The sequence below is a fragment of the Rana temporaria genome, chromosome 1 (assembly GCF_905171775.1).
Source record: "Rana temporaria chromosome 1, aRanTem1.1, whole genome shotgun sequence".
NCBI classification, from domain to species: domain Eukaryota; kingdom Metazoa; phylum Chordata; class Amphibia; order Anura; family Ranidae; genus Rana; species Rana temporaria.
Window position 1 is genome coordinate 604,527,159 of NC_053489.1, and position 144,179 is coordinate 604,671,337.

A 144,179-nucleotide genomic window follows, 5' to 3' on the forward strand; every position below is an offset into this window, starting at 1 on the left:
TGAGCAAAGGTCCCATCATAGTAAGTTGCTGATTTTATATCTACTGTTTTATGCTAAAAAAGAAATCTTAGGCAAGTGGAACTCCTCTGTCCCCCCCTCTGTATCCTCCTGGGAGAGCAAAGTTAATGCAGCTCTGCCTATATATAAGTTAACATACATTAGTCGTGGGTGTCCCTGGAAGTATGATAAGGACTGGCTACCGTGGATGGAGCTTTGATCATTCGAATGGTGGCTCGGGGTGGTCCCTCCTCTCTCTCTCTCTCCCTCCCTCCCTTTCTCTTCTTGCCCCCTCCCTTCTTAGTCCACTCCCCTTGCTCTCCCTTCTTCCTTCTCCTGGGGTTGGGGGGGGTTGTTGGTTGAGTTCTTTCGGTTCCTCACTTTTCTCATGTGTCTGGGTTGGGGTTGATGTCCTGGTTATACTGCTGAATGGGCATAGTATGTGCAATATGTGTCTTGACATGCTCCTGTACTGCATTGTATTTACTTGACGAATCATCTGTATTGCTGTTATTTTATTGTGTATGCTTTCCTTCAATAAAGCACTCCTGATTGTTAAAAAAAAAATGATATGCTGTGTGCATCCAAATTCAACCTTTTGAGTCCTAAAGCTGGCTATACACTATACAACGTGATTGTGCAATCTATGCATGATCTCTTTTAGAATTACCAAAACTATGTAATGCATATAAACATTAAATTAAGTTTGTATAAAATTAGGCAGGCCCTTGCACTACACAGTTGATGGCAGAAGTAAAGGAGATTGTGCTATCATATTGCATATTGCATGGTCAGCCTAACAAGAAGACCAAGGGCTTTGGTCACTGGGCACTGGGCTTGTGTTGATTGCATCAGTTTGAAATGCTTCTAAGGTCAGCTCCAGGCTCATCCCCAAAAATTAAAAGTCAGCAGCTACAAATACTGTAGCTACTGACTTTTAAGATAAGGATACCTATTGTCCAGGGATCCAGCGATGTCCTCACCTGAGCCGATTCTTCAATTGGATTCGGGTGCAGGTGCTAGCATCTTACTTAAAGGGGTTGTAAAGGTTTGTTTTTTATTTTCTAAATAGTTTCCTTTAAGCTAGTGCATTGTTGGTTCACTTACCTTTTCCTTCGATTTCCCTTCTAAATGTTTTTTTTTCTTGGTTTTCTTTGTCTGAATTTCTCACTTCCTGTTCCTCCTCAGTAAGCTGTTCTGGCTGACTAACCCCCACCCAGAACGGTTCGAATGATGGTGAAACAGGAAGTGAGAAATTCAGACAAAGAAAGACATTTTTTAGAAGGGAAATCGAAGGAAAATGTAAGTGAACCAACAATGCACTAGCTTAAAAGAACCTATTTAAAAAATACCTGTAAAAAACAAACCTTTACAACCCCTTTAACCACTTAACGACCGCTGCATTTACATATACGTCCACAGAATGGCACGTACAGGCAGATGGGCGTACCCGTACGTCCCTGCCTAGACGTGGGTCGGGGGTCCGATCGGGACCCCCACGGTACATGCGGCGGTCGGAAATCGTCTGGGAGCGATCCAGAAAGAGGGCGCGGCTATTCGTTTCTAGCCACCCCGGAGCTGAAGAACGGGGAGAGACGTATGTTAACATGGCTTCCCCTTGCTTCACTGTGGCGGCTGCATCGAATGTGTCATCCCTTTTATAGGGAGACACAATCGATGACATCAGACCTACAGCCACACCCCCCTACAGTTGTAAACACACACTAGGTGAAACATAACTCCTTCAGCGCCCCCTGTGGTTAACTCCCAAACTGCAACTGTCATTTTCACAATAAACAATGCAATTTAAATGCCAATGGTCCCAAAAATGTGTCAAAATTGTCCGAAGTGTCCGCCATAATGTCGCAGTCACGAAAAAAATCGCTGATCACCGCTATTAGTAGTAAAAAAAAAATGTTATAAAAATGCAATAAAACTATCCCTATTTTGTAAATGCTATAAATTGTGCGCAAATCAACCGATAAACGCTTATTGCGATTTTCTTTACCAAAAATAGGTAGAAGAATACGTATCGGCCTAAACTGAGGAAAAAAGTGTTTTTATATATGTTTTTGGGGCATATTTATTATAGCAAAAAGTAAAAAATATTGCATTTTTTTTCAAAATTGTCGCTCTATTTTTGTTTATAGCGCAAAAAATAAAAACCGCAGAGGTGATCAAATACCACCAAAAAAAAGCTCTATTTGTGGGAAAAAAAGGACGTCAATTTTGTTTGGGAGCCACGTCGCACGACCGTGCAATTGTCTGTTAAAGCGACGCAGTGCCGAATCGCAAAACCTGGCCTGGGCATTTAACTGCATTTTGGTCCGGGGCTTAAGCGGTTAAGGGAAATCGGGAGTGAAGCCTTGCATCTGATCTGCATTTGATCTGCTCCATGCAGGTATTGCATCTCCTTGAATGGAAATGCAAAACCAGTTTGAAGCAAGCAAAAGCCTCTCAACACAGAGCCTAATGCTGCGTACACACCATCACTTTATGTGATGAAAAAAAACGACATTTTCTGTGAAGTAAAAAACTACGTTTTTGAAACTTCAATTTTCAAAGACGAAGTTGCCTACACACCATCGTTTTTTCACAATGCTCTAGCAAAGCGAGGTTACGTTCACCACTTTTTTCCATTGAAGCTCGCTTCATAACTAGCTTCTGGGCATGCGCGGGTTTAAAAGCGTCGTTTTAAACATCGTTTTTTGCTACACACGGTCAATTTCTGTGAAGTAAAAAGCGACACATAAAATTGAAGCATGCTTCAATTTTTTTTTTGTCGTTTTTCACAAGACATAAAACGACGTTTTCCCCCACACACGGTCATTTAAAGTGACGTTTTTAAAAACTTTGTTTTTTTTCATCACATAAAGTGATGGTGTGTACGCGGCATTAAGCTTTTGTCACGTTGAAACCCTAAATTCTTCAATGTCTACTATAAAATGTCTTCCTTCATCTTTTATGAGATTTTGAATGCTCCCAAAGTAACATGTCTGAGTCCTGCTCCTGACAAGTGTCCACTCTCTGCCTCCACACTTCTCCTGACATACACAATCAGTATGAGGGGAATGAAGGTCATATATAGTACAGCACTTCCTTAGAGGTTTGTAACATTGTAATTCAAACCTCGGCAAAGATTGAATGAAAAGTTGAATCCAGCCCTTGGGGGGATATGTTTCTATGTATTTTTGTAGCGTATTCAATTTCCATTATACAGCAAAGTATTTGTTAATATTTTTCTCCTCTTTGTGTATTGATTCCCAGAGAAAAAAGGAGCATTAAGTTTCCCTGAGGTAGAAAAATGAAAGCTTCATATACGGCCTCAACCTCCTTTTAAGGGCTGAACCATCCGCTCCAAACCAGATCTAAACAATTTGTGAATGAAGAAAAGCTTTTAACACATCCAGGGCATGGTATTAAGAGATGCTGTGTGCCAGCAAAGGTACAATATGGAGGATTGATGCGTACAGCACAAGCCTTGTCAGTTGTGTGATGCCTGACTGCAAAATTGAGGTGATAAATCTCTCGGCCCACGTAAAGAGGAATCCCTGAAAGGAAAAATATAATGGTTTGGGGTCAATTGTTTTTATTATTTTTATTAGGTTTGTTTTTGTTTTTATTCACCTGAATATCCAATAGTGGGGTAGATTCAGGTAGTAATTACGCCTGCATATCCATAGATACGCAGCGTAATTGCTAATTTGCGCCGGCGTATCGACTTTTCTGTATTTAGAAAGCTCGATACGCCGACTGTAGCCTAAGATATGACTGGCATAAGGCTCTTATGCCGTCGTATCGTAGGCTGCATTGTTACGCTGGCCGCTAGGTGGCGTTCCCGTAGTGGTCAGCGTAGAGTATGCAAATTGCATACTCACGTCGATTCACAACCGTACGCGCGCCCGGCGTTCGCATTTTACGTCGTTTGCGTTCGTCGGTTTCTGCGTAAGGCTGCTCATGCTATTAGCAGGAGCAGCCAATGCTAAGTATACCCGTCGTTCCCGCGTTGCGATTTTTGAAAATTACATCGTTTGCTCAAGTGAATCGTGAATGCCACTGGACGCCATTTACGTTCACGTTGAAGCAAATGACGTCCTTGCGACGTCATTTACCGCAATGCACGTCGGGAAAGTTTCCCGACGGAGCATGCGCACTACGTTCGGCGTGGGAACACGCCTAATTTAAATGATCCACGCCCCCTACGGGATCATTTAAATCACACACGCTTATGCCGGCCAGTTTTACGGAGCGCCCGCGCAAATTACGGAGCTACTGCTTCGTGAATGAAGCGTAGCGTAAGTAATTTATGGAGGCGTAGCGTTAAAACGGTACGCTGCGCCTCCGTGAGAGTGCGCAGCCCTACCTGAATCTAGGCCAGTGTTTTTAACCACCTCAATACAGGGCACTTTCACCCCCTTCCTGCCCAAGCCATTTTTTTTAGCTTTCAGCGCTGTCACACTTTGAATGAGAATTGCGCTGTCATGCAACGCTGTATCTAAATTACATTTTTATAATTTTTCCCCCACAAAAAGCTTTCTTTTGGTGGTATTTTACCACCTCTGTGGTTTTTATTTCTTGCGCTATAAACAAAAGAAGAGTGACAAGTTTGAAAAAGCACAATATTTTTTTACTTTTTTCTATAATAAATATCCATTTTTTTTAAACAATTTGGGCCAGATCCACATAGATCGGCACTGGCGCAGCGTATCTAAGATACGCTACGCCGCCGTAACTTACTTGGCTTTGTATTCGCGCCGTAAGTTACTGCGGCGTAGTGTATCTCTGGCGGCAGAATTCAAATCGGCGATTAGGGGGCGTGATTCATTTAAATGAAGCGTGTCCCCGTGCCGAATGAACTGCGCATGCTCTGTTTCGAAATTTCCCGCCGTGCATTGCGTGAAATGATGTCGCAAGGACGTCATTTTTAAAACTTAGACGTGACTTACGTCCATCCCGATTCATGGACGACTTATGCAAAAAAAAGAAAAAATTCAAATTTCGACGCGGGAACGACGGCCATACTTAACATGGCAAATCTAACTATACGCCGCAAAAAAACAGCTTTAACTATATGCCGGAAAAAGCCGACTAGAGACGACGTAAGAGAATGCGACGGCCGCGCGTACGTTCGTGGATTGTCTGAAATAACTAATTTGCATACCCGACGCGGAAAACGACGCGAACTCCACCCAGAGGACGCCGAAGTATTGCTTCTACGATCCGAAGGCGTACGAAGCCGTACGCCTGTCGGATCAAACCCAGATGCCGTCGTATCTTGGTTTGAGGATTCAAACTAAAGATACAACGCGGGAAATTTGAAAGTACGCCGGCGTATAAGTAGATATGCCGGCGTACTCTCACTGTGGATCTGTTTCCTCTGTTTAGGCTGATATGTATTCTTCTACATATTTTTGTTAAAAAAATCGCAAAAAGCGTATATTGATTGGTTTGCGCAACAGTTATAGCATCTACAATATAGGGGATAGATTTATATCATTTTTATTATTATAATTTTTTTTACTTTTAATGACACTAATGCATTGATTGCTGTATAAATGTGACTGGCAGGGAAGGTGTTAACACTAGGGGCGATCAAGGGGTTAAATATGTGTCCTAGGGAGTGATTCTAACTGCAGGGGGAGGGGACTCTGTACTGGGAACACAGCATCGGTCTCCTCTCACCTGACAGGACGTGGATCTGTGTGTTTACACACACAGCTACAAGGTCCTGCTCCATTACTGGCCAATCGTGGTGCATCGCGGCCACCGGCCATGCGCATCGAATTCCCAGTGACGATGCAGCCCCCTATTGCCCGGGAAGGCAAGGACGTCATATGACGCCCACCCAGAATGAGAGCAGCACTGTCCGGCCGGTAGGCAAGCAGTTAAACTGGTTTTATATATTTATATGGAATCTTTATTGTACAAATAAACATTTAACCACTTCAACACCGCCTTATGTAAATATATGGCTTTGTATTGAAGTGGTTATATCAGGATCAAGGTTGAGGCTGCAACCATGATCCCAGTATATTTTTTAACGTAAGTAATCCCCTTCCAATTGAAAAGCCCGAGAAGGGTGCAACTGGTGGCATTGGCTTGCCCAGACTCAATGGGCCAGATTCACGTAGATCAGCGGATCTTTAGATCCGCTCCATCTACCTGATTTAAGATCCGCTCCCGCAAGTTTGCGAGGCAAGTGGGTTATTCACAAACAACTTACCTCCAAACTTGCGACGGCGGATCGTAAAACCCCCGGCGGAATTCAAATTCCGCGGCTAGTGTACTATTTAAATCAGGCGCGTTCCCGCGCCGATTTAAATGCGCATGCGCCGTCCGCGAAATTTCCCGGCGTGCATTGCTCCCACTGACGTCGCTAGTACGTCAGTGGTTTCGACGCTTACGTAAAGGATGTCCATCCGTATTCGAGAACGACTTACGCAAACGACGTAAAAAAATTCAAATTCGACGCGGGAACGCTGGCTATACTTAACATTGGCTGCGCCTCATAGAAGCAGGGGTAAGTATACGCCGGGAAAGCCGCTACGGAAACGACGTAAGAACACTGCGTCGGGTCCGCGTACGTTCGTGAATTTGCGTATCTCGCTGATTTACATATTATTCAACGTGAATCAGCGGGAACGCCCCCGGCTCCATTTTCAAATTGAAAATAAGATCCGACAGTGTAACACAGTGTAACACTGTCGGATTTTAGCCATATCTATGCGTAACTGATTCTATGAATCAGACGCATAGATAGGACCAGTTTAAGTCAGAGATACAATGGTGTATCAGGAGATACACCGTCGTATCTCTTTGTGAATCTGGCCCATAGAGAAGAACAGTTTTTGTTCATCCAACTTTATTATGTTAGAAACCGGAAGCGATGAGGATTTTGCCGGCTTATAAAGCAACAGATCAAAAAATTCAAACTGCCCCTGTCCCCCCGTGCCTATACCCAAAAGCAAACACATGCATTTTTTATATTTTAGCAAAAAATGTTACATTATGTTGTGTCATATAGCGATTGGGGATCATGAGCGGAATCACAGTTATTTTGCCTGCAGTTCCAAGGGTAGCAGGTGTGTCATTCATTTTTAATGTCACCTAAAATGTGGTGCAGTTTTGCTGAGATTGTCGCATGATTTATAGCTTGGCAATTGCAACAAACACCATCACACATAGTTTGTCACCCAAAAGAAGCCCCTGGAAACAAGCTTTGTGCAATTCAGTTTGCTGCGATAAATCGTGTGATAATCGTGGCACAACAGCACTGTGTTTTAGATGCCATTACAAATGAATGGCACACAAATATGTGTGTGACGCTTTGCCAGCATTGCAGTGCAATTTGGAATCACAGACAGAATTGATTCGATTCACCTCAGATTCCAAATCGCTAGATGTGAATGGGGCCTAGAGTGTATTTTTTCCCACAAAATTCCATTTAAAAAAACACTGCACAACTACTGTCACAATAAAATTGCAGCACCCGCTATATTATTCTCTAGGGCCTCTGCTTAAAAAAAAATATAATGGTTGGGGGTTCTATGCAGATTTTTACATGTATGACAGAATTGTCAGAATTTGCCGGTAGGCTATAGCTTGTACCCATGATGCAAAAAACATTGGTTTTCTAAAGCGAGGGTACACAGCAGAAGCTGTTTGCTTCCAAACTGTCTCTCTCTATTTGAACAAGACAGGTGGAAAAGAGGACGGAAACGGTCTTCTTTCTGATTTATTCGAATATCCAATCGTTTCAGCCATTGATCCTATATTAATATACCGGAATATTTAAGCAGCTGGTGTTATGATTGGAATTTGTTTGTTAAATTTTTTCCCTTAGGGTCTCCGAACATGTTACAATCTGACTGCACAATCTTTAATCTACCTTGGATGTAATATGAGGACCTACCTAATCAATCTGATGAATTTCTATTTAATCAGGCAGGCTCGTGTATTACTTATTGGCAGATCTAAAGGAGATTGTAAAATCAGATTGTAACGTGTGTGGTGAGACTTGCTTGAGTAGAATCGATTACCATATTGAATGTAGTAAGGACTATTTGAAAACTGAGCCTATATAAGGTAGGGGTGGTGGCCATTTTGTGGGAAGACTGTGGCATATACGAGAATGAGAGGAGGCTCTCACAGTGCACACTATGAAGTTGTTTTACTAAAGGCAAGTAGGCTGTTCATTTTGCAATGGCAGTTTCACTCTGCAAGGTGCATTTTGCATTTTCAGAATAAATGCAGAGGGGTAGATCCACATACAACGGCACATTATTGCACCGGGCGTAGCGTATCTAAGATACACTACGCCGCTGTAACTTACTTTTTTTCGGTTTGAATCCTCAACGAATTTGCGCCGCAAGTTACGGCGGCGTAGTGTATCTGTTGCGGCGTAAGGGCGCGGAATTCAAATGGAAGTGATGGGGGCGTGTTTTATGTAAATACGTCTTGACCCAACGTAAACTACGTTTTTTTTAAACTGCGCATGCGCCGTCCGTGGGGGTATCCCAGTGCGCATGCTCGAAATTAACCCGGAACAAGCCAATGCTTACGACGGTGATGTTATTCTACGCAAATTCCTATTCGCGAACGACTTACGCAAACGACGTAACAAATTTAAAATTGTACGCGGGAACGACGGCCATACTTAACATTGAGTATGCCACCATATAGCAGCTTTAACTATACGCCGGAAAAACCGAACGCAAACGACGTAAAAAAATGCGCCGGGCCGTCGTACGTTCGTGGATCGCCGTAAAAAGCTAATTTGCATACTCAACGCGGATTTCGACGGAAACGCCACCTAGCGGCCGCCGAAAAATTGCATCTCAGATCCGACGGCGTACTAAGACATACGCCTGTCGGATCAAACCCAGATGCCGTCGTATCTTGTTTTGTGGATACAAAACAAAGATACGACGCGGGAAATTTAAAATTACGCCGGCGTATCTTTTGTGGATCTGCCCCAGAGTGTTCTTTGATTGGACAAGGTGGAGAGTGTGATGTTGCCACCCCGCCTCTCCACTTCATCTATATAGAGAATGGTGCCAAATGGCCTACCTCCTGTGTTTAGAATAGAGAAGTGCAGAACCTGAACTGTAAAACTGTTGGTTTTAAAAAGAGCTAGATAGAACTCTGCAAGTGCATAAAAACAGAAGAAGAGACCAGCTCCATCTAAGTGCAGCAGTATTAAAACAATCACCTGCCTGATGAAGGAGCACACATGCTCCGAACACGTGCTCTGCCCGCTCCACCCCAACTCAGATGTGACAGCAGTGACCAGATCTGTCCTGGGTGTCTAAAAAGCGCTGGGAGCCACCTGCGCCACCAAAACCAATTGCTGTCCTCGCCCACACTGCAACACGTTCCCCCATCGAGCAGATTAACTTTTTCTGTACCACATGTGTTAATGTACCTGCAACACTGTGAGTTGCTTCATTCATACTTGCCAATAAATGTTTTAATACTACTGCACTTAGATGGCGCTGCTCTCTCCTTCTGTTTTTATTGTAGCTACATTGGTTCCAGCTGTAGAAAATACCCATATCTGGTATTCTAAGGCCCCATACACACGATAGAATCCATCCGCAGATAAATCCCAGCAAATGGGTTTCAGCGGATAGATCCTATGGTGTGTACACGCCAGCGGATCTGTTTCCGCGGAGAAATCTCCTCTGGGATGGATTCCAGCAGATCGGATATTTGCTGACATGTACAACAAATCCATCTGCTGGAATCCATTCCAACGGATGGATCCGCTCGTCTGTACAGACTTACCGGATCCATCCGTCCAAAGGGATTCCCCGCACGCGTCGTAATTATTTGATGCATGCGTGGAATTCATTATAAGACAGCGTCGCGCCGTCGCCGCGTCATAATAGCGGCGACGGCGCGACACGTCATCGCCAGAGGATTTCAGCGCGGATTTCAATGCGATGGTGTGTACACGCCATCGCATAGAAATCTTCTGAAATCCTCGAGAGGTCCCGCTGGACCGTATCTGCGGATAAATCCTCTCGTGTGTATGGGGCCTAACTGTAGAACTGCATTCATTTTTTTTATTTCATATCTGCCTGGTGTTTATATTTAAAGTGAACCTTTTTTTTGCCTTTATAACTTTCCAGCAGCACATATTTACCCCAATCTGTTGAGCTGCTGAAAAGGAAGGAAGCTCCTGTGTAACCTACAAGTTGTAGCTTATATCAGCTTATGGAGTAGATCATGTGTACCTCTATTCCTAGTAGAACCAAATATTTAATTTAGCTCCTGAAACAGATTGGAGTGGCATAGATATGGAGGAAAGGTACGTTTTTGCTGGGAAGGGATGCAGGATTAAAGTGGATGTAAACCCTCACATATACCTAGTAAAGTTAATAGCCTCAGATGATACACAGAGATTAAACAAATCCTCCTACATATGTTTTACTTGTATATCTGCTGTCTTCAGATTTATATACTGTTTAGAAAGTACACTCTTGTTAGGATTTTCTCTTTCTGATTCACCTGTGGGTGTGGACTCTTGCCATGCACTGTGAGCTAGCTGATTGGAGGAAAGGCACACACCCCCTTTCCACATAGGCAGAGACTAGCAAAGCTGTGCTGTGAATAGACCAGGTCTCTGCTAATCTATTTATAGCACCCACCCTGACACACATTTCAGGCTGGTTTTATCACAGTTGTCAGGGAACTTGTCAGAAGTTATCATACTGATAGAAGATAGATTTCATGAATCAGGTTTCTATCCACGTGAGAGCACACAAGCCCTCAATGAACAAAATATAGGTTTGCTTTATGTTGTGCCCATAGGTTCTGCAGGCAGATGCACAAATGTGCATTGTGTGAAAGAACTTGTTTTGTCTGTGTCTGGATAGGGCCATCCAAGTGAGCATTGGAAATAAACACAAAGACATACTGTACTTCACATTAATTTGAAAGGAAACCTGTTCTTTGAGTAACACGGAAGCCACTATTATGAGCCTCTTCTGTGCCAATAATCAGTTCAATATTTTCTTATCATGCATCACGAGCTCCCTTTTTTCCCATAGTGACGTTTTGAGTTGCTGAATGACAGTTGAGCCTTCCTACCTAATTCTTTTTAGACTAATAGTACTAATAGTAAGCCTACACACAGATGCATAAGTGTGCCCTTTTGATGGACGGAAGGAACAAATCACTGTCTAGAGTCTAGACCCACAGGATTAGAGATGAGCCCAATTACCCTGAGTTCCATTCAAGAAGGGTTCGTGAACATCGAGAAGTTAAGATGCTAAACCCAAACCCTATTGAAATCAATGGGAGTCATATCTGTCAAATTAAAAATGCCCATTTTCTAGACTAATAGGCAAGGAGGTGTCAGAAAAATAGCATGGGGTGGGCACTTCCCTAAAGAACATGTACCAATGCAAAACATTTTTTTTATTCTATTCAACCAAAAGTGTTTTTTTTTTTAAATGCTTAATGTTCAAATCCTTTAAATGACATGCGTGGGGGTGCCCTAATACTTCTTGTAAAGAGGTGCATCTCTGTGATGTATAGCAAGTGCTGCAGCAGAGCAGAACTTACATGTACAAAGAAAAAAGTGTAAAAAATTGCCAGCAAATTAAAAAACAAATGAACACAAACCCCTCCAAGGACCAAGGACCTTTAGAAGGGTTTTCTTTTCTAAGTAGAGAGTGAGACTGGCAATGAATGTAATTGCTGGCAATTTAAACTGTATCATTTTTTTCTTTGTAAATGTCACTTTTTCTGTAGCACCAAGAATGAAAAAATAATTGCGTAGTGCCCCCCCCCCCCCCCCCCACTAAATATTTGAGTCTGGAATGGATTTTAGAGGGTATCTTTCACACACAAAAAAATATGTGAGGTCCCCTGGGAAATCCATACCAGACCCCCCTCCCCCCACAAAATGCACGAGGTTCCCCTAAAAACCCATACTAAACCCTGAATTAGAGCATGCAGCCTGGCTGGCCAGAAAAAATGGGGCAAAATACCACTTCTGTGTATGATTTTCGGCTCCTGCCAAACAGGGGTCCAAACAGGCAAAAGTTTGGCCATTCATTAGAAAGCTCAAACAGCTAAAGTTCAGACCGAATCGCCGGCTCTTCCCACACAGGATGTAAATAGCAATAGGTACAAATATAGAGGAAAAAGTACCGTATTTATCTGGGTATTGCGCGCTCCGGCGTATAGCGCGCACCCCTAATGTGGACCCGCAATTCCTGTAAAAAAAACATTTTAGTACTTACAGTTTTGGTATCTTGCGCGGCGTCCATCGGCGGCCTCGTTGGGTCCGGCATCCGTCTGCGGCTTCGGTGGTGTCCTCCCGGCTTCTCCCGCGCTGTCTCCCCGTCGAATCGCCGCTTCCCGTGCTCAGTTTGAATGCCTGTGCCGACATATACCAAGTGCAGTACACTCGACTACATTCGGCCAGGCTCGACTTCGCTCGTGCTCACGCTCTGTGACGTTTATGCATGAGCACGAGCGAAGCTGAGCCTGGCTGAATGTAGCCGAGTGTACTGCACTCGGTATATGTCGGCGCAGGCATTCAAACTGAGCGCGGGAAGCGGGTATCGGCGTATATAGCGAACCCACGATTTTCCCCTTATTTTAAGGGTAGAAAAGTGTGCGGTATACGCCGAAAAATACGGTAACTTTAGGTTGGGAGAAAGTATACTTTCTCTTAAAGGTTAAGTTCAAAATTCCAGCTCCCATATGCACGGTACTTTTTTGCAAATTATCAAAGCTTTCCATTAAATCTAGAGTCACTTACTTATCTATAGGGATGAGCTTCGAGAACGAGTCAAACTCATGTTCGACTCGAACATTGCCTGTTCGGCGAACAACGAACAATTAGGAGTGTTCGCGACAAATTCGAAAAGCCGCGGAACACCCTGTTAAAGTCTATAGGAGAAATCTAAAGTGTTAATTTTAAAGGCTAATATGCAAGTTATTGTCCTAAAAAGTGTTTGGGGACCTGGGTCCTGTATCAATGCAATTTTTTTTTTTTAAAACGGACGTTTTTTCAGGAGCAGTGAATTTAATAATGCTAAAAGTGAAACAATAAAAGTGTAATATTACTTTAAATTTTGTACCTAGGGGGGGTGTAAAGTCAGCATGTGAAAAAGCGCATGTTTCCCGTACATAGAACTGTCCCTGCACAAAGTGTCATTTCTGAAAGAAAAAAAGGCATTTAAAACCAGCTTTGCGGCTCTAATGAATTGTCGGCTCTGGCAATTCAGAGATGATTCATTCATAAAAAATAAAAATAAAAAAAAGCGATGAGAAGATCCATCCGTCCAGAGCGCAGCAGGCGAGCTCCACTCTCCGCTGGACACCCCAGCGGAATGACGTTGCGTAAGTCGTCCGTGAATAGGAATGGACGTAACGCACGTCGCCGTTCAAAAGATTACATCGTGCGACGTCATTTCGCGCAAAGCACGGCGGGAAATTTCAAAACGGAGCATGCGCAGTACGTTCGGCGCGGGAACGCGCCTAATTTAAATGATACACGCCCCATTTGAATTAGGCGGGCTTGCCCCGGACGCATTTACGCTACGCCGCCGCAAGTTTACAGGCAAGTGCTTTGTGAATCAAGCACTTGCGCTTAAAACTTTCGGCGGTGTAACGTAAATGGGATACTTTAGACCGCCGCAAATGTACCTGAATCTGGCCCATAGTAATCACACCTTCTAGATCATGGACCACAGTGAGAAGCTCGCATGAGTTTTTTCATAAGAAGCCAGACAAGCAGGAAGTGTGGAGATCAGAGAAGGATTACAGCTACTTCAAAGCAAAAACGAACAATGAGGACATGAAACCAGGACTGCAGTAAGGTAAAGGAAGCTATTTAGCTAAAAAAAAAAATCCTTTAGTGACCCTTTAAATATGTACAAATAAAACGTATTTTTGATATAATTTTTGTGTCGTTTATGCACCTGAAACGTCCCATTTCAATCTCTATGGGCCAGATTCTTAGAGGAGATACGACGGCGTATCTCCAGATACGCCGTCGTATCTCTGCGTCCGGACGGTCGTATCTATGCGCCTGATTCTTAGAATCAGTTACGCATAGATATCTATTAGATCTGACAGGCGTAAGTCTCTTACGCCGTCGGATCGTAATTGCAATTTTACGCTGGCTGCTAGGGGCGTGTACGCTGATTTACGCGTCGAAATATGTAAATCAGCTAGATACGCGAATTCACGAACGTACGCCCGGCCGATGCAGTAAAGTTACGCCATTTACATTAGGCTTTTCCCGGCGTATAGTTACCCCTGCTATATGGTGGCGTAAGTGCGGCATACCAATGTTAAGTATGGCCGTCGTTCCCGCGTCAAAATTTGAAAAAGTTACGTTGTTTGCGTAAGCCGTCCGTGAATGGGGCTGGACGTCATTTACGTTCACGTCGAAACCAATGACGTTCTTGCGGCGTACTTTGGAGCAATGTACACTGGGAAATTCCACGGACGGCGCATGCGCCGTTCGGGAAAAACGTCAATCACGTCGGGTCACAGTACATTTACATAAAACACGCATCCTGATCCAAATTTGAATTAGGCGGGCTTACGCCGGCCGATTTACGCTACGCCACCGCAACTTATGGAGCAAGTGCTTTGAGAATACAGCACTTGCCCGTCTAAGTTGCGGAGGCGTAACGTAAATCGGATACGCTACGCCCGGGCAAAGTTACGCGGATCTACCTGAATCTGGCCCTATATTTTTCTACTAATTAAGGGATGTGGTGCCTATGATATACAGGTGACAGGTAATATAGAAAATTCAACTGTATTAAATGTGTTTATGAAAGATAAAAAAAAAAGATATATAAGCAATAAAAAATTTAAGAAATAGTTTAAAATGTGTAAATATATAAATACATTAAAACTGACTCAAAACCATTGTAGTTTTACTTAAGCAGAGGCTAACATCCCTCATCAGACTTAAAAGTCCAAAGACATACATTATAATATTAATTCCCTCTTAAACGGTATCAGTTTAATATCACCTTTGCCTTTTTTTTTTACCAAGGCATTGGCCTTGGTAGAGTGATACAATGCTATTTTTGCATTTTTTTTAATGAATCTAACAAATATGGCCTTGGATGGGATGCTTGACAATACTCCTGTTAATAGCCACCATTAGGCTGTCTGCTGTCATCAGAAGGCACTTTTTATCGAGAATATTACACTTCAGAAGGCATATTCTAATTACACACTGAACAATGGATGAAACACAGATGTAGATCACTGGCCTGCTTCTCTTTGAAGGTCCGGTACTAATCAATAGATTATTTTGATGTAAATACATAGACTGGAAATGTAAATTATTAATGTGCTTCCCAACAATGTGGGAGGTCAGGTGACTCTTTTATGCAGAGCGTTTGACGTGTGAAAATCCATGAGTGCTGGGCACGCAAAAATAACGGGACACTCCATTTTTTTTTTGCGTAAGTCGTCCGTGAATAGGAATGGACGTAACGCACGTCGCCGTCATTTTGCGCAAAGCACGGCGGTAAATTTCCAAACGGAGCATGCGCAATACTTTCGGTGCGGGAACGCGCCTAATTTAAATGATACACGCCCCATTTGAATTAGGCGGGCTTGCCCCGGACGCATTTAAAAAGGGGAAAGCATTAAGTGATCTAGCAGGACTTAATTACATTTTTTTGTTTTTTGCATTTTTTTTATATATAATGTTTTGTCTTTACAAAGCAAAGAAAACAATCCATTGCACGGCCACTGTGGTCTAACAGAGAGTGAAATTAAGCATTCCATGTAGTGAAGGTTTGACAAAAACACATACAGGAATATTTGTCATATAAGACAAATAATAGTCCAGGGTTTCCGATGTATAATATTAGGAGGTAGATAACAGCCGAGAAGATCCCAGGGCCCTTAGTGGGGGGAAATAATGCATTATGACCATCGTAAGAGTAAAGATTATGTATGTAAAGGGACCCAGCGATGTTATGCAATGGTCAGAGCCCATACTATCTGAAAGTGGGTAAACAGAACTCAAGGAAGGAGTCTACATTAGGGCCTATGTGGTAATCCATGGTGAAGTGTATAAAGAGAAGGAGAAGGAGGAATCAGACAGGAAATATAGAGCATAGGTGGATGGGGTAGATGGGGTAGGGGAAAGGAAAATAGGGGGAATGTGTAAGGCCGGGTACTCACGAGCAAACATGTACGGTGAAACCGGTCCGTCGGACCGTTTTCACCGTACATGCCTGCCAGAGGGCTTCTGTACGATGGTTGTACTAACCATCGTACAGAAGTCCGCGCGTAAACACTATGCGGGGCGTGTCCGCGTCATCGCCGCGGCGACGTGGGCGGGCCTGCCATTTAAAGGCTTCCACGCATGCGTCGAAGTCATTCGACGCATGCGAGGGACGGCGGGCGCTCGGACATGTACGGTAGGTCTGTACTGACGACCGTACATGTCCGAGCGGGCAGGATTCCAGCGGACGGTTTTAAAACACGTCCAGGAATATTTGCCCGCTGGGAAAAGGCCCGGCGGGCAAATGTTTGCTGGAATTCGGCCCGCTCGCGCCTACACACGACCGAACATGTATGCTGAAACTGGCCCGCGGACCAGTTTCAGCATACATGTTTGGTCGTGTGTACGGTGCCTAAGGTGCATCTAGTGGGGGGCACATGCACAGATTAAAAGGTAACGTAAGAGAGATCTCCAGCAGGTCTTCCTGAAGATTATAAGGAGGGGCTTGCAGTTTCTCACAGGCCATCCACCATATTGCTCTGACATTTTAGACATTTAACAGTCATTTGAAGTCTTCAGTGCATGTAAATTCTATCCAGTAAAACATATCCGTATTTCTGAATTTGGTATGTATGTCTTTTAATGAGCTAATAAGACTCTCCATTTCCCTACTATCTTCTACCCTTTTGATCCATTGTTGGACTGTCGGTGTTTGAGGGAACTTCCATCATGTCGATATGCATGAATATGCATTGACCAGATGACGCAAAAACAATTTTTTATTAACTTGGGGCATTTTAGGGAGTCACCAATCCGAGAATTTTTGGGTGATCTGCACTCGCGTACAAAAGTTATCAAGAGAGGAGAAAGACCGGATCACATATACCATGTTTCCCCATCCCTGTCTGAAGGACATGTTGAGGATCTTCATACATGCTGCTGGAGACAAAGTAATCCCCAGGTCTGACTTAAGTTTCCAATAAATTTCCACTTTAATACTGAGATTTTGATGTTTATCATTTTAACCCATTCAAGTATTAAATCATCCAGATTCTTACCAGCAATTTTTAAGGCCAGAGGAAGTGTGCTCGCAAGAACCTCTGAAATATACTGGCTTGACTTCACAATAACTTTTGATCTTTACAGTTTCTTAATATTTAATCTGGGTGCAAAAGAAGTAAAGAATCTCCAGGAAGAACTGTAATGAAAAAATGTATTCAGTAAAAGCACAACTACAGAACAAAACACTTTATTTTACACCTTACACAGTGTTACACCTCAAAAGATATTCTGTACTGTCTGCTGTATCAGTGCTTTTACTGAATAAATCTTCCTAAGCACTAAATTTCTCCCTGGAGACTTTTTACTTCTTGTCTGCATTGCATGGCCTGTGGCAAGGCTTCAGGAGCCCTGAAATTCTGGTTTGAATGGATTTTGGCCTGTCAGAGGCAGCGTTTTCTTTTACTTGAAAACATTTAGTCTGGGCATCTGTTTTTTTTTTTCATATACATCTTGGATTTCACCCAAAACAGCCCCTAGAGACCTCTTTCTGACAATGAGCTGCAACCCAGCGCCCTACAATTTAATAGTGTTTATATTTTAAACATGCATTTGAATTACATTTGGATTAATCAACTTCTACCTCCATCTCCAACAATAACAACCTGACAGAAGCCCTAACCCTTCCCAAACTGGTCTGGTATGCATTTTGGGGAGTGACGCTATTCTGTTTTAGTTTTTTTTGTTGACATCATTGACCATACATAACCATGAGCATATGTGGTCAATGACGTCACACGAGACCCCCCACCCCCCTACTGCAAGCAAGAATCAGTGTGATGATCCTTCTAATTTAACGTTTACATATAAAATACCAGACAAATCAGCCCCTATAACATGGGTTTGGTAATTTCAACTGTGATTAATTCTTTAGTAAATTAATAGCTTTATCTTCAATTGTAAAGAAAAAAAATACCTATGGTAATGAGTGTAATACATAAATTATGCTTGACTTAACTGACCATCATGTAATCCAGTTTCCCAGATCCAAAAGTGGAACTGTGCTTCGCCCATGTAAGACTCTCTCTCTCCCTCCTGGATTTCCAACCCTCAGGACATAGTGACAACAATGTGCACTGTCTCACTGAGCGGTAGGGGTAGGCATATATGCAGGTGCAGTTTGTCCACCATCCAGTAGGTGTAGGCTTTGAGGGTTTCTCTGCAGGCTCCATAGAAGTCTCACAGCAGCTGTCTTATTGGATGCTGTAATCCCTAGTGATCTTCAGTGGCCATCTTGTGTGAGGCAGCCCGTCTATATAAGGGGGGCCAGCTCATTTTGCCATATTTTGTGCAAGAAGTCAAGGACCATCTCTCTTTGCCATAACCATTCACTGGCTGTGGAGACACTTGGAGCAGGACTGTCTGGTCTGTGCTGATGTACCTCCCCCCCGAATGAGTACTATGATATCAGTTCATAGCAGGGGTGATTGTAGACCTATATGGAGGGCTCTACTGAACCTGGTGAGGTCCAGTACGAAAATAACTTTCAATGTCATCATGATGGAGGCCATGAAAAGAGACGAGGAGACAGGAAGTCAAAGAGTCAAGAACTTAGTATGAAAGGGGCAATAAATTGGAACCCAGAAGGGAGACTTGCCTGCACCATATGGAAAATAAACTTTTTCCACACTTTCCCATTTATGATGTTTGCTCTCTTTTCACAAGAGTTTGACTAATAGTAGCAGGAGCCTATGGCTCTCAGTGCTTTAAGTGTCTTCTGTGAGATCAGAAAGTGAGAGGAGTGGTGCTGCAGCTGAGACAGCACTGGAGTAGTGACATGAGACAGATACATGTTTGGCGTGTTTGTGTGGCGTGTTTTACCTTAATGCTAAGAATGAATTAAAGAAAAAAAAAAGACTTTAGAACCACTTTAGGAGCATCTACTGCAGAGATGTGCAGTAAGGGGAGGCAGAAGGGAGGCAAATGTAACCTGTGTGTATCTGGCTATGATACTAGCCAGTACCTTACCAGCCACTGACTTCACCACACGTCCCTGATCTACAGTATGCTACAATGCAAGCCAGCTGCCTGCTTTTTGAGTACTGCTGGCCTGGGATGTCTGATAGAGTTCTGGAGTAACAATAACAATTAAGTAGTTTATATTGTACCTGTTATTCTCATTAATAGTGGACCTTTATTTTCCACAAATAAATATGTGAAAAGTATTCAGTATTCAGCCCCCCTGAGTCAATACTTTGTAGAACCACATTTTGCTGCAATTACAGCTGCAACTCTTTTTGGGAATTTCTCTACCAGCTTTGCCAAGTCATAAAGCAAAAGTCAACACAACTAAAACACTCAATCTAATCCAAAGAATCCGACAGAGTGAAATCGAAGGCCTCCTGCTGTCAACCAATGCAGAGAAGGCCTTCGATCAGGTATCCTGGGACTATATGTTCTCCACCTGTAAACACATTGGGTTTGGCAACAACATGATGACATGGGTGAAATCTATATATATTAACCCAAGCGCAAAAATAAAAACAAATAATATCTACTCAGAATCAATAGAAATTCACAACAAGACAGGGCTGCCCTTTATCACCCTTCATTTTAGTTCTTGAACCCCTAATTAGGACTATAAATCTACTACCATTGATTCACAGATTTAGCATTGATAAGAGAGACTACAAATGGACAGCATATGCTGATGACCTACTTTTTTTTACATTACCCAACCTCATATATCTATTCCAAGTATAAATAAATATTTTCAAGAATTTAAATATCTATAACATTTTTAAAATAATCACAAAAAATCCAAGGCAATGGGGCTAACACTTTCAAAAAAGACAGAACAACTTACAATAAAGAACTATTCATATAAATGGGAAAGCTTGTCATTGAAATACCTTGGCATCCACCTTACCCCAAAAATAGACTCCCTTTTCAAAAATAACTTTCATCCATTACTGAAAAGGATTAAAAAGGATTTAAAAAACTGGAATCTCAAGTAGTTCTCATGGTTTGGTAGGGCTGCCATCTTGAAAATGATGGTACTGCCAAGACTACTATACTTATTTCACACACTACCCAAAGAATTACCCAAGACTTTCTTAAAAAAAACTAGCTTCAATTCAAAGGTATTTTTTATGGGCCAACAAACGACCTCGTATACAACTTTTTCTTTTTTAAGACAAAAGGGGAATGGGACTCCCCAATTTTAAGAAGTACTATTTTGCGACACATCTATCTAGAATAATCAACTGTCACGACCAAAACAAGGATTGGGTGAACCTTGAAAAATATTGGTCAAACCTAACCATACAATAGTTACTTTGGATTGACCCTAGACAATACCCTCTTAACATTAAAGAACATCCCTAAATCTACACAACTTTGAAGATATTTCATAGGATAGAAGCCAAGCATAAACTTTCTTCTACTCCTAGCCCCTTATCTTCATTAGAAAATAATCCTTCCCACCTGGACTAGACAATATAACACTTTCGCAAGCCAAAACTACTCAATACCTACTAGCCTATCATTGCTTACAAAACAATACATTTAAATCCTACACAGACCTACAACGTGAACTCGACAAAAAATCTCTAAACTTTTGGATATACCTACAAATCCATAACTTTATATTAAACAACAAAAAAAACTCTATAGTTAGACCTCTCACCAACTTCGAACATATCTGCTTTAACCAAGCTTCAATAAAAAAGACCACCTCGCTTTTGTATAGCTGGATATCACAGCTAATGTCTGATTCTCCAGATAAATATAAAAAAAAAACATGAAGATGAACTTAACACGCAATTCTCAGATTTACAATGGAAAAAAAGCCAGTGTATTTACACATAAATGCTCCCTAAGCACACACTTACAAGAAATGTATTTAAAAATCTACACCCATTGGTATATCACACTGGCAAAACTTTAAAAATGGTCTTCTGGGGAGTCGGAAATGCAATGATGGAAGGGACTCATTCCTGCATTTATGGTGGAATTGCGCACCAATTCAAATTTACTGGACACAATTTAAAAAGTGGATAGTTCACATTACGAACACTCAAATATAACTAAATGCAGCCTGCTGCTTAATACATATTAATGACCTTTCCTACAAAAAAATAAAAAAATTCCCTAACACGACACCTTCTTAATGCTGCCAAAGCACTGATTCCGGTGAATTGGGAAACTAAAAACACTCCAACAATAAAAGATTGGCTACTGAAAGTTAAACTAATCTACAAAATGGAAGAAACCATTGCTATAAAAAGATAAACTAAAACTCAATTCCACAATAGGTGGAGACCTTGGTACATCTTCACTCAATCAGAGACCTATGAAGGAATCATCTCCAGTTAATAATCCCTGGGCCAGATTCACAGAAAAAGTACGCCGGAGTATCTTTATTTGTAATTCACAAACAAAGATACGACTGCTTTAGGCTAAGATCCGACAGGCGTATGGCTTCGTACGCCTTCGGATCTTAGGATGCAATACTTCGGCGACCACTGGGTGGAGTTTGCGTCGTTTTCCACGTCGGGTATGCAAATTAGCTGTTTACGGCGATCCACGAAGGTACGCGCGTTCGTCGCATTCTCTTACGTCGTCGCTAGTCGGTTTTTCCCGTCGCAAACTTACGCCTGCTATTTCATGGCTTAGATTTAGACCAGCCATGTTAAAGTATGGCCGTCGTTCCCGCGTCAAATTACAAATTTATTTATTTTTTGCGTAAGACTCCCGGGAATACGAAAGGACGTAACGCACGTCGCCGTTCAAAAAACACGTCGGGGCGCCGCAATTTCGCGCAAAGCACGGCGGGAAATTTCCTAATGGAGCATGCGCAGAAAGTTCGGCGCGGAAATGCGCCTAATTTAAATGGAGAAATACGTATGTGTAGCGCTAAAATTAATAAATGAATATCAAAATACCAAAAAATGTGTATAGTAAAAAATAAAACACATATAACATTAATAAATGTTAGACACAAATTGTGAAACATGTGAGATTCCTCTGTGGCGAGGAGTGACAACAGTGCCGATTGGCACGTGAACTGATGCACCTAAGGTGGTATCAAACATAAAAACAGAGTCCAACAAAAACTCCTAAGTGTGATGATCCGATGTATATAGCAAAGTTCATCAACATCCACAAGTCATTCAAGTGAAACAGTGAATAAATGGAAAAAGCGTGACTCCTTTAACGTGACAATCCCATCACCGGAAAAAGTGCAGGCTTACCGGAACTTGTTGACCACTGGTGGCATATGCCAAAAGAGGTCAGTCAAGGCTTTATATGACGATTGTCAAACAGCAATCCTTGGCAGGAAGCGTAGGTCCAGCTGGTGGGTAGGTCCTTATATGGAATAGGTCCCCAGGAGTAAGCCGGAAGCTATACTGATGTTGGTATCCCAAAACCAATTGGCTCAGTGTGTTAGTGGTGCATAGGGAAACATAAAGAGAAGTGGCCACATAGCGTAACTCCGTATAAAAGAAAAAATACGTGTTTATTCACAGCTATCAAACTTACATTTGGCTGGAAGTAAAAGAGCTCTTGCATGTAAATGGGGCGACAGTGGAGTCCTCCCGACGCGTTTCGTGGTCAAAAGCACATCGTCTGGGGTGTCTCTCCACTGCAGCCCACTCCAATATATGTATAGTCCATGTAATCACATCCAATCAAATGAAGATCTGACTCACCCTCAACAATCAGCCATCACAAGCAGCACATCACCTATCCAAGATGGCGCTGCAGTTTGCACTCCAAGCCTCTATATGAAACAGGAACCTCACAGAGAATATGGGTGTAGTGTCTTTGATGTGGCTGTTATATTTTGAATGTAGTCATTAGGAGTGTAACATGGACATACTGAGTACAATAAAACAAAATGAAATGCACTGGCCATTAAAATGCTTGAAATGTATAAATAAATAATAGGTGAGGCAAACTGTGAAAATTTGACACGCCACGGACGACATATGCGACCGTGCGTGCGCCAGAGCCAAGCCTCGTTTGCATGTGCTAACAAGCACAGCAGAGCATAGTAACCATGTATTGTTTGTGTGTCGTGGATTACGATATGCTACCGCGTGTGCGCGATAGCCAAGCCTCACTCTGAATGGATAGAGGCTGCCGTGTGGTGTCCAGTGAGAGCGCGCCTGCAGACCAGGCCTCGCTCTGAGGAACCCGGAAGTCTGGTAGCTAAAGTGCGCATGCGTGCGCGCCAAGCCTCGTTATGAGAGAGGTCATCCGTGATTGGTCAGAACGGCGCCCGTAGAGAGGAGTCGTATGTCCAATCAAACAAATGAAAAAAATGAAAAAAATGGATCACAAAAATAATGTCTATTGTAAAGCGCAGTATAAATAGGTAGTGTTAATACTCCCATCGGCAGCACATCGACTATAAGGGCCAGTCATAAAGATTAAATAAAAGTAAATACTTATAAAAATATCGATTCAGCGCTGGAGATGGAGAATGACATCCACTCCAGATCAGAAACAATTAGTATTAATAAAAAAGAGTTTATTTAGAACATGTATTTAATATGTTAAAATTGCTATCTTGTATAAATAAATGTATATATAGATTATCGCTAAAAACAAATGTGTTAGAATCGCATATGTAAAAAGACACAAAATATGTCGCTACTACCTCATATGATCAAAAAATGCCTCATGTTTAGTGTGAGTCAGATCACCATGTACATTGACTCTCATAGCATAAATGATTGTAAATATAACAAAATCCAGAATAAAACATTAAGCGCATATATGATTATTGCGCGTATATATTGAATTTCCAAAGACCCAGAAAATGGAACAAATAATATGAATAACTCATGACATATTAATAAAAGAATTTATATCCCATTCGACGTTCATTCCGAACGGGGTATATGTCTGAAGTTCATATATCCAGAATGTCTCTAGGCGGGAGACCCCCCTAGTCATGGCTCCACCTCTCCATGGAGGAGTATATTTATCGATGACAACAAATTGTGTCCCCTTGGGGTTTCTATGATGGAATTCCCTGTAATGTCGGGGGACTGGATGTTTGGTGTCCCCGCCTATTATGAGTGCAATATGTTCGCTCACTCTGATCGAGAAAGTGCGGATGGTGCGACCGACATATTGCATGCCGCAAGGACACGTTAGTAAGTATACAATGTACTTAGTCGCACATGTACAAAATGTTTTTATAGTATACTGCTTGTTGGTAACCGTGGAGGAGAACTCCAAGATTTTTCTTGTGGTTAGAGCATTATGTTGACATACCTTGCATTTCCTGCAGGGGAAGAAGCCTACTAGATTATGAAAAAAAGAGCTTTTGACAGGAGGGTTGATTATATTTGGAGCGATTTTGCTCTGTAAGGAAGGTACGCCTTTAAAGACCACTTTAGCCTGTTCAGGAAGCAATGGACCTAAAATTCTATCCCCTCTAAGGATGTTCCAATGCTTGTTGAAAATGCTCTTAATTTGTTTATATTGAGTGGAATATGTAGTCAACATAGCAAATTTGAAACCCTCATCCGTAGGACGCTTGGACTTAACAGATAGACTGCGTCGGAATTGTACGGACGATAACTCCTATCTTGCCCTATCTTGCCCAAGCAGAGATTTTAAAATCTAGGTTTCTAGAAAAGGGGTACCCCACTAGTGATGTAGATTCAGAATTACAGCGAGTCCTTTCATTAAACAGGAAGTCACTAATATCTGTTAAGTCCAAGCATTTTCAACAAGCATTGGAACATCCTTAGAGGGGATAGAATTTTAGGTCCATTGCTTCCTGAACAGGCTAAAGTGGTCTTTAAAGGCGTACCTTCCTTACAGAGCAAAATCGCTCCAAATATAATCAACCCTCCTGTCAAAAGCTCTTTTTTTCATAATCTAGTAGGCTTCTTCCCCTGCAGGAAATGCAAGGTATGTCAACATAATGCTCTAACCACAAGAAAAATCTTGGAGTTCTCCTCCACGGTTACCAACAAGCAGTATACTATAAAAACATTTTGTACATGTGCGACTAAGTACATTGTATACTTACTAACGTGTCCTTGCGGCATGCAATATGTCGGTCGCACCATCCGCACTTTCTCGATCAGAGTGAGCGAACATATTGCACTCATAATAGGCGGGGACACCAAACATCCAGTCCCCCGACATTACAGGGAATTCCATCATAGAAACCCCAAGGGGACACAATTTGTTGTCATCGATAAATATACTCCTCCATGGAGAGGTGGAGCCATGACTAGGGGGGTCTCCCGCCTAGAGACATTCTGGATATATGAACTTCAGACATATACCCCGTTCGGAATGAACGTCGAATGGGATATAAATTCTTTTATTAATATGTCATGAGTTATTCATATTATTTGTTCCATTTTCTGGGTCTTTGGAAATTCAATATATACGCGCAATAATCATATATGCGCTTAATGTTTTATTCTGGATTTTGTTATATTTACAATCATTTATGCTATGAGAGTCAATGTACATGGTGATCTGACTCACACTAAACATGAGGCATTTTTTGATCATATGAGGTAGTAGCGACATATTTTGTGTCTTTTTACATATGCGATTCTAACACATTTGTTTTTAGCGATAATCTATATATACATTTATTTATACAAGATCGCAATTTTAACATATTAAATACATGTTCTAAATAAACTCTTTTTTATTAATACTAATTGTTTCTGATCTGGAGTGGATGTCATTCTCCATCTCCAGCGCTGAATCGATATTTTTATAAGTATTTACTTTTATTTAATCTTTATGACTGGCCCTTATAGTCGATGTGCTGCCGATGGGAGTATTAACACTACCTATTTATACTGCGCTTTACAATAGACATTATTTTTGTGATCGTCCGTTTATTTTTGTGCCCCATTTTTTTAATTTTTTTCATTTGTTTGATTGGACATACGACTCCTCTCTACGGGCGCCGTTCTGACCAATCACGGATGACCTCTCTCATAACGAGGCTTGGCGCGCACGCATGCGCACTTTAGCTACCAGACTTCCGGGTTCCTCAGAGCGAGGCCTGGTCTGCAGGCGCGCTCTCACTGGACACCACACGGCAGCCTCTATCCATTCAGAGTGAGGCTTGGCTATCGCGCACGCGCGGTAGCATATCGTAATCCACGACACACAAACAATACATGGTTACTATGCTCTGCTGTGCTTGTTAGCACATGCAAACGAGGCTTGGCTCTGGCGCACGCGCGGTCGCATATGTCGTCCGTGGCGTGTCAAATTTTCACAGTTTGCCTCACCTATTATTTATTTATACATTTCAAGCATTTTAATGGCCAGTGCATTTCATTTTGTTTTATTGTACTCAGTATGTCCATGTCACACTCCTAATGACTACATTCCAAATATAACAGCCACATCAAAGACACTACACCCATATTCTCTGTGAGGTTCCTGTTTCATATAGAGGCTTGGAGTGCAAACTGCAGCGCCATCTTGGATAGGTGATGTGCTGCTTGTGATGGCTGATTGTTGAGGGTGAGTCAGATCTTCATTTGATTGGATGTGATTACATGGACTATACATATATTGGAGTGGGCTGCAGTGGAGAGACACCCCAGACGATGTGCTTTTGACCACGAAACGCGTCGGGAGGACTCCACTGTCGCCCCATTTACATGCAAGAGCTCTTTTACTTCCAGCCAAATGTAAGTTTGATAGCTGTGAATAAACACGTATTTTTTCTTTTATACGGAGTTACGCTATGTGGCCACTTCTCTTTATGTTTCCCTATGCACCACTAACACACTGAGCCAATTGGTTTTGGGATACCAACATCAGTATAGCTTCCGGCTTACTCCTGGGGACCTATTCCATATAAGGACCTACCCACCAGCTGGACCTACGCTTCCTGCCAAGGATTGCTGTTTGACAATCGTCATATAAAGCCTTGACTGACCTCTTTTGGCATATGCCACCAGTGGTCAACAAGTTCCGGTAAGCCTGCACTTTTTCCGGTGATGGGATTGTCACGTTAAAGGAGTCACACTTTTTCCATTTATTCACTGTTTCACTTGAATGACTTGTGGATGTTGATGAACTTTGCTATATACATCGGATCATCACACTTAGGAGTTTTTGTTGGACTCTGTTTTTATGTTTGATACCACCTTAGGTGCATCAGTTCACGTGCCAATCGGCACTGTTGTCACTCCTCGCCACAGAGGAATCTCACATGTTTCACAATTTGTGTCTAACATTTATTAATGTTATATGTGTTTTATTTTTTACTATACACATTTTTTGGTATTTTGATATTCATTTATTAATTTTAGCGCTACACATACGTATTTCTTGGTTGTTTTGTTTTTTTGAATGAGCCGTGTCAGCAGCTACCATTTACGCACACCTGGCAGCGCAGGGTATCCACTCTCTTTCTGCCTAATTTAAATGGTACATGCCCCATTTGAATTAGGCGGGCTTGCGCCGGATGGCTTTACGCTACGCCGCTGCAAGTTTACACGCAAGTGCTTTGTGAATCAAGCACTTACGATGAAAACTTGCGGCGGAGTAATGTAAAGGGGATACGTTACGCCGCTGTAATTGTTCGTGAATCTGGCCCCCTGTTTTTGCTTTTCAATGCTTCACTCATAACACTATATAAAGTAGTACTCCTTTTTTTTTTTAATTCCTCGTTAAATTCTTTAATTATTTGTTATTAAGTACCTGTTATTCACTACCTATTCCCTAAGGTTAAATATTTTATTGGTCCTCATAAACATCAAGAAGACTATTACTTCATATATTACATTAATAACATCTGTTTATTTACAGTTATATTGCTTTTGTATGAAAATAACTTTATAATATGTATTTCTATATCTCATATGCTTGTTAATAGCTATACATATAGGATGTTACATTTTATTTCTTGTTAAATGTTTGCATATTGGCTATTTTTAATACCCACCATACTACGTACTTAATTTCCTTTTCTTTACTTATACAATAAACTTTATTGTGAAAAAAACATATATTATCCAGCACCCTCCAACAAATGCTAGGTACCGCAAAGAAGGTTCTTTCTTGGGACAGAAAATTTAGTTAGTTCTATAATTTTTTGACTTGTAGTTATGCCCCTGCTTTTGCATGTCTAGATTACACATCATTCCATTATGGAGATTTCCACTGGTGAGTTCAAAACCATAACTGAGCTTTTATAGTTGCCTCCATTATTGAATGGGAAATTCTGGTGGGGATACAGTAGCTCACCAATGGAAGCCAAAAATGATAAGAATAATCCTATATACTATTAAGCTCGCCTGCAACCATGCAAAACTGAAACATATGTTTAAGGGTTGCCTTGGCCTTTAACATTGCAAAACAGTTTTATTTATATTCCAAACCAGCAGCCTAATGTTTACTAACCGGCTGAGCAGAGGATGTTTTTATTTAGAGCATGCACTATACCTCTGCGGATATGCCTGTATGCACTAACATTAGAGAGTTTTTCAAGGACAGAGAAAATGATTATAAACTCATTCTTCCATTAGGCAAGCAGTCATCCTGCAAAGTTGCCAATTTGGAAAAAGCTGTTCCATTGCGAGGAAGTACTGCTGTATATTCGTCCTAAGGGAGGTGCAGAAGTAGACAATTTTCTGTTATGATTACACTATGACCACTGGGGATATCATGCTCAGCTTTAAGGTGTCATTGAGAGAATAAAGAATCAATGCATCTAGCAAAGTTCTCCATCACAGAGATTCTGGATATGATCTCGCGTTTTGCTCCACAGGTTGGCATTTTATAAAGCATCGCTATTGTTCATTCAATCAACAGTGTTGAGAGTAATTTATAAACACATAAATCCAAGTTCACAAATATAAATTTAAGCCTTAGGACAACTTCAAAAAAGAGTACTACTTAAAAAAAAAAAAAAAAAAGCTTTAGTCAAGGTAAAAACAAAATGCTGCTCCAGTGCTAGTGGGATAAGTAGGGCCTAAACAAAACTGCTACCCACGTATTTGCTTTATAGGGTGACAGATACTCTTTAATGAGGGATATACAGGATTTATGATTGGTCATGAGGGACCCCAGGGGAGGAGCTAAGGAACAGCATTGTTGATGTAGGGGGGAATGTACCATCAGAAGCACAGTGTTACCAGGAACAAGGAGAAATCAGTGATTAAATTAGCATGTGAATCCAATCTCTAGAGAAGTACAGTATATAATTATTGAATTCAAATTGTCTGTATTCCTAAATCACTTGGCTCTGCACAGTTTCAACAGATCTGCATGCAAATGTTTAGGCAAATAAAGCATTTGTGCATCACATGCAAACACTGGTGCCTTGCATGTTCACGGAGTGCTCTGTAGAACTTTAAAGATTTTCTCCCCTTTATCTGTTTAAAAAAAAAAAAAAAAAATGCTGCCCTGATGGTTATCATGTGGCTTCACATCTAAATGTCATCTGAGATTCATGGAAAGAATCACTGGATTTCAAGTGGCAATACAAAGTCCTAGATACCTGGCTCAGGCCCCGTACACACGACCGAGTTTCTCGGCAGAATTCAGCCAGAAACTCGGTCGGAGCTGGATTCTGCCGAGAAACTCGGTCGTGTGTACACTTTTCAGCGAGGAACCCGTCGAGGAACTCGTCGGGCCGAAAAGAGAACATGTTCTCTATTTTCTTGTTAGTCAATGGGAAAAGTCGGCCCGCCGAGTTCCTCGGCGGCTTCCACACTGAACTCGACGAGGAACTCGATGTGTTTGGCACGTCGAGTTCCTCGGTCGTGTGTACGGGGCCTGAGTCTAAATGACCTTCACTCCATTTTTACTGGAAATGGTCATTTTTAACACCCAGTAAAAATCAGAAATGTGCAACTAGAAATCCACTTAGTGTAAATGGGGCTAAGAATACTGAGCTTTGTTGTTTGAAAGTATGATACACAAAAAGCAAATATAAAACCTGGCCTTTAGCAATATTGCGGAAAAGCTTTGACATAGAGAACCTTACAGAAGTGAGCAGTAAGTAGTCCTTTATAAAAAGCTAATGTTTACCAACTATGCCTCAGGCCCTGTTCACATTTTGGGCACAGAGTGATAGAAGAAGTCCTGCTAGCTGAATCTTAAATTCAGTATCCAGTTACATAGATTTTAATATGGCTAAAATGAGCAATATGCATTTAATGTAAAAAATGTAGTTGCTAAGGAGAACTTTTCCATATGTACATTATTTACAAGCTACCATAGTTATAAGTGTTGTGCAAACAAGTTTTCGATAAATTAATGAATGGTACCACAATGCACCATGGTACACATGTTGTTGTTCAGGATGGCATTGTACAGTAAAACATGTGAATGGCCCCTAAAATCTGAAACATGGACTTAACCTGCCTCCCCCCACCCTTCCTAATTAATCACTAGGTTGGTTAACCACTTGCTTACTGGGCACATATACCTCCCTCCTGCCCAGGTGAAATTTCAGCTTCCGGCACTGCGTCGCTTTAACTGACAATTGCGTGGTCGTGCAACGTGGCTCCCAAGCTACAATTTTGAAATAAAAATCTATATTTTTTACTTGTTGCTATAATAAATAGGCCAATTTAAAAAAAAAAAAATTCTTATTTTTATTTTTTTATTTTTTTACTATTAATGGAGGCGATCTGCAATTTTTATTGGGACTGCGACATTATGGCGGACACATCAGACACTTTTGACACATTTTTGGCACCATTCACATTTATACTGCGATCAGTGCTATAAATATGCACTAATTACTGTATAAATGTGACTGTCAGGGAAGGGGGGGAGGAAGGGGATAAATGTGTACCCTGCATAGTGTTTCTAACTGTGGGGGAAGGGGACTGACTGGGGAAGGTGACCGATCTGTGTCCCTATGTACAAGGGACACAGCATCGGTCTCCTCTCTCCCTGACAGGACGTGGATACGGGGGACATCATGGCCGGCAGGCACGCGCATCGGCATCTGAGTGATGCGGCGGGCATGTGCGTGCCACTGCCGGCAGCGCTCGCACGCCCCCCAGTGGCTGGAGGCCGGAGGCTGTATATAGACGGCATCCCGGCAATTGGGATCCACACTGCAGCCGTAGAAAGTCGTACGGCTGGCAGCAAGTGGTTAAAATAAAAACCTTAATGTTGTTGGTAACCCAAACGAAAAAAAAAGATATCCTGGTCCCTCAAAGCAGATTAAACAGCACAGTACTTGTGCTGTATAATCTGCCCCCCTCTAAACTGTAAAAAAACTCCCTGTTCCTACCATGTCCTGTATGTCCTCTCCGTACTGACCACAAAAATCAGGGCTGCTGAGCCCTGACCACCGTGGTCAGTTTGTGTCCTTCCATTATCCGTAGCCCTGTTCTGCTCTCATCTCTCCCCCTCCTTCCTGCCTGTCAGTTCCATGCCTGTGTCTGTCTCTGTCCCAACCCCTATTATTATACATTAAAAATTCTTAATGCCCAGTGCCAGCCCCTTGATTCTAGCCTGCCATAGCAGACTGTACATGCCTTTTTATAAAGGCCGGTCACGTGACTCTCAGATGGTTTCCAGGGCTACTGCAGGATAGTAATACAAGTAAAAGACGCAAAAAATCTAAAACAGTGTATATCCCATAATGATTAGTTGATGACATCATCCCCCTCCACCTGGACACTTCCTTGTGCCTCAAGCCTCGTGTTGAGGACAGACTCCACCGCAGCCGGCTGAATACCATCCAACGGTGTAGGAGGAACACCATAGGACGCACACAGACAGGAGGAGAACAAGGGATTGACTTCACTGAGGACACCCCCATTCTTTGGGATATTACTCCAGACTGGACTATGCAAATGCCCTCTATCTTCCCAAAATATCAAATCACTCGTCTGCAAGTCGTGCAAAATACGGCCGCTCGACTTGTGACTGGGAAAAAAACATGGGAATCAATCTTACCTTCGTTGAGATCCCTTCATTGGTTGCCCGTAAAAGACAGAATAACTTTCAAAGCACTCTATCTAACGCATAAGTGTATTCTGGGAATTGCCCCCCAATATCTATGCGAGAAACTAAAAGCACACAATACCAATCAAATTCTGCGATCCACCAACCAAAATCTACTCCAGATACCCAAAGCCAGATACAAGTCCAAAGGAGAACGAAGATTTGCGGTCCAAGGACCTCGACTATGGAACGCCCTACCAACCGCCATCCGATTGGAGGTAATCCACCTGGCCTTCAGGAGAAAGATCAAGACCCATCTCTTCTGAGGGCCCAGGGAACGGATACCAAAGCGCCCAGAGACGATTCAGTTTGCATGTGTTGCGCTATATAAGTTTCTCACTCACTCACTTAATGCCTTCTTTTGACTCCCTAAATGTGAGTTGCTCGTGATACTTTATTGCATATTAAAACTTGTAAAAAATCTGCACCCAGAGGCGCCTTTTCTCCCTTTTTTGTCTACTGCAGGAGAGGCTGAGTGGCCATGTGATCTCCCCGGCTGAAGTCCGTGGGAGATCACAACCCCTCCTGCAGTATCCATCCATTAGAGGTATACAGCGGCCACGACTTATGTGACCAGCCTAAAGATCACCCTAACACAGTATTTACAATGCTTGTTATCTTAAAATACATGTGCATTGTGCTATGCCATGCTCTAATAGAGGGTCTGGCATAGATGTGGTTATATAGGTTCACAAACACTTTAACTAAAAGCCCTTCTACTCACCCAAATATTTGATTATATGGCACACCAGATTAAAGTGATTGTAAAGATTTGAATATTTTTTTTAATTATAAACATGTTATACTTATACAAACCCATTGCACAGAGCTTCCATGATCCTCCTTTTCGGGGGTCCATCACCAATGCTGTTGGCTCCCCCCAAATCAATTGTTATGGGGGCACTCATGCGGGCTAGCTCTCACACTGGCTGGCTGTGATTACCAGCAGCAGCAGGAACCACTGGCTTCCACTGCTGTCTCTGGGCCATTGAGGAGAGAGAGAGAACGGAGACAGCCTCTGCTCTTGTGCATAGCACTGGATCGAGATTGGGCTCAGGTAATTATAAGGGGGCTAGAAGGGGGAGTTGCATGCATGCAATAATAAGATTTTTTAATACAGCTTACCTATAAAATCCTTTTCTTGGGAATACATCACGGGACACAGAGCCTTAATTACTTAATGGGTTATGTAGTCACCACAGATCTGAGCCATGGAGGCCTGTTAATGCACAGCCCATGAAGCACCAACTGCTTTAGCCAAGTGCGCCTTCACCTGAAAAGGAGGAATCCTCTTTTCTAACCATAGGCCTGAATAATGACTTGTCGAATCCAATCTGCAATAGTAGATTTCGACGCTGCCTGGCCCTTCCCTGGGCCCTGGCAGAATAACAGACAATCAGTCTTACGTATCTGAGCCGTAGCTTGCAGGTAAACTTTCACCGCTCTTACAGCATCCATAGAGCGTATACCTTCTTCCTCCGCATACTGCGGATCTGGAAAAAAAGACGTTAGGACTATATCTTGATTCAGATGAAATCCTGAAACCACTTTAGGTAAAAAGTCGGGTAAGGACGCAGCGCCACCCTGTGTTCATGAATAATCATATACAGTTCTTTACAGAAAGAGCCACCAATTCCGATACCCTCCTTGCCGAGGATATGGCTACAAGAAAAAAACTGTTTCTTTGTTAAAAAGATCTAAGAAGCATGGTGTAATGGTTCAAAATGTAGCTTCTGTAAAACAGATAATACCAAATTCAAATCCCATGGGCACACGGGAGACTTAGCCAGCGGATTCAAGCGCAGTGCTCCCTGAACAAAGGCCTAGACTAGGGAATTAGAGGCAAGTGGTTTTTGAACAATACCGACAAGGCAGAGACATGGCCCTTGATAGTGCTCAAGGCCAACCTCATATTTAAGCCCAACTAAGGAAGGGCAAGAATCCTATTAATGGCATACTTCCTAGGATGCCCCCTTCTGGGTTCACACCAGGAAACATATACCTTCCAGATTCTGTAGTGGATGAACCTGGAGGCCGGCTTCCTAGCATTAACCAGAGTGGATAGGACTGGACCTGAGAGCCCACGTTTCCTCAGAATGTGGGTCTCAACAGCCAAACCATCAAAAGTAGACTTTGTAAGGCAGGATGGAATATTGGACCCTGTGATAGTAGGTCAGAGAGTGGGAGAACCCAAGGTCTACCTACTGCCATCCTTACGATTTCTACATACCAGGGTCTCCTGGGCCAAGCCGGGGTGATCAAAATCACCAGCTTCCTTTGCCTCTTGACTTTCTGAAGGAATTGTGGGAGAAGCGGAACTGGAGGAAATGTGTAATCAGAGAATAACGATCCCATGAGATTGTCAGGGCATCTGACCCTCGTCCAGCTTTGCGTTGAACCGGGAAGCCAACAGGTCCGCATTTGGGGTACCCCATTTCTGACATATGATTTGAAATATGTCGGGGTGTAGAGACCATTCTCCTGGACTCAGCTGCTGGCGGGTTAAAAAATATGCCTGCCAATCTTATACCCCTGGAATGAAGACTGCAGACAAGTGAGGCTATGCCTTTCTGCCCAGGCTAGGATGTGATTCGCCTCTCTTTGGGCATCCAAACTTCTGGTGCCTCCTTTCTCTGCATAATATTGCATCTGCATCTTTAGCGACTGAGAGGTAGCAGGAATCCTCTACTGCACATGATCCTCATCTCCAGAGAGGGATTTTTAACCCTCAGAAGGCTCATCTGATGAGAGAGTCAGAGCAGATGAAGGGGATCTACCCCATTTTCTGCTATTATTTAAGGAAGTTGCAATGATAGTATCAATCCTTCCTTCTAGGCCATCCAAAGCAACTTTTAAAACGTCCTCAGTGACGTATACAGGAGCTGCCATAGGAGAAGCTGCAAAAAAACAGACAGGGGCTCACCCTTTGAGGCTGCTATGAGGCTAACAGAGGGGGATGGTAAACTGCAGGCAAGCTCAGAATCCTTAGCCATAAGCGGGGATCTTCTGATGCCTCTTTACCAGCCCTTGCCCCTTTTCTCTGGGACATAGTCCTTACTGTAATGCAAAGGTACTATCCACAAAAAAATGCAATCACTGTTGTGTTATAGTCTTACAATACACATATATTAGCTCACTGCACAACCTGATGGCGAGTAGGAGTCTTAGGTTTGCCTGGTTCAATCCACAGGGATGCTTACAGCCCACAGCTCTGTGTCCATGCCGCTTCCAGAAAGCTCTGGCATGCTGGGCTTTTGAACCAGTCTCTTAGCACCTGCACACAGGTGTCCTGCATTGCGCACGGGCACTATTAACCACTATTAACCTCCCCCATCCATGTCTCTATTCTGACAGAAACAAGCGTTCCCGGCACGCAAACGTTAGCACGTGTGCTCGCACATGCGCCGCTGTCATGGCGGCACCCAGGAGACAAGGAAGAGGGGAGATTACTGGGGGGGCATCTTGTGAACCCTTGTATGTGTATCGTGGCAGAGCCTGCAGCGGAAGGAGGTGAGTGGTGTTATATATGACCGACTTCACTGAGCATGTTATCCTGGAAGGCTATGTAAGAAAACACCAGGTTGCACCTACTTCCTTCGAGTATTGAAAACCAGAAAATACATCCTACTCCAAGAAGATAATACATAAATAAAAATGATCTTCTTCTTTTCTGATCCACGCCGCAGGAAAACTACTAAGCTTTCACCCATCACGGCGGGCAAGTTGTGCCAACCTTCAGGTTTATTAGAGAAAACCTCATACCTGGACCTGTAGATGACTCTGCCAGAAACTTTTCATGCCACATGGATGAATTAGTACACCAAAGTCTGGATCCCAGAGCCCAGACCTCCGCAGAGAGACATTACAGGTAAACCTTGTTTCTTCTTACACGAGGCCCTGGTACCAACCATCTTAGGCCTTTGATATCAGCCCAAGGAATGGATCCGGTTATAGCTCCTAGGTCTCTGCAGCCAGACCATCAAAAGAACATTTTTCTTTTTAGCACATGTTGAACGTGGCCAACCACCTTAACACTGGCGAAAAAACTGGGGCACTGTCCATTTGGGAGGGGTTATATAGGGGAGAAACTCAATTCTAATTGGGTTAACCAGTGTCCAATCACCTGTGGTGACTACACAACCCATTAAGTAATTAAGATTCTGTGTCCCGTGATGTATGATCAAGAAATATAGATTGCAATAACTTAAAAAAAACTTTTCAAGATGAACTCCAGGGTTTACCTTAGTGACCATGCCTATTTTAACCAGACCAGCATAAATTACACCACCATTTGTAGCCACACCCACAGGATCACTCCTTTGTTTATAATGTGCCCTTAATCGATTTGTCATAGATTTTTGGGAAAAGATTCAGAAATTTAGTGTTCACACTGCCCTGCGAAGCAGCTCACAGCAGGTGTCCAGTGCTCCCCTGTTCACTGTTTCAGGTCGGATTTCTGTCCGAGTTTTTGGCTGAATTCGGACCTGAAATTACCAGAAAACACACAGGACTCCTGTGCAATTCGCTCCACAGCAATCACGGAGATGTGTGAACTGACTCCATTGAGAGCCAGTCACAGTCTCCAGGCACGCAAATTTGATGCAGGGAAATCTGCATCCAATTTGCAATAATGTGAACCCTGACTTAACAACTTCCTGACCGGCTCATGTTGGCAGGTTGGCTCTCCTGCATAAAACGCCTTACAGGTACGTCAGCTCCTTTAAGAGCTGCTGCATGGCGGGGGACCCGATGTGCATGGCCGGCAGTCGTGATGACCAACCCCCCCCCCCCCCCCGCACGATCGTGGGCACGAGAGGCAGAACAGGGATCTGTAAACACTCAAATCCGGTTATGTCAGGAGAGGAGAGATAGATTGTGTATTCCTATTAGTTAGGAACAGCGAACAGTGTCCTTCTTTAGGTACTCCTATCCCCCCACAGTTAGAACACACACTGAGGGAACACATTTAACCCCTTGATTACCCCCTAGTGTTAACCACTTCCCTGCAAATGACATTTATGCAATAATCAGTGGCCATTTTTAGCTCTGATCGCTGTATAAATGTCAATGGTCCGAAAAAAGTGTCAAAAGTGTCCGATTTGCTTGCTGCAATGTCGCAGTCTCGATAAAAGCCTAAACTGGTGAAGAAATTTTTTTTAAATTGGGGGATATGTATCATAGCAAAAACGAAAATATATATATTTTTTTAAATTGTCTCTCTTTTTTTGTTTATAGTGCAAAAAATTTAAACTGCAGGGGTGATCAAATACTACCAACAGAAAGCTCTATTTTTGTGAAAAAAAGGACGTCAATTTTGTTTGGGTACCACATCGCAAGTCCGCACAATTGTCAGTTAAAGCGACGCAGTGCCGTATTGCAAAAAATTCTCTGATCATTAAGGGGGCAAAACCTTGCGGGGCTGAAGTGCTTAAGGTATAAAGACAAAATACCATGGGCACTGTGAATAGTGAAATGATGTGGCTCTGGTCAAATTGTGGGAGTTGTTAAATAAAACGTAATCCTACATTTATCTGAGTCAGGAATATGTAACTCACTCATTTCCCGGGTCAGCAGTAGGTAATGCACAGAGTGCAAGGGTCAATAAATTCTATGAAAAAAAGTAGCCACACTCCAGGATACAAGCCACCAGTAAAGCCTTGTACACACGATCGGATATCTCATGGGATCTAATCTGATGGATTTTTTCGTCGGATATCCGATGAAGCTGACTTTCATCAGAAGTTCAATGCTTGTCGACTTGAACCTGAGCATGCGTGGATTTTTGACGGATGGACTTCCACACAGGCGATCGTTTTTTTCTATTGGTTTTTTAAAACATGTTCTATTTTTTTTTCACCAATGGAAAACAAACCGATGAGGCCCACACACGATCGGTTTGTCCGATGAAAACAGTCTGTTTTCATCGGACAAACCGATTGTTTGTACAGGGCTTAATACTTATTATGCAATTTGATGCAAGGCAGACCACCTGATCATAATCGTAATCTTGTGACAAGCTTATTCATAGAGCCAGTAAGCACTATATCTGAGGTTTCACATACAACATTCACTCAGAAAATATCACAGGGATACACAATGCCTTGGAGCAAGATGCTGCTGTCGGTGCTCTAATAATATAGATAGTTTGGTTATAGGGGCTAGGCATGGAACAATGCAGAACTTCTGTTAATGAAATGTATCTCCAGTACAGGCCATGTAGCTTTATGTTCGCCTCAGGAATAAACACCATATACACATGTTCGGGTAAGTACCGAAGTGTAAGCCATGGATGTTTACCAGAGGATGGCCACATACAGCCCTCTAATGTAAACACACAGTGAATGATTCTATGCGGTTAGGTTACACAGACTTGTTTGTACTTGCAGCTTTACATGGCATGTGTGACTCCCCAGGTGCCAGAAAGCATCAAGAGTTTTACACCTCGGCACACAAGAGCTGCTAAGTGTCCGTGTAAATGAAACCTAACTGCATAGAATAATTCACTGTGTGTTTACATTAGAGGGCTAGCAGGCTGCCAGGATTCTGTTGCAATAGAAAGTAATAGGAAAAGAGCTAAGATTTCAATGCCTCTGTTGCAAATTTTTAAGATGAATTTCTCCTCTATGCCTATATCCACAGAGGTAACTAGGTTTGTATAAGTACTTTTTGGGGTTTTTGTTTGTTTAGTTTTGCATTCCTATAAAAGTCTATTGAAATTCAAAACCCCATTGACGCAGATCATATCAGAACTCTGCAGGAGCTGCTAGGTATCATGGGTTCTCTGTTCTGCCAAGACTGTTTAAACAGAGACACCTGTGTAATTTAAAAGTTAGTATGCTATTACTCTGTAATAGTGCACAGAAAATAGGCTGCAAGCAACTAGATGGTAGACTGAAAGGACGTATCATGGCAATGCAGTTAAACAATGCAGACAAAACAGAACGTGTTTGAAGGTGCAGTACTGGATAATGTGAACACTGACCAATAAGATCAATCAACTGAACTGTAGCAATGCAAAAAACAAATTTAACTAATGCAAACAGGGTTAAAAATATAGACATAAACTAACCCAAAACGTCCTCATGTGCACGCTGCATACAGCCCCATTAGTGGGTAGGTGTATGCTTTTCTGACAAAGGGGTACCCTTGGACGTGGCTATAAGGTACCCCTTGCCTAGTCAGTATTAGCTGTTTTTCATTGGGGCCCTTCTGTAAGGTAGTGCCTTCCCTGTCTTTTCACATGCACATGCACAGAAACATGCACAGAAACATGCAGAAACCCCACTGCATGTTCTCAGATGCACCGGTGGGCTTATCCAGGACCTGAAAGCCAGGCAGAGCCTCATGGGTGTATCTGCGCATGCACAAGAATTGTATTGCTGGAAAGAGGAGTATGTCCAGAGAGGACTGACATTCCGCTTTAAAGTGCTTTTACAGCTTGCAAAAAATGGGAAGGAAGGTTTGGACAGCCGCACTCCAAAAAATGGGTTCCTTTATTGTAGAATCAAATCAAATCACAAAAATACAAGCCACAGTAAAAAAAACAGATACAAGCTGACGCGTTTCACACTGTAACTCAGTGCTTAATCATAGCTTTTTTGGAGTGCGGCTGTCCAAACCTTCCTTCCCATTTTTTGCATTACTATTGCATTGCCAGCACCTGTGGCTTTGGATTCAGTGAAGGGGTTCAGCAATTGCACTTGAGCGGTTACTCATTTCTTCTGCTTTTACAGCTTGTTGAGAATATGTACTGTACATTCGTTAGTGTTCAATAGCCTGGATACAGGTTCACTTTTAGCAACTGCTTAAGGTAAGTGCAATAATTTGTGCCTGGGAGATGGGCCTATACGGAAATCCCTTTCTTATTCCTTCCTATACCATCTTACTTGCTCATATGTCCCAAAGTGACCCCCTATACCTGAGGAAGTGGGAGAGAAATCTTAACACTACGTTCACCGAGGACCAAAAGACTTGTATACTCTTTTTTGTGCATAAGTCCTCCTTGTGTAGCAAATACCAGGAAATCACCTATAAGATCCTGACGCTCTGGTACAGGACTCCCTCTGTATAAGCATCCATATTCCCAGGACATAGTCCTCTGTGTTGGAGATGTGGTACACAGACTGGCACATTACTTCACATTTTATGGGACTGTCCAGTTCTGACCCTTTTCTGGAGACAAGTACTGCAGATCATTCACAAGCTTACTGATGTCTCTCTCCAAGCTAATCCGGCAGCAGTACTTTTAAATCTGACTCCCATGTCCTGCAAGTATTATCGCAAATCCCAATTGAAACACCTCCTGAATGCAGTCATGGCGTGTGTCCCCAGCGTGTGGAAGCAGCAATCCCCACCGACAGTGTCGCAGTGGTTTGTAAGGGTTTGCGACATTCAGCGGATGGAACATCTCACAGCTGCCTTAGGGGAAAGGGAGGAGAAACACAATACCCGCTGGATCTGTTCCGATTCTCAGATGACAAATCCTACATTTGAGTTTCTTATCTTAGGAAAACTTGGAGTCTTGGGTCGTCGACCTTGCCAAAATCTTTATACCCCCTTTTTTCCCCCTCTACTGCTTTTCCTTAATTTATTTCCCTTCTTTTCCCCTATCGACACCTTTAGTGTCACTCATTTTTTTTTTCTTTTTCCTCCTATAAATGAGAAAATTCTCCCGGTTTGCGGTAACCTTTTGGTACCACTCCTGCTAATCCAGGACTGAGAGCCACAACGTGGATGAAGTATAATTTTTATATTTAGCCCTTTAAAGTGTAACGGCTCAGTACCTGATCAATAGGGATAAGTTAGTTCTCTCTCTCCCTATCGGTCTTACTCAATGGTCTACACAACTATGTATCTAGCTGGCTAGGAGGTTTCCTCTACTGTTCTGGTTGACTTGCAGGATATAACTGTTATTAAGTCTTTACACCACAGTCTCCTGTCTTATTATATCTTTGTTATGGAACCTTGATTGCCACTCCACTACTGTACAAAAGTTATTTTTATTGACTATTACTGGATATGGTTCATCAAAATGTTTGCTTTTTGTACAACCCGCATCCCTTAAATAAAGATAAAAAATAAATGCAAGAAAAAAAATGTATCTTGTAAATATACAGGTTGTAGCTAATTCTTATATTGGATGTTTATGAATTTAATAAGACTTCTATAGGCAATTTTGGATCATCGCTGATTTGTGAATTGCTCAAAATAAAGCACAGTTTTCTTGGGATGTATGTTGAATTTTATGTTTTTTAATATTTAACTTTATTATTAGCACCACCCGTGTTTAAATGCAAATGGGTGACAGGGTATGAATTGAAAGAGTTATAAAAATAGCATTTTGCTTGGATTCAGTGTGTGGTTTGTCGTTTTAGTCTTGTTTTTATTATATATGTGCTTTTTCTTCTCCCAGTAGAGCATGTAGAATAACACAGATTGAAGGTGAAATGCTTCTCCTTATTTAACTCATAGCTATGCAGGGACATGCATATCCTGCTGCAAGCTCCACTTTGCCTGCAGCACTTTGACTTTTTCCTAAATCACCCTCTTGTTAAAATAGCACATTCAAGTGTTAGCAAAGAAAAGCTAAATTGGCTCCATTTAAATGTATCAAACTGGAAACTTTAATCAATCTAATACATTAATGTTTAAAGGTCCTTTGTTCATGCAAATAGATTAAAATAATCAAAGGACATTTCTATCTTAAAGGAGAACTCACGGATATGCAAAAACATTTTGTATAGTAAAGGCAGAGCTGTTTTAGCCTCCAAATATATTTCAATAATATTTTGTTCTCAGTATATAATTCTGTTGAATTAGTTAAAATGTAAAACCAGAAACCCAAACAATTTTGAAGTCTGTGCCTAACTACTATACAGAAATGTATAAACAGCATTGAGGCACAAAAAGAAGTAACATAAGAAGCAAGAAACCATTTGTTTTTCAAACTAGCTCTAAAGGTCCCGTTAACTCTCAATGATATCTGGAAGCCAAAGCACAGTCATGTGTGTCCCCCATCCTTGAATATAATGGTAAGTGCCCAAGAAACTCGTGGAATTGGTGCTGGTGGTGATATGGAGGGGGGAGGGGTAGGTTCTCAGGGCCAGATCCTCAAAAGGGATACGCCAGCGTAACTGCTGTTACGCCGTCGTATCCCTGTTTCTAACTATGGAACTGATCCACAGAATCAGTTTTCCATAGTTAGGCAGAAGATCCGACATGTGTAAGGGACTTACACTGTCGGATCTTAGGATGCAGTACCGCATCCGCCGCTGGGGGCATTTTGTGTCGAAATGCCGCCTCGGGTATGCAAATTAGCACTTACGGAGATCCACGAAGCTTTTACGCTTCGTTTTTTCTCCGTACGTTTTAGTTTACAAACGCAAAATTAGGGCTGCTTTTACAAAGTGTAAACTGTTTACACCTTGTAAAAACAGATCCTTCTGTTCAGCGACGCAATTTTTTTTTTTGTTTTGAATTTTTTTTTTTCGCCGTATCTTTTTTTTTTTTCGACGCAACTTTATTGACCCATCGCGATCCACAAAGCTCGGCGTAACGTAATTTTGCGCTATGCACGTCGGGAAAATGACGTCACAAGCATGCGCAGTACGGCCGGCGCGGGAGCGCGCCTAATTTAAATTGGAATCGTCCCCATGAAAAGAGGAACGCCTTGCGCCGGCGGAATTTAAGTTACACAGCCCAAAATTTCTAGGTAAGTGCTTTGTGGATCGGGCACTTAGGTAGAAATTTTAAGGCAGTGTAACTTAAATGGGAAAATTTACGTTACGCCGGATCTTTGTGGATTACCCCCTCAGTTTCTGCTTTATGAAGTCTTGTCTTGTGCAGAAAGTTTTTGGGATTCTTGGGAAATACTAAAGAGATTAATGATCTGGTACTGTATGATGCCTACTGCCATATGGCAGTGTTACCTAAAATGATATGACAATGACAACTTTTCTTTAGTGACATACACCATTTATTCTAGGCATGACAGGAAAAATAATCATCAGAGTTTATGTTCTGTATAACTAGCATACAGTGTGCATAAACTTTATTTACACCATAGAAATCATCACTGGTGCAGCCAATTCTTTTCCAAAGTTACATATATTAAGTGAAATGAAGATCGACTGTGTGAAGTCAAAGGGTTTAAATTAACTGTAGTATAAATAAATTAGTATCTAGAAGTTCCAAAATAGGGACGGCTGGTATTGTAGCTTAACCTACACCATACTTACAAAAAAACACTCCAAGCACTTCAATGAAAAAACGATTGAAAAAAGCACAAGTCAGGGAATGAATATCCCTTGGAGTACATTTAAACATTTAGAATTGGAAAGAGTATGGCCGAGCTGTAAATCTGCAAAGAACAGGTTTTTATAAAAAGTGAGGGTCTGTGCATGCTGGGGACTTGTGGGAAAGGCCAATAAATGTATGACACTATCTCTACTATTCAGACTGTAAAGCAACTTCAGTACAGCAAAGTACTCCTTTGATAGGCCACCAGGACTTCCTACAATGTCTACCTGCAGTAACTTCTATCCAGCTCTCCAGGACACTCTTCAGCAGTAAAGTCTTAAAAGTCTTCACCTCTAGTGTTCCAATTCCAGGAAATCACCTTCCTGTTCCACTTCCCCTGGATATACCCTCCAACAGGCAGCAGAAATCTTCAAGCTCTACTCCTGGGCTTCTTTGTAGCATAGCACACTGTTCCTAGGCAGAGCCTGGGAGGCAAGATGGTTCTTTCCAAATATTGGCCATGGAACCATAATTAGTCATAACTCAAGTTATTGAATTTTTTTACACTATTGCCAGGGAGTCTCCAAAACAGAAGGCAGAAGCAAAGCTTAGGGAAAACCTAGCAGAACTAATAATTAGAGCGCAGGTATACTACAGCCCAGCAGAACTACATTTAACCACTTGCCGACCAGCCGTCGTTATAAGGCGGCAGGTCTGCATGATCCCGCCAACCGTCATGGCTGTACATCGGTCCCTTTAAGCGGGATAGTGCCGATGCTCATGACCGGTGGTCACGATGACCACCGGCCATGAGCGATCACGGTCACGAGAGGCAGAACAGGGACGCGTGTGTGTAAACACACACATCCCCATTCTGTTCTGAGAGGAGAGGGAGATTGTGAGTTCCTACAAGCTGGGAACCAGATCTCTCATCTCCTATAGTCAGTCCCATCCCCACAGTTAGAACACACACATAGGGAACACAGGTAAACCCTTGATCACCCCCTACTGTTAACCCCTTCCCCATTTTTACAGTAATCAGTGCATTTCTATAGCACTGATCGTTGTATAAATGCCAATGGTCCCAAAAATGTGTCAAACGTGTCCAATATGTCCGCCATAATGTTGCCATCCCAATAAAAATCGCAGAATGCCACCATTACTAGTAAAATATAAATAAAAAAATAATTAAAATGTCATAAATCTATCCCCTATTTTGTAGACACTATGGGCCAGATCCACGTAGGGCAGCGTATTTTTAGGCAGGCGTAGCGTATTGTAGTTACGCTACGCCGCCGCTACTTTGAGAATCAAGTTCTGTATTCACAAAGCACTTGCCTCTAAAGTTACGGCGGCGTAGCGTAAATCTCCCGGCGTAAGGGCGCAGAATTCAAATGATGAACAGGGGGGCGTTTTTTATGTAAAACAAGCTTGACCCCACGTAAATTGCGCTTTTTTCGTACGGCGCATGCGTGCGCATGCTCAGTATCATGTCGGATTTCCAAATTAAATTACGCCCGCTCAATGCCTAGACGACGTGAACGTAATTTACGCAAAGCCCTATTCGCGAACGTTTTACGCAAACAACGTACACGACGGAAAATTCTACGCTGGCCCGACGTCCATACTTAACATTGCATACGCCTCATAGCGCAGGGGTAACGTTACGCCGAAAAAAGCCTTACGTAAACAACATAAAAAAAGTGCCGGGCGGACGTACGTTTGTGGATTGGCGTATCTAGCTAATTTGCATACCCAACGCGGAAATCGACAGAAGCGCCACCTAGCGGCCAGCGTAAATGTGCACCTAAGATCCGACGTATCTTGTTTTGTGGATACAAATCAACGATACGACGGGGCATCTTAGAAATTACGCGCCGTATCAATAGATACACCGGCGTAATTTCTTTGTGGATCTGGGCCCATAACTTTTGCGCAAAACCAATCAATATACGATTTTTGCTATTTTTATTATCAAAAATATGTAGAAAAATACATATCGGCCTGAACTGAGGAAAAAAATTGCTTTTTTAAAAAAAAGTTGGGGCTATTTATTACAGCAAAAACCCCAAACAATTGTTTTTTTTTTTTTAAATTGTTGCTCTTTTTTTGTTTATAGAGCAAAAAATAAAAACCACAGAAATGTTCACACCTGAGCAGAACGATTTTCAGGTGTTTTTAATTAGGAGTTTTGCAAGCGCATTACAATCATTTTAAAAGCGTATTACAAGCATTTTACAAGGGGTTCAACCGTCAGGCGTTTTTTTTAGCCAATAGAAAATACTAGGGGGCAGAGCATAGGGGTGGAGAGCTGCTGTTTTGCTAAAAAAAAAACATGCTACAAAATGTTTGTAAAATGCTCATGTTGAGCCATTTTCAGATGTTTCCATTAAAGTCTATGGGACCAATCTGCCTAAAATAAGCTCATGTACTTTTTTGGGCAGCAAGCATTTTGCTACAGGTGACAAAATATTCAAATGTAAACAGGGGCCATTAAAATGAATGGGATTTAGCTTGTTGAGTGTATTAGAGCTACAAAGCTTTAACCACTTGAGCCCCGCGCTATTGACAAAAGACGTCAACAGCGCGGCTCTCAGGTGCCAACTGGACGTCTTTGGACGTCATTTAAAGTGCATTACCCGCGTGCGCCTCTGGGGGGCGCGCAGCGGGTAAACACTGTCCCGGCGCATCGCTGGGAAGCCGAAGCGTGTACCTGGCGGCCGCGATGTCCCCCACAAAGGCGTACCAATAGTTTGTAAAAAAGTAGAAAGAATATTTTAATAAGTAGAAAAAATTTGATTGTAAAACAATGAGCTCTGGTACAGTTTAACATTGAGAACACATACATATGACGATATAGCATCAAAATTACATGACATTGATCAACTTGAAGATCAGCCAATCATGTTGATCAATGTCATGTAATTTTGATGCTATATCGTCATATGTATGTGTTCTCAATGTTAAACTGTACCAGAGCTCATTGTTTTACAATCAAATTTTTTCTACTTATTAAAATATTCTTTCTACTTTTTTACAAACTATTGGTACGCCTTTGTAATTTTCTACACCAAATAACAATTTTTGCTGCCTAAAAACCCCACTGGGGAACATGTGTGTAAACACAGAGCTCCACTTGCAGTCAGAGGAGAGGAGACCGATCTGTGTCCCTTGTACATAGGGACACAGCATCGGTCACCTCCCCCAGTCACCCCCCTCCCCCCACACAGTTAGAACACACCTAGGATACAAATGTAACCCCTTCCTCACCCCATAGTGTTAACCCCTTCACTGCCAGTCACATTTATACAGTAATTAGTGCATTTTTATAGCACTGATCGCTGTATAAATGTGAATGGTCCCAAATTTGTGTCAAAAGTGTCCGATACGTCCGTTGCAATATCGCAGTCCCAATAAAATCGCAGATCACCGCCATTACTAGTAAAAAAAAAAAAAAAAAAAAAAAATCATAATTCTGTCCCCTATTTTGTAGGCGCTATAACTTTTGCGCAAACCAGTTGCTTATTGCGATTTTTTTTTTTTTACAAAAATATGTCGAAAAATACGTATCGTTTTTTGTTCTGCCATGATAAAGCTTTCTGTTAGAGGATGGCTACATTTCTTTTCCATGGTCCCAGTGCCACCATATGTAGAAACATAGTCATCCTCTCTTGTTTGTTCCCGAGATAGACACTGTACTATGGGATTTGAAGTGTGCAAAGAGCAGTACACAAGACCGCAACTAATCTGCACTGCTTGCTCTCCCAAAGATGATGTTTGGAAGCTCGTAGAGGACATTACAAGGAGGCAGAAAAAGAAGATAAGAAAGGATTTCATGAAAAATAGTTTACAAGGGCACTAAATAATAGGGGCTAGATTCTCCGGATACGCCGCCGTAATTTCAAATCTGCGCCGTCGTATCTTTACGCCGATTCTCAAAGGCAGATACGTTGAAAAAATAGGCTTCCTTCACCGACATAACTTGAATACGGCGGCGTATGATTGTGTGCAATTTTACGCTGGCCGCTAGGGGTGCTTCCGTTGTTTTCGGCGTAGAATTTTCAAATCACCTAGATACGCCGATTCACAAACGTACGTACGCCCGGCGCAATTTAGTTACGTTGTTTACATTAGGCTTTTTCGGCGTAAGGTTACTCCTGCTATTAGGAGGCGCAGCCAATGTTAAGTATGGATGTCGTTCCCGCTTCGAATTTTGAATTTTTTATGTCGTTTGCGGAAGTCGTTCGCGAATAGGGCTGGACGTCATTTACATTTACGTCGAAAGCAATGATGATTTGCGGCGGAATTCTGAGCATGCGCACTGGGATTCTTTCACGAACGGCGCATGCGAGGTCAAATATGCGGTGGATGCAGGTTCAAATATGCGGGGTCAACATTAATTTAAATAAAAAACGCCCCCTCATCCTCATTTGAATTAGGCGCGCTTACGACGGCCCCATTTACGCTACGCCGCCGTAAGTTAGGAGGAAAGTGCTTTGTGAATACAGCACTTGCCTCTATAACTTACGGTGGCGCAGCGTAAATACGATACGCTGCGCCGCCGTAATAATGTGCGCAGCTACCTGAATCTAGCCCATGGTGTGTATAAATAATTTTTGGAAAATAAGGATGTTGTTTAGTGTCTCTTTAACTAGAGATTCCAACAAGGAGACCCATACAAGTCAGCAGCAGAAAGCATTCTGAAAGTTCTTTAACATTTTCGTGAAAATAGAAAGTCCCAGTTGTCGGTAGCCAGTTGTAAATATACGTGAAAGCTATTAGGTAATCTACTTTAATTCAAGGCTTTATTCAGCCTGCGTTGCTTCTGTTAATGGTTACATTTTTACAATGTCAAGTGTGGAGAGATATGCAACATAATGCAAATGTGATATGATAACCTTTTAAAACCTTTACCAAACAAGTATCCTTCATTCTGTGGAACATTAGGTCTTGTACTTGTTAATGAGCCTTGGTTTGAATGGCAGAAGAGGATTTCCTGATCAAGGACAAAGCCTCAATGTTTAGTTAGTAAACAGAATAGGAAATGTTGCCCTCCAGGTTTTTGAATGTGAAACTATAGTATTTTATCAGTGAACAGAACACAGATAAATTCTAGATTTCTTATTGTAATGTTTAACTGGAACTTTGTTTTGGTGTCACATTTACATTTGTCTATGTTTTCTGTTAGATATTTTCATGAAGGCATTTATTAGCTTATAAATATGCATCAGTCCTTTCTGCCACTTTAAAGGGGTTGTAAAGCTTTGCGTTTTTCACCTTAAGACCAATAAAATGTAATACAGAAATGTTGGCTTACTGAAAAGTATGTCCATGTACTTTGTAGTATGCACTCAGTACTTGGTTGGTGCTCCTTTTGCATGAAATACTACATAAATGAGGCGTGGCATGGAAGCAATCTGCATGTAGCACTGCTGAGGTGTTATGGAAGACTAGGTTGCTTTGATAGCGGCCTTCAGCTCATCTGCATTGTTGGGTCTGGTGTCTCTCATCTTCCTCTTGACAATACCCCACAGATTCTCCATGGAGTTTAGGTCAGGCGAGTTTGCTGGCCAATCAAGCACAGTGATACCATGATCATTAAACCCGGTATAGGTACTTTTCTTTGCAGTGTGGGCAGGTGTCAAGTCCTGCTGGAAAATGAAACTAGCATTTGGTCAGCAGAGGAAAGCATGAAGTGCTCTAGAATTTCCTGGTAGGGGGTTGCACTGACTTTGGACTTAATAAAACACAGTGGACCAACGCCAGCAGATGACTGCTGGTCATCACTAGAAAAACTTCACACTGGACCTTATGCAACTTGGATCCTGTGCCTCTCCACTATTCCCCCAGACTCTGGGACCTTTATTTACAAATGAAATGCAAAATTTACTTTCATTCAAAAAAAAAAGGACGTTGGACCACTGAGCAACAGTGGTGTTGTCTCTGGTTCAGAAATGGCCTAACACAAGGAATGCGACAGTTGTAGCCTGGATACTTCTGTGTTTGGTGGTTCCTGAAGCACTGACACCAGCCGTAGTCTACTCCTTGGGAATCTCCCCCAAATTCTTGAATGGCCTTTGCTTTACAATCCTCTCAAGGCTGTGGTTATTCCTGTTGCTTGTGCACCTTTTTGTACCACACTTTTTTTCCCCTTCCACTCAATTGTCCATTAATATGTTTGAATACAGCACTCTATAAACAGACAGCTTCTTTAGCAATGACCTTTTGTGATACACCCTCCTTGTGGAGGGTGTCAATGATTGTTTTCTGGACAATTGCCAAGTCAGCAGTCTTCCCCATGATTGTGTAATCTATTGAACCAGACTGGAAGACCATGTAAAGGCTCTGGAAACCTCTACAGGTGTTTTGAGTTACCATATTTATTGGCATATTACACGCACAGGCCCCGAAGACAGGACTTCCTAATACAGAGGCCGCTGATTAAGCAGGAGATTCTCACTGTATGTAATCTGACGGCGCTCATCCCGCCCCTCCCCCAAATTGCAGTATCGGTGTATAACACGCACACACTATTTGCAACCGATTTGCAGGGTGAAAAAGTGAGTGTTATACGCCAATAAATACAGTAATTAGCCGTTTAGAGTGTGAGACATAGGGCTAGATTCACAAACCCTTTACGTCGGCACATCTATTGATACGCCGCATAAGTTGAAAGATGCGCCGTCGTATCTATGCGCGCTATTCAGGGAACTAGATACGCCTGAAATCGTGCTTCATCCGACCGCTGTAAGTCTGCATATTTAAGCTGGCCGCTAGGGGCGCTTCCAAAGATTTACGCGTAGAATATGTAAATGAGCTAGATACGCCGATTCACAAACGTACTTGCGCCCGCTACACCGTTTACGTAAGGCTTACGTCCAGCGTAAAGTTATCCCTGCTATATGAGGCGCTGCCAATGTTAAGGTATGGACGTCGGAACAGCCGTCTAATTTATGTCGTTTACGTAAGTGGTACGTGAATGGGGCTGTGTGTAGGTTACGTTCACGTCGAAAGCATTGAGCCGACGTTTCTGAGGGAGTATTTGCGACGTGATTCTGAGCATGCGCGCGCATGCGCCGTTCGTTCGGGAAGTCATTTACATGGGGTCACGGTTAATTTGCATACAACACGCCCACTACCTTCCACATTTGAATTAGGCGGGCTTACCCTGGCACATTTACACTACGCCGGTGCAACGTATGGCGCGAGATCTTTCAGAATATTGTCCTGGGCTCCCTGATTTACGTTGGCATAGCGCAAATGAGATGCGCTACGCCGGCCAAAAGATGCGCTGAGCTACCTGAATCTAGCCCTATGAGTCTACAATATTGAACTTTTTCAAAATATTCTAATTTACTGAGATACTGAATTTTTAGTTTTCACAAGCTGTAAGCCATAATCATCAAAAGTAAAAGAAAGCGATGCTTAAAATATATCACTCTGTGTATAATGAATGTATATAATATATGAGTTTCATTTTTTTAATTGAATTACTGAAGTATTTTTGATGAAATTCTAATTTTTGAAGATGCACCTGTATATAGTTTCCTCTTCCAGCAGCTGCCCACAAATTCTCACAAGGGAATGTATACTAAAATACAAATCAAAAAGCAGTGCTCATCTAATGCCCTGTACACACGATCGGTTCATCCGATGAAAACGGACTGATGGATTTTTTCATCAGATATCCGATAAAGCTGACTTTCATCAGTCATGTCTACACACCATCAGTTAAAAAAACGATTGTGTCCAACGCGGTGATGTAAAACACAACTACGTGCTGAGAAAAATGAAGTTCAATGCTTCCAAGCTTGCGTCGACTTGATTCTGAGCATGCATGGATTTTTAACCAATGGACGTGCCCACAGACGATGGTTTTTGTCTATCGGTTTTTTAACCATCAGATAATTTTAAAACAAGTTCCTATTTTTTTCACCGATGGATAACAAACCGATGGGTCCCACACACGATCGGTTCGTCTGATGAAAATGGTCCATCAGACCGTTTTCATCAGACGAACCGATCGTGTGTACGCGGCTTTAGGCCTAGTACACACGAGAGGAACCGGACCGTATCCGCGGATAAATCCTCTCGAGGATTTCCACGGATTTTGATCCGATGGAGTGTACTAACCATCGGATCGAAATCCGCGCCGAAATCCCATCGCGATGACGTGTCGCGCCGTCGCCGCGATGATGAAGCGGCGACATGCGCGACGCTGTCATATAAGGAATTCCACGCATGCGTCGAATCATTACGACACATGCGGGGGATCCCTTCGAACGGATTGATCCGGTGAGTCTGTACAGACCAGCGGATCAATCCGTTGGGATGGATTCAAGCGGATAGATTTGAAAGCATGTCTTCAAATTTTTATCCGCTTGAAATCCATCCCAGGGGATAAAAATCCGCGGAAACAGATCCGCTGGATTGTACACACCAGGGGATCTATCTGCTGGAGCCGGTCCGTGGATCAATTCCAGCGGATGGATCCTCTCGTGTGTACGGGGCCTTTGAGTATCAGTAGATGAACAGGAAAGTTGAAATTGATGTATTCAGCCCACCTTGATAATTGGCTGAGGAAATACCAATTTGTGTCCTGGCTGACAAGCTTACATAGCTGGACTCCAAATTTAACTTCCAAGAAGTCTTCAACAACACATCCTGGGATTGGGTGTGCCAGGCTCAACAATAATGGCAATTGTCAGCCTGCTATTGGCTATAGAATCCACTCCCTGCCTTCTGTCAATTACAAAGCTTGAGTGGACCCGATAATGGGGGGGGGGGTTGGCGTCTTAGCTTCCCCATAGGGTTGCATCAGTAGTGTTACTGGTTGTTAGGAGGCAGTTGGCTGCCTCCTAACAAACATAACTTTGTCAAAAAAATAATCTGCTGCATGTGTTGGCCAAATTACTGAAATGGGTGGTGGGGATTTTTGAATATGATGCAGTCCAATTTTAAGGGGCATAGCATCTGCAATTTCAGTCCCCAGATGGCCAGTGAAATCATTCCTGAGAATTTTCCTCTTTCTTTTCGTTTTCTTTCTCATTCGGTCACTTTAGGCCCTTACACAAATATGTTTACTTTCTAGTGCACACACCTATGCCTGCCCACCACAATATCTACACATTCCTCTACTGTGAAGCAAAAAGCTGGGCAACACCTATTTCCCTGACTGATTAAAATGTCGGTCACAGGACTAGTGACATGAAATATCTAGGGAACTGCTTTTGAGGTAACAAGAGTGACGGTCTTGATTGATTTTACTTGCAGCTTTGAGTGGCTGTTCAATCATTGTTTTCTCCCACACTATGGTAAACTCCGTAGCCATGAATCATGGACAACTTTCAGTCACACCAAAGCTCAACTAAACATAGGGACAAACCCTCAGAAAATCACCCACCTAATATGTAAATGATCAGTCAATTAAAACTATTTTTAATTTAATTTTTGACAAATCTAATTTTAGTAATGACAAAATGTTCATTTTTGTTTTTACAGCTTCTCAAGCCATTTCTAAAATACTATTATTTGTGAAGGTTTCCGACAGATATTTTACGTGCAAACCACATTCCTTTCCCAAAAGCAATTAATCAACATTGCTATTACACCTTTTTAAACCCCTCTTGGCTTGATCACTTCCATGTGTGAATTGCCATTAAAAACTACTACATAGGCTTGAAAAAAAAATCTAATTTCTGTCATCAAGTGTAATACTTTCAGAAAATAAGATGAGATGCAATTAAAACAGTAGGTAATAATAGAACATAACATGTTTTCTTAATTGCTAACTGATGAACACCATATTTAAAAAAAAAAAGTTTTACAATTGCTGAGTTAGTAATTTCATTAAAAATGTATTTCAGGAAGTTAAACAAAAACACAATACATTTATTGATACAAAAGATAAAGTTACAATAAATAAATAAATTTGCTATTTATCAGAATTAAACAAAATCTATAAATCCAAAATTATAGGAGATGAAGAACAACTCTTTTTCATATAGAATGATCGTTTCAGGTGTCCTTGCCCTCAGGTGTCATTGCTCAAGGGTAGGTACACCCAGAACAGTCATTCTATGTGACATGAGAGATTAATTTTGACTATATATAGATATGTATATACAGTATCACAAAAGTGAGTACACCCCTCACATTTTTGAAAATATTTTATTATATCTTTTCATGTGACAACACTGAAGAAATTACACTTTTCTACGATGTAAAGTAGTGAGTGTACAGCTTGTATAACAGTGTAAATTTGCTGACCCCTCAAAATAACTCAACACAGCCATTAATGCCTAAACCGCTGGCAACAAAAGTGAGTACACCCCTAAGTGAAAATGTCCAAATTGGGCCCAAAGTGTCAATATTTTGTTTGGCCACCATTATTTCCCAGCACTGCCTTAACACTCTTGGGCATGAAGACCACCAGAGCTTCACAGGTTGCCACTGGAGTTCTCTTACACTCCTCCATGACACCATCACAGAGCTGGTGGATGTTAGAGACCTTGCACTCCTCCACCTTCCGTTTCAGGATGCCCCACAGATGCTCAATGGGGTTTAGGTCTGGAGACATGCTTGGCCAGTCCATAAACTTTACCCTAAGCATCTTTAGCAAGGCAGTGATCCTCTTGAAGGTATGTTTGAATACTGCCCTGCAGCCCAGTCTCCGATGGTCTGAGCACTGACAGGCTGACCCCCCACCCCTTCAACCTCTGCAGCAATGCTGGCAGCACTCATACATCTATTTCCAAAGACAACATTTGGATATGTGTACGTGTTATCAACTTCTTTGGTCGACCTTGTAGCAAAGGGTCATTTCTTCAGTGTGGTCACATGAAAAGATATAATAAAATATTTACAAAAAATGTGAGCTGTATACTCACTTTTGTGGGATACTGTATATATACAGTGTGTATGTATACATACGTATACATACATATACATACATACACACATATATATATGTATATATATATATATATATATACACATACATACATACACCATATTACCAAAAATATTGGGACACCTGCCTTTACACACACATGAACTTTAATGGCATCCCAGTCTTAGACTGCAGGGTTCAGTATTGAGTTGGCCCACCTGTATCCAGCTACAGCAGCTTAAACTCTTCTGGGAAGGCTGTGCAGAAGGTTTAGGAGTGTGTCTATGGGAATGTTTGACCATTCTTCCAGAAGCGCATTTGTGAGGTCATTTGGATGAGAAGGCCTGGCTCACAGTCTTCGCTCAAATTCATCCAAAGGTGTTTTATCAGGTTGAGGTCAGATCTCTGTGCAAGCGAATCAATTTCCTCCTCCCCAAACTCGCTCATCCATGTCTTTATGGACCTTGCTTTGTGCACTGGTGCACAGTCATGTTGGAACAGGAAGGGACCATCCCCAAACTATTCCCACAGAGTTGGGAGCATGAAATTGTCCCAAATGTCTTGGTATGCTGATGTCTTAAGAGTTTCCTTCATTGGAGCTAAGGGGCCAAGCCCAACCCATGAAAAACAACCCTAATCCCCCCTCCACCAAATGTTTTGGACCAGTGCACAAAGTAAGGTCCATAAAGACATTGATGAGCAAGTTTGGGCTGGAGGCACTTCATTGAGAGGAGACTGCCAGCCAGGCCTTCTAGTCCAACATCGGTGCTTGACCTCACAAATAAGGATGAGCTTTATGTTCGGGTCGAACATGAGTGAAACTCGAACATTCGCTGTTCGCCCATTCGCCAAATAGCGAACAATTTGGGGTGTTCTCTGCAAATTCGAAAGCTGCGGAACACCCTTTAAAAAACTATGGGAGAAATCAAAAGTGCTAATTTTAAAGGTTAATGTGCAAGTTTTTGTCATAAAAAGTGTTTGAGGACCTGGGTCCTGCCCCAGGGGACATGTATCAATGCAAAAAAAGTTTTAAAAATTGCCGTTTTTCTCGGGAGCGGTGATTTTAATAATGCTTAAAGTGAAACAATAAAAGTGAAATATTCCTTTAAATTTGGGGGTGTCTATAGTATGCCTGTAAAGTGGTGCAGGTTTCCCGTGCTTAGAAAAGTCCCTGCACAAAATTAAACTTTTAAAGGAAAAAAGTCATTTAAAACTACTGCCAGCTATAATGAATTGTCAGGTCCTGGGATTACAGATAAAAGTCATTAAAAAAAACGACATGAGTCGTCCCCCCCCCCCCAGTCCATTACCAGGCCCTTTGGGTTTGGTATGAATATTAAAGGGAACCCTGAACCAAAAAAGGCCGACATCACAATACTTTTGGTAAGATAGTCTGCATATATATATATATATATAAATGTAAGACTGTCAAATATGTTTAGTTTCCCATGTGGGTGGCACAGTAGAATGTAGTGACGTGATCTTGGTGTTGATATCTTTCATAGCAAAGGGGATGGTCTTCTGAAGAGGATTCCAGTATAGAAAAGGTGTGTATACACACAGTAGAGTTGGGCTAGCAGTTCAAGCTGAGCAAAAGTTTGGCCGGTTCCCTGTTCGGCGAACACCTGAATTTGCAGGGCACTCAACGGGGTGTTCACCCGCTTAACGTCCCACAATGCACTGCGTGCTGCACAGTGCATTTTAGGGCCCTAATTGGATAAAGCAATGCACCTGACCACTGGTTAGGCGCAAGGCTTTGCCCAATCAAGGCAAAGAGCCCCGTCAGAGCCATGATTGGACAAAGCCATGAGGACTTTGCCCAATTATGGCTCAGTGCTCAAAGTACCACCCCACACTATAAAAGGTTCCTTCCCACAGGAACCTTTTTGCAGTGTGTTGTTGGAGTGTAGATAAATAGAGCAGGGATCAGTTTGCTACTAGCGAGTTAGTGTGTTATTGTGACTCTGAGTGTAGAGTGTTAGTGTAGTGTTAGTTTAGCGTGAGTATAGTGAGTATAGTGTGCCAGTATAGTGTAGAGTCAGTGTAGTGTTAGTGTAGTGTGTCAGTATAGTGTTAGTATAGTGTAAAGTCAGTGCAGTGTGTTAGTGTAGTGCAGTGTTTAAAGTGTCTGTAAACCCTATAAAAAAACTTTATGCTACGGGTAAGCCCATATTAAGGCTTACCTGTAGCTATCAAGGATATCTCCTGAACCTGCATGGTTTAGGACAGTGGTCATCAACTCCTGTCCTCAGGGCCCACTAACAGGCCAGGTTTGCAAGATAACTGAAATACATCACAGGTGATATCATTTGCTGCTCAGTGATTGCAGTATTTTAGTCTGCATCTCCCAAGGTAATACATAAAATCTGGCCTGTTAGTGGGCCCTGAGGACAGGGTTGATGACCACTGGTTTAGGAAATATCCCCTGTCCCCTGCATCTGCCGATTACGCGCAAACTGAAGCAATGGCACCTATGTGCAGCGTTGGAGCCGTGATACCCAGAAGCAATCCCCGGGCAACATGTCGGCGGCCGGAGGGGGAGACGAGGACCACTGCAGGGGCTTTGATCTGAGGTACTGTAAGTAATACATAATGAGCTAGTACGCTAAACATACTAGTTCATTATGCATTTGTCTTGCAGGGTTGTTTTTTCAGTTGGCTTTAATTCCTTTTTAGCAAAGCATTACATAACATTTAGTGCTGTATACAGTGCTGTATACCATTTTTTTTGGTTGCTGCCTTTTTTAGCACATGTGCAGCTGATCACACTGTTGCAATTTGCAATCTCTGCAAGTTCAGGCATGGCAAAAACACCAGCTATTTGGGAACCACATGCTTGCAAAGGCATATAACCTGTGTAGGGTTATGGTGTGAAGGCACCACCAACACCCATAGATTTATTTTTTAACTGTTTGACTGGGGGATATAATTTTTATTTATTTTTTACATCAAGGTCAATTCCTGCTTTCGTCAAGAGTACCTCTTTAGGGTTATGTTGTGAAGGCACCACCAACACCCAAAGCCCAATTTTTCCACACGTGTTACTTTTATCCAAAACCTGCAAAAGAAACACCAGACTTTATCTAAAAAAAAAATTAACCCTTGGCCTGAGTCTACTATTATTTGGCTTCTTCACATAAGGCTTGCTCACTGTGGAGCAAAACTGTGTTACTTCCATCCAAAGTCTGCAAAAGAGACATCAGAATTTGTTCACAAAATCTCTAATCTTGTTCCCAGCTCACTACATCGTGGCCTCATCATACAGACTGGCTCCCCAAGCCGTTGTTTACAAAATAAAGAAAGCTTGCAGGGAATGTTTTTCTTTATAAATGTCAGTTTTGCTGCAGAAGGTTCTATACATAATACAGATGTGCCACTTTACAGGCAGACTAAGGGGACCCCCAGGCACTATATTTAAAGGAATTTTTCATTTTTATCAATTTACTTTAAGCATCATTAAAATCACTGCTCCTTTAACCACTTGCTGGCCGGCTCATGCCGATATACGTCGGCAAAGTGTCACTTTCCTGCGAATCGCCGTACAGGTACATCCCGGAGAGTCTTCCCCCCAAAAGCCACCAGAGGCACACGCGCACCTTTGGCACGACAGGGCACTCGACGTACGTGGCTGGCAGGTGCGACCGCCGCCAGCTACCAGCAATTGCGGGAACGAGAGCTAAAACAGGGATTTGTGTGTGCAAAGGGAAGTGGAGACATATAGCTTGTTCCTAGAAAGTAGGAACAACAATATTTCTCCTCCCCCAGTCATTCCTATCCCCATACAGTTAGAAACACTAACTAGGGAACATTTTTAATCCCTTGATCGCCCCCTAGTGTTAACTCCTTCCCTGCCAGTGACATTTACACAGTAATCTTTTGTTTAATCCGATTTTATTAGGTATATTTATATTTACACAAGTTCCTCTAACAACACATAGATAGCGTGATCATAAATATCTTTTCTAAGATTAGATTATTCCCAAAACGTATCTCAAAGTCTTCTTCTCTAATTCATGACAGCTAGATGGGAAAAAGAAAAGCAAGAAACAGAGAGAGAAAAGTAAATAGGAATAACAAAATCCAGAGTAATAGGTATTTTTGCATAATCTTCCATAGTAGTTTCTAAGTGCTGTCAAGTGTTCCTAGTAGACATCTGTTCAAGAACAAAAAACAAAAAAGAGAGAGACAACGAGAGAAAAGAGAGAATAAAAACAAAAAACAAAAGCACACACGGACATACAGTACAGACCAAAAGTTTGGACAATGGACACACCTTCTCATTCAAAGAGTTTTCTTTATTTTCATGACTATGAAAATTGTAGATTCACACTGAAGGCATCAAAACTAAATATAAAAATAAATAAAATATATTTAATATTCTAGGTTCTTCAAAGTAGCCACCTTTTGCTTTGATTACTGCTTGGCACACTCTTGGCATTCTCTTGATGAGCTTCAAGAGGTAGTCACCTGGCGCAGCACCCCATCACTCTCCTTCTTGGTCAAATAGCCCTTACACAGCCTGGAGGTGTGTTTGGGGTCATTGTCCTATTGAAAAATAAATGATGGTCCAACTAAACGCAAACCGGATGGAATAGCATGCCACTGCAAGATGCTGTGGTAGCCATGCTGGTTCAGTATGCCTTCAATTTTGATTAAATCCCCAACAGTGTCACCAGCAAAGCACCCACACCATCACACCTCCTCCTCAATGCTTCACGGTGGGAACCAGGCATGTAGAGTCCATCCATTCACCTTTTCTGCGTCGCACAAAGACACAGGGGTTGGAACCAAGGATCTCAAGTTTGGACTCATCAGACCAAAGCACAGATTTCCACTGGTCTAATGCCCATTCCTTGTGTTCTTTAGCCCAAACAAGTCTCTTCTGCTTGTTGCCTTTCTTTAGCAGTGGTTTCCTAGCAGATATTCTACCATGAAGGCCTGATTCACACAGTCTCCTCTTAACAGTTCTAGAGATGTGTCTGCTGCAAAAGGTGGCTACTTTGAAGAACCTAGAATATGAAATATATTGGGGGCAGCACAGTGGTGCAGTGAGTAGCACTTTCGCCTAGCAGCAAAAGGTTCACTGGTTCGAATCCCAACCACGACACCATCTGCCTGGAGTTTGCATGTTCTCCCTGTGTCTGCGTGGGTTTCCTCCGGGTACTCCGGTTTCCTCCCACACTCCAAAGACATGCTGGTGGGTAAATTGGATCTCGTCCAAATTGGCCCAGTATATATGTATATATGTGTGTATGACTGTGTGTCCCTAGCGTGTCATGATCCTCCGGGGTAAAAATGACTGCACCAGCCAAGCAGATACTGTCTGGAAAAAGCGCCCAGAGGCGATTCAGTTCGCATGCGTTGCGCTATACAAGTCATTCATTCATTCATTCATTCAGTTGTTTCACACTTTTTTGTTATGTATAATTCCACATGTGTTAATTCATAGTTTTGATGCCTTCAGTGTGAATCTACAATTTTCATAGTCATGAAAATAAAGAAAACTCTTTGAATGAGAAGGTGTGTCCAAACTTTTGGTCTGTACTGTATACAGACCTATACAGACCCACACATTCCTCTGGAAAGCCCCCTCCCAACCATCAACCACACCATGCCACGCCTACCAAGCCCAGTCAAATCCGAATCATGCTCAATTTCACAGATAGAATCTCAGGATATCCGAGTTCAGGAACTCGATCCAAAGTAACCACACTTCCATAAACTTATGATGGTGCCCCTGAGTACTTGCCTTTATTCTATTCTTTTTAATTGATTAATTTCTGCTACCCACTCTTTATTAGTGGGAGCGACTATTGTATTCCAATGTCTAGGTATAATTAGAGAAAAGGAAGGGTTAAAACTGCGCCATAGCACCCAGACTCGTGAATTATAAAGTCAATTGGAAAAATCAGGGTTTGGAAAAAAAAGGAGAACAAAGTCTATAAAAAATTTTCTTTCCAGGGATTCCACGATACTGATGTATGGGATAGTGGATCCCACCCAAATGATCCACAGTTATTCGTATATAACTTGGTTACCAGAGTCATGAGCTGCTTACCAGATCATAGACTTAAATCAGCGGTCGACTGTGACCCAGCCGTGGCCTTTGAGGAAAGCAGGGGAGGGGGGGGGGGAAGCCCACTTCCTAGATGTATCAATCTCTCCCCTGAGACACAGAGCTGTAAGTGATGGTCCACCGTGATAAACAGCACTCAAAATGTGAAATCCCACCACCGGTAATAGGAGCAGCTTACCAGAACTTCAATCATAAACCACAGTCGGCTGTGACCCAGCCGCGGCCTTTGGGGAGATCCCACTCCCTAGATGGAAGCACCACTTGCACCCTCGATATTATAGAATGATGTCACCGCACAAAAAGGGAAACAGCAGACATAGCATAATTCCGTGGGATAGGGAATTTAATAAAACCATCTAGGTATAATTATTTGTGCGGCATAAATTAAAAGAGGGAGCAGACTTTTCGTGACCTCTCGCAAAGCCCCCGGATATATAGATAGTAAGGCTTTTTCTGGAGATTTATGATAAGATACGGCAGTGACACAAGAGCAGGTTTGGAATACAGACTCACAGGCCCGGATTCAGAAAGGAGATACTACGGCGTGCCTCTGGATACGCCGTCGTAACTCTGAGTTGTCGTATCTATGCGACTGATTCATAGAATCAGTTACGCATAGATTTCCCTAAGATCCGACCGGCGTAAGTGTCTTACACCGTCGTATCTTAGGCTGCATATTTACACTGGCCGCTAGGTGGCGCTTCCGTATATTTACGCGAGGAATATGCTAAATAGGTAGATACGCCGATTCAGAAACGTACGTCCCCCGGTGCATTTTTTACGTAGTTTACGTTAGGCTTTTTTCCGGCGTAAAGTTACCCCTGCTATATGAGGGGTATCCTATGTTAAGTATGGACGTCGTTCCCGCGTCGAATTTTAAAATATTTATGTAGTTTGCGTAACTCGTTCGCGAAAAGGGCTGTACGTAAGGTACGTTCACGTCTAAAGCATTGACGACTTGCGGCGTAATTTCGAGCATGCGCACTGGGATTTTTTCACGAACGGTGCATGCGCCGTTCGTAAAAATACGTCAAATACGTGGGGTCACAGTGAATTTATATAAAACACGCCCACATCATCCACATTTGAATTAGGCGGGCTTACGCCGGACCACATACGTTATGCCGCCGTAACTTAGGGTGCAAGTTCCGTATTCAGAAAGAACTGAGATATGTTACGCCCCGCCGAAAGATACTCCAATGTATCTGAATCCGGCCCACAGAATTCTTTAATCTGGGGGCATGTCAACCAAATATGGATCATTGTACCAACGTCTCCTCCACATCGCCATCATTCCTTAGGATAAATCTGAGAAATTCTATGTAACCTCGCCGGACATCGATACTATCTTGTTAATATTTTATAATTCTTTTCTTGTATGAAAGTCGCGGAGCTAGATTTAAAGGTTAACCAAAAAGCTTTCTTCCATTCTTCTTCGGAAATCTCTCTCCCAGTCTCTAATGTAATACGGGCTAGATGGGGAGGCGTATGATAGAAGTATATCATATAGTGTAGAAATAGTGCTGGAACAGCCTGTGGGCCCATTACATAGGAACTCAAATCGTGTTAAATCCCTATGTTATAGAGTAATTTTAGATAGATATCTATAGTAATGTTGAAGCTGAAGATGGTGAAACCACTGTCCAGCATATTTGTGTTCATTATTCATTATCATGTTAAGTGGCTGGAGTCCTTTTAATGACAAAGCTTGCATGATCGGAGAGGGAATTTGTCTTATCCATCTTAAAAACCTATCTGGTAGCAGACCAGGTGGAAAATCTGGGTTACCCATTATTGAGGTTAATGGACCTGGTATTGAAGAAACACCCCACCTGCTTATCGTCCTATCCCAGACTTTTAATAGAGACTGGGTCAAAGGTGGGAGTGTTTGTCCAGATGAGTTCAATTTAGGTAAAATCCATGAAAGAGAGATCAAAGGGAGCTCTATTATTTGCTGTTCTATGACTACCCATAGTTTTGTGCTCCCACAGTGGAACCAATCCAATATTCTAGCCAATACTGAGGCTATATAATATAGTTCCATCTGCAGTAATCCTGCTCCCCCTCTGTCTTCCGCTTTACCAAAATATCGTAGTGAAGTCTTGCCAAGGAATTCGGCCAGAGATAGCAAAGTAAGCTCGATCTTAAGGATCGAAAAAAAATCAGTGGGAGAGCCATAAGCAAAGTTTGATATAAATATAGGAAACGCAGCAAAATATCCATCTTATATATTGCCATTCTCCCTAACCATGAATGGTTCCCCTTAGCCAAAAACTGCAATCTTATAATTGTAGAATTAAGTAGAGGGAGATAATTCAACTCATACATTTTTTCCTCTAAAGAGGCAATATTCACTCCTAAATATTAAGGAGATTGTGATTCCCACTGAAAGGGGGTGTTATTTTCCATTACTGATAAAGTGATATTGAGACAGCGAGATTTTGCGACGTTCATTTTAAAATTGTTATAGAGGCCAAATTGTTCCAATTCATAGAGAATTTTTCGGGAAAGCTATTATTGGATTGGATACATATAAAATTAGATTGTCCGCAAAAATACTCAGTTTATATGAGTTATTGCCCACCTGGACCCCCTGAATTGAAGGATTTGATCGAAGGGCAACCGCCAAATGTTCCATGGCCAAGATATACAAATATGGTGACAACAGACAACCCTGTCGTGTCCCATTCGATATTTTAACAGGATAATGTCCCATTAACCTTTATTCTAGCTAATGGAGCTCTATAAAGGGCCATTATTTTCTGTATAAATTCTCCTAGGAGTCCTATTTCTTCCAATGATGCTGCCATAAACTTCCAATCTAAATGATCAAAAGCCTTCTCAGCGTCTAAGGCTAACAAACAAAGCGGGTTCTTGGATCTCTGGGCATAGTGTATCAAAAAGCTTGTCTTTAAAATATTGTCCCGAGATTCCCTCTTTGGTACAAATCCCACCTGATCTAACCCTATTTAACCCTACTTAAGGACCGTCTAATGCTGATATACATCAGCAGAGTGGCATGACTGGGCACAGGCACGTACCTGTACGTCGCCTTTAGGAGCCCAGCCGTGGGGCACGCTGAGTTGTCGTATCTATGCGACTGATTCATAGAATCAGTCGCATAGATCAGACCCGATTGCCGCCGGTGTCCCGTGATCGGGTCACAGGAGCTGAAGAATGGGGAGAGGTGTGTGTAAACACACCTTCCCCATTCTTCTGTGTGGCAGTGTCACTGATCGTCTGTTCCCTGATATAGGGAACAACGATCAGTGACATCACACCTACAGCCACGCCCCCTACAGTAAGAATCACTCCCTTAGGGCACACTTAACCCCTTAGCACCCCCCTAGTGGTTAACCCCTTCACTGTAATTTTCACAGTAATCAGTGCATTTTATTGCACTTTTCGCTGTGAAAATGACAATGGTCCCAAAAATTGTCAAAAGTGTCTAATGTGTCCGCCATAATGTCGCAGTCACAAAAAAAATTGCTGATCACCGCCATTACTAGTAAAAAAAAAATGTTTTTAATAAATATGCCATAAAACTATTCCCCATTTTGTAAACGCTATAATGTTTGCACAAGCCAATCAATAAACGCTTATTGCATTTTTTTTCCAAAATTAAGTAGAAGAATACGTATTGGCCTAAACTAAGGAAAATTTTTTTTTTTTTATATATATTTTTGGGGGATATTTATTGTAGCAAAAAGTAAAAAATATTGTTCTTTTTTCAAAATTGTAGCTCTATTTTTGTTTATAGCGCAAAAAATAAAAACTGCAGAGGTGATCAAATACCACCAAAAAAAAGCTCTATTTGTGGGGAAAAAAGGACACCAATGTCATATGACTGCGCAATTGTTAGTTAACCTCCCTGGCGGTATGATTCTTTCAGAAAAAAGGTGCTGAAAGCGGTACCATTATTTGCAAGGAAATTTGGCGTTTTATATTGTAGGTCTGTAATTTTTAGAAATAACTCACTTAAATCTGACCAAACAAGATTCTAATAGGCATCCCGGGTATGACATTTTTTTTAAAAACAAAATTATAAATTATAATATAATAAATAATTATAAATAATTATAACAAATAATAATATAATTATAATAAAAATTATTCAATAGGGGGCGTGGCTTGACGGCGCGTATTGATGGCTGCCTAACTCCTCAGCTCTGCAGTATAACCGGCCAAAGCGACTAACCAAGCGACGCCAGAGAAGGGAAAACGATCCCATATTGTAACCCAGACGCCCTACGATACCGGGAGTGCCATGGCGAAGCGCAGGAAGGACTCAAAACTGCAGAGGAAGCTCACTGACTATTATCCCGCGCCGGACCTGACGAGCAGCCAAGATGGCGCCGGCGCCGGCCGTGAAATGGAAGCGCGGCTCTCCTCCTCACACTCCTGCCTCAGCTCCACGCTGCCTCCGTGTCTCTCACAGCCCTTGGACACACAGGGTGAGTGCTCTCCTCCTAACTCACCCACTACCGCTAGCCCTGCCAAGACAAGGATTAGAACAGAAGAGCCCCAGCAGATCCAGCCTGTCACAGCTCAGTGCCTGCTCTCTCTCCCTCCGCCTCAGCACGCATCAGTGCTGGATGCCTTCCCTGCTTCAGATCAGCCAGTATCTGAAAATGCTATGAAAAGTATGCTGCTCTCACTGAGGCAAACTCTGTATACAGACCTATCCTCTGCTGTCTCCACACTGTCTGCAAATGTGCATAGTCATGAGCTAAAGATCACTCATATTGAATCTAAAATGGGAGACCTGTTCTCAGCACATAATGAATTAGTGGATGGTTTTGCTGATCACGAAGATGAACTTCAATTAATCAATCTAAAGCTCGCGGACCTGGAGGACCGCTCCAGGCGCAATAACATTAAATTCCGTAATATACCTGAGTCGATTCAACCAGCGGAACTAGTCCAATTCCTGCAATCATTGATGCACACACTTTTACCTGACCTAACAACCCGTGACATGGAAATCGACAGGGCACACAGGCTCCCTAAACCGCCTCACCTCCCTCCCTCTACGCCCAGGGATGTCCTGGCCCGTATCCACTTCTTCACAGTGAAGGACAAAGTCATGTATGCCGCAAAACGAGCAGCGAGACTGCCTGACCCTTTCACCAATATCGCTCTCTATGCTGATTTATCCAAAGCCACCATGGAAAATCGCAGACAGCTGGCGACTATAACTAAAGCGCTTCAAAACCATAAGCTACCATATAAATGGGGCTTTCCCACTAAACTGCTCATAACGCACCAGAACAAAACTCACGTAGTGCGCACTCTTTCATCAGGACTGAAACTCCTGAAGACCTGGCGCATAATTCCAGAGGACACGCCAAACCCTTCTGATCTTACTCCAACGCACATGGAGATCGGAGGTGCTCCTCCTGTTGTCTGGAACTCACAGTGAATTCCCTTCTCTTTGCCTACCAAACGGCCGGGGAAACTGCAGTGTTACTATCCGATACCGGCCTGCCTACTCAGTGATCTCTGTCCCTTGCAGTTGACAGAAGACCACTGCCCCCACCTTTGTTTGCAGTAGTTTCTGCACATTGAGCCCGAGTCCCTGTTGGTACACGGCTCTCCTTTTTTAATCACACCCCCCCACCCGTATCCAGCACCAGCCACCCCCGCTGACAAGTCGACCAATTATTCCTGACTCTCTGCTTCTCAAAGCGGGCAACAACTCACTCTGTTTACATAGCGAGGAGACAGAACAGCAACCCGCACTGTATCTGCCAATCACCTCCCTTCACTGAGGACAATATATTCTGCTCTCACCGCTTCAGAATGGCGTTCAAAATAGTATCCATTAATGCCAGAGGCCTGAATTCTCCACAAAAAAGATCTGCACTTCTCAGTGAAGCCACCAGTCAAAAAGCTGATATCCTCTTAGCACAAGAGACTCACTTTGCATCCGCCAAGACTCCCACATTTACCCTGAAAAACTACAACCAAGTTTTTTTTGCCTCAGGCCAGAAGAAGAAATGTGGAGTCCTCACCGCCATACGAGACTCCTTACAATTCAAACTGCACCAATCTATAGCAGATCCCCAAGGACGTTTCTTGATTCTTATATGTGACGTCAACCAAGTCACCTACACACTGGTCAACGTATATGGACCGAACAAACAACAACTGCGTTTTCACAAGCAACTCTATAAGAAGGTAACACGAATCCGAAAAGGGAGGCTTCTTATTGGAGGCGACTTCAATATAATTGGAAACCCAAATCTGGACACTACATCCTCCGCTAGCAACCATCGACCCGCACTAAATCCCTTTCTTCGAACAAATGATCTCTTCGATCCGTGGAGATGCCTACATAGCAATGAGCGAGACTACTCCTATTTCTCCTCCTCTCAACTTTCATACTCACGTATAGACTTCTCCCTTGTTGACAAGACCACCCTCCAAGATGTGACGACATCAGAGAATGGATCCATCACATGGTCGGACCATGCCCCTATCTCCATCACTGTGGGAAACTGTAGACCCAGAACTACTCGGATATGGAGACTTGACGCTTCTCTCATCTCAGACCCCAGCAACGTCAAAAACCTCACTACTGAACACAACTCCTTTTTTGACTCAAACGATCAGCCGGACACTGATAGGTTTGTACTTTGGTCGGCGTATAAGGCCTACATGCGTGGGCTACTAATCAAACTTCACAGTACTGTTAAGAACCAGAGGTCTAAGCAAGTTGATGAGGTCCTATCCCGAATCTCCTGCTTAGAGGACCAAAATAAACGTGCCCCCTCCCACACACTAACTAATGCACTTCTAGAGCAACAACAAAAACTCCGCTCCCTCTTACTTTACAAATTTGAACGTAACCTTAAATTGACCAAAGCCACATATTATGCCCTGGGTAACAAGGCTGGAGCCCTACTAGCCCGCCGGGTCAAAGCTCAACGTATTAAAAGCAAAATAGCTTCCCTCCACCACCCTACCACCAAAGCACTTCTTACGAATCCACAAGATATAGCTAATGCCTTTAGCGATTACTACTCCTCTCTCTACAATTTAGCAAATGACACAACTACCCCCCAACCGACAGACCAAACCATACAAAACTTCCTATCTTTAATTAATCTCCCGTCCGTAACCCCTGCCCAATTAGCGGAACTCTCCCAACCCTTCTCGGAGGAAGAAGTTCTGAAAGCCATTCATGCCCTCCCGCTCCATAAATCACCTGGAGAGGATGGGTACACGAATGAATACTATAAGACCTTCGCCAAACTTGTCACCCCCCACCTCACTGCCCTCTTCAACTCTGCTGCCACCTCTGGTTCTCTACCTGTTGACATGCTACGTTCGCTTATTTCCACCATCCCTAAACCAGATAAAGACCCTACCTCCACGACCAACTATAGACCTATCTCACTCCTCAACACGGACGTGAAAATATATGCCAAGGTCCTGGCAAGCAGATTGCTTAAGTGTCTCCCCTCACTAGTACACCCGGACCAAGTCGGCTTCATGCCAGAGAGACAAGCTCCGGACGCCACCAGAAGAGTCATCAATTTAATACATAGAGTATCCCAATCTCGAACGCCTTCTCTGCTTCTCTCTTTGGATGCAGAGAAGGCGTTCGATAGAGTTCATTGGGGCTTCTTGAAAGCAGTGCTAGAGAAATTTGGTATCGCGGGCTGGTTTCAGTCTGCGATACTCTCACTTTATTCAAATCCCTCGGCTAAGGTAATGACTGATGGAAACCTGTCCAAACCATTTGGGATTACTAATGGCACTCGCCAAGGGTGCCCGCTCTCCCCTCTCATCTTTGCTCTGATTATGGAGCCTCTGGCTGCAAGGATTAGAGGAGACAAGCGCATTTCAGGCATCATACATAACGACATGGAGCATAAAATAAGCCTCTTTGCCGATGATGTCATACTTATGGTCACAAACCCGATCCAATCCCTACCTGCGATCCAAAATATCCTTACCCAATTCAGTGCAGCCTCCTTCTATAAAATTAATTCCTCCAAGTCCCTAATACTTCCGATCAATCTCACGGATTGTCTGATGACCCGCCTGAAGGGATCTCTTCCCTACTCGTGGACGACGCAATCTATTCCGTATCTTGGAATACACTTAGCTTCATCATTGCCTCGCCTCTACGACCTTAACTATCGCGCCTTCCAGAAACGGCTTCCCCAATTATTAAACCACATGCGTACAACAGGCCTTTCTAAACTAGGTAGGAATGCCTCCTTTAAAATGCTTATCCTCCCCAAATTGCTATATTTATTTCGTACTGTAATTTTACCTATACCCCATTCTTTTTTTACCTCCATACAAAAACGAATCTCAAATTACATATGGGAAGCTAAACCTCCTAGGTGCGCACACTACATCCTCACTAGACACCATAAACAAGGAGGTATTGGCCTTCCCCACATACAGACCTACTACTATGCTTCTGTCCTGGACCAGCTATACTATTGGTGGCACCCAACTCCCAATAAAACCTGGTCGATCATAGAATCGTCCCTCTACAAACCTAATACTTTACGTGACATACTACTGATCACTTCGGCTGGGTCTCCGCCGGCCACAACAGACAGTCCCCCCTCTATCGTGGCTTCACTTACGGTCTGGAAGAAACTCACCCAGAAGTCCTCCAAAACACACCCATCTCACGTATTGCCAATCCCTCTCAGAGCGCTGATGGCGCACCTACAGGATCTCAACCTGCAGAACTGGCAGAAACACAAGATTAATAACATTTCAGATCTCTACGACACAGTCACCCTGAAAACCCTAGCAGAACTCCAAACTGAATATGGTCTTCCTCAGTCTGAAGCCTTCACATATACTAGGATCTCGCACCTCCTCCGGAGGTCTGGGATCCCCACAGTGGCTAGAATACCAGAACCAATTCATAACTTCTACAATCACACAACATACCCGAAACACGGAATATCAATAATGTACACTGCACTTAGCGACAACCGGCCCTACTCCCAACTTGCATCCCTCTCGAAATGGACGGATGAACTTAATATTACTGTCACCCCCGACATGTGGATGCGAGCCTTTAAACATACTTATGCAGCCTCCCACTGCTCTAATCACTGGGAATCGTACCAGAAGACAATACACAGGTGGTATCTCACACCATACCGCCTTTCCAAGTTCTTCCCAGGACATCCCTCTACCTGTTGGAGGACCTGCGGTAGTGCTGGAACCATAGCGCACATTTTATGGTTTTGTAGGACCATAAGCTCATTCTGGAAACAAATATTTGCACTAATCTCCTCTATATCGCAGATTCTGACCACCCCAGATCCCTCGCTAGCATTATTACACCTTGGAATAGAAAAATTCCCCCCCAGTTCACGAGTAGTAATAGTACACCTACTACTTGCAGCAAAACAGAACATCACCAAACTCTGGAAAACCTCTGACTCCCCGTCCATCTCTAATACAATCACAGATTTGAACCTCCAGTGTGAAATGGAGAGACTAGTTGCTAGAAAGAACATGAATATGGAAAAGTTTCTATATAAATGGTCATCCTGGCTCACACATTCCAAATGCTCTGTAATTGCTTAATGCTCTACTTAAAACACGACCTCCTCCCATTTCCATGCTATGACACAGCAAGTATGCTTACCTAGCTGGTGCCCCCCCCCCCTCTCCTTTCCCCTTCCCTGATTCCCCCCCGCCTGGAGTTCAAAATGTTTGATACATTCAATGTCTTATCTTTATACTGTTCATTTGCTAAGACTAACTATGTTTCATTTATACTGCTTTCTTCTTTGTGGGTTCCACTTGCTCCAGTCGGAACTTCTGACGAGTTGTACCAAATGTGTATCTTGTTTCCTCTATTGAAAACGTTAATAAAGACATATTGAACTAAAAAAAAATTATTCAATAATGTAATCAAATTAAAATCACTGAAATTTGCTCAGTTGCAGAATTGTTGCTGTCATTATTTTTTTTTTTTTATGACGAATTTCCCCACAAATCGCTATCGCACAATTCTGCAAGTGATTATAATTTATTAAACAAAAAGAATGTAAGATGATGAAACTCTCTAAGGAGTGTCAACAAATTAAAACAGCGCTATCAAATAACTGTGCATATTTGACTATATAAAATACATTACTACAACCCATATGTAATGATATACAGTGATAATAAACAAAATATATCCAGTTTAAGAAATAAACACTAAACTGTGACTGTAATAATAAACACCCGTGATTGACTTAAACGTGAAGTGAACGCACTGAAAGTGCAAGAGACAGTCTTTAAAAATAATTTCAAACGTGGCCAAACAAAGCAAAGTTCATGTGTATAAGGATCCTGCGATCTTCAAATTTTTTCAAAAACTTCCACCACACCCGACAGTGCTCAGTGACTCCTCCCCCATCAAATGGACACTCACCGGATAGGTATGCCTCACACTCTCGTGTTTTGGCACAAAAAACCTTATCAGATGTAGTTGTTCCCGTCAATAAAGATGTAATCCAAATATGACATCCAATCAGTTCCACATATATGTCAGAGAGAGACAAAAGAAGTGCAAATAGTGTGATACCATCAAAGGTTTAATAGCACACCAAAATAAAACTTCAAACAGTGCACTCACAAACAAAATCTTGTAAAACAGCAGAATATCACATCAAGAAACTCCTTCAAACGTCCACTTAAATAAAAAACTTCAAACGCACTCTGCATCCAAAAACGCAGCACTCACTAGTAAAATTAGACTGTATGGCAATACCCCGACATGTTTCGTTATAAAAACTTATTCATGGGACTCCCATGAATAAGTTTTTATAAGTTTTTATAACGAAACATGTCGGGGTATTGCCATACAGTCTAATTTTACTAGTGAGTGCTGCGTTTTTGGATGCAGAGTGCGTTTGAAGTTTTTTATTTAAGTGGATGTGCAGCTGCATCTGACAGAAGTCCATGGCACCGTGAGTAGGAGAATTGGTTTCACTTTTTTCTCGCTGATCGGGGGTCCGCCGTGACCGCTTCTCACCATTTTGACGTTTGAAGGAGTTTCTTGATGTGATATTCTGCTGTTTTACAAGATTTTGTTTGTGAGTGCACTGTTTGAAGTTTTATTTTGGTGTGCTATTAAACCTTTGATGGTATCACACTATTTGCACTTCTTTTGTCTCTCTCTGACATATATGTGGAACTGATTGGATGTCATATTTGGATTACATCTTTATTGACGGGAACAACTACATCTGATAAGGTTTTTTGTGCCAAAACACGAGAGTGTGAGGCATACCTATCCGGTGAGTGTCCATTTGATGGGGGAGGAGTCACTGAGCACTGTCGGGTGTGGTGGAAGTTTTTGAAAAAATTTGAAGATCGCAGGATCCTTATACACATGAACTTTGCTTTGTTTGGCCACGTTCGAAATTATTTTTAAAGACTGTCTCTTGCACTTTCAGTGCGTTCACTTCACGTTTAAGTCAATCACGGGTGTTTATTATTACAGTCACAGTTTAGTGTTTATTTCTTAAACTGGATATATTTTGTTTATTATCACTGTATATCATTACATATGGGTTGTAGTAATGTATTTTATATAGTCAAATATGCACAGTTATTTGATAGCGCTGTTTTAATTTGTTGACACTCCTTAGAGAGTTTCATCATCTTACATTCTTTTTGTTCACTTATTATCTTCTAAACAGCAGCTAGGCATCATCCACTCCTCCATAGGCGCAACGGTGGGCGACTTTTTAGGGCGCATTCTATAGATCACCCATTGTTACTATCGATTATAATTTATTATCGCTGTTTTTTAGCTGATCTAAAACAATTTTTGACATAAAGGGACACTTTTGGTTGCTATGGACAATCTACAGTTTGCAGGGAGAAAGAAACGTTTTTATTATATAAAATGACATGCATGACACAGGACAGACCACTAGGGACAAGGGGGGTGTGTTTTTTTTACATACAGTACTGTAATCTATAAGATTACAGTATACTGTATGTAAGGTGTTTGTTTACGTTTTTGAATTTGGCGCCGTTCTCCGTCCCCGTGCGTCGTAACGTCGCAGGGAACGGAGATCGGCGTCACACGGAGGCACTATGTGAATCGAGTGAGGTCCCGCTCGCTCACACAGCGCGGTGGCATCGCTGGATCCAGGGACAAGGTAAGTAAAAAGTGCCTGTGGATCTAGCGAGGCAAGCCGAGACTGACTCGGGGTTACCGATCGTAGCAGGAAAATCTAACCCCGAGTCAGTCTCGGGAACACCGCCAGGCAGGTTAAAGCGACGCAGTGCGGAATCGCAAAAAGGGGCAAGGTCCTTAACTTGCATAATGGACCGGGTCTCAAGTGGTTAAAGAGTTCAATCAGTGCATTTTTATAGCTCTGATCGCTGTAAAATGTCAATTGTCCCAAAAAATGTGTCAACGTGTCCGATCTGTCTGCCGCAATGTCGCAGTACCACTAAAAATCGCAGATCTTCTGGGCCTGCCCCTCCTTGGCGGGGTACTGGGCTGAGGTGTTTGAATGTATTAATGTACGACTGCAGTTATCTCTTCAGATTTCCCCTGAGCTAGCCCTGCTGGGCATTCAGGAGGATGACCAGAGACCCAGGTATACTAAGCTGCTTATTTCCCTAGTCCTTTTTTATGCTAAGAGGGAAATTTTACTTAAATGGACATCCGCCTCCCCCCTACGGTGGAGTCTTAGGACTCTTCCATAAATGCTGTATTACCCCTGTATAAGCTGACGTACACCAACATGGGCTGCCCCCAGAAGTTTGACCGTGTGTGGCTGCCCTGGACTGAGCAGTTGTGATTTCTTGTGGTGGTGTTCCTGGGTTTTGGTCCCTTGGGTCCCTTATGGGGGGGGGGGGGGGGTGGCCTATGTCTGTTCCCCATGTTTTATTGTGACCCTGTGTGTTGTATTAGCTATGTACAAGTATGCTGGACTTCCACCTATACATACAATGATTATTAAGTGTATGAATGTGTTTTTGCCCAATTGCTTAATTTTCCTGTTTTATTTTTCTTTATGGACTGTAATTGAGTATTTTAATGACTGCCTTGTGTGAAGCTATGTTTTCTCAATAAAGACCAACCTTGTTGTTAAAAAAAAAAATCGCAGATCACCGCCATTACTAGTAAAAAAAAAAAAAAATCCATAAATCTTTCCCATAGTTTGTAGACGCTATAATTTTTTGCGAAACCAATCCATATACGCTTTTTGCGATTAGGGAGGGGCCAGAAGCACCGAAGAGGGACCTGAAAAGAGGGGGATTTGGGCTGCTCTGTGTAAATCCACTGCAACAGAGAGGGTAAGTATAACATGTTTGTTATTGTTATAGAAAAAAAAAATAAGACTTTACAATCACTTTAAGGTAAAAATAAAAAATTAAAACTTTAGGATTTAAAAACACTTTAAGCTGCATTTACTCAAATGACGTAGTCATATGCAAGAAAATGTCTTCTCTCCTTAAAATTTTCATTTCACCATGTAACATCACCATATTTACTAAAATAAATAAACATTAACTTTGCATGTATCTATACTTTAAGATAACCTGACTCAACTACTACTACTGTGATTAATACATGGAAAATTCCCTTTAAAGCCTACAACCTAGCAGGTTAGGAGACTTTACTACAAGACATGACCTTTGACAAGAAAGACAGCACATTCATTTTTTACTTTATTGCTTCTCTTTATTATATTCTTGACAAAGTCTACTGAGAAGAGACTTATGTTTCCTAGTTATTACCTACATGCAATCTGTAATCTCTGCCAAAGCCGCAAACACTAACTCCAACGCCCTGAACTTCAGGTATGTCGCATAATTGGTCCAAGGACTAATCAACTGGTTTTAAGAAACTACTACTTAGTGTATGACCTTTGTCTTAGACTGCTATAGTATCAGCTGTATTTCATTTTGTTTTATTGCTTGCTTTGTATTCTGGACAGATGATCTTTATGTGCACATCACCTTTGGCTCAGTATGTCACCTATTTATTTAATTTTGCTCTATATCGCTGGGATAATAGAAGCTATGATTACAACAAGTGTACACTGAGAACATCAATATATTGCACCTTAGAAAAATGTTACAAGTTAGTTGCTGTTCAAAATAGTTTTAACATAATCTTCTCTTTTCCAGAGATGCAAGAATTTTTTTTCCCAGGTGGCACAAAGCCCTCTTCTTTGTCCCTTTGATGTCATTATAGTAGGGTGACCACGTGTCCCGGATTGCCCGGGACAGTCCCGCATTTTGCAGGTCTGTCCCGGGCACCTTCATTCTGTGACAATACAGTGTCCCGGAATGAAACTGACACTGCCACCCCCTGGGCCAATCTGATGCCCCCAAAAAAGGCCGCCACATCACTGCTTTACTCACTGACAGTACTTGTCCTGGGTGGGAATGCCTGGAGGAGCACAATACCCGCCCCCTGCTTGTTATTGGAGAAATCATAAATCCCGCCTCTTGTGTCCAATCACTGTACTGTGATTCGTTGCAGCACAAGCTGATTTTTGGGAAGGGAGGGTGTCCCTGAATGGTAGTTTGGAAATGTGGTCACCTTACATTATAGTCTGCCAAGGTCTTTGGTCCAGCAGGGTCAGGAAGCTGAAGTGAGCACCCTGCATCATCTCCTCCAGACACATGGGGGAATATTTACTAAAGGCAAATCCACTACAAGTGCAAACTACAAGTGTAAAGTGCACATGAAATTGCACTGAAAGTGCACTTGGAAGTGCAGTCGCTGTAGATCCGAGGGGGACATGCAAGGAAAATAAAAAACAGCATTTAAGCTTGCACATGATTGGATAATAAAATCAGCAGAGCTTCCCCCTCATTTCAGATCTACCCCTCAGATTTACCGTGACTGCACTTCCAAGTGCACTTTCAGTGCAATTTCAAGTGCACTTTGCACTTGTAGTTTGCACTTGTAGTGCAAAGTGGAGTTGCTTTTCGTAAATAACCCCCATGCTGTCCATTTTACTAATTTGCCAGTGCTGATTGACAGTGACAATGTTCAAAAGCCTTCTTCTCAGCATGCAGTCATTTGCTACTGCTGAGGATGGCAATGCATGCTGCAGCAGTGCAATACTACACGACCTACAGTCATGGGTGTAGGAACCCTTACAAATCTGGGGGGGACAGCATTTTTACCCCTGACACCTACCTGACACATACACTGACCCCCGACACACCAACCTTACACCTACACTGAAATATGTTAAATGAAGTACAGCGCTAAATGAATAAATACATGAATGTCAATAGGTGTAATTAGGTGTAATGGTGTAATTATTAATCCTCAGGAATCGGATTAATAATTTACTGCTACACACCACTACACTACACTACACACTGACCACACTGACACACTGACCACTAACCCGCACACCACTACACTACACACTGACCACACTGACACACTGACCACACTGACCACTAACCCGCACACCACTACACTACACACTGACCACTAACCCGCACACCACTACACTACACACCGACAACTAACCAGCACACCACTACACTGAACACTGACCCACCTGACCATTACACTGACCTACCTGACACCTACACTAACCTACACTAACCTACCTGACACCTACACTAACCTACCTGACACCTACACTAAACCACCTCACTCCTACTTCCTGCACTACTCACATTACACTGACCCACCTGACACCAACACTGACTATTACACTGACTGACACATACACTGACCCCCGACACACCGACCTTACACCTACACTGAAATGTGTAAAATGAAGTACAGCGCTAAATGAATAAATAAATGAATGTCAATAGGTGTAATTATTAATCCTCAGGAACCGGATTAATAATTTACTGATTTTTATGATGTTATCCCTCAGGGCTTTCAGCATGTAAGCCTGTGAGGGAGGCAGAGCAACCGCCGGTCAGCAGCAGTAAGGCCTCTTTCACACTGAGGAGTTTTTCAGGCGGTACAGCGCTAAAAATAGCGCTGCTATACTGCCTGAAAAACTCCTGCCCAGCCTTCTCAATGTGAAAGCCCGAGGGCTTTCACACTGAGGCGATGCGCTGGCAGGAGAGAAAAGCCAAGCAGCATCTTTGGAGCGGTATGTATACCGCTCCTTCACCGCTCCTTCCCATTTAAAACAATGGGAAACCGCGGTAATACCGCCCGCAATGCGCCTCTGCAGAGGCGCATTGTGGGTGGTATTAACCCTTTATCAGCCACTAGCGGGGGTTAGCAGCCGCTAGGAGAGTCACGCCACGTGTTAATGCACAGATAGTACTGACAGAGACCGTTACATGCCAAAAGCCCCCTCCAAGCCCCCCCCCCCTTAGGAATCGGATTAATGGATTTACTGAGCTTTATGATGTTATCCCTCAGGGCTTTTAGCATCATGTAAGGGGTTAAATTATGAATCCTGCTAGGTTCCCTGAGGGGTGCATTATATAGCAGGATTAACCCCAAGGGGTTAAATAATCCAGCTATATAATGTATCCCTCAGGGAATTCGACATGCCAAATACCTAGCAGGATTCATAATTTAACCCCTTACATGAAAGCCCTGAGGGATAACATCATGATGCTCAGTAAATCATTAATCTGATTCCTGAGGGGAGGGGACTTTTGGCATGTAACGGTCTCTCTGTCTATACTCTCCTCTCCCTAACTAACTGCTGCTGACCGGCGGTTGCTCTGCCTCCCTCACAGGCTCACTTGTGACTCACTTTTTGTTGTCCATCGATCTGGTATGCCACACTGACACTGCCGAGTTGTTCCACTTCCCGGTCCCAGATGAAGGCTCTGAGCATTTCCAGGTCCGGTCAGGGAGGAAGGGTGGAGGAGAAGACGGCGGCGGCTTACAGATGCGCGGGCGGGCCTTCGCGCATGCGCCGCCCGCGTTCAAGGACTGGCCAGCCCCGCCGGAGCACCTGATCACATTCGCCCAATCCCAGGGCACCATCTGCCGCAAAATGGCGGTCGGCCGGTGACACAATAACGGAGCTTAGAAATGTGACACAAGTCCTCCTTACCTGGGGGGGATTTTGCCATACCTGTCCCCCCCGCATTTTTTCCTGGGGGGGATGCGTCCCCCCCGTCCCCCCCGGTTCCTACGCCCATGCCTACAGTGTTGTCACCCTCCAGGAGGAAGACCTGAGGGCTGGCAGGATCACTAGATATTTTTTTAAAGAAGAAAGGGGATTTGGTAAATATAGCAGCAGCAAATAGAAACAGTATGTAGGAAAGGTCCATCAAGTTCCAGTACAAGAAGACGAGGCACATGTTTCTGTGCATAAAACACATCAGTTGTGCCTGCAGGCGTGTATTAGCGTGCAAGCCGAGCAGCATGCATGTAGGTGAACATGCACGTTCGCCACTGCTATTGGTACCAAATAGACACATTTCTGAGTGGTCTTCAACTAATTTCTGCTTAAAGTGGAACTATAGTCAGAAAAATAAGTCCTGCTAGATCACTTCGGGATTGCCTCTTTTGCAGGTATAGCTGTGTAAAACATTAAAAATAAGGTTATATACTGTTTAAAATCCAGTAATACACTGTCTCTTTTCAAATATTTTTATTGAGTTTTCCATAGAAATAACAGAATGTTTCATAACATAATAGACAATGAAGAATGTCAATGAGTAGAGACGTTTTACAAAAAGCAGTTGTATAACATAGGATAGTTATTTATTAATTGAGTCAAGTGAAAGTTTGGACCTTAGGCTCCTCCTGGTCGAAGGCGTTGTACCCGCCTCCCCAGCACCCCTGTTAGGAACTAACTGTGCCATGGGATACAGGGCAACGCACCCTCCTGGTAATACACTGTCTCACCCTGCTCTGCACATGCTCAGTATCTCTCTATTTTGAGGCACTGACAAATTTGTAGAAACCGATCTGCTGACAGCGTTAAAGCTGAATTAAACCCTCTTGTCCTTTACAGTTAAGGAAGCTGCTTTTGTTTGATCTGCAACTGCCATGGTGCTTCACATTTGTGATCAGTTGTGACACGTGAAATTTTATGGTTTGGCAATTTGGTTGAAGACACAGGCAAATGCAACAGTTAGCAATCTCAGCATTCCAGGAATCTAAAGCCCTGTACACACGATCGGTCCATCCGATGAAAACGGTCTGATGGACCGTTTTCCTCGGTTAACCGATGAAGCTGAATGATGGTCAGTCGTGCATACACACCATTGGTTAAAAAAATGATCGTGTCGGAACGCGGTGACGTAAAACACAACAACGTGCTGAAAGAAACAAAGTTCAATGCTTCCAAGCATGCGTAGACTTAATTATGGGTTGGTCCTATCTGCAGCCACCAGAACCTCCTGACCGAAGCAAGTAGCAAGCGGTGCCAGTGGGAGGTCTGTGCCAGTGGGAGGTCTACTTAGCTCACAGTTCGCTGAATGAACGATTACTATCTTGGACACGTGAGATTCTTTAGCCCTCTTATCTATCTGTAGATAGAACTCAGAACACGCTGCTGCCACCTGGTGGACATTAGTAGAACTGCAGTATAATTGTTATATCCTTTCCCTTTACGGTTCATATTAATGTTTTGTACTGTAAAACCTGGTTCACATGATCTCCTGCACAATTTGTGTTGAATTTCATCGGTTGTAAAGGTAATTTTTTTCCCTAAATAGCTTCCTCTACCCTAGTGCAGTCCTCCTTCACTTACCTCATCCTACGATTTTTCTTTTAAATGTCCTTATTTCTTCTGAGAAATCCTCACTTCCTGTTCTTCTGTCTGTAACTACACGCAGTAATGCAAGGCTTTCTCCCTGGTGTGGAGAAAGCCTCTTGAGGGGGCGAGCAGGCAAGTCAGGACACTCTCTACTTTGCAGATAGAGAAAGGAGCTGTGTGTTAGTGGGCATTCTGACACTCCTGCTCGCCCCCCTCAAGAGGCTTTCTCCACACCAGGGAGAAAGCCTCACATTACTGTGTGGAGTTACAGACAGAAGAACAGGAAGTGAGGATTTCTCAGAAGAAATAAGGACATTTAAAAGCAAAATGGAAGGATGAGGTAAGTGAAGGAGGACTGCACTAAGGGAAAGGAAGCTATTTAGGGGGAAAAAATGTACCTTTACAACCCCTTTAAGTAAAGTAGAAATTGCATATCACCACTGGTCTGGTCATTTGGCTGAAACCGTTACTCACTTGACAGCTGGTGCAGCCTACGACACTGGCTTTCCTGACACTCTGTTCCTCACATGCCCTGTCATTACTACCAGGGGTGTTGGAGAGGTGGTGCAAGAAAACACCCCTCTTCAGCTCAATCTCCTCCACGTACAAGACAAAATACCAGCAGAAATGATGTATATATTATATCAATGAGGAAGCATAAATCATTATATCTGTGTACCAATTACTAAAGCGCTGCTATGTAATGTTAATAGCCGCTAAAACATTTAGAACAGCTGCACCATTTAAACAGTGATTTTACACTAACATGAATAACAATTTAGGGGAATGGTGCACTCATTCCACCAGTGTCTAACAAATGAATAAAGTGACAATAGATATGTCATATATAGCATAAATAATGCATGCATGAACAAACAAAAAAGTGATCATTAATAAATAATTAATAATTAGATGTAATTGTCCCACATAATTATTTAATAATAAATTGGAATCCGCCTTTAAACTTTGTGCTTCGTTAAGTGGCTCCTCATGGTAAACTTCAGGGATAAATACTACCACCTCCACCACCAAGTGAATTGCCCGCTCACCTTATAAGGCGACTTCTCCTTTTAGCTGGAATATCTTTAATGTAATAAAATGAACAGACTATTTATCTGGAGTGGCTAGTAAAAAGAAAGCTGGTGGTACTGCCAGAAAGGTCCTTATTCAGGTTCCTCCTGTTACTGGGTAACAAGTGTTTTGTCTCTGTATTCAAATTTCTTTTTTTTTTAAAAACAAACATGTCATACTTACCTCCACTGTGCAGCTCGTTTTGCAGTGGCCCCGAACGGCATTTTCTGAGGTCCCTCTGCGGCTCTCTCGGCTCCTCCCTACCTCAGATAACCCTCTCTGGGAAACACTCTTCCAAGGGGTTTACAGGACTCGCCCCCCCCCCCCTGGTGCCTGCATCATTGGATTTGATTGACAGCAGCGAGAGCCAATGGCTGCGCTGCTATCAATCTATCCATTGAAAAGCCGAGAAGCCCAGGCAAAGGAAGAGCGTGCTCGTGACGCAGGACTTTCCAGGGCTCAGGTTAGTAAAATGGGGGGCTGGTAATCGTAAGATGTTTTTTCACCTTAACCCCCTTGGCGGTAAACCCGAGCGTGAATCGGGGTAGGTTTCCAATGTTAGGATCGGTATCCCCGAGTCACGCTCGGGGTGGACGTGCAGAGTGTGCAGCGGCGCGGCTTACCTTCTCGCTGGATCCACAGGCAAGTTACTTACCTTGTCCCTGGATCCAGCGATGCCACCCCGCTGTGTGAGCGAGCGGGACCTCCTCGCTCGATTCACAGTGTCCCCGTGTGCCGCCGATCTCCGTTCCCTGCGACGTTACGACGCAGGGGGACGGAGAACGGCGCCAAATTCAAAAAAGTAAACAAACACTTTACATACAGTATACTGTAATCTTATAGATTACAGTACTGTATGTAAAAAATACACACCCCCCTTGTCCCTAGTGGTCTGCCCAGTGCCCTGCATGTACTTTTATATAATAAAAACTGTTCTTTCTGCCTAAAAACTGTAGATTGTCAAAAAGTGTCCCTTTATGTCAAAAATGGTTTTAGATCAGCTAGAAAACAGCGATAATAAATTATAATCACTTGCAGAAATGTGCGATAGCGATTTGTGGGGAAATTCGTCATAAAAAAAAAAAAAATGACAGCGACAATTCTGCAACTGAGCAAATTTCAGTGATTTTGAGTTGATTACATTATTGAATAATTTTTATTATAATTATATTATTATTTGTTATAATTATTTATAATTATTTATTATATTATAATTTATAATTTTGTTTTAAAAAAAAATCATACCCGGGATGCCTACAAGACTCTTGCTTGGTCAGATCTAAGTGAGTTATTCCTAAGAATTACAGGCCTACAGTATAAAACGCCAAATTTCCTTGCAAAATAATTGTACCGCTTTTGGTACGTAATTCCAGACAGAATCATACCGCCAGGGAGGTTAATGCATCCTATGCATTAAGGTGAAAAAACATCTTACGAAACATCTTACAAAACATGAACCTTTACAACCCCTTTAAGCACTCTTTTTACTCTGAGCCACTCCAGAGAAATAGTCTGCCCATTTCATCGGAGGAGATTTAAAGAGACCAAGACACATTGGCATTTTCCCCATCAGAAACATTAACGATATACCAGCTAAAAGGCGTGATTAGACCCAGTGGGGTCGCTTTCTAAGGTGAGCGGGCAATTCAACTGGTGGTGGAGGTGGTGGTATTTATCACTGAAATTTACAGTGAGAAGGCACTTAACAATGCACAAAGTTTAAAGGAGGATTCCAATTTGTTATTATATAATTATGTGGGACAAATACATGTAATTATTCATTACTTATCACTGATCACTTTTTTGTTTGTTCATGCATGCATTATTTATGTTATATATGACATATCTATTGTCACTTTATTCATTTGTTTTTACACTGGTGGAATGATTCCCCTAAATTGCTATGAATCATTATTTGATGTTTTCAAACTTGACTATTTCATGGCTTTGGGCTACTCCAAAGCATCAGAGGCTGGTGAGGACCTCTGCAGAGTACTTCACAAACTATTTTATATCACTGACTTTTGGCCAATAAGGCAGCCTATCATAGTCCCGCAAGGAGGGGAGAAGAAGGGAGAAACAGCCAGACACCACTGTGCTCTTGAGGGCAGGGCCAGTGCTACCACTAGACAAACTAGGCAGCCACCTAGGGAGCACAGCTGCCTAGGGGCGCCCCCAGCCACTGATTTCCCTCCGCGTCTGCATGCTCTGCAGGCTGAAGCATGTAACGAACTCAGTCTCTGGCAGCTGCTCTGTCTTACCGGTAGTGTAATTAGAGGCACTGAAGCCAGCGCTAGAGGAAGCATAGCCGATGCTTCCTGTATAACGGTGCCTTCTGTCACATGGGCAGGGCAAAGGGGATGGAGTCAGGGGTGGAGTCAATGGGGCTGCAAAATTAAGTTTTTGCCTAGGGCAGTGATGGTGAACCTTGGCACCCCAGATGTTTTGGAACTACATTTTCCATGATGCTCATGCACTCTGCAGTGTAGTGAAGCATTGTGGGAAATGTAGTTCCAAAACATCTGGGGTGCCAAGGTACGCCATCACTGGCCTAGGGCGTCAAAAATCCTTGCACCAGCCCTGCTTGAGGGACAATAGTGATTGACACAGGTGTCCTAAGCTCCCCAGTTGAAGTTCTACTGAGAGCATTTGTCTGGGAGATGGCTACCTGCCATTGCAGACATTGGATTGTTGGCCGATCTAAACATTTTCTCGTGTCTCCTGACTATAAAGCATGCTGACGTGTCTGTTTTAATAAGTATATGACATGTATATAACAATGTAATGTATATATTTTATGTGAATAATAAACTAATACATACATACTGCTGCTATAAGAGCCGGTTCACACAGGGGCAACACAACTTCTAGCACGACTTTGGGAGGCAACTTGGACATGATTGAGTATGAATGAGTATGAATCATCAGGCAACTTACAAGGCAACTTCAAGTCGCCTCTAGGACAGGAGGCTTTCCAGTGGCCAATCAAACAACAATCAGCTCTGTGGGAGGGAGGGGTTTGCCTGAGAAATGTATGTTATCTTCCTGTATTGTTGCTTCAGTTAAAACAGTGATCAGACTTCTGAGGCAACTTCCATTGAAATCAATGGGCCGGATTCAGAAACGAGATACGACGGCATATCTCCTGATACGCCGTCGTATCTCTGAGTGCGGTCGGTCGTATCTATGCGCCTGATTCAGAGAATCAGTTACGCATAGCTATCCCTAAGATCCGACTGGAGTAAGTGTCTTACACCGTCGTATCTTAGGCTGCATAATCACGCTGGCCGCTAGGTGGCGCTTCCGTATAGTTACGCGAGGAATATGCAAATGAGCTAGATACGCCAATTCAGAAACGTACGTCGCGCCGGCGCATTTTTTTACGCCGTTTACGTTAGGCTTTTTTCGGCGTATATTTACCCCTGCTATATATGGGGTAGCTAATGTTAAGTATGGCCGTCGTTCCCGCGCCGAGTTTTGAAATTTTTACGTTGTTTGCGTAAGTCGTTCGCGAATACGGCTTTACGTCATTTATGTTCACGTTGAATCCAATACGTCCTTGCGGCGTAATTTGGAGCAATGCACACTGGGATATTTTACGGAAGGCGCATGCGCCGTTAAAAAAAAAATGTCAAAAACGCAGGGTCAATTAAAATTTAAATAAAACACGCCCCCAACATCCCCATTTGAAATAGGCGGCCTTACACCGCAACACATACAATACGCCGCCGTAACTAAGGGCGCAAGTTCTTTCTGAATACAGAACTTGCGCCCAAAGTTACAGCGGCCTAACATATCGGAGATACGTTACGCCGGAAGAAAGATGCGCTCATCTTTCTGAATCCGGCCCAATGGGTACAAGTTGCCTACAAGTTGCCTAGAAGTCGGATTGAAGTAGTACAGGAACCTTTTCTGAAGTCGGAGCGACTTCAGTAGTGTGTATTAAGACGGCTCCATTCACTTCCATTCATTTTCTCAACCACACGACTTGGGACGACTTGGGGCAACTTCAAGTCGGATCCCAGGTCGCCCCTGTGTGAACCGGCTCTAAGGGCTGCACAAATAATGTATATTATTTGTAAAAAGAAAATGTTTACAATTTCAGAAAACACAACCATTGATATTTAGAACCTCTTCTCCAGGGGTCTCAAACTGGCGGCCATCCAGCTGTTTTACGAAACTCCAAATCCCTTTATGCCTCTGCCTGTGGGAGTCATGCTTGTAACTGTCAGCCTTGCAATGCCTCATGGGACTTGTAGTTTCGCAATAGCTGGAGGGCCGCCAGTTTGAGACCCCTGCTCTACTCTGTCAGTCATTTTGGCAGTATGTCATGATGAAGGGGATTGGCTAATACGTGCATGTCAGACATTGCTTTATAACTCACATGAGTTCAGCAACGGGGAATGACTGGATGTTGTATGAGTGTAAGGGTGGCCCCTGAAGTATACAGACTGTCTGCCACCTACAGCTCAAAATTATGTATGCAGAACTGAAGTGAAGGGATCAACCTTTTAAAAGTTCCAATGCCTACGGATGTAAAACATTTCTCTTTGAAAAGTCATTCATTGTATTTGCTTTATTGGCAAGTTTTGAAATTTCCGAAATAACATTAAGTTCAGCTTTAAACTACATTGAAAAAGTTATTTTCAGTGTAGTGCTGACATTTACTATAATTTTTATTGATAACATGTAACCTGCATGATGTAAATGTTTTCTGAATGATGACACCAAGCATCTTTTTTTTATGGGGAATATATAGTTATTTAGTACATTTTCGCTACTTTTTAAATTAAGCACTGACAAATATGTATTTTAAAGTTTAAATAATTTTTGTTCAGATAAATGTAAAACATTTAGGTATAACTATAGCAAACATAAAACATGACACATACAGTATGTTGCAGTCAAGTTTTGTTTTTCCCACATACCATAGTTTTATTACCTGTTAATCCTGATCTGTTCTTTTTCCACTGGCTAATATAGTGTGACATTGCCACACTCTGTACAAGGTCTATTTAGACAGTAATGTAGTTTTAAATAGACTTACAAATACAAACAAAGCCCACCCCAGCTAACACATTTTAAGCATTTACTGAGAAACTGACTCTTTTGAAAAAAAGGTTTAAAACATATGAAAAAAGCAGACCATTGTAAGTACCCCTACTAGTATACATTAGTTTCATCCAACCAAAATCAATGTTGTCCATTTTCAAGGCTAAGGCCTCGTACACACGACCAAGAATCTTGTCGTAAAATAAACGTTATTTTCCTTGACGAGGTTCTTGTCAGGCTTGACGAGAATCTTGTCAAGCTTTTCTTGCATACACACTGTCAAGACAAAATCTCGTTGTTCTCAAATGCGGTGAAATACAACACACACAACAGCGCTATAAAGGGGAAGTTCGATTCCACTGGCGCCACCCTTGGGGCTGCTTTTGCTAATCTCGTGTTACCGCGTTAGTAAAAGTTTGGTGAGAGATGATTTGCGCTTTTCAGTCTGTTACAGCATGACGATAGTGCTATCTCCATTACGAACGCTACTTTTACCGAAGGTGCGCTCCCGTCACATGCTTTATTCTGAGCATGCGCGGGTTTCTAAGCATACACACGAACGTGTTTCTCGCCGTAAACCAGCCCGACGAGAAACACGACGAGGAAATTGAGACTCCCGACGAGAAAAAAGAGAGCATGTTCTCTTTTTTTCTCGTCGAGATCCACAACAGTTTTCTCGATGAATAACATACAAACGGTCGTGTGTACGAGGCCTCATAGGAAAGTTATTGTCAAAAATAGGGCATGGGTAGCTGGGTACTGCAATAGGGGGCAGAATTTAATGCAAAAAAATAAATAAAACACTTAGTGGCTCAGATGTTCTTTTTTTTGGGGAACTTTAATATAGGGCTCCTCACCCAATTATTTTCAAAAGCCTAATCTTCTCATCAGAACCACCTTTCTCAAATGCCCCAGAGCCTATGCAATGGACGAGAGAAAATGTTGTCACATTGTTTTGCAGCTGGTATGCCTGATATACAAACAAGAGCCACACAGGACCAGAAATCCCTGAAGCTCTTCAGAGACAGTCTGAGAGGTGGCTGGGCCCACAACAGATTGTGCCAAGCCAGGTCATGTGGGACAACATCACCAACCTGCTGGCCATTTTTTGGCAGTAAAATTCAATAGCAACCTAGCTGGTACTGAACCTTGTGGTTCCTGGTTAGGTAAACTAGTCTTCTAGGATTTCCTGTGACAGACCTGAAGAGTGTGCAGCCACTGTAGGTTGCCATACCCATTAAGTTTTTACTTGGCTGAAAGGCAGCAGTAACGCAAGCTGCTTGCTGCAACTGCCTTATATGCAATACACCCACATGCCAGAACTTCATGCTAGCCATGATGCAGAAGCAGACCATCACTATAGCTTCTGATTCAGGATGAATGCAGCATCTTGTCAATATTCAAAGAGAGAAACAGAATATTAAGTTGCAACGAGGTGTTGATTACCACCAAAACTCTTTGCTCTATTTGCTGGAGCAAACACTGCATGGGGGTGATGGACTAAGTATTGGAAGCACAGCAGCATGTTAAGGTGTGTTACGAAAGGGAATGGCAATGGCCAGCCTGCTGCCTCTTCCTATTGTTGTAGGCAAGTTGCAGTTTTTAGGCAAAATATCAACATTAGGGTGTATTTATTTGACTGAGAAAAGCCTCCAAAACATTGTAGTGAACACAGTATTTAAGCACTTTAACTAGACCTTGTTTTGAACAAGACAGACACCAGCCAGCTTTAATCAATTAAAAGCCAACAAAATATTATATTGACACATTATTAAATTATATTTTTTGCAGTATTAAAGCACTTTCACTAGAATGCATTTTGAACAGGAGAGACACTAGTCTCCCTTTCTTTTATTTGGTTTTTAATGTATTTTTGCAAATAAAAGGAATACAAAAACATGGCTATAATACAACCCTATCATTTAAGTCTATGCCAGCCCCTCTATTAGAGCCTGGCATAGCACACCGTACATGTCTTTTATAAAAACAAGGCCGGTCACATGACTCACGGCCGCTGTATAGCTATGATGGATGGCTTCTGCAGGAGGGGAGAACACCCTCTGACATCAGCCGCAGAGATCACATGGCCGCTCAGCCCCTCCTGCAGTAGCCATGGAAACTGTCCGAGAGTCACGTGACCGGCCAGAAGATCATGCTAAACAGGTTTTTAGAAGCCTTGTTTTTATAAAAGAATTATACGGTATGCTATGCCTGTCTATAATACAGGGCTGGCAGTGATCTTTTCAATTTTTTATTTTACAAATAGCGGCGAGGGGGAGGGGGGCAGAGACAGAAACCGAGACACAGACATGTAGCTGACAGGCATAGAGGGGAGGGGGAGAGGAGAGCTGACAGCAGGGCTGCGAATGACGGAGGGATGTACACAGACCACGGTGGGCAGGGCTCAGCAGCCCTGGTTTTTGTGGTCAGTGCAGAGAGAGGGATACAGGAAGTAGCAGGATCAGGCAGATTTTTTTTACAGTTTAGAGGGGGGCAGATAATACAGCACAAGCACTGTGTTGTTTAATCTGCTTTAACCCCCCCCCAAGTGCAAATGAACAAATAGTTTTTGGAAGCACCTTAGAAATCATAGCTTGTAGCAGCAAAGTATAAAGCATAGACAATAATAGAAATAAAACCTAAGATAAGAAAGAGAAAAAGATAGGAGTAATATGTTATCATCAATGTAATGTTTACAATGTAGATTACGGTTACAACTATAGTTATCAGGAACTATCTGATCATGAGGACGTACTGTATAGTACCAAAGCTTCCAAGGTTCCCATGCCTTAGGTATATTCGGTAGTGTACTGGTGGCTGAGGCAAACATTCGTTTGTAAGTGACGTGGCTTTGTGTTGTTTGGATGACCTAATTTATCATTGGAGGGTTGAGATCTGTCGCATTATTATTAAGCGTGATGCTAACAAAATGTGAATTAGCACAGTTCTCAGATGGGGAGGGAATGTTTCGCTACCCAAAGAACAGAGGGCCAGGTCCTGGGGAACTATGAACATTCATTCCCAATAACCGTGTCATGAGTTTGAATACTTTTTTTGTTTACAAACGGTTTATTGAAAAAATAAGTCTCAATACAGTTTAAACTCGAATTGGCAAGGAGTACAAAAATACATACAAGAGCAGTGAGCATCTGTGAAGAATATGCATAGCAGTTATTCGATAGGCAGAGAAATAGGTAATGATTTGTATGAAAGGCTATCAGGTAGCACAATGCAGCAATGTGGGAACTTAATGAATTAGATTAATGGCAAAAATAGAGAAGAGAAAAAAATAAATAAATAAATAAATAAAATTTGGCTTAATTTAGTGATTCAATAGAGAAAGGTCCCAAGGTTTCCATTTCTGATCATATATGTTCGAATACTTTTGACCAATAATTAGTTAAAGGTTAATTCCGCTTTCGTGGGGAAAAAAATAGCAAATAAAGAAAAAATGATATAGCACATATAATTGCGACACTAATCATATTGTAATTGAATGTTATTAAAAATTACCTTTTCTTTTCAAATTTTCAGCCACTGTAGTTGTAGCACTACCCCCAGAGGAGGTGCTGGTTTGTTTTGGGTGGCACATTTACCTCGTGGCTCTCCGAATTCCTAGGGGTGTATGGTGCATATAGCAGTAGTAAAGGAATGTCCGCAACAGGTGTCTTTTGCTGTGCTCTTTATTACCCATAAACCAATAAACTGGTGGTGAAAGGATAGAGTTGGAAAAAGAAGGAGAACAGCAGATTCAGGCGTAGTATTTGGAAACAGTCTTGCTCCCGTATGTAACACTTTCTGCACCACTCCTGCCTGAGTGGGTTTAGCGTACCCGGACAGGCCTCTCTCACTGACCTGACAGCCGGAGTATCACTCGAACCTTTAACTTGAGGAAAAGTCTCTGCCACAGACCCTCCTGGTATGGACTTGAACTTGAGGAAAAAGTCTCTGCCACAGACCCTCCTGGTATGGACTCTGCCACAGGCCCTCACTGATTGCAATTACGGAGACAATCCTTCTTGAAGAATTACGCCTGGATCTCCTTATTGTCGCCCAGGTACTGACTGACAGGTGATCAATCCTTCAGTGTCCAGCTACCTTCATCCCCGGTGGTTTGTCGTAATCCTTTTGGATTGACGTCATCACCGTGCGCCGGTCACGTGACGTCCCCTGTGAGTGTGGCGAGTGAGGGGCTAGGGGAGACCTGCGGGCAGTGAGGTCCACAGCAAAACTCTGGGAGCAGCCATACCAACCCGCCTACACAGATACCAGCCATTGGGCATTCTAATGCTACACGTGCCAGTGTACTTGAGGACATTAAAGGCAAAGATCGAGGACAGTAATCCACCATCTGATCCCTCAGCCCGGGCAACAAAGGCCATTTTATACTGACCCCCCTCATAAGGCGGCCGTACCGCCCAATATATGGCTCAACAAAACATCCACACGGCGGTATTTTGGTAATGCATTAATCTCCAGAGGATTGACAAATTCTAGTGGTCACTGCAATCAGGTAATCTGTACATTCATGAATTGATTCCTTATTGCCAGCATCTCCATAATCACAATTGTGATGGGACTGCTCTTGCAACTATTGTTGAAAAGTATTGTTGTTAAAAGCATATTGGATATACCTAATCAGGATTAATTATGCACAAATACTTTGCTTTGAACTTTCAAGACCTGACTAATCCCAGCTCATGTGAGCGCTTTTCAGGATAACCAACTAACACTACTTCATACAAAACGTGAATGTCAACACTATGGACAATAGACCTCTACCATGGACGGACCACCACGCCATCAAATTCATATTAACCACCGATACCGTCCTTCAAAAACCCAAACTCCCAACAACTATACACTGGGCAAGATCAAAGAAGAAATTACACTCTGAGCTCTTCAAAATCACACTAGCAACTAAAATAGACGTACCAAATCCGAACCACTCAACGGAGCAAACTCTCAACGCTTTAAACAAAGCACTACTACAAACAGCAGATACAGTCGCTCCAAAACGCAGAGCTCTCAACCGAAAAAATAACTCAGGCTGGTTTAATGACTTTCTCACTCTACTGAAACAGGAACGCAGAAGAGCTGAAGGAGCCTGGAGGAGGAACCCATCAAAAGAAAACCTCACAAAGTACAAAACCCTCACCAAAAATTACCACAAAGCGATCTTTAAAGCCAAAAAAGACCATTTCGCAAACACCATCTCCAAAGCCATAAACCATCCACGGGAACTTTTTAAACTAGTCTCTAAGGCTATGAACCCCTCCTGTTTGGAGCCCCCTGCAAGTGAGACACAAGAATTCTGCAACGAACTATCAGACTTTTTTATCGACAAAATTGAAAAGATTCGGGCAACAGTTCAACAGAAAAAAAACATAAACCCCACTCAGATACAGCAAGAAGAAGAAATCAACAAAACTTCGATGAATTTCGAGCTGATCCCAATTACCATTGACACCACAAAAAACATCATCAGAAGCCTCCGAGACAACACATCCCCAAACGACATCATCCCGACAAAACTCTTGAAAGAATGCACGGACATCTTGGCACCCACCATAACGCACATCATAAACCAATCATTCAGGGAAGGGATGGTTCCGGACAACCTCAAACAAGGCATAATAAAACCTCTCTTAAAGAAGCCCAACCTCGATCCGAAAGACCCTAACCAGCGCAGACCGGTAACAAGCCTGAACACGATCTCCAAGATCATGGAGAAAGCAGTAGTGCAACAGCTCCAGCCCCACCTGGACGACCACAAACTCCTAGATCCTCTACAATCAGGTATTCGCCCAGGCCACGGCACAGAAACGGCTCTTCTCAAGATATGGGATGACGCCCTTGAAGCAGCAGATGACGGAGAATCCTGTCTCCTAGTGCTGCTGGATCTTAGTGCAGCCTTTGACACAGTAGATCACAACATATTGCTCACGCGACTCAAAGAAGTAGCAGGAGTCTCTGACGCAGCCCTACCGTGGTTCGCATCTTTCCTGGAAAAACGCACTCAGACCGTGAAACTTGGAGATTTCACATCAGAAACACGGACCATCACATGCGGAGTCCCGCAAGGATCACCCCTCTCACCTCTACTCTTCAACATCTACATCCGCCCGCTCCTCAAAATCATCAGCAAACAGGACCTGCGTTACCACTCCTATGCGGACGACACGCAGCTTTACCTTCGAATCACCAACAAAAAAGACCAATTTCTTGAACTTGGAAAGTGCCTCACACTGATCGACAATTGGATGACCGAAAGCTCCCTCAAACTTAACGGATCGAAAACAGAACTACTCATCCTTCACGCAAATAAAAAATCCATTGCTAGGACCACATGGACACCACCCACCATCCTCGGACAAACCATCGCACCAAGCAAAAAAATCAAAAGTCTCGGAGTCATCTTCGACTCAGACATGACGATGGATGCACAAATAGGATCAGTCGTCAGCAGCTCTCATCATCTGCTCCGCATGCTACGTAGACTCATCCCCTTTATCCCGAAAGAAGACACGGCAGTAGTTGTCGGAACAATCATCAACTCACGACTCGACTACGCAAACTCCCTCTACTTAGGGCTACCAAAATACCAGATGGCGCGTCTACAAGTCGTCCAGAACACGGCAGCCAGACTGGTAACAGGTAAAAAGCCGTGGGAATCAGTCGCCCCAGTCTTGAGGTCCCTCCACTGGCTGTCCGTACAGGACCGGGTGACATTCAAGACGCTCTGCCTCACCCACAAATGTACACAGGGAAAAGCTCCTCAATACTTATGCGAGAAAATAAAACCGTACGTCACCAAGCGCATGCTTCGGTCAACCAACCAAAACCTTCTCCAAATTCCTAAATCCCGCTACAAATCGAAAGGAGAACGAAGATTCTCGGTCCAAGGACCACGGCTCTGGAATGCTCTACCCACGACCATCCGCTTGGAAGAAAACCATCGGGCATTCAGGAAAAAGCTAAAGACCCACCTCTTCTGAAAGATCTGTACTACTCTGGATGTCAAGCGCCTCGAGGCGATTAAGTTCGCATTTGCTGCGCTATACAAGTTACTCACTCACTCACTCACTCATACATGCATGTTGATGGCCCCTATGTAGATACTAATCAATAAGACACTTCCAGAGTCAATCTCCTGATTAACATCCACGACTGCCATTCCCTCTCCCTAATACTCTGGTCACCCTCTAAATTTCAATAGCAACTGTACTTGGAAGTAACCAGGCGCTACACAGCTTTCTGAGAATACATTGCAATATGGCTACATGGAGTTGTTCTGTACACATATGGGTAGATTCAGGTAGGGGCGCGCAAAACTAGGTCGGCGTAGTAAGTAAGTAAGAGAGGCAAGTACATGATTCACAAAGTACTTGCCTCCTTACTTAGGGCGGCGTAGTGTAAATGCGGCGGGCGTAAGGGCGCCTAATTCAAATGGGCTGGGGGGGCGTGTTTAATGGTAATGAGGCTTGACCTCACGTTTTTGACTTTTTTTTGGCACTGCGCATGCGCCGGGCGACTACATTTCCTAGTGTGCATTGCGGTTACGTAAATCCCGATTCGCGGACAACTTACGCAAACGATGTTAAAATTTCGAATCTCGCAGCGGGAACGGTGGCCATACTTTAACATTGTTATTCCACCTAATAGGTGGAATAACTTTAGGCCTCCTAAGGCCTTACGGAAACGGCGTAAAACGACTGCGGCGGCCGGGTGTACGTTCGTGAATCGGCGTACAAACTCATTCACATAATCTACGCCGACCGCAATGGAAGCGCCACCTAGCGGCCATCCGAAAAATCGCAATCTAAGATAGGACGGCGCAAGCCGTCGTATCTTAGATATGTTTAAGCGTATCTCTGTTTGAGCATACGCTTAAACATACGTCGGCGTAGTTTCTGAGTTAGGCCGGCTTATCTACTGATAAGTCGGCCTAACTCTTACTGAATCTACCTAATAGTGTGTACTGACCACTCCCCAGAAACATCATTTGCTACTTGTATGATTGGCTCACCAATTTTCCCTGAAGTCTGCCTAAGCTACAAGTCAGATTTCAGGCATTTTTGGAGAGATTTTTTCAATAGGAACACGTCTAAAGGGATGCAGGCCCAGCAGATTTCCTCAGTAGTGCCCATCAGCTGCACACCTGACAGTTAATTATAAAACCACTCCCATTAGACCCATTAGAAGGGTCCAACACACAGTGTAAATATGTCGGTTTTCAGCAATCACAAGCAGTAACTAGTCTCCCTGCACATATTTTGTTTTCTATCCCTAAATGCTTCAGGACTGTACAACACACAATATGAATATTATACAGTAGCAACAGCCAGCTCTTCTTGAAAACACTCTGTGACCTGTCCATATATAATCCATATCTACTCCACCACATTAACACAAGACACTGGGAACATTCATATTTTTTTTTAGGGGTGGGGGTTGACACACTAGAAAACCTATACCTGACTGGCCAATCGATAGGATCAGCTCACAGCTCAGAGACCAGGAAGTGCATTATTGGCAATTGGTTGCTTAAGACTTGAGCGGTTACATTACTACGCCATTTTCTCAAGCTACAAGCGGCTAGGGTTTGAGCCAAACACAGGTTTTACCTGAACCCACAGCTCGCCACTAGTAAGGAGGTTAGCGCAGAGGAATTGTGACAAAACTAGATACTCTCAACAATAGAGAGGATTATTATTTGTAAACACTTTCTGATGAAGTCAAATTTTCCAACAGGTTCAGAGGCATATTGCAGAAGAATAAAAATGATTTACTTAAAGAATAAAAAAGTGCAAGCAAGCATTTAAAATACTTGCTTTATCTGGTCTTTTACCTACATGTTTTTAGGTTGATGACAGTGTCTCTTAAAGTACAACCACAATCACATTTTAATTAAGGCAGAACATTTAGATTGTAAGCTCACAGAAGCAGGGCCCTTCTAACCCTCTTGTTCTGAATTGTACTGTTGGTCATAAGTGTACGCACAGGGTGTGCTAGGTGTGCCATGTGATGCTGCACAGATTCCCCCTCCTGCTTGGCATGGGGGAAAGGGACAGGGGAATCTCTGTTCTCAGGCCCTTTCTCTGTCTCAAAAGTGAGACCCTATAACAAATGAGACCTAAAAAACACTGTAAAAAAATATATATAATAAATTACTGTTAAAAATAATAACATTTGAAAAAAAATAATAAAAGCTAACCATTGATGCCAGCCCCTGCCATACTGACATTGTTCACTGCTCTATTGCTATATATTCTTATATATATATATATATATATATATATATATATATATATATATATATATATATATATATACACACGCATGTGTGTTTGAGCTTTGGGGTGCACACCCTAATGCGATAGGATGCGCACACCTATGCTGTTTGTGTATTGTCTCCCTTTATATTGTAAAGCACTGCACAAACTGTTAGCGGTATATAAATCCTGTATAATAATAATAACACTTTATAATTGGCTAGCCTTTGACATCAATTGGGGACTCCAGCTGCAAGCTCTCACCACTGGATTTCATGATTCTGCCATCATCACCTCCTACTTCTGTAATGAAAAAAAAATGGAAAATGACAGGTTGGTGTTATTACTTACAAGGGACAAACCCTAATATTTACTAAGGTCAAGAGATCTCAGTCATGAAATGCCAGAAAGGAAAATAACCAGAATGTAGCTTCTAAGATTTGAAATATCAGTTTTTTAAAGATATTAATGCTATTACTATTAAAACTGTAATAAACCCAAAAACTAAATTATAATACTTTTTTTCCCCTCTGTTTTCACCTGGTGATCCGGCCAGTAACATACTTCCATTAATATTGTGTATTCACTCAAAATAGAGGCGCATTATAGCCACCCTTGGACAGCAGCATTGTTAGTCTGTGGAGAGGGTAGTGTTAATGTGTTACTAAACCCAGGTCCCCAAATTTACTATATCTGGTCTCCCACAGTACACAGAACATAGGTTACATGACTCGCGGCAGCTGTATAGCTCTGATGGATGGTTTCTGCAGGAGGGGCAGGAGGGTCGATCACCCTCTGACGTCAGTCGGGGAGATCCCATGGCTGCTCAGCCCCTCCTGCAGTAGCCCTGGAAACCAGCCGAGAGTCACGTGACGGGCCTGAAGATCATGCTAAACAGGTATTTACATGTCTCGTTTTTATAAAAGAATAATGCGGTGTGCTATGCCTGCCTATAATACAGGGCTGACAGTGATCTTTTCAATTTTTTATTTTACAAATAGCATTGAGGGGGGGGGGGCAGAGACAGAGACACAGACATGTAGCTGACAGACAGGGAGGAGGGGGTGAGCGGGAGACAGGAGGGCTGAGAGCAGGGATGACAGAGGGACATACACTGACCACGGTGGTCAGGGCTCAGCAGCCCTGGTTATTGTGGTCAGTGCAGAGAGAGGGATACACAAAGTAGCAGGATCAGGCACTGTGCCATTTAATCTGCTTTAACCCCCCAAGTGTGAATGAACAAATAGTGTTTGGAAGCACCTTAGGAACCATAGCGTGTAACAACGAAGTATAAAACATAACCAATAACAGAAATAAAACATAGGATAACATAAGATAAGAAAGATAACATAATATAAGATAGGAAATATCACTAAGAATTATATCATCACAGTAATATGGTATCATAAATGTAATGTTTACAATGTAGATTACGGTTACAACTATAGTTATCAAGAACTATCTGATTATAAGGATAGTACCAAAGCTTCCAAGGTTCCTATGCCTTAGGTATATTCTGTAGTGTACTGCTGGCTGAGGCAAACATTAGTTTGTAAGTGACGTGGCTTTGTGTTGTTTGGATGACCTCATTTATCATTGGAGGGTTGAGATCTGTCGCACAATTATTAAGCATGCTGCTAACAAAATATGAATCAGTCCCATGTCCTGTACACCTTCTTATTGTATTTTGATCATTTCAAATATTGTCACACAGGAATAAGTGTATGTATTTTAATTTTGTTATTCTTTTATTGGAAAATAAAAAAAAATTTAAAGTTAAAAAATGCACGGTTCTCGGAAGAGGTGTTCTGTTTCCCCAACCATGGAACAGAGGGCCAGATCCTGGGGAACCATGGACATTCATTCCCAATACCCGTGTCATGAGTTTGAATACTTTTGAATAAAAATTAGTTAAAGGGTAACTCCCCTTTCGTGGGGGAAAAAAATTGCAAATAAAAAAATAATAATATAGCACATATAATTGCAACACTAATCTTTTGTAATTGAATGTTATTAAAAATTACCTTTCCTATTCAATCTGCAGCCACTGTAATTTTCTGAGAATACATTGCAATATGGCTACATGGTGTTGTTCTGTACACAGAGTGTGTGCTGACCACTTCCCAGAAACATAATTTCCTGCTTCTATGATTGGCTCACCAATTTTCCCAGAAGTCCACCTAAGCTACAAATCAGATTCCAGGCATTTGTCATTTTTGGAGAGATACTTTCAATAGGAGCATGTCTAAAGGGATGCAGGCCCAGCAGATTTCCTTATTAGTGCAGCTGCACACCTGACAGTTAATTATGAAACCACTCCCATTAGACCCATTCCGTAAAGAGGCACAGACAAGCACACATTGATTACTTCAGAATAACAAAAGGTAGGAATCTGCAACAAAGGGTGTTAAAATCCTTGCAATGTACACAGATCACCCAGAGGGAAATGTTTTTTTCTCAACAAAGTGGAGTTACGCTTTAATGAGGGGCATGACCATAGGATGGAGAATAGAGATCCTTTTTTACCACAATTACGCCAACACACGGCGATACGTTGAGATACCAATGTAAAATTATTTTCTTTAGTCAGCTCCCATAGGTTTACGCACTTTGTTGCTGCGTATGTGGCAGAAAGTGCTTTTTGTTAGGATTGAGAAGTGTAAACCATCCCCAAATCTTGTTCCCAGTCTTGGAAGGGTGTTGATTTTATAAAGGCATCTTTCTGCTTAAGTGAAATATAAAACATAGAGATACCCTTAGATCTTGCGGCATATGCCTTGTAAAAGTATGCTAAATGCCAAGGTAAGAAATGAGTGGTATTTGGATTACTGTGTAGAAAATGTGAGATATATATATATTTATAGTTATCTCTAGTTGGAATAACATATTTTATTTGTAGCGATCAAAAGGTTTTAAGGGCTGGTCCCATCCGTAGGTCATCTATTGTAAGTAGTCCTTTGGACGTCCATTGTATGAAGTCTAGCGGATATGCTAGGGGAGGAAAGTGGAAGAGGTGTGAGCGGTTGAGCCCCCATATGGCCTGTTTATAAGGGATTGCCATGCTGATAATGCGGCGTGTATTGTGGGCGATAGCGCAGTCTGTTGAAATGTAGTAAACCTGCTGGTTAGTAAATAGTGATAGAGGTCATTACCTGGTATTTGAGAGCTCTCCATCTCAGCCCATAAAGTTTGAGAATAAGGTGGGAACTAGGCTTTTAGTTGAGTTAGTATTACAGCAAGGTAGTAAATCCTTAGAGATATGTGCCCCACTCCACCAGCTTTCACTAGCCTGCTTTTAATCAAAACATCAACATTAGAGCATATTTATTCAGCTGAAAGAAGCTAACAAAATATTGTATATATCAGCATCCTGATGACGTCCTGGTGACGAAATGCATAGGGATGAGAACTTGGTCACGTACTATGTCACTTCCACCTAGTGGAGCGCACTCTGGCTCCAGGACATTGCTGAGCAGCAGCAACTCTTCTGAATAATCGGCAGATCATTCTCAGTGCCGGGTTTTGTTAGTGGACATCTTTCTATCGTTATCACATTTTTTTATAATAAAATGCTATAGTTACGCTATACGCTATACATCTTCCATGGTTTTGTTTTTCCCTGATTTAAATTTGTGATGCATTTTCCATACCTCCGGGTAATACAGCAGGAAACAGAAGCCTTGCAGACCTGCCTAGGGGGTCCATATTGGCAGGTGAGTGCACACCCTGGTGGAGGCACACACAGTGAATTGCAGTGCTCGGAGCCCCTTTTGTGGAAGTTTTTCTTATAAATTAATTTCACTGTTATTGCTGGGAACATATTTTATTCTATTTTGATGGACTTTTCAGCATTATCTATATATTCTTTTTCAATTGACTTTTAAGCACTTTATTGAGTTGTTTTGTATTTGTTTCATTTGAAACACTTTATATGCACCAATCACAGTTTATTTGTACACATATTGTACAAAACTTACATATTTTGTATTTATTATATTAGAAACACTGTATATGCACCAACAACACTTCATATTGTAATACTATTTAATGGTATATCAAATAGGGAAGTGCAGCCTTCATAATAATTTGAAGGGGTTTTGTTTTTTGAGGCTTAATGGTACCGTAGAAATTAAGATACACATATACAAAACATATAAAGTTTTATTGAATTTGACATCAACAAGTTTAAAACATACATATTTAAGAAAACTCTTTCTGTCTAAATATGCTGGGTGTAATTGAAATAGTAAAATACTACCAGTTTACCAAGTCTTAAGGGATCGGCCTCGGGGGGCTGACATCGCGGGCGCCTAGGACAGGTACGCCGGTGCCAAAATATCAGCACATTCTTTCAGCAATTTTGTGGGAATGATATTGTTTGGTAAAGTACTGTCTCGCAGGGTCCTAATGATATTTTTTGTGGTGTCGATGGAAATTGACTTTAGCGTGAACTTTGTTGATTGCAGCGTACTTGTATTTATATTAACTTTTTGATTTAAGGGGGTAGGGGTGGTAGTTTTATTTTGCTGAATTGTTTCATGGATTGTTTCAAGGTAAGTGTCCTTATTAAAAGTCAGCAGCTACAGTGTTTCTAGCTGCTGACTTAAAAAAAATAAAAACACTGGTGGAACCCGCTTTAATTATGCTGGTATGCTTGACATGTTTCACCGCTTCCTCAGGAGCTTTTGTTTGCACAATATTATTAAAAGAGAACAGAGATATTGTATGGTACTAAAGAATAGAGAGAAAGGAAATCCATTAATCATAATAAACAATTTACATCATGACAATTAAGCAATAAAGATTACGTTGTGCGAGTGAGACCGGGGGGCGTGGCTTGACAATGGCGGAGTAGAGACACACACACACGCTCCGCAGCCCCGTCCTCCTAACCACCCGGCAAGTCAGATGATGCGGCTATAGCCCGGATTCCCCCCCCCGTCCTCCCTCCTCGATACCTCCAGCAGTAAGACCAAGATTGAGGTGCAAGTGGGTACCTGGGATGAAGACCGGACTATCCAAAGCACCATCTCAGCCGTCTCAGCCAGTGATCCAGCACTTTTTTCCCCTTACCAGAGCAGCCGCTACCCGGAAGCGCGATCACGAGACTGTGTCACGTGGTGCGGGGAATTCAACATGCTGGAGGCTTGCCCTGCTCAGCTAGAGCTGCCAGCTATGTCCAGACAAGAGAAGGAGCTGGAGAAAAAACCGACTGGCCAGAAGGACCAGAGGGATCAGAGACAAATGCCGGCTAGGTCAGGTGAGCCAGAGATTGAGACAGAGCTGAGACTGCTGAGGACATTATTGCAAGCCATCCCTACAAGGGCTTACTTGGACTCCCTAGCCACATGTTTGGAAGAAATCCATCGTAGAGACCTGGAAGCTGTCTGTGAAGAGGTTCATCTTGTGTCAGATAAGTAAAAAAAAAACGAATCATAGTTAGCATTACTAGATGAACGTGTCACTAGCTTAGAACAGACTCAGAGGTATTATGCTGACTCTGTTCAGCTTAAGCTGGAAGAAATTGAGGCGTAAGAACTTGAGGTTCAAGGGGGTCCCTGAAACTGTAGAGAGGGAGGCACTTCAATCTGTAATATTGGTTACCCTACCCACCATCCCAAACCTTGGAGTTTGAAAGGCTGCAGAGATCCTTGGGCCCCCGCTCAACGAAATTAAATAGACCTAGGGATGTGATTGGTTGCTTTCATCGGTATGAGCATAAATAGCTGATAAGACAAGAGGCATGGGAGGCAGGAGAGATTATTTATGAGTGGTCACATATAAAAATCCTGCCAGACCTCTCACGGGGTACCCTACAACGAAGAGCCATGTTGCGCCCCCTTCTGGATAAAATTAAGAAAGTAGGGGGGACTTACCGCTGGCGATACCCGATCTCCCTAACAATCAAGAAAGATGCACAGACATTTGCATTGCAGCAGCCTGCAGACCTCCCTGAACTTTTTAGATTCCTAGAGGTAGAAGCACTGGATGTTCCAGACTGGCTGCAACATTTGCCAGGTCCGATAAGCCAGATGACAAATTCAGTGTGAACAAAAAGACAGACTACCTTTAAGGAGAAGATAGGGGGTGATACATAAACCCCCCCCCTTAGGAAAAAGTGGACACCCTCCCCTTATTTATTTTTAATTTTTTGCCCCCTCCCTTTCCCCCTCTCATGGAACGGGCTAATTAGCCCCCCTTTTTTTTCTTTTTTTTTGGGGTGCTTTCTCCGCCTCCCTTCTTTATTGAACCCCATGAACTATAGGATGGGCTTGCCCCCCCCCCTTTTTTTGTGCACAATTTACACTGGTTTTTGTTTACACTTGTTTTTTCTTTCCTCCTTTTTTTTTTTTTTTTTAGAGGATGGAAACACTTTTTTTTTTTTAGATGTTTTTTATTGGAACGGATTTATTAACACATGAAGGAACTGAAATGAATATATGGACACAAAGATTTGATATGGTTGTGCACAGATATCACGGAAAGTTTATCACTTGCAATTAAATAAGATAGATATGATATGAGGATGTAAGATACAGTAAGATGCAGAGTAGGAGGGAGACTCATTGATATATTGGTGTGTTGATGCCCCCCCCTTCAGGATTCACAAGACAACATTTAGTGCACTGTTAAACATGGGGATTGAGGAGGAGGGAGGAATAGTGAGATAGTGAGCGGGAGTTAGGGGGGTCTGTGAGAGGGAGATATAGGCCCTGCCCATATGAGTTCGGACCCTAAAGAAGTTATAAAGTCTTTGGAGATAGAATGGAATAGGCTACATAAATAATATAAGATCTGAGTAATACAGTAAGATGGAAGAGGAGGAAGATTGATAAATAGGATCATATAGGACTGTTTTGACTAGAGCTGGTAAGGAAATGAGATTAGATGGGTATGGCCTAGAGACAGTATAAGTTTAGAGAGGAGGGGGTAGGAGAGCAAAGGGGAGGGATGGAAGGTCAAACAATAGAGGCCAAAGTGTATAGGAGCGTGCTGGGAGGGAGGGGGCTGGGTTTGGGGGGGCCGGGGAGGCATGCTTTTTTTCTTGCTGCCCTTCTCCCCTTCCGTTCCCGCTTCCTCTCGCCCTTACCATCTTTTGTGAATGGTGTGGGGGCGGGGATAGCTGCAAAAGAAATGAAGAAATATTTCATAAAATGTGATAAATAGATAAAAGGATGGAAATGGTTGGAAATAATAAGGATGATAAGCTGGATAAGAATGATAGATGGAATAATATTGATGTAAGTTTAATTGTATGATATTGAAATATACAAATACAAATAGCTGGGTGGGGGGGGTGGAGAGTGAACTAGAGGGCTTTTTTTTTCTTTTACGTCTGTCTCTGTTTAGTCAGGCCAATACCCCCAATTAGGATTGCACCCACGCAACCCGGATGGGGAGGGTTTAGTTATGGGTGTTTCCCCTTAGGGGCTTAGAGAAGGGGAGGATAGGGAGGGAGTGGGAGGGTTGTGGTGAAAAGGAGTGGGGTTAATTTATTTTTCTCCCCGGAAAGAGATGGAAGATATAAAAATTACCTTGTTAAACGCTAAGGGACTTAATGTCCCAGAAAAGAGAAGGATGTTGTTGAATGACCTAAAGCACTGGGGTACTGATGTGGCCTTTGTGCAGAAGACGCATTTTAGGGCTGGGGGACTTCCACTCCTCCAGAATAGATTTTTCCCATGTGTAAATCATGCGAGTAATCAGGAGGCAAAGTCTAAGGGAGTATCAATTTTGATCTCTAGCAGAGTGACCTGGTCCTTAAAGGATAAGCGTATGGATCCAAAAGGCAGATTCCTGTTTCTTAAGGGCAGTATAGGAGGAGCTAAAGTGACACTGACCACGTTGTATGTACCAAATATACATCAGGACACATTTATGAAGAAAGTGCTTTCAAATTTAAGTTCAAGTTTGCAGAAGGTAAACTGATCCTAGGGGAGAATTTAATATCTCCTTAGACCCTAGAGTAGATACCTCTGTAGGGACCTCTTCAACCCTGGAGGGGATCAGAAAGGGTATATTGCGGAAGTTGCATGAGGTACAATTGGTAGATGCCTGGAGGACCCTACATGCAGAGGAAAGAGATTACACCTTTTCTTCTAATCCACATCAAGTATTCTCCCGCATAGACCTGTTCTGATCCCCCATTACCTGATTTCTTCAATATCGGAAGTGACTATTGGAAATATAACGTGGTCAGATCATGTCCCAATCAACTTGTGAATGCGGTCCTCTCTCAAGAAAGACGCTGGCATTTGAATAAGGGTCTGTTGCAGGACCCTGAAGTTAAAGAAGAGGTGGCTAGGGAAATTGTAGAATATTTTCAATTTAATGACACGTCGGGGAGTGACCCAGGAATGGTGTGGAAGGCGCACAAGACTGTGATCAGGGGAGTTCTGAATAAATATGGATCAATATTGAAGAGAAAACGAAAAAAACGGATTAGGGATTTGCTGGAAGAAATTCAGAAATTGGAACTTCAACACAAAAAAACACAAGTAATCGCTGTGGGAAGAGAATTAGGTCAACTAAGGAGACAACTCACAGAGACTCTGCATTTTAAAGCCAAAGCAATAATACAGCGAGGTAGGAAGATGAATTACGAACTAGGAGATAAGTGCAGTAAGCTGTTAGCTGGGAAATTAAAGGAAAAATATCTGTCAACATATATCCCACAAATTAAGGGAAAGGAGGGACAATTGGTACAGAAACCTAAAGACATAGTAGAAGTATTCGGAGAATATTACTCCTCCCTATATAACTTGACACAAATACCAGCTCCAGTGTCAGCAATAGAGGAATATCTCTCCTCAGCAGGTCTCTCGAGACTGCCACCCCCAGCCCAAAGTAGCTTAGAGGCTGCAATTCCCTCTGAAGAACTGAAGGCAACACTTGAAACAGTTAAATCCAGAAAAGCTCCGGACCCGGACGGGTATACTATAAGATATTATAAGGAATTTGTCTCAATACTAAGTGATCAGATGATTAAGGTCTTTAATGCTTTGGGCCAGACTGCAGCACTACCGCTGGCTACATCTCTAGCATATATCACGGTAATTCCAAAGGAGGGGAAAGACCCGGCGGTGTGCGGCAGTTATAGGCCGATTTCATTATTGAACACAGACTTAAAACTCTTTACGAAAATATTGCCATTGCGCCTTCAACCATGGCTTTCTCAGTTGGTGGACTTGGATCAGGTGGGGTTTATACCCACACGAGAAGCGAGGGACAACACGATAAAGGTCCTTAACCTGGTCCACCACGTTAATGAGAAAAACATTCCCTGTGTGTTTCTAAACACAGACACAGAGAAAGCGTTTGACAGAGTAAATTGGTACTTCCCAATCGAGGTACTGAGGCATGCGGGCTTGGGGGAACGCATGATCAAATGGATTATGAGTGTCTATACAAGCCCACAGGCCTCAGTGAAAGTAAATGGAGTGTTCTCAAAACCATTTAAGACTGCAAACGGTACAAGACAGGGATGCCCTCTTTCACCCCTATTATTTGCACTTTCAGTATAACCTCTACTGAATAACATCCGTCAAAACCCGGATATACAGGGCATACAGATAGGAGACCGAGCCCACAAAGTGTCGGCTTATGCGGACGATTTGTTGTTTTCCATACCTAGCCCACATGTCTCTCTCTAACCTTGTGGGGGAGATCGATAGGTATAGTAAGATATCAAATCTGAAAATAAACCATACAAAATCTGAAGCAATGAGTGTGGCAATGCCCCCCTCGATGCGTAATATCATACAACCAATTTTCGGATTCAAATGGGTAACAGCACTAAAGTACCTGGGTACACAGATACCATCAAATCTAAAGAACACCTTCAAGATAAACTTTCCACCATTGTATAATTCAATACAAATGCTTCTTGACAAATGGCATCATGAACTACATTCTTGGTTTGCCCGAGGGAATATAGTTAAGATGAGTATTTTACCAAAAATGTTGTACCTGTTTCAGGCACTGCTGATAGCTATTCCAGCAACCTACCTCCGTCAAGTAGGTACTCTATTGATAAAATTCATATGGGCGGGGAAACGGTCAAGAATTAAGAGAGAACTGATGATGTTACCCAGGTGCTTTGGGGGGATGGCAATCCCAAATATAGATAAATACTATCGAGCGATTCATCTAGCAAGGCTGGTGGATTGGTGCAGACATGTAGAATTCAAATGTTGGATAGGTTTGGAACAACAATATAGCCCGGTCCCTTTACGCAGAGCACCATGGTGTTATACGGCACTGCCGTCCCTTTTAATGAGACACCCTATTATCGGTCCGACATTACGAATTACAGCTAAGATATGTCGAGAACCCAAATTTTCATCAGGTAAATCACCTTTGTACCCTGTTTTGGGGAATCCTAGTTTTTTACCAAGTATGGAAGTAGGAGCGTTTTGGAATTTGAAGGAAAAAGGAGTTTCCCAGTCGCACTTTTGGCCGAATGTGAATTTGGCCGAATGTGGACTTGCTGACAAAACAAGGAGGGCCCTTTGAATAAAAATGTTGGCAGGCAATTCAAGTAAGTCATTTTTTGAGATCTCTGGGGCCGTCAATGGATTTTCATCGGAAATTGACAACTCTGGAAGCTCTCTGTGAGGAGGAGGAACCACTCTCACGAGTGGTTTCGAAGATGTACGATTTGCTGAATGTGCCACCAGAGGATTTTGTGATGCCAGGCATTAGTAAATGGGAAAGAGACTTGGATAGGACTTTCACCCCAGTCCAGCGTAAACATATTATTGAATTGACAATGAACTCCTCGATCTGCACGCGGATCCAGGAGTTCAATTATAAACTTCTGACACAATGGTATTACCCACCGGCAAAGCTTCACAAATTTTCCAGTGAAAACTCAGAATACTGTTGGAGATGTGGGATAGAGCGTGGAACTCTATTGCTTATATTTTGGACGTGTGGAAAGATACAGCAATACTGGACAGAGATTCACAGAATTCCGGATACCAGATCACAGATCCCGATGCAGGCATATAAAAGATCGGTGCTATGTCATTTAATTAACGCAGCTAAAATGGAGGTGACCTTAAGATGGAGGGACCCTAGACCACCCTCAGTTGCAGGTTGGCTCAATAGAGTAAGAGATATAGGAGCAATGGAGGACCTGGTCCTCTCAGCTCAAAATAAAAGAGAACAATATACCCAAACATGGACAGGGTGGAATTTATTTATGTATTCAGAAGAGGGGAAGTTGCTGTCAGAGGAGATAGGCGAGGAATGAGGGTGGTGGTATCCCAGTACGAGATGCGTACCTGCACGGAAGGAAAAAATAGAACATTGACATATCCGTCTCTTTCGGGGAGAAAAGGGGGAGTTATTAAAAGGGAGGATTATGTTTTTGTTTTTTTTTGTATTGGGGGGGGGGGAGAAAGAAAAAGGGGGAGGAAGGAATAGAGAAATGTGGATGACATATCTTTTGTTTTAATGATTAACACAAAAGTAGAATGAGAAATAAAAGAAAACATAGGTAAATATACACTGTGAAAAGGGATAGAATATTGAGTAAATGTATGGATATAGATTAGGGGACGATGGATGTATGTGTATTTATAGGAGGTTGGAAGAAATGTGAATATGAATATGTATCGTCCCCTTGGTTTTTCTGATTTCTTTCCATCCTGTTGTGTTTTTGGAATGTTTCTTCCTTGTCTTTTTATATAAAATAAAAGTAATAAATATAAAAAAAACTATTTACATCACAAAAAGTGACAGCCTAGTCATAAAATAAAGGTGAGAACAGTGACCCTCCCTAGAGGCAATCATGGCCCTTACCTAGAGCAGCAGCATTCGTAACGGTCCTAATTGGACCCTCCTCGGAGGGCACAAGAGCCCCGAAGGCAGGGAAGGGGTGGTGAAAAAATCTATACAAAAAAACAGGCATTATTTTAAGTATCAAAAGATATACATTCCAAAATACTTATCTAATATATTTCCACCTCCATGTTTGAAGGTGGTGATGGTGTTCTTGGGGTCATAGGCAACATTCCTCCTCCAAACACAGTGAGTTAAGTTGAAGCCAAAGAGCTCTATTTTTGTCTCATCTGACTACAATACTTTCACCCAGTTCTCTTCAATCATTCAGATGTTCATTAGCCAACTTCAGACGGGCCTGTACATGTGCTTTCTTGAGCAGGGGGACCTTGCGGGCGCTGCAGGATTTCAGTCCTTCACGGCGTAGTGTGTTATCAATTGTTTTCTTGGTGACTGGTTCCCTTTAAGGGAGTGCTCCTAATCTAAGCTTGTTACCTATATAGCAGACACCTGGGAGCCAGAAATCTTGCTGACTGATAGAGCATCAAATACCGATTTCACTCATTAAAATGCAAATCAATTTATAACTTTTTTGAAATGCGTTTTTCTGAATATTTTTGTTGTTGTTCTGTCTCTCACTGTTAAAATAAACCTACCATTAAAATGATAGACTGATCATTTTTTTGTCAGTGGGCAAACATACAAAATTGGAAGTGGATCAAATACTTTTTTCCCTCACTGTAATACTTTTTAGGCAGTTACTCTCCTGCCTACACTCTGGATGAAGGAACAACAGAGACACCTTTGGACAGCAGCATTGCCAGTCTGGGGGATGGTAGTGTTAGGTGTATTAGCATATTAAGATACACTAAAAATTGATACACTATCAAATCAAAACTCCAACTAATACTTTATAAGCAGTTGCAGCAACAGTTGTACTTCTTTTGCGATAAAGGTTTTACGTAAATAAATAACTGCTGATCATTGTAAGCTCCCCTATCAGTGTTAAATTGTTTGTCTTAACCCTCTAACTGCTATATCTGCAGGACAGCTTGTTCTTTTGAAAAACAGCAGACTTCCTGGCAGAATTACCAGGAAGGAAGGCTAAAAAAGAAAACGAATGCAGCCACCGCATCTAAGAATTGGGAAGCTGCAATATAATACATGTTTGCTTTTGGGTTTAATACCGAAACTAAGTTCTAAGCTTAGTGTAATACACTGCCAACAAACAAAATATCCTCTTCTTTTAGCATCATAAATAAATGTTTAGAAGCCATAAATGATGAATTTTGTACTGCAAGCTAATGTTAAGCTAAGGTATAGCAAGAATATTTCTCTAGATTGAAAGTGAGAACAAATAAGGCATCAGGAATATCTCCAGATTTGTATTCTGCCTATTACTCCCTTCAGGATCCCTTAGAGAGTTAACAGGAATGAAAAATTGGAAAAAGGAAATAGGAAGACCAATATCAGAGATAGAAAGAAAGAGAATATTTGAAATAATTCACAAAATATCTACAGAGAACAAATATCAAGAAATAAACTACAAAATAGCAATGAGATGGTATTGGAGCCCTGTAGTGTTAAATAAAATAAATAGTGGACAAACAGGGGGACTATGGTCCATATTTGGTATAGTTGTCACATGGTGAGAAAATTCTGGAAAATAAGATATCAGATATATGAAAAAGTGTCGGGATTAGAGAGGAATTAGAATTTGCATTAGAGAGGAATCTAAATATAGACATCTCATTGTTATCCCTGCCAGAATCAATAAAACATATTAAGAATTATATTTTTCATCATATGATATCAGCAGCTAGAACAATAATAGCTTGTAATTGTAGAGAAAATAAAAGCCCAAACATAGTAGATTGGATATGTGAATTGTATGAAATACAATATATTGAAAGACAGATAAGAGAAGAAGAAAACATAAATAGTCAAATGTCAGAAATATGGCAAAAATGGGATGAATTTCGGCTTTTAAATAGAATGAAAGAATACCTATAAATGGAAAAGTAGGAAGAACTTGAAGGATCCGTGTAAAGAGAATATAATATGAATATATGGAAAGGGAGAAACAGAGGGGTTATGGTGTGTGTGTGTGTGTGTGTGTGTTTTTTTGTGCCAGGTTGATGTTGAGAATGGAGGATAGTAGAATGCATGGAGGTACATAATGTAAGACATTTTGATAATGGGTTTTTTAGATATTAATCAGATTCTGTACATTGAATAATGAATAGGAATAGAAACATAATGTGATAGAATCTTGTTTAAGTGTACATTTTTTGTACTTGAAAAAAAGAAAAGAACCTATAAAAATAAATTGAAAACACATTTGTATTCTGCTTTCCACAATCCCATGTCAATTCTATATTGAATTATGTTTGTCACTTCCTGTTTCCTGTTTCACTCACATGCAGCAGTTTCACTTCATTCAAGTTGACATTACTAATGCATACTGGGAGATCTTTGGTGACACATTCCCTCACCCCAGACCATGTCTGCCCCGTTTGAGCACTATTGGATTGTTTTTTTTCCTGCCTCCTCAGTTCCTGAGCCAGACGCTCAGTGCTGGGACAAGGTCACCTAGAGCAAACATGCAAACCCCCCCCCCTCAAGATGCGTAATTATGTGTCAGCAAAAATGCCCCCCCAGAGCAATTATTTTCCACTGCTGCCCCCTAAATTCCTCCTCCCAACACAAATACCCTCCCCCTCAAGCTCCCTCCGGTGCCCCCCCCCACCTCCCATGATACCACAGTGCCCAGGGCAGCTTCCCCTCCTGCCCCCCCTTGTCCCGGCCCTGCAGACACTCATTACTTTCGCCTCTGGGTATCCAGCAATGAGTAGTCTAATCCAGCCTTTGATGTACTACACACGCATCTAACCCTGATGAAGCGAGCATGGTCTTGCAAAATGTGTTGGGATCCTTTTAATGCCTGTGTACTTTGTTGAATGAATGTAATTTAATTGAATGCTTGCAACTGTATTGAGATGTAGTGTATTTATGCGCTGCGTCGCAGTACAGAGAATGTACCCTGTCAAAAGTATTTGATTTTTGTATATTTGCTTTGCAAAATAAACTTAAATATTGCCTGTGTACTTTGCAACTTACATTTTATACCATGATACGTGTAATGACATTTTTTACTGTATGTATCCTTTCAGTGGCTTGGCTGTGATTCATGTTAGTTAGTTAGTTAGTTAGTTAGTTAGTCAGGTTGAAAAAAGACACAAGTTTATCCAGTTTAACCATAAAAAAAACATATAAAAATAATTTTATACAGTCCCATATACCTATTTCTATACCCACTGTTGATCCTGAGGAAGGCGGAAAACCCCATCAGAGAATTCTCCAATTTGCTACAGCAGGGTAAAAAATTCCTTCCTGATCCCCCAAGAGGCAATCAAATTTTATAAATGTTAGTACTCAGTTATATTCTGTACATTTAGGAAAGTATCCAGGCCTTTCTTAAAGCAATATACTGAGCTGGCCAAAACCACCTCTGGACAGCTCAGTATATTGATTTAAGAAAGGTCTGGATTATTTCCTAAATGTACATAAAATAACTGGGTACTAACATTTATAGGTAAAGTTGATCCAGGGAAAATCCGACTGCTTCTTGGGGGATCAGGAAGGAATTGTTTATGTTTGCATGACAATTTTAATACATTTTGAGACTGCATTTACTCTGTCAATTGTTGGATAACCGCATTCACCTCATGTAAAGTCCCAGGGTGATCTCAAGTTTTTTGTTCTATATTGAATTATATGGCGTCAGGTAAACTTATGCAGGGTTGGTTTTAGCAATTTGTGTCCTTCAGTATAAGTCATGATGCAGTGCAGCATTAAAACAACTTGAATTAAAGAAGTCCATTGCGCATACCTTCTTGTTCTCAGCCCTTGTGTTCAGTTACAATGCAGGTTCAGAAAGGAAGAATGCAAATATGCCGCATACACACGATCATTTTTCGACATGAAAGAAAACATAGTTTTTAAAAACGTCATTTAAAATGATCGTGTGTGGGCTGCACAAAAAAAAAAAATTCAAACATGCTGCATTTTTAAACGTCGTTTTATAAAATGTAGTTTTTCGGGTTGTAAAAAATGATCGTGTGTGGGGAAAAACAACGTTTTAAACCCGCGCATGCTCAGAACAAGTTATGAGATGGGAGCGCTCGTTCTGGTAAAACTACCGTTCATAATGGAGTAAGCACATTCATCACGCTGTAACAGACAAAAAATCGTGAATCGTCTTTTACTAACAAGGAATCAGCTAAAGCAGCCCAAAGGCGAATGGAACTTCCCCTTTATAGTGCCGTTGTACGTCACCGCGCTTTGTTGATCATTTTTTTAAAACAATGGTGTGTGGGCAACGTCATTTTTAATGATGAAGTTGAAAAAACATTGTTTTTTGGACATGATGAAAAACAAAGTTTTCTTTCATGCCAAAAAATGATTGTGTGTACGTGGCAATAGAGTAATAGAAACACTAAAGCCGGCCATAGATGTTCTGAATCATTAGAACCGTGTATGGGCAGGCTGAATGTACTCAAGTTGATTGATCGATCAACTTGGGTACACCAGCCTAGCTGGGGTATAACCGCTATCAATAAACACTGTGTTCTCCCGGCACGAGAGGGATTCCCCCAATTAACACAGACTTAACTTGAGCAATTGATTACAGATCTGAAAGCACAAGGAATGAAAAGGTAACATATCCCCGGATATATTAAAACAAGCTAATATATTTTAAAAGTAAAATGATCCTTTACATAAATTATGTTTTAGTTCATTTAGGGATAACACTGCTTTCATTTAGAGGAAGAAAAAATACTTTCTTGATTTATTGTGAGGAATATATAGTCATATAAAAAAAGCAATATGAAGTTTATTTTTCTAGCTTTTTTGTATACAAGAGACACAAAGCATTTGAATTCCTTTCACAACCTCTACTTGTAGTTTTTATATCAAACTAGAAATCATTATAGGAGTACAAAGTATTTAATTAATTTGATTGTTATAAACATTTCTCCTAAATAACATTATTTGCTCAAGCATTGCTATTTCATTACCCTCCTGGCTGAGTGCATGGGGATTATTTATTATAAATTATGTCCTTTAAGCATAAGAGGTGAATCATTTTTAAAGCAAAGCTCCATCATCCAGAGACTACCAATTGTAACTAATGGCGTGTGTTACTTTATGATATATATTATTGCTCATTTGGGAACAAATGGCTTATTTCATTTGGAACCAAAACTGAGTCAAAGTTAAGATTTAAATAAATAGGTTATGTGCTGGAGGAGATGGCTCTTGCATTGTGTGACTAGATGCTAAATTAAGCAGTTATAAATAAAAGGAATCTAAAATCTTAGACCACCTAGAATATTTGCTTAGATTTGACTTAAATTGAAGGCTCATTAAAGCCTGTATTGTTTTATTAGGTAGCTGGTGGTTGGTTGGATGAATCAACCAACCACAGTTTCTTATGTCTCTCTGAAACCCCAAAAGCAGAATAAATCAGTTCCTAGTTCCGCCTACCTACATTTCAAGGGGGTGTGCAGCTGAGTAAATCTTGCTCCATAGTTGTAGGAGTGTGCTGTGTGGGGAGTCTCTATAAGTTATATAGGAAGCATAGATGAAACTAGAACCTTCAGGGACTCAGTACAAGAAACCATGAAGGGCCCCGCCCGATGATGGGATCAGTGTCAGTGGCAGTGGTGGGGGGAATGGAATGAGTGTCAGTGCTGGTTGGGGATGGGGATCACTGCCAGTGCTGGGGAGTTGATGGTATCAGTGGCAATAATGGTTGTGGTGAGCAGTGTTGCCAACCTACCAGATTGAAATTTACTGGCACGACACCCGAAATTTACTGGCGCAGCCACGTTTTTACTGGCATTTCACAAAAGTTACTACATTTTTAGGTGCAAATTTCAGTATTTAGGCTACAAACAAGTACGCTAGGCAAATTGCAATGTGATTTAAGGTAGATATTAAGGTAAAAAACATATTTTTGTTATGTTCGAAATAATAAGGGCAAATTTCTTAGTCACATCACCCCCTGCCTCCATCCCCCTCTGCCACCAACACTCCCTGCCTTCACCCCCCTCTGCGGTGCCACAATCTCCCCCTTCCTCCAATCTCCCTTTGCCTCCAATCACCCCCAGGCCCCCTGCCTCCAGTCACCCCCTGCCTCCATCGTCCCCTGCCTCCATCCCCCTCTGCTGTGCCACCAACCACCCCTGTCTCCATTCCCCACCCTCTGCGGTGCCACCACCCCCTGCCTCCAATCACTCCCTGCCACTAACACCCCCTGCCTCCGATCTCCCCCTGTATACATTGCCCCCTGCCTCCACCCCCCTCTGCGGTGCCACCGCAGCCACCATAACCCCCTGCCTCCAATCACCCCCTGCCTGAAAGCTCCATGCACAGTTCCAAGCCGAACCGATATCGGCTATTTTTACTGGCACATTCCCGCAACCACGGACATTTACGAATGGGGGAAAAAGTGACAGATTTTAGGGACTGTCCGTAAAAATACGGACAGTTGGCAACACTGGTGGTGAGCGGTACCAGGATCAGTGGCAGGGCTGGAGGGATGGGATGAGTGGCAATGGTGGGGGAAGGAATGGGATCAATGGCAGTGCTGATGGGGGAAAGGCATCAGTGGCAGTGCTGGGGGTTGATGGAATCAGTGCCAGTGCTGGGGAGGGGGATTGTGATCAGTGCCAGTGCTGGGAGGGAAATGGGATCAGTGGCAGTGCTGGGGGACATGGGATCAGTGATAGTTCTGGTGGGGGGTTGAGATCAGTGGCAGTGCTGGTGGGGAGTTGGGATCAGTGGCAGTGCTGGGGGAATGGGATCAAGTGGCAGTGCTGGTGGGTGGTTGGGATCAGTGGCAGTACTGGTGGGGGTTGAGATCAGTGGCAGTGCTGGTGGGATCAGTGGCAGTGAGGGGGTCAGGATCAGTGGCTGCAGTGGTGGAGAGGGGGGTTGCTAAGTGCTTGCTCTCAGTGTGGACTTGGAACTCCATGCTCATTGTCTCTCCAGCTCCCTCCAGCTCCCTCCAGACTTCACATGTCTCCTCCCATACCGGAGACCTCCTTTAGCTCCTCCACTTTACTCTAATGGGTCAGCTGGCTCTTCCAGTTTCCACCCCCCCCGACACCATGCCCATCTGCCTACTCCTGCAAACTCAGAGAGGCTAGGTTGGTCCCGCAGTGGTTACTATAGCAGTGATAGTACACTTTCCCATCATCACCTCTGCAACATTGGAACAACAGCGAAACTACCAGGGCCCGGTCGCTAGTGCAACCTTTGCGACCCTGGTAGTTCCTCAACTGATAGGAAGGCAATGTATAACTCAGCCCTTCCCAAAACTGAAATAACTCTTGGAAAGACTGACCTTCAAAGTTAGACACATTGCTAGATACATTTCCTAATGTAAACACGTACTTATTTTTTATTTTGCAGCATTACTAAATGTCATATTGTATGTTAAGTATATATCATGTCTTGAGATAAAAAAAATAGAGTCCTCACCCTGGATTACATGTACTTGAGGGGTATGCAGCAGTACTCTTGGAGGTATGCAAAAAATGTATGCTAATGGTGGAAATGAGACAGCGGGGAGAAAGGGACAACAGAATTAATGGTGTTTTTTTATTTTTCTAGTGGTAGAAAAAGCCTGCAGATGGTAGGGACCAGGGCTTTTTTTCTCAGAGAAAAGGTGCAGGAACTCACCCGCCCCCTCCTAGGCCACGCCCCATCCCCGCCCTTAGAACCGCCCATCCCCTAGAACAGGGATATGCAATTTGCGGACCTCCAGATGTTGCAAAACTACAAATCCCATCATGCCTCTGCCTCTGGGTGTCATGCTCGTGGCTGTCAGAGCCTTGCTATGCCTCATGGGATTTGTAGTTCTGCAACAGCTGGAGGTCCGCTAATTGCATATCCCCACCCTAGAACCATGCCTCTAGAAGAAGCTCAGCCCAGTTTAGCAAAGAGACAGCCCAGTCCAGCAGAGACAGCCCAGTCCAGCAAAGAGACCACCCAGCACAGTCCAGCAAAGAGACCGTCCAGCCCAGTCCAGCAAAGAGACCGCCCAGCCCAGTCTGCAGCACAACCCCATTAGCAGCATTTTGCTCACAGTCACAATAGTAACATACCAGTTTACATGACATGAGGGAGGCTAGTGAGGAGGACCGCCTGGCTACCTACCTGATCCACAATCAGATAGTGTGACACACAGTGCCAAACCGATCTCCTGGACAGCACTGAGAGGCAGGGTAGAGCCGCGGAGTACACTCCACCTTCCGCTCTCACGTGCTGCAGCTATTCGATCCCTCCGGGCAGTGGCAGTGCACAGCAGGTTACATACTGTAGGAGGAGGAGGAGGACCCGGGGCTACACAGGATACGGGTGGAGTGCTCTGGCAGAGGTTCCCCCGCGTTTGATCCCTCAGTGGGCAGCAGGGCAGGGCGCAGGCTATACAACAAGGAGGAGAGGAGGGAAATTAATGCTCTGGCAAAGGTGGCGGAACTGCGTTCCGGTGCGTTCCACCAGAAAAAAAGCCCTGGTAGGGACATAGTGACATCTGTGGTCAGGGACTTCTGTGGTAGAGTAATCAAGTAGCCGTGTTTGCCAACACTACATTTGCAGTTCTGGCTTACATTTAGTCACTCTTCTAGTACAGTGATATGCCCTGCTTCTATCTGATCAGAAACTGCCTTCTGTAATCGGAGGAAGATGAAGTGGCTTGGGACAGGGATTCTGTTTCCTAGTCCATACTTTTCACAGTTGAGCTGGCTGGCAGGCTGTGTAACTTAGTTCAGGGGTGTCAAACTCAAATTCATTGTGGGCCGTATTAGCATTATGGTCGGTTGTATCGGTAAGACTAGATGTTTAGAGCACTGCCCCCTTACATTGGATGCCAAGGGCCTCCCCAACAATCAGAAGTCAAGGGTCCCCCACCTTTTCTTACAGCACAGTGGGGGCAGAGCTGGGAAGCATAAAGTGCATGGTCTGGAGGAGGACCAGAGGAGGGCTAGAGTCTTCTGAATGCTGAGACCAGAGAAGGTGGAGGTGAGGGGGTGCTGCAGCTGCACAGAGAGGAGTTCTGTCTTCCTCTCTGCTGCTGACTGCTGAGACAGGGGGTGGTGGAGATGAGGGGAGTCCTGTAACTGAAGGAGGGGTGTGAGGGCCACATGAAATTACCTTGAGGGCCAGATTTGGCCCAAGGGCCTTGTGTTTGACACATGTGACTTAGTTGTTCTTGTAATTTCAAGCAGTGTCCTGTGTCCTGCATTCTGTGCCCAGTGTCCAGAAACCAGTGTCTTGATTTAAGAGTCTTGAGTCTAGTGTCCAGAGTTCAGTTTTCAGAGTCCAGTTTTAAGAGTCCAGAGTACAGTGTTCTGGGTCCTGAATCAACAGTTTAGTGGCCAGATTCTTTAGTCCAAAGTCCAGTGTCTATGATTTAGAATTTAGAGTCCAGTGTCCAGACTCCACTAACCAGTCCAGTCCTGAGTCCAAAGTCCAGTGTTCAGAGAAATCCAGAGTCCAGTATCCCAAGTCCAGGGAAGTCAAATGTCCAGGGTCCTGAGTCCAGAAGCGTCTTGAGTCTTGCTTGCTGAGCCGGATGACAGATGGAGAGCCTCTTAAATAGCCAAGACAGCCGAAGTACTTCTGCTAGAGTTGGTGAGTGACATCTGTTAATTAGTACATATTATACAAATTGTATATCTTTGGTGTGCCACATCCATTGGCACTCTTTTAGCACATGCCAAAACCACTAATATGATTTGTTGCAGTTGTTCTTTTCACACTGCTATTAACCCTGTCCCCTACTCCACCCTACCCCACCCCAACAGGGGGGAGTACAATTTCTGGAAGTGGGATGCCAAAGTGAAAAAGGTTTGGTAACCACTGTACTAGAATATACTCTAATATATACTAGTTCAAGCGGACCTGTACCTTTTAGGTCTGACTATCTCAACTGCTTATTGGCAGGTACAGTAGGTACAGTAAAGGTAACAGTAAAACAGTAAAACTGTGTAAAAGCTACCATACGTTACAATATTTGAGATTTATTAGTATGGGACCTTTCCTGACCTCATTCTGAAAATGCTAGTTGCCTGCATATGAGGGCTGAGCCACTGGCATCAATACTCTCTAACTCCAAACAAATTAGAGAAAAGTCTGCATACTTGTCCTGGGCAAGTGACTTGAATCAATAACCTAAGAGGATGAACATAACAGCAAGGGAACTAACATTCTTCATAAGATGTGTTTCCTTTAAATCAAGGATAGGTAATCCATAGATCGAGATCTACTCGTCAATCATTGGCTGGTGATTGGTTAACCATATCCCAGTCTTGCCATCCCTCTGTCTGAAATGCTCTTCCCTCACATGTAGAACAATAGAGGGCAGCGACATACCTATATGTCCTGCGCTGATCCATGCTGGCCCTACTCTCCTGACCATCCCAGGCTCTTTTATGTTGCATCACATGATGGATGAGAGAAGAGGGCTGGCAGAGATTAAAGCACCAGAACAGGTAGCAATGTGTGCCACAGCTTCCCTGTGCTGCTCTGCAAATGGGGGGGGGGGGGGGGAATCACAGTCTGCCCTACACCAGTACCAGGTGTTCTGCCTTCATGATGGACTCCTCCATCAGATTTCTGGGGTGACAAATTGTTCCCCGACATGAAAAAAATGTGAAAAAAAACGTAGTTTCTCAATTAAGCTAACTTAACAATGACAGTGACATTTGTTATATTTTTTTAACATTTCTTCACGCCAAACTTGCTTTTTATTGTGGCCTTTGTAGTTATTTTTTTTTCGCTGGCCATACACTGTTACTTGGCGCCCTCGTTCCTAGCGCTGAAGTGTGGCATATTTGCGTTAATTGCTCTTGGCGCAGTTACAGTCACTTCACTGAAAGCTCCCGATCGCTCCTTGCGATTGGGAGTTTTCGTGCCACATAACCGCCGTGACAGTCAGTCACGGTAGTCACATGATATTAAGCCATGCCCCTCCATCATAAACCTCTTAAAGGGCCAGTAGGCGCCAGTACCAAGAGGTTAATGGTTTGGCTGATTTAAAAATGAGCCGAACCATTAACAATGTCATGAATACTCATGCTTTTGACAGCCGTTTTCTGTTTATTTAGTAATAGGTAATAAAAATATGACAGATATGATAAAAAAGTGACATGGTTAATTGTTCTATCCTGCAAGGATTTGTATGATCATTAGTCAATATTGATACCATGATGTTTTCATGTATTTATTGTTTAAAGTATCCAATGTTTAATTCTGTATTCTATAACTATACGTTCCTTCCTACATAAAGTTTGTCATGTTTTCAGCTTATTTCCTGTGTATGTTTGTCTTCTGCCATTTAAACCTGAGTCTTTCTCCCTTATATCTTCTTGCAAATAAAATAAAGATGCCTTAATTGTCTGCTGCTTGTAAATTTGCTGCCATCTGTGCATCTCATGGTTTCAAAGATCTGTTTTCTTGAGCCTGCTGAAATTCACCTCCAATAAAACGTCTATGTCCTATCAACATTGCAGCATTTTCCATTCAACAAAATGGAGAATGTCCCGCTGTTCTTTCCTCCCTACTGACTCCCCCTACAGTGCAATGACTATTACTCTGCCACACTTCCACACAGCTATGGCATACAGCTTTATTTTAATGTCCCACATGAGAAACACTGCTTGTTCACAGCATTGCTTTCATGTTACTGGGATAAGTTGGTCTTATACTCCTAGTTTACATTGTAGGGAAGTGCTCAAGCAGCAGCCATTCCAAACCAATTCTGTCTCCTCTCCAGGCGTCCATCATTCAAATATCACCTATGTTGTGAAATGGCTCGGAATGATGATAACAACTTTTTGAACTTTTCAACTTTTTGAATTTGGAGATAAATAAAGGAATAGTTTGGAAAAAAGTACTTTTATAATAGAATAGTTTAAGAATGCCTTAAAGTGACTGTCATCATAGGGTCACCTTTAAAAGAAGACCAGCACTGAAAAATAAGCATTTTCTTCCACCCTGTGTCTTAAATACTGCTGCTTCACTTTGTCCAGAAAATGCAGGTATTTCAGATTTCCAGTGCCGTGGGGGGAACAGACATTTTACCTCCCCAGAAAGGTCAAATACCTGCAGCCGTTGTGGTGCAGTGAATCGGTACTGTTTCAAGGTAAGTATAAATCAGGTGTAGTTAACTCTGGAGATTTGGATATCCACCTAAACAACATGGAGGAGATCAAAGATTACTAGGATGCAGCGAGAATGTTTTGTATTGGAAATAATCTAGCAAGGTCCCATTTAAAAGTAAGGAAGGTTTAAAGATTTAAGGGGTCAATAGTACTATATATGGTGCAGAGTTGAAGGGTCAGCAATAACTAGAGTTCAGATGTTGGATGTCAGTAGTAAGTAACACAGAGTGCAGAGGAGAGTATGATAAAACGTTCAAACGCCAAGTGTAGAGGTCATGGATCTGTATACACTGTATTATTATTGTATACACTGCTGTGGAATCACCAGCAGCAACACCATATGTTGGTACCATACCATACATATTATACATACTTTGCTCTATGTCAGCATTATTTAATAAATACAATTGTTCTCAAAATCAGCAGCACCCCAAATTACAATAATAATGAAACACTAATCAAATTAAAAGGCTTTTCTCTTGTATTATGAGCCCCAACTGATGTAATTTTAGCATGTAACCATGCATTGGTCCACTCCCCCCCCAAAAAAATAAAAAAATAATAATAATTTTGTCAGCGTGCAAACAGGTTGTTTTCTTAGTAGTTGTAAGAAGGATAGCAAATTAAAAGTAAAGATAGACTATATACAGTACTATACTAGGCATCTGCCATGGCAACATGATAAAAAAATAGAGCTTCAGCCCTCTGGGTTTGCAAAATAAAATTAGCACATGACACCCCATTTTCATGAAATGGCACTGCTAAGCACAAATAGCTGTCTTGAAAACAAAAAATTAGAGCATAAGTCCTTGGGTATATATGGGGTATTTGGCACTGGATAGCAGAGCTGTGATGGGTAGTAGCAGAAGTACAAACACTACAGAAGCACCTTCTTGTACTGACTTCCTTCTAATGTGGTGTGATACAATCAGCCATTTTGGCCATGTAGAATGAATCTGGCAGGGTGGCAGGAGGCCCTTGAAGGCATCATTCCCAAAAATGAGTCAGGCCACAGATCAGAAGCAAAAGGCCCCGGAAGTTGTAAAACATTTTTTTATTAATTGTAGCACTTTTGATTCTTTTTTTTTTTCTATTAGTATTATTATTATTATTGCATTCATTTATGTTTGTATTTATCTCTGCATTATTTTTTCATTGCTGGAACCTGACAAGTGGAGTGCTGCCTGTTCAGGCTCTTGAGGTCTATATGGGAGGGAGCTTACTTGTAAAAAGACGAAAAAAAGGAGAACAAGAAGGAGGAATTATTGGTTTAATAATTTAGCTTGTTTACCTTTTCATGACATTTGACATGTAGGGGCATTCTAGTGTAGCACAACCCCCAAAGCAGCTGCTTGGTAATCTGGTTTCTCTGTTCTGCACCCTGACTTCAAGAACAAGCTCAGCCCCTCTGACATACCTGGTTGAGTGAAAGTTACTAAAAACACAAGTGTTGAGGGGTCCTGAGAGTGTCGCAGGGAGAGCTGGGAGTAATGTAGGATACCAATAACAAGTCTTTCTTATTATCTCCAATAGAATAGCGAGTAAAATGTCCAACAGATTTGGTGATGTCAATCAGTGCACATCCTGCTCCATGTATGCATTCCTTGATGAACCAATCGAGGGCGAATACTGCTGTGCGAGATGTGAGCGAGTTGTTTCTATGGAATCCCAGATCCTGGTCCAGGAGAATCAGATGGCAACACTGAAAAGCATCAGCAACCCAGAGCTTGGACATTACCCAGCAGGTGCTGGTGGGGGCCAGTAAAGAGGAGGTAGGACACATGAAGGCACAGGAGCCAGAGGTAGGTAGCTGGTTGACAACTAGAAGGAGGGGTAGGGGGAAGAGCGCTAGGGAGGCCAGTCCTGAGCTGGTACACCCCAACAAATATGCCATGTTGCATGATGCTGGGGATATAAGCTCACGGGAGGTAGTGCTGGAGCAGACACTCTCCCCTAGCTGCCAGTGGAGTGATGGCTCTAGTAAGGAGGGGGGCAGATATATCGGAAAGGCTAGACAAGTGCTGGTAGTAGGGGACTCAATTATTAGGAGGACAAAGAGGGCAACCTGTCAGAAATTTGGGACAACGCAGATCAGGTAGACAGATTATTGGGCGGGGCTGGGGAGGACCCCACAGCAACAACTCGCCAGTCCCAGAGATATTTCAGCTCACCCAGATAACTCTGGCTGATGGCACACCTGGACTCAGCACTTAGCATCCTGTTCAGGCCGCTGTTATGTGCACTCTCCAGGTTCCCCCTTGGCCAAAAACAACTGTGTCCTGTACAGCTTGAGAAAATGTTGCTCTTTCCCCTCCTCCTGGAAATGTCCCTCTGGGAAATGCAGTTTAGGGTTGAAAATATATTTATTGACATTTATGCATATTATACATATAACAGCATGAAAAGTCACAACCTGAGAGCAGTCACAGGTACACTTGTGTAAAGAGTCCGCAGCAGGACTCTCAACAACATGTAAAACAATACAAATATCAGTGACTGCAACATGAAACATATATTAGATAAGATTACAAGAGCCTCTTTTGATCTTAGCAAGATTGCAACCAAGATTCTGACAGAAAATAATAACAAAACAACACACAAAAAAAAAAGAGAAAATGAAAATGGGATGTCGAAAATCTGAAACGGGAGGAGGTGGGAGAAGAAGGGAAAGAGGGGAAAGGAGAGGGGAGAAAAAAGAGGAAAGAGAAGTAAGCGAGAGGAGAACAGAAAGAAGGGTATGAGCCGCTGAGAAGACAATCAAAGAAAGGTAATAAAGGGCGTCCAGGTGAGGAAGATCCTGGGGTAAACCAAGCCTGTCCTAGAGCAATGGGAGATGCAGGAATGATCATGTCGGGGTTGACAACATATTCGCTAGAGTATCAGAGGAGGAGAAGCGGAGCCAGATGATCAAAGGTGTCGTTATCAAGGGCCAACATCTCCTCCATTCTCATAGTGTCATTCATAATCGAAACCCAATGTGACAAGGGAGGAATGGTGGTCGATTTCCAATAGGATGGTATGAGCTGTCTAGCTGAAGACATAAAAAAACGAAGGACACTCCGCTTCTGCGATGTAATCAATCCCGGTAGTATGGAGAGAAGAGCAATCTTAGGAGAGGGGGTCAATAATTCATCATAAGTTTTGTTGTAACATTCAAATACCTGAGTCCAGAAGGGGTGGATCCTCTCACATTCCCACCAGACATGTAGGTAAGTCCCTGTGGCAGCGGAACATCGCCAGCACGTCGCCAGGGTGGACAGAAAGATTTTGTGCAACGTGTAGGGGACCCTGTACCATCTTGACAAAATATTGTAGTTTTTTTCCTGCGAATAGCAGGAAATCGTGGACTTGTGAGTTGTGAGTGAAGTGAAACGAAGTCCGCCATTCTGGTCGTGGGATGTCCTCACCCAAGTCTGCAGACCACATCCTGGTATAAGAGGGTAGCTCAGTATGTGTGAGAGCCTGAAGGAGGTTATATATGGGCAAGAGCAGGTGCCTGGGAGTCTCAGAGAGGGAGCACAGCCTCTTGGGACGGTGTATGTGGGAGGAAGAATGTAAGTGCTTTGTGAATGTGTCTAAATGTGTCTAAATGTAGGGCAGTGAGCCAGTCGTGGAAGCCTGCCAGTGTCACCAGTGTCCCTCATGTTGGGTGCACAAAGGAGTGCGCTTGGGGCCAATCAGACCTTTAAAAGGGGCCTATCGTTGGAGCCCCTACACCCTGAGGGATGGAGGGGTATCAAATAGGGGAGACAACGGGGAAGGGTCAGAGGAAAGAATGGAACATAACCCCCTGTTATACCAAAGTCTAAGAGGCTTCCTGATGACGCATGCGTACATGCGAAACGCGTAGAGGCCTATGGGCAATTTTCTTCACGGACGGAAATACGTCACACGCTCCTTCCACAGCACTTCCGCACGCTGAACAGCAAAACCGAGGCGTGGAACGCACGCCAAGGAGACATCGAGATATCGAGCAGTAACGCTGGACAAACTAGTGCCGGTTAGGCACTATAACATGTGAGTGCACATTTTTAAGAGTTTTAATGTTTATAAATAAACTGCCTCTTTTTCAAACATACTACACCATATGAGGCTTTTTTCTTTTGGAGTAAGGGGAAACAATTGGAAGCTGGTGTGGATGTGAATAGCTTTTTTCCTGCATGTGGAGTCTGATACATATATTGGAGGCTAAACGGCACCATTTCTAGAAGTCAGAGGAGACACTTACCTGGATATGATTACATGTTATAATTCTACCCTGATCTGGTGAGCGCATAATATATAAGAGGTGGTGGTGACACTAATAAGGGTGAAAAGTCACAACATTTTGGTTAAGAATACACGGCATCAAGCTTTGGAAGTTTTTTGAAATCCAGGACTTTATTTTTGGATGTGTATATCACATTACTTATATTTATTGAGATTGCACATTGAGGGTCACATCTCTTTGAGCACATTGGTGTTATTATATATTATTTATTATATGTGATTTGAGTACTATATTCACAGTGTTATTAAGTAAAGTTTGCACAGGATCAGCGCAGTAGTATATGCATTGCATATACAAATATACATCCTTTACAAAGTCTAAGAGAGGCTAGTGTTAGCGGGGAGGAAGGGGGCATGCGCGTCAGATCAGTCTTATATCCCCATATCAGCGCTCAAAAGGTCTACGGGGGCCAGGTCCTGCTCCACGGCGATAGAGGCCTTTAGGAAAGGGTGCAGGAACCTTTCCAGGACACGCGCTGCATGGGTGGCCTTGTAATATGGCTCAAAGTCAGGGATGCCCGCTCCGCCCTGCAGTTTTGGGCGGGTGAGTAGAGTATACTTCACCCTAGGCAACCCCTGGCCCCAGAGGAATCTAATAGCGAGGGAGCGTAGGGAGGTAAAGAAGGATTTGGGGACTATAATGGGGACCGTTTGGAGGAGATACAAAAGTTTGGGCAGGGTGTCCATCTTCAGGGTATTGATTTGTCCGAACCATGGCAAAGAAGATCCTCCCCACTCCTCCAGATCTTTCCGTATGCGGGAAAACAAGGGACATAATTTAAAGGGAAGAGATTGGAAAGGTTAGAGGGAATAATAACCCCAAGGTACGAAACCCCTTTCGCCTGCCACTGAAAAGAGAAATTCTCTTTGAGAGTAGCTATTGTTGCGGAGGGGAGAGAGATGTTGAGGGCCTCAGTATGGACGTCGGACCAGCGTCGTATTTTTCACGTTTTACGTCGATTCAGAATAGGGCTGGGTGTAGGTTACGTTCACGTCGAAAGCATTGACTATTTGCGACGTGATTTGGAGCGTGCGCACTGGGATACGTCCACGGACGGCGCATGCGCCGTTTGTTCGAAGCGTCATTTACGTGAGGTCACGATTGATTTCCATAAAACACGCTCACCTCTTCCACATTTGAATTAGGCGGGCTTACGCCGGACAATTTACGATACGCCGCCGCAACTTACGGAGCAAGTGCTTTGTGAATACTGCACTTGCCTCTCTAACTTGCCGTACGTAAATCTACCTATATAACTTTTGCGCAAACCAATCAATACACGTTTATTGTGATTTATTTTACCAAAAATATGTAGAAGATTACATATTGGCCTAAACTAAGGAAAAAAATTGTTTATTTATAAAAAATAGTATAGTTTTTGGGGGATATTTATTATAGCAAAAAGTAAAAAATATTGCTTTTTTTTCAAAATTGGTGCTTTTTTCTTGTTTATAGCGCAAAAAATAAAAACCACAGAGGTGATCAAATACCACCAAAAGAAAGCTCTATTTGTGGGAAAAAAGGACATCAATTATGTTTGATGTCTGCCCAATTGTCAGTTAATGCGACACAGTACCGAATCGCAAAAAGTGGCCCAGTCATTTGGCAGCCAAATCCCCCAGGGCTGAAGTGGTTAACCATGACAGTTATTAAAGTAATGCATTGTGGAAATTAAAATGTATCTCAAACCAAAACATTTTTTATAAGGGACATCCCTCTCTCTGGAGAAAAATCCCATTCCCTGTTGCTAAAACATTCAAATATGCAGCTCTAAAAAAATATCCATGAACACTTCAATTCATGTAAGCTTTTATTTTTGGATCTGTAAAAGGATAGAAGACCCCAGTACCAGCTTCCAAAAGTGATAAACAGCAGCACTCAGCACCAGGGTGATTCACTCAAGCCTCTTACTAGATAGCAATGATATTCAAATAAAAAATGTCTCTTTATTAAAGTAATCTACTAACATGTCACAATAAAAAAAGTGCTTTGTTTTGTAACCAAAAAGATGACCACAGCGTCTGGCACGCTGACATTATACATCGTAGGTCCCACCTTACGTGTTTTGTAACAGTTGACGCCATCATTCCCTGTTGTGTCTACAGGACAGAGAGGCAAAAATAAAAGCATTATTATTTTTGGATATTGTAGTAAAACAGTTTAATTTTTTTTTTTTGGCTTTGACAACATTTTGGAGATTTTCCATAATTCCTTCTCTTGTGACACCTATACAATAACTTATACATGCAATTGTCTCAAGAAAGAAGGAGCATACAGTATAAAAACATATAGCCAGATTCAGGTAGACATGCCTAACGTTAGACAGGCGTAGCGTATCTCATATACGATACGCCGCCGTAAGTTAGAGAGGCAAGTGCTGTATTCACAAAGCACTTGCGTCCTAAGTTACGACGTAGAGTAAATGTGCCGGCGTAAGCGCGCCTAATTCAAATTGTGAAGAGGTGGGCGTGTTTTATGTAAATAAAGCATGACCCCACGTAAATGACGTTATTAACGAATGGCGCATGCGCCGTCCGTGGACGTAACCCAGTGCGCATGCTCCAAATTACGTCGCAAAGACTCATTGCTTTCGACGTGTACATAAATTACGGCCAGCCCCATTCATGGACGACTTACGCAAACGACGTAAAGATTTTAAAATTTGACGCAGTTCCGACGTCCATACTTAAAGCGGGGGTTCACCCTTAGAGGGCACTTTTCCCCCTTAGATTCCTGCTCGTTATTACTAGGGGAATCGGCTATTTATTTTAAAATATGTGCAGTACTTACCCGTTTACGAGACGCATCCTCTCCGTCGCTTCCGGGTATGGGCTTCGGGAATGGGCGTTCCTTCTTGATTGACATTCTTCCGAGAGGCTTCCGACGGTCGCATCCATCGCGTCACTCGTAGCCGAAAGAAGCCGAACGTCGGTGCGGCTCTATACTGCGCCTGCGCACCGACGTTCGGCTTCTTTCGGCTACGAGTGACGCGATGGATGCGACCGTCGGAAGCCTCTCGGAAGAATGTCAATCAAGAAGGAACGCCCGCTCCCGAAGACCCATACCCGGAAGCGACGGAAGAAGATGCAGCTCGAAAACGGGTAAGTACTGCTCATATTTTAATATAAATAGCCGATTCCCCTAGACCGAACGAGCAGGAAGCTAAGGGGAGATTTTTTTTTTTTTTAAAAATGGGTGAACTCCCGCTTTAACATTGGCTGCGCCATCTTTTTGGTGGTTTATCTTTATGCCTGAAAATGCCTTACGTAAACGGTGTATCTTTACGGGCAAGCGTACGTTCGTGAATAGGAGTACTGTATCTCGCTGATTTACGCATTCTAGGCGTAAATCAGCATACACGCCCCTAGCGGCCAGCGTAAATAGACAGCTAAGATACAACGGCGCAGTCGGTCGTATCTTAGCAACATTTAAGCGTATGTCAATTTGAGAATAAAATATACGACGGCGCAGATTCGGAGTTACGACGGCGTAACTCTACCTGAATCTGGCTAATAGTCTATATTGTTTTATATAGAAACATTTCCCATCTCTTCCTGTTCTGACATGAAGAAACCCATAAAGCAATAAAAACAGGAGAGGTTCTAACCCTTTCCCAATATATCTAAAATTATATAAAACATTTCGGCTGGAGATGGACTTTAATGTCACATTTGAGCATTCCCAGCATGACAGAGAAAGAATGGCCTGTAAATTGTTGGGGACATAATTGTAGATGACCAGAACTTTTTTAATAAGTTGAAGGAAACGTGAAGTTTATCCATATGGAGAATTGCTGCAAATCATAGACTGGCAGGCAAATAGATAATGTATGTCCCCAACTGGATATGGAATATCTGCCCTTCTTGACACAATAGAATAGAATTAAAGGTAGCTCACCAACACCAGAGGGGGCGAAGGTGGGTGCTTGTAAATTGTACTGGGTGCCACTTCCTCGCAAAATATGAACTATATACAGGTAGATACTAGCAAAAATTTACTTTGGAGGCACCAATAAATAATTATTAAAAACAAGTATGTTTATTTAGTACTTTGTTACATAATAAAATGCATATGTTGAAAATAAAAATCACGTAATGCATATATAAAACCAATAAATACAACCAAATACAAAATCTCTGCTAACTAAGGTACATCCTTGTGCAACAATCATCTATTTGTGCCGTGGCAGGGTGTCTTGATCAGAATCGGGCTTGTACAAAGGTGAGCTCTACATATTTTGCGAATTGGATCGCTTCTTCGGGAGCTTAAATATGTTTCTGGACAACAAGAAGCAGATTATTACAACCATGTACCATATATATATATATATATATATATATATATATATACATAAATATATATAGATCTATATATAGATATACAAATATATATACAGTATATCACAAAAGTGAGCACACCCCTCACATTTTTGTAAATATTTTATTATATCTTTTCATGTGACAACACTGAAGAAATGACACTTTGCTACAATGTAAAGTAGTGAGTGTAAATTAGCTGTCCCCTCAAAATAACTCAACACACAGCCAATTATGGCTAAACTGCTGGCAACAAAAGTGAGTACACCCCTAAGTAAAAATGTCCAAATTGGGGTCAATTAGCCATTTCCCCTCCCTGGTGTTATGTGACTCGTTAGTGTTACAAGGTCTCAGGTGTGAATGGGGAGCAGGTGTGTTAAATTTGGTGTTATCGCTTTCACTCTCTCATACTGGTCACTGGATGTTTAACATGGCACCTAATGGCAAAGAACTCTTTGAGGATCTGAAAAAAAAATTGTTGCTCTACATAAAGATGGCCTAGGCTATAAGAAGATTGTCAAGACCCTGAAACTATGTTGCAGCACGGTATCCAAGACCATGCAGCGGTTTAACAGGACAGGTTCCACTCAGAACAGGCCTCGCCATGTTAGACCAATGATGTTGAGTGCATGTGTTCAGCGTCATATCCAGAGGTTGTCTTTGGGAAATAGAAATTTGCATGCTGTCAGCATTGCTGCAGAGGTTGAAGGGGTGGGGGGTCAGCCTGTCAGTGCTCAGACCATACGCCGCAGTGCTGTATCAAATTGGTCTGCATGGATGTTGTCCCAGAAGGAAGCCTCTTCTAAAGATGATGCACAAAAAAAGCCTGCAAACAGTTTGCTGAAGCATATACTAAGGACATGGATTACTAGAACCTGTGGTCTGATGAAACTAAAATACAATTATTTGGTTCAGATGGTGTGAATCATGTGTGGGGGCAACCAGGTGAGGAGTACAAAGACAAGTGTGTCTTGCCTACAGTCAAGCATGGTGGTGGGAGTGTCATGGTCTGGGGCAGCATGAGTGCTGCTGGCACTGGGAAACTACAGTTCATTGAGGGAACTATGAATACCAACATGTACTGAGTGTACTGAGTGCATGATCCCCTCCCTTTGGAGACTGGGCGGCAGGGCAGTATTCCAACATGATAATGACTCTGAACACACCTCCAAGATGACCACTGCCTTGCTAAAGAAGCTGAGGGTAAAGGTAATGGACTGGCCAAGCATGTATGCAGACCTAAACCCTATTGAGCTTCTGTGGGGCATCCTCAAACAGAAGGTGGAGGAGTGCAAGGTCTCTAACATCCACCAGCTCTGTGATGTCGTCATGAGGGGGGTGGAAAAGGACTCCAGTGGCAACCTGTGAAGCTCTAGTGAACTCAATGCCCAGAGGGCTAAGGCAGTGCTGGAAATAAATGGTGACCACACAAATTATTGACACGTTGAGCCCAATTTGGACATTTTCACTTAGGGGTGTACTCACTTTTATTGCCAGCGGTTTAGACATTAATGGCTGTGTGTTGAGTTGTTTTGAGGGGACAGCAAATGTACACTGTTATTCAAGCTGTACACTCACTACTTTACATCGTAGCAAAGTGTAATTTCTTCAATGTTGTCACATGACAAGATATAATAAAATATTTACAAAAATGTGAGGGCTGTACTCACTTTTGTGAGATAATGGGTATATAAATATATACCAATAGGTTACAAATACAGCTGTAGATTATGTAAGAACTGTGAACACTTACAAAACCATAAGTAAGTAAGCACACAGCACTTGACACAATCTCCAGAACCCTTTGCAATGCTATTGAACACCTACGGTAGGGCACAAGTGGTTCTCCTGATTCTTCACTTCACTTCAAAGAAGGGCTTGTGACCTGTTCACAGGGGTATTCTCGGACAAGTGTTAATTAGTTGGTGTGATAACGAGGGCCTTTGGCAGCTTGAAATACTACTGTTGGGTCAATTTATAATAGATCCAATGTAAACTTTACGGAGAATTCATCAAATCTTCATCAACATTTTTGGCTAACTTATGAAGCACACTGTTCTTTATTAAAATCTTACCCCAGAGAGACCCCATAGTAATCATCAGCTCGGTATGTAATAAATAAATAAATACATAATTTCAGAATAAAAACACAGCCCCAAAAGTATTTATCTGACTCTGCCCTTAAAAAATGTCTATCATCTGACTGAAAGTAGCTGCAAGGGACATATATTCACACATTGTACAGGTACATATGATACACTGTGCACCATCAAATTAACATATTAGTACCAGTGGGACTGTGGGATTGCGCTCACTATGGGAAATATATATTAAATAACACATGTTAAATAATGCTTCTAGGAAATGAGTTTGTTCTGTTTTTCGATATTACCAGGGTAGGGGTGTAAACCTGATACATTCTCTTGCAACTTAATAGGGACAAAATATTGAGAAACCATAGAAAATGTAGGCTGAATAGTAAAGTTTAAGATATGTCACACTTATGAACAGCAGTGTAAGTAGAAAATATGGTACAATAATATCCATCTGCCTTGAAGTAAAATTAATAGATGCCATTGAACCTTAGTAGTAGGTGTATTGTATTTCCCACTCACATTTTGTCTTGCAGGGATAGCAAGAGTAGCTAGGTGATGGTAATATAGTATGGTAACAAAGATAGATGGATGGAGAATGGGGGTTGCAATACTGAGAGGGAGGGGATGTGGTCAAGATTCCTGGAATAGGGTTTGGTAGGAATAGGGTCTTTTTTGTTAAAGCAATAAATATCTGAAAATTGTCATAGGACTTTCAGGAAAATTTGGGATTGTATTTAATGGGGAATTGATCACCATAAGAATATTGTAAGCAAAGAAAAAAAAAACACTTGTATTTCTGTCTCCCACTTTGTATGTCTTTTATATTAGGGAATTATAGAAAGCTTAGAGAATTGCCTTTCCAGGATCAAAAATTGGTAGTGCTATGAGAATGCTTCAAATACTATATGGAGGTCAAAAGAAGAGCACCTTCGGGGGCGTGGCTTGCTGCTGATGGAGTAGGATGCACAGGGCTCTAGCTCCACCGATTATCCTGCAGTATATCCTGCTTTATCGATTCATTGCCCGCTTCGGTGTGCGATTACCGGCCACCGGGGATCCTGACAGCCTGCACTGTGATCTGGTGCTCTGCGGGAGTTCGTAGTCATGTCTCGGCGGAGAAAGGACTCCTTGTCTGCGGCGGACTATGCTGCGCAAGATGGCGCCTGCTCCATGCACTTAGCAAAGGAGGCTGCTGTACGGCTGTTTACTAAGCCCGGCGCTAAGGACATGACCCCCAGGATTTATCCCTTACCAGTGGATCGGGGTGACAAGGAGAGCTCAGAGGCTCCGTATGGGGCATGGCTGGACGATTCTGCTGACAATACCATATGGTACACAGTGAGTACACAGGCCCCTCTCCCTGATGCTGTGGATGCGGCAGGCCCTGCAATGTCCACTGAGGAACCTACCCTGAGAGACGTACTGTCTGCGGTCACCTCTTGTAAGGTTGCCATCACAGCCCTGACTACTGAAATTAAGGGGGTAAAGATAAAGGTTAACCTGCTCTGGCATGATATGCAGAACCTCTGTGATTGCACTGCTGATTTGGAGGGGAGAATGAGCAATGTGGAGGATTAAGTGGCGCCATTACTGAGGGAAGTGCATCATCCGCAGTCTCACTCCTCTGGCCATACTGCTCGCTTAGAGGACATGGAGAATAGATTGAGACAAACCAACGTGAGAGCAGTGGGGATTCCGGAAAAAGCGGAGGGAAAGAACCCTGTGGCTTTCATAGAAAACTGGCTAACCGCTACCTTTGGAGAGCAATACTTTTCTAAAATGTTTGCTGTGGAAAGGGCTCATAGAGTCCCAGCTAAGCCGCCCAAGCCTGGTGAACCCCCACGACCATTTCTCTTCAAGTTGCTCAATTTCCAGGACAGAGATGCGATTTTACAATGTGCCAGAACCAAAGGAGACCTCATGAAAATTGATAATGCCAGGATATTATTCTATCCGGATTTCTCTGCGCATGTACAACGCCGTCGGGCTAAGTTCATTGAAGTGAAAAAACACCATAGAAAATATGCGGTTACATATGCCATGCTTTATCCTGCAAAGCTCCAGGTTGTGGCTAATGATGAGACACATTTTTTGGAGAATCCTGCTACTGCTTATGCCTGGCTGGACAGAATGGAACACTCCTTGAGGAGAGCGCCCTCTCCTGAGCACTAGTCGTAGATATGCTGGTTTTTTGTTTTTTTTTGTTTTTTTGTGGTGGCCTTCAAGAATTTCTGTGCATGCGGTTATGGTTTAGTTAACTGCTAAACACACAGTAGGTTTATACTCCTGTTAAGGCGGATGGATGTAACTCTGGAAGAAACTGTTCAGTGGCGTCCTGTTATGAAGCTTACAGATGCAAGTTCCTTCGACTTGTTGTTTGAGTCAAGACGTTGGGGCCCCCCTTGTTCCCCATTTGTCCTACGAGGACATGTTTTTTCGGTCTATGTTCTTACGACCGCCTGGAGAGGCACAACCTTTTTTGTGCAGCTCAGCACTGATTTGCCTTTTCAGGGTTCTTTCCTTTTTTTTTTTTCCCCTTTTTTTTTGTTTAATTTGTTTTGAATTTATTTTCTTCCCTGCTTATTGCAGGGCTCAACCTGAGAAACCAGACAGTGGTGTACCTGACAGATACTGTCAGGGACCTGCCAATAGGCTCCGGCGTGCACGCATGCGCATACTTACTGATGGTCAGAACCAGCACCAATCGCCTATTCATGTGCGCAGGCGCGTCCCACATGCACACGGATATGAGCCAAATGCGCGCATCTATGCACCAAATGTGCGCGCTCGTATGCGCGCGCATGCGCCTAATACACGCGCACGTGCACGATGGCGGGAACGCGCGCGTACGCGTTAATGCGTGATTGGCGCCACTCAGCCTTTAAAAAGCAAGCAGCTGCAGTGACACTTTGCTGTCTGATCTGCAGCATTGTATCTGTGAAACTTGTGACCTGTTGTAACCTGTTACCTCAAACCGACCCGGCTCCGTCTGACCATCCGACCCTTTCCACTCCGACCCCTGGCTTGCTCTGACTCCGCTCTGCTCTCCTGCCCATCGTTACCAGACCCTGTGCCTGAATCTGACTACGCTTGCCTAACCCACCTGATTATCTGCTAACCCGGTTTTGCTTTACCAGCTCCTGCTATCCGGTGCCTGTGCCAGCTCCAGAGACGCTGTCTCCTACAACCACCGTCCCGAAGGACCACCACTGGTGCCGAGCTGCTATCATCACCAGGCACTCCTACCTCGCCGTGCTCCCGAGCTTGCTGTCCCAACTCCAGCAGCTCCAGAGCCGGGGCTGTAAGAGAGGCCTCCTCCTGCACACTAGGCTCTGGCTACAAGGTACGTTCCAGTACATAACAGATACCATCCTCAAAACTGCCTGTATATGTTGTGTACATGTGGGGGGTCACTGTTGATCATTCCCACTGTCCTACTCTTTAGACACTGGAGTGTGGGAGTGATTTTTGCAGGGCCTATATTTGTAATGGTGCAACGACTGATAATATGCTATCCTGATGTTTATAATGTTACACTGATGAGTTATGCCTGACATACTAAATTTTGTTTCTTGGAATGTGCAGGGGCTGGGTGATGGTGTGAAACGTGCAGCCTTGTTCTCTGCCCTGAAAAAGAATGCTGTGGCAATTGTGTGCCTGCAGGAAACCCATTTGCAGCCAGATACGCTGACCACTCTTAAGCGAGGCATTTACCAGACTCAGTTTCACTCCACTCACACTGCGTATTCCAGGGGAGTTAGCATTTTAGTAGCTAATACAACGCCTTTTATGTTATTGCAATCCTCAATTGATGACCAGGGGCGATATATATTTTTGCTCTGCAAAGTGGCAAGGATCTCCTGTATTATTGCCAATATATACATTCCCCGCCTTATGCCCCTGACTGTCTGACTAAATTGGCCCAGTTCGAATGTTCCAATATGGGTAATCTGCGATTTCAATAATGTGCTTGACAGGAAACTGGACAGGTTCTAGTCCCGTGTGAGAGGTGGGGCAGGCGTGGGTGGACCGACTCCATTTGCTAAATTGATTGGTGAACTGGGGTTACAAGGTATCTGGAGGGAAAGGAATCCTGAGGCCTGTGTTTATTTATGTTATTCGGCTGCTTATCGCTCGGAATGTCCCTAGGAATATATCGGATCATTCCCCCCTCGTTTTGGGCATTCAGTTCTCCCAACGGAGGCAGAATCGCCTCTGGAAGGTGAACCCTTTTTGGTTTGAGCTATTCCCTGCTCCTGATCCCATTTCTGGGGAGATTGCGGAATTCCTATCCATTAACCGGGGGGACTGCAGTTCTTATGGTGGTGTGGGATGCCCTGAAGGCCCGCATGAAGGGACTTATTATCAGACAGATCTTACAGGTAAAACTAAAACCAAGGAATGGGAAAACACTGTCATGCAAATAGCTAGTGAGGCAGAACTGAACTATGTTCAGGACCCCACGGATGTTACAGAAAGGAAATGGTTGGAGGTTCAAGCTTTGTATCAACAGGTCTCTCTAAATGCTGCTGAAAATAAGAGGTTCCTTATGCAACAAAACTATTTCAATGAAGGGGAAAACACGGGACATCTTCTGGCAGTAATAGCGAGGGCACAACTGGGCACGGCGCATATCAATGCCATTCAAACTCCACTTGGAGACACAGTTGATGGGCAGGATCGTGTTGCCTCGGTATTTACTGACTTTTTCAGGGATGTATACACTTCTAAAGTAAATCCCACTGAGGGGGTTGACTCCTGCTTTCTGGACCAGTGTGCTTTGCCTATGGCCACAGCCCAGGAGGTGGAGATGCTGACTGCACCGCTCAAATTGGAGGAACTCTCATTGGCTGTGTCACAAATGGCGAATGGAAAGGCCCCTGGCACAGATAGGTTGCCAATCGAAACTTACAAGCGATATGGTGGGGCCCTATTGCCGGGTCTACTAGAAGTGTTAAATGAATCTTTGAAAACTGGCCGCCTCCCGGCCTCTATGGGGGAGGCTGTGGTAGTGGTGCTTCCTAAGCCAGGTAAGGACCCCCTGCAGCCTGACTCCTACAGGCTCATATCGTTGCTGAATTCTGATGTTAAGATACCGGCGAGGGTGTTGGCCACTAGATTGTCCATGGTTATTTCTAGGTTGGTCCATGTGGATCATTCTGGATCTATCCCTGCACGGTCCACATCGTTAAATATCAGGAGGCTTTTCTTAAATATTCAGCTCCCAGTGGAGAAATCTGGAAATAGGGCGATTCTATCCCTCGACACTGCAAAAGCATTTGACAGCGTGGAATGGAACTATCTTTGCGCAGTGTTAAATAAATTCGGACTGGGGGAGGGTTTCATAAATTGGATACAACTTTTGTATGCAGCGCCAATAGCGAGGATCAGAATTAATGATATGATGTCGGAGGCCTTTCCTTTGTTTCGGGCAATAGGCAGGGGTTCCCGTTGTCGCCCCTGCTTTTTGCTCTTGCATTGGAACCCTTGGCTGCTAGGATACGTGAGTCACCTGACATTATAGGCTTTCGTCGGCCACATAGAGAGGATAAACTATCACTGTACGCTGATGACGCATTGCTGTACTTGGGGGATACGAATGGGTCTCTGACTGCAGCAATGCAACTCATCGAACGGTTTGGGGAGCTGTCTGGTTTTGCCATCAACTGGCACAAATCCGTGGTCCTCCAACTGGATGATCCCCAGTTGGAGTTACCGGCGGGGGTATCTCGGATACAGGTAGTGGACTCCTTCAAGTATCTGGGAATAGTTGTAACCAAGGACCCAACAGATTACGTGTCTCTCAAACTTAAACCTCTTTTACAGAAGTTTAAAACTAAATGCTCTGTCTGGGGCAAATTACCTTTGTCAGTTACGGGGCATGCAAATTTGATTAAGATGATTTGGGCTCCACAGCTGTTGTATATTTTGCATAATGCCCCAGTGTGGATTCCAAAGTACTGGTTTCAACGTATTGACTCCCAATTTAGGTCCTTAATTTGGAACAACAGAGTGGCTAGAATAAAACTCGCTACCTTGCAGTACCCTAAGGATCAGGGCGGAATGGCTGTTCCTCACGCTCAGACATATTTGTTGCAGCCCAACTACAACATTTCACTGGGCGGAATCAGCCGAATGTGACAGATCCATCTAGGTCTCTGCTTGTAGGCCCTGATCCCTTGTATTCTGCACTGTATGGAGAAACAGGTTTTATGCTGAGCTTGTTAAACTACGTGACTGCTCTAGATGGGAAATGGCGGGAGTTAAACATTTATTCCAAATTTTTGATGGGGTTAATCTTAAATCTTACGATAGGCTGAGAGAGGAGTTCCCATTGATGATTGATGCACACTACAATTATATTAGGTTGAAACATGCAGTTAGATCCCAGAGAAATTGTTCGATCCTGCGTCTGGTAGATTCCAATTTTTTTCGATCCATATTTGATGAGACAGAGAAAAAGGGTATGATCTCCAGAACTTATTTGCAGTTACTAGCTAATATACAGGCTCCTGATATTCTGCCCTGCAGAGAAAAGTGGGAGAGGGACATCGGCCCATCGATGGGGAACAATGGGAACAAATATTGCTGGCTGGACCCTTGGGGGCAGATCCACATACATCTGCGCCGGGCGCAGTGTATGTAAGATACGCTACGCCACTGTAACTCACTTTGCTTTGGTTTGAATTCTCAACGAATTTGCGCCGTAAGTTACAGCGGCGTAGTGTATCTCTCGCGGCGTAAGGGCGCGGAATTCAAATGGATCTAATGGGGGAGTGTTTTATGTTAATACGTCGCGACCCGACCTAAACAATGTTTTTCTGGAACTGCGCATGCGCCGTCCGGGGGGTATCCCAGTGCACATGCTCGAAATTAAACCAAACCCGCCAATGCTTACGACGGTGACATCATTCTACGCAAATTCCTATTCGCGAACGACTTACGCAAACGACGTAAAAAATTCAAAATTGTACACGGGAAGGACGGCCATAGTTAACATTGAGTACGCCTCAGTATAGCAGCTTTAACTATACACCGGAAAAAGCCGAACGCAAACGACGGAAAAAAAAGCGACGGGCCGACGTACGTTCGTGGATCGCCGTAAATAGCTCATTTGCATACTCGACACGGATTACGACGGGAAGGCCACCTAGCGGCCGCCGAAAAACTGCATCTTAGATCCGACGGCGTACAAAGACGTACGCCTGTCGGATCTAGACGAGATGCCGTTGTATCTTGTTTTGAGGATTCAAAACAAAGATACGACGCGGGAATTTTTAAATTACGCGTACGCCGGTGTAATTTCTTTGTGGATCTACCCCTTGGTGTCAGTGTCGGCAGCGCAAAGGCTATCACACTTGTTCATGCTTCACAGAGTGTATAGGACTCCGGTGCATTTACATCAATGGGGTAGGTGTGACACCCCCATTTGTCCTAAGTGTCAGGCTCATCCGGGAGACTTTCTCCATATGATATGGAGGTGCCCCAAGCTTGTGAGATATTGGCATGCTGTGGTTAGGATACTTAATTCTACTCATCAAGTTCAGTTGCCTGTTAATCCACTGGTGTGCTTGCTTGGGGGCCTGGAGGAGGATTTATATTCTCCTCCTATTTATGTTGCCCTGCTTAGATTGCTTTATTTGGCAAGAAAGCTGGTTGGCTATCTACCCAGGTTCCGACGAGTCGGCAGTGGATCCATGCAGTTAACAAGATTCTTATAAGAGAAAAGAATACATACTCCCACAGAAAATCATCACGAAAGTTTGAACAAATCTGGCAGTATTGGTTGGGTTCCCCGGATGTAGCTCCCCCACAACTGGTCCTGAATAGACTATTGCAATGATAATGATCGGGATAGATGGGCCATCAGGTGCCGATCAGGTGTTTTTCATTTTTATTTTTTTATTTTAGGGTTACAGGATGGATGGGTATTGGGTCAGGTGGTTTGAGAAGTGCTCTATTGGTGTCATCAGGTTGAGGGGGTTTATGTTTTGTTCCCCCCCCCCTTTTTTTATATATATTTTTTTTATGTTTTATGCCTTTGTTTCTCCTTTTGCAAGCTAAATTAAGGGAGGGGTATGTTGGAAGTTGTACTTGGTACTTATTTCAGGGATATTTTTGTGTTTATATAGTGCTTCTTATATTTGTACGACTATCAATGTATCCTATGCGCCCCTTTGTTTTCTTTTCTTGGCTGCTGACTTGTTATGTATGTGCCCTTTTACGTTTTTTTCAATAAATACCTTTTTGATTTAAAAAAAAAAAAAAAAAAAGAGCAACCTTCTCTACACCTTAATTAGACTGCAGACACGGTTCCCTGCCTGGCCGTTTATTGGCTGCACTGGATGGACTGACAGCAGCGCAGCCATTGGCTGGCGCTGCTGTCAATCGCATCCAATGACGCGGCGCATCATATATACCAAAAGGAAGCAAATAAAAGTAATTCATTACTAGTGTTTACATATGATTCAACATGCATGTGTCTGTAGACATTTAAAAATGTTCAAGTACAACCCCAGAGAGAAGTTCTCCATCCATACACTCCCAGCCCCCTGCCCAGCAAGGGAAGTGTAATAAATACATAGATAAGCCATAGGATGGTAATAATAATACCAGTTTTGGTAATAGTGATTTCAAGCCTCACTTCTGTAGTGGATTAGGACAGGCACCACCAGGAAATAAGAAGTGATTCAAGAAGTTTGTCTTTATTAAGGCCTGCTTCTGTTTGCTCCTGCCCGGCAGTGCCCCTCCCAATCCATTGTGGGGATGAGTCTTGAAATCTCCACATAAAGTATCGCTGCTTTCTTCTGGCGTGATGGCTGGGGTTTCCACCTTTTTCCCAAACTTTTTAGCAGCACACACTAATTTTTATTTTTTGTAGTATACACAATAGGATTGTAAAAGTGCCCCAAGGAGAACAGTAATGTGGCGTGTGTAACATAACAAATTGCGTTAAGAGGCTTAAAGGGGTATGGTTATATAAAACAAGAGATTACTAAAACAATTTTTACTGTCAAAATATGAACTTGGCCTACATTATAAGTTGACAGTGTCAGTCAGTAGATCAGTGAGCGATGTGTGGACAGTGTCAGTAGGGCAGTGGATAGTGTGTGGATAGAGTCAGTTGGGTAGTGGATGGTGCGTGGACAGTATCAATACAGCAGAGATTGGTGTCAGTAGGGGAGTGGATGTTGTCAAGAGATCAGTGGATGGTGTCAGTAGGACAGGGGACAGTGTCAGTAGAATAGTGTCCGTGTCAGTAAGGGAGAGGTTGGTGTCAGTAGGGCAGTGGACAGTGTCAGTATGGGAGAGGTTGGTGTCAGCAGGGCAGTGGATGATTTCAGGAGAGCAGTGGATGGTGTCAGTAAGGCAGAGGTTACCATCAGTAAGGCTGTGGATTGTGTCAGTCACTAGAGCAGTAGATGGTGTCAGTAGGGCTGTGAATTTTGTCAGTAGGTAAACGTTGTCAGTCATTTTTTTGTTTTGATTTGAACTGAGAAAGGAATTGAGGAAGTCAAGGAGTTCTAGCAAATCTCGTCCCAGTCACCCCTCCTGTCCAGGTCTGACTTCAAGGCAGCGAGGTAGCAGACTGAATCCTCAGGGTCCAGATCCTGTCTCCCCTGTGATCAGCGGCAATGCGGGCTCACAGAGCAGCCAGTGATGTGAATGCAGCTCAGCAGCTCAGCTGGGTCAGTCCAGCCTTATTCTGCCTCGCAAATCCCAGCTAGTGTCAGCACTGCAGACAATTTGGCACACCCCTCAAGTTGGTGCCCGGGGCATATGCCCCACACCCCCTAGTTTCAGCCCTGACAAGATGTAACACTTTTGTCTTATAAAATCAGTCATCTTTTGGAAGAAAGGGTGCTGCTACAATGTCTTCTCTCATCCTGGAAGGAATCCCTTAAATTGCTGATTGTAGAAATAATATATTCCACGTTAGGAAAATGTTTGCCGCCTATAAAAAACAGGTCACGTTGTGAAACTAAGCATTTGTAAATGTATTGAAATGTCGCTCTCTGCTTAACTTGATGTACTTCTGTTGTCCTTCTGTTCCCTCTGTTCTTAAAGAGCAATCAAGCATACAGTATCCAAGTATTGATTTATAAATATCCAAGAGTTAGTCAAGAAGCAAAATAATATATTTCTGACCATGTGGTGTTCAGTGCTATTATTAATCATTACAAGAGAGAATAGAGGTACAAAAACAGAGCATTTTGGAAATAAAATGAATGTGCAGGTTGATCAAATTTTCAGTATCACAATAAAATGGAATGTGGTTTGTGTGTTCCTGTGTTTCTGTGTTTTACTGTATAACAAGGAACATAAAGAACGGGCACTGCCAAAGGAGTACAATCTATCTGACAAATTACAGGCTATTGGATAAATGAGTCAGGACTTGCATACTGAATGTGGTGATGGGACTTATACACAAAAATTAATTCAATGTCTTGCCAGGCACAAATTGCCAAAGCCATTCTTCCTCCATGTGGCTTTATGTATCATTCAGACTAGAGACACATGGCCATATGCAACTTGGTTTGTTTATTACACTTTTTCTTTTCCTTTTTTTTTCTCTACTTTTTTCGGTTATCAGCTCTTTGGGTTTGAATGATTTGTCTTTGGAAATGTTTTATTTCTGGGCATGCCATAAAAAGGACACCATTCATTTTATGATACCTGATACAGTTCTTAACATCAATAACATTGTTCTTACTTTCTTAACCTCCCTGGCGGTATGATTCTTTCAGAAAAAAGATGCTGAAAGCGGTACCATTATTTGCAAGGAAATTTGGCATTTTATACTGTAGGCCTGTAATTCTTAGGAATAACTCACTTAAATCTGACCAAACAAGAGACTAATAGGCATCCCGGGTATGACATTTTTTAAAAACAAAATGATAAATTATAATATAATAAATAATTATAAATAATTATAACAAATAATAATATAATTCTAATAAAAATTATTCAATAATGTAATCAACTCAAAATCACTGAAATTTGCTCAGTTGCAGAATTGTTGCTGTCATTATTATTATTTTTTTATGACGAATTTCCCCACAAATCGCTATCGCACAATTCTGCAAGTGATTATAATTTATTATCGCTGTTTTCTAGCTGATCTAAAACCATGTTTGACATAAAGGGACACTTTTGGTTGCTATGGACAATCTACAGTTTGCAGGGAGAAAGAACAGTTTTTATTATATAAAAGAACATGTAGGGCACTGGGCAGACCACTAGGGACAAGGGGGGTGTGTATTTTTTACATACAGTACTGTAATCTATAAGATTACAGTATACTGTATGTATAGTGTTTGTTTACCTTTTTGAATTTGGCGCCGATCTCCGCCCCGTGCGTCGTAACGTCGCAGGGAACGGAGATCGGTGGCACACGGGCACTGTGTGAATCGAGCGAGGTCCTGCACGCTCACACAGCGCGGTGGCATCGCTGGATCCAGGAACAAGGTAAGCCAGCGCGCGCTGCAGGCTCTGCATAGCTACCCCGAGCGTGACTCAGGGTTACCGATTTCAGCCCAAAAAATCCACCCCGAGTCACGCTCGGGAATACCGCCAGGAGGGTTAAAGGAAATATTTTCTAAGAGAAAAATAGATGCTGACATTCCCGAATTCTCATTTTTAAAATACTAGTTCCCAGGTTGTCATGCTAACACTCTGGTTTTAATACTTTGGGGTTTATTTACTAAAGCTGGACAGTGCAAAATCCGTCTCACTTCTACATAGGAACCAATCAGCATCCAGGTTTAATTCCCAAAGCTTAATTAAACAAGTTGAGGTTAGAAGCTGATTGGCTACCATGCACAGTTGCACCAGATTCACTGGTTTTAGTAAATCAACCACTTTGAGTCACTTGCCCTGGGCAAGTATGCAAATAACGACTTTTTGATAGTCGTTGTCTCAAAGTTTTTTTGAATCTAGAGCAGCCTTTGTCAACCTTTTCAGTAGAGAGGAACCTTTAGTCTCAGGGAACCCCTGCTAAAAGTTATTATATCTACAATTCACGATACATTAGTGTGATGGTCAGGGGGAAGAATTGCCCATTTACAGATAGCTAAAAGATCAATGGTGTCAGTGGGAACTTAACCCAGTGTTTTTACTCTCTAACAATTACTCCCTATTAACCCTAAAGGAGCAAGAGGTCATGGGTTATTCCTACATTCTGACAGCCTAATTAGTTACATAGCTAAAAGAAAACACCTGTAACAAGAACATTTTCATCCTATTGCAAATAGTCTTTTTTTTAAAACTTTGTGTGAATTTGACCCTTTTTGCCAGCTCACAATTAGCCAGTCACATACAAAATATTGACATCTCTTAATAAAATGAGACATTACAAAAATTCAATGCATTTGACTGTTTTTTTTTATTTTATTTGATTTCACTTTGTTTAAAAAAACAAAAAAAAAACAGTTCAGCAACAAAGTGTGGCTGAAAAGTAAATTTTAAAATGTTAAAACAAACAAACCTTTGTCATATGAGCAAGCAGATAATTTCTAAAAGGTACTAAAGGTATTCCCAAATCACTAAAATTAGGAGAGCAAGAGCTGTACAGTGCCTTGAAAAAGTATTCATACCCCTTAAAATGTTCCACATTTTGTCATGTTACAACCAAAAACGTAAATGTATTTTATTGCGATTTTATGTGATAGACCAACACAAAGTGGCACACAAATGTTAAGTGGAAGGAAATGATAAATGGTTTTCAACATTTTTTACAAATAAATATGCAAAAAGTGTCTTGTGTGTTTGTATTCAGCCCGTTTGTATTCAGCCTCCCTTTACTCTAAAACCCCTAACTAAAAAAATGTGGAACCAACTGCCTTTAGAAGTCACCTAATAAGTAAATAGAGTCCACCTGTGTGTAATTGTATCTCAAAATAAATAAAGCTGTTCTGTGAAGCCCTCAGAGGTTTGTTTGAGAACCTTAGTGAACAATTAGCATCATGAAGGCCAATGACACACCAGACAGATCTGCAAACAAGTTCTAAACAGGGTTAGGTTATAAATAAATCCAAAAAAATATGGCAAAACTACCAAGACATGGCCATCCACCTAAACTGACAGGCCGGACAAGGAGAGCATTATTTAGAGAATCAGCCAAGAGGCCCACGATAACTCTGGAGGAGCTGCAGAGATCCACAGCTCCAGAAAGGGGGAATCTGTCCAGAGGACAACTATTAGTCATGCACTCCACAAATCTGGTCTTCATGGAAGAGCAGCATGAAGTAAGCCAGTGTTGAAAGAAAGCCTTCAGAAGTCTCGTTTTCAGTTTGCGAGAAGCCATGTGGGGGACACAGCAAACATGCAGAAGAAGGTGCTCTGGTCAGATGAAACCAAAATTCAACTTTTTGGCATAAAGCAAAAAACACTATGTGTGGTGGAAAACTAACACTGCACATCACCCTGAATACACCATCCCCACTGTGAAACATGGTGGTGGCAGCATCATGTTGTGGGGATGATTTTCTTCAGCAGGCACAGGGAAGCTAGTCAGAGTTGATGGGAAGATGGATGGAGTCAAATACAGGGCAATCTTAGAAGAAAACCTGTTAGAGTCTGCAAAAGACTCGAGACTGGGGCGGAGGTTCACCGTCCAGCAGGACAACGACCTTAAACATACAGCCAGAGCTACAGGAATGGTTTTGATCAAAGCACATTCACGTGTTAGAATGGCCCAGTCTAGACCTAAATCCACCTGAGAATCTGTTGCAAGACTTGAAAATTGCTGTTCACAGATGCTCTCCAGCCAATCTGACAGAACTTGAGCTATTTTGCAAAGAAGAATGGGCAAAAATGTCACTCTCTAGATGTGCAAAGCTGGTAGAGACATCCCCAAAAAGACTTGCAGGTGTAATTGCAGCAACAAGGTGGTTCTACAAAGTATTGATTCAGGGGGGTTTAATACAAATGCACACCACACTTTTCACATATTTATTTGTAAAACAATTTGAAAACCATTTATCATTTTTCTTACACTTCACAATTATTTGCCACCTTGTGTTGGTCTATCACATAAAATCTCAATAAAATACATTTACGTTTTTGGTTGTAACATGACAGAATGTGTAAAATGTCAAGGGGTAAGAATACTTTTTCAAGGCACTGTATATCCCATTGTGTGACACTGGGCAAAAACATGGAAATTGTTCATTTGTGTGGCAATCTGTGTATTCAGAACCAACAGATTATGGTACAAGTGCTGCCTAAAAGACAGCATATAACTATGTATCTAGCTTTACATACAGCTTACATGGCATAGTGGCTGGGTGCAACAACAAGCATTAAAGTTATGGCAAGGCAAACTAATTATTTTTCCTCAATTCAATATCAAAAAATTGATAGAACAAGATCAAAATCACTGAATTCAAGTTGGATACATTGCACTATACTTAGGCATTCAGTGTAAAGCCACATGACACAGACACGTGGGCAAAATGTTGGGCGGCATCGGCTGGTTCAGTAGAAACTGGCTGACATTTGGCCTGCGTGTACTGCAGTCAGTCCGGCTTCTGTCGAAGAGACATGACTGAAAAAAATCTGCCGATCAACTCCTGATCAGGAGTGAAAAAGAGGAATCACTACTCTAAGATTCTAATCAGAAAGTCTCCTCACCTGACCCAAAGCCAAGGGTGCTGGCAATGCATGGAATGATGCAAAATAAAGGAAAAACGTTCTGGACAGCCGCACGCCAAAAAAATTGCTTTTATTGTAAGATCAAAAAAACACACAAAAAGCATGCCACAGCAGACGGGGTAAAAAACTGACGCGTTTCACACCAAACTTTAGTGCTTATTCATAGCTTACAACATAGAACATGGATGTCCAGTATATATACAACTATAGGTCACATGACAAAAAGGATAGCAGCTGGGACCCCAATCAACAATCCAATTGGCAAGTTACCAATTAGTATCTGGTGTGAACCTAGACAAATCCAGATTGCATGGTTGAGAG